Genomic DNA, 104,996 nt, shown 5'->3' on the forward strand with positions numbered 1-104,996 from the left:
ACTGAATTAGGGATTAGTCATTCTCAAGTGAAATCCACGGGATATAGAGCCTGATCTCTAACGATGTTTACTTGGAAGTAAACTGCAAGCACTCTTTTTTACTTAAGGTGTTTTTTTTGCAATTATGCTAATTGTGTAAACACAGTCACACAGGAGGGCTCACAAAGCAGGGAGTTAAAATGGTGCTAAGAAGCACCCACTTCAAAATGTAAGGAAAAGGAGACGTGTGACAGCCAAACGACAGGTGAAGAAACAGAAGGATATAACCTTTTCCATACAGTTATGTCCATAGCTGCCAAGTTATCCCTTTTTTAAAGGGATTTTCCCTTATGCTGAATAGGCTTCCTCGCGAGAAAAGGGAAAACTTGGCAGCTATGGTTATGTCATGGCCACCATGTGGACAAAATATAATGACACTGCATCAAAGCACCAGAGACAGGTGGATAATCAGTTGCACTTCTGCTTATACTGTAATGGGAGAGTCATGATTGATAGCAGTAGACCCTCATCTGGACACACTCATTGAAACTCCAACCCTTTAAGAAGATGGATTTGCTAAGGCCGCAGACACCTTCAGAATTGTGCTGTTTTTCTTTTCTTAAACACATACAAATACCTGACAAGAGTCACAAGAAAACACAGGAGGGACAATACATGGATGTCAGTACTGTATGGATGCCCCATTCAGAAGTGAATGCCTGAAGCATGACAATTCCACACTAAACACCTAGTGTGGAAGCACCTGTAAATCCAACAGTAAAACAATTAGAAGGAATCCTTTATTTCATCTGATAATTTAGGTTTCTAATAAGTCCATGAATTACAAAAATCTGGGAACTTGTCATAATGGCACAATAGTAACTAAGAAATGAATTGTTGAGAGATACCTGGATTTCCAGCAGCTCAGCAACTCAACAAGAGCAAGCCGGGGGTGGGGTGGGGGGAATTAATCAAGTACCCAGAAGACCAGACAATTCAATGCCACAATTAAAGTTTCAACTCTTGCACTGAAAACAGAAGCAAGAACGGCTGAAGATCTCAGTGGAGAACAGGCCACCACACAGGTCTGGATCACAATCCTTCCTGTTTGCTGTTTCATTTATCTTCCTGTAGCAAGGGCTGTAGAAAAAGAACACCAGAAGTAAATAATAAAGCTTTATTCCAAAAGCTTTCTATCTTATTATTGATTGATTGATTGATTGATTGATTGATTGTACCCCGCCCGTCTGGCTGGGTTTCCCCAGCCACTCTGGGCAGCTTCCAACAGAAAATTAAAATACATTAAAATGTTACACATTAAAAACTTCCCAGAAAATTTCTTTGACATCTGATGGGAGGGCATTCCACAGGGTGGGCGCCACTACCGAAAAGGCCCTCTGCCTGGTTCCCTGTAGCTTTGCTTCTCGCAGTGAGGGAACCGCCAGAAGGCCCTTGGCGCTGGACCTCAGTGTCCGGGCAAAACGATGGGGATGGAGACGCTCCTTCAGGTATACTGGACCGAGGCCGTTTAGGGCTTTAAAGGTCAGGCTTCCGGGTTCAGCGCCAGCGTCGATCGGCGGGGTTTCGTCTCGTCTCCGAGACGGCCCGTCTCTGCTAGGAGTGGGGAGGGCAGCGAGAGCAACGCTGCGCCCCTTAGAACCTCGGGAAGGGCGTCCCGAGGGCAATTTGCTCGGCACAGACCCAATCCGGACTCCCCAACTCTTCGGTTAGCTCTAATAAGAGCTCCGGAGCGAGGAGGGTAGAAGTCGCGGGGGCCATTTTGAGCGGCAACGTTATTCTAGCAGGGAGAAGCTTCAAGCCGAAGGCGGAGAGCGCTGGATTCTTCCGAAAATAAAACGATTGGAAAAGACTGTAAGTAACCTCACGATTTGGATTATAAAACAATTTGGTCTGGGAGAGAGGGGAGAAAAGAGGAAGCCACCCCCCCCCCACGGCAACAAAGAGACAGTAAATAGAAACCCGAAGCCATAAACAGAAGATTTGTAATTCAAAAGGATCCCTCAAAGGCATCAAAGAGAATATCCCCTTTGATGCAGGGTGAAAAGGGGAGAGAGACTGTGGTTTATGACTGCCCTGCAGCAATGAGGTAAAGCCTAAGAAAAACCTTTCTTTCCCTCGGGAGCCGGCAGCCTAGGCAATTCAGTGAGTTGATCAGGATTTATAAGTCAAATTTTACTTCACTTTGTGTTTCTGGACTTTGTGGAATTTCTTTTTTGGCTTAAGTGCTTGTGAAATGTGAGTTCGAACTTTATTGTTAACAAGACTTGAAGAATGCAGCCAGCTTGTTAAAATGGAGTCGAGAAAATAAACTGTGATCATATTCCACCCCACGTGATAAGTTTTGACCTTGGCAGGACTGAAATATGTCAACAAAAAAGTGTTCCCCTGAGTTCCAGCGGTCTGTTTTGACCTTAATGTGGGAAACAAGAATAGAGTTATGTCAAGAGGAGACACGACGACAGGAGTTACAGCAGAAATTTCAGGAGGTGATGGCGGAATATGATTTTCTAGGAGATGAAGCTTTTGACACTGAAAAAGAGCAATGTGAGAATGACAATGATGGGGAAGGAAAAGATGAAGATGAGGACTGTGATGATTCAACACAAAATGAAACACACCATGAAAAAAATGATGACTCTACTCTACAAAAAGTTGGATGGAGTGCCGTGCCTTTGAGGGGGGCACGATTGGTATTATTGGAACTCCAGAACGCCCACAGGGAAGAAGGAAAAAATATGCAGAGAAGAGAAGAAATTCAGGGGTCCTGTATGGTGACCTGGATGGCAAGAGACTGTAAACAGGGGGTGGGGTGAAGGGAAAGTGATGTTGTGATTATAAGGATGGATTAACAGGTTTATAACTGGTCTGCTGATTTTGGAATTTGCTGGATTGGGGGGGGTGGAGCCGGTAATCGGGGATGTAAGGTTAAATTGAGAATAGTTATAGTTTTAAAAGTGAATGGATTTTGGAAAATGTGAAAATATGGAGGCTTATAGAGGGAGAAAAAAAAATTAGGCACGGGAAGAGAAAATGGGAGTTTGAATTTTCAGTGATTTGAATATTAGATGAAAATGTTAACAATTGATTTATAAGTTGTATAAGATACAAAGGTGTATTTTTATAAAGTAAGAAACTGTTGCAGATGATAAAAAAGGGATGAAAACCGGGGAAGGGGGGGAGGGGAAGCCCATAAAATATGGTTTTTCAACTATGAATGCAAGAAAAATTTTTCTGTTTTGTATTGTTTTTTTCTTTTTCTTTTTTTTCTTCGCCCTTTCTTTTTCCCCTTTTTTTCCTATATCTATTTTTCTCTTTTTTTGGTATAACAATAGATGGTTGGATGGATGTCCTCCTGCGTACTGCCCTGGTTTGCTGGAGCTCCCTGGTGGCAGGGGGGAGCTTTGGGGTCAGGGGAGGGGGAGGAGGACAGAAATCCAAGCATAAAATGGACCATTTCTGACTGTTCACAAACATGGGATACTTCTGTGGCAGGGGAGGACCCATGTGGGTGGGTAGGAAGGAGGTGGAAAAGGGGTTTAAGTATGTACCGTTTTTTTGTTTTTTTGTATTTTGTAAAATTAATAAAAAGTATGTTAAAAAAAAAAAAAAAAAAAAAGGTCAACACCAACACTTTGAATTGTGTTTGGAAACGTACTGGGAGCCAATGTAGGTCTTTGTTAATATGTTAATTTTTCCTTGGATATTGAACTCTCTCAGAACATATTGTCTATTGCTTATGATGTTCAGTCTAGCCCTCTTGCGGAGAAAATTCAGACCAGATTTCTAGGATTTAGCTCCCATACTGTGGCTCCTTTTGCCAGGGATAAGTTCCACTACTATACACACGTCTCATTCTATGTCTGTGTTGTCAAAACAAATGTTCTGTAATATAAACCCACGGAGGCTATGGGGGAAGAGGACAGAGAATGGATGAAAGCCAGTCAGACTAATAATTAATCCACAAGGAACATGTCTTATCATTAACCGATAATGACATCTCATAAACACGCCCCACTGTTCAGTTCTTTCTATATATATATAATAAAACCAAAAACCCCACAAACCATAATCTAATGAAGTTTAATGTCTCCTGTCCATACTATCGGTCAGTTCTTGATGGGCTATACTCATTAGGGTGATGACCTTTTCTCTTTTTTTCCCAAAAATTATTTCCTGTAGCACAAATGGATGAACTTTTGCCTATTAATGACTAAAATTAGGTATATTCCATTGAAATATTTAAAAAGGTCACGCACAAACCATTTTTATTTTTTTTGTATGCCGTTTTACTACCATTTCATAAAACTGGATTAACAATTCAATATATATTTTGTATCAAATTTGGACACAACACCACATTCCACAATGGGGAGTGTTCTTAGCAACATAGGATATACAAAAGTCACACCTGCGCAAGGTAAAAGCCCCTTTTTGGGACCTCAAAACTCAGCCAGCAGACCCCGCCGGGCATGCTGGGAAAATAACCTACAGGAGAGGTAGCAAAACATCGTCCTCTAGCGACGTCTATACTGTTACTGCAGCTAAAAAAAGCTTCCTTGTGTGTTTGATGACCCTAAATAATGTTGTATATATGTGACTCTAAAGCTTGGGTTCAATTTTATAACTGCTTACAATGACTTCAAAAATTGGTCAAAAAACTGATAAATAAAATTTTTTAAATCATTTTCTGCGTGAGGTTTTTTTAAAATCAAATCTCTTTGAAAGTAAGATTTTATCTAATCTTTAATGAAAGCTCATCAAATTATGATACAGGGAAATGAGGTTGTAAAAAAGTCATCACCCTAATACTCATACTATGTGTTATAGTTCCCCCTCTCCTCAATTAGTACTTCCCCATTAGTACTTATAGAACCCCTCTCTGACTTAAGGACACCTGTGGTCCATTATGAGCATTTCCACAGGTATTTGCTTACTTGTGTGCACTGCCATTAAAAGAAATATAGATACAAGTTTTCTGATATACTAGATTTGCGGAAAACAGCAGATTTTTTTTTAAAAAAGGAAAAGGAAAAAAGCATATATGATGTCATACTCAGCCCCACCAGAAGCCCATTGAGAACTGCCTTGTCATCAGAAGTAGAGTTGATGATGAAAACATGACACCCAGAAAAGCATCATCACACACGTACATATATGGGTGTCACCATATATGCTTTACAGTAGTATATTCATATTTGTGTAGCATGTGGTTTTATGTTGGATTTCCCCCCCTTACTGCATTATCTGTGTATCAGGTAAATCTGAATTATTGGGAGGTGGTGCAAGTTTCTACTTGAAGGAGGATAAAATCATGCGGATGACAGAAAAAAACATGTAAACTTGGGATGCACCAAATCTACTTGAAACTTGTGTGTACACAGTGAAAATACATTGCTCTCATCCTAACAACAGTTGAACAAGAGTTTCATTTTTTTTAAAAAAAGTATTCCCCCATCCCTCTGCTACTTTGTCCAAGCTAGTACACACTACCATTCAAACTCAACAGACATGAATTACAATCCACAATACATCTTGGGTGGGTTTGAGCCAATATAGTGTAGTGATAAAATTCCACCTAAACATTAGGAAGAACTTCCTGACAGTAAGAGCTGTTCGGCAGTGGAATTTGCTACCAAGGAGTGTGGTGGAGTCTCCTTCTTTGGAGGTCTTTAAGCAGAGGCTTGACAGGCATATGTCAAGAATGCTTTGATGGTGTTTCCTGCTCGGCAGGGGGTTGGACTGGATGGCCCTCGTGGTCTCTTCCAACTCTACGATTCTATGATTCTATGACTAGAGTGCTAGACTAAACCAAGAAGATCCAGGTTCAGATTCCCTCTCAACCATGTAGCTCAGTGGGTGACTCTGGCCAGTCGCTCTTAGCCTAACCTGCCTCACAGGGCTTTTGTTAGGATAAATTGTAGTGGGGGAGACAGAAAACCTTGTGTGCTGCCTTGAAGGATAGGCAGGAAATAGTTGTAGTAAAATAAATAAATTTTAAAGGCTAATAATAATAATAATACCACCTCTTGGGTATCTTGGAAATTCACATCTGGACGCTTCCATGCTGGCATGGCAAGGGCAAACAACACCAGTAGTCCAAAGACCAGGATCAGCATCCCCAATATGTTGGCAAACCATGCCTCTGCAGGAAGCTGAGAGTAGGGTGTGGTTGTGTTTGTTCTAAAAGTACAGACAGAAAGCAAAAATGCTTGATGAAAAGCCAATAGCACCACAAACACCTTCCCAGAGACCCATGAAGAAGGAAATATCTGGAGAGTGCCAACAATCCATATTAAGCCACGTAATCTCTTTCACTATATGTAGCTTTGCTCCAACAGCCATTCTGCTGTCCCAGACACCCAAGCAATGCATTTGGGCTTGAGGCTGGAGCACAGCTTATAGTCAATGAAACGGGTAGAATGACCTATTGAGCAGAACATTATCTTCACATTACAAGCCTCCAGACACTAGCTCCTCATTCCTGTCTGCTGCTGCTACTACATGCGGCTTAACTGCCTTTTTAGGTTCCCCATTGCCTCATGGACACATTTCCCTTCTGTACCTCTAAAACAGGGATGGGGAACCAGCGGCCTTCCAAATATTGCTGAACTATATGTTCCTCATTCCTGGTCTACAAGCTGTCATTGCTTTCAAATTTTATAATGACTGCTATCGATCTGGACCAGACTGAGCAGCTTCCTCTTCACCCCTCATTATTTGTACCCCAGAAGACTACCAACTCTCTCCAGTATAAATAACCAGCAACATATTATCCATTGTCTTTTTAGCGCGGACTGTTTCCTCCTCCCAGTATCAAGCCCTCTCTGTTCTGCTACTCACAGTTTGAAGAAAAGCTTCTCATTGATGCCCGAGATGCAGGCGGCCACAACTAAAGGGAGGATGGCAGAGCCAAAGAAGACATGGATGGGCTTGTACAAGGCTCGGAACCAGGTGGGAGCCCAAGGCAGCAAGAAGGACGCAAAGCCCATGGCCCACTGGATGGAAGAGATAAGAAATTGGGATCTTTTCAGAAACAAATATTGGAGGAGGGGCCCAGCATGGTATCTGCACAGGGACTGAGCACAAGTAATGTGGCAACCAGATTTGCAGAAGTATTTGTTTAATTATATTCATGATCTAAAATCTAGCTAGGCGAGCTTGGGGGGGGAGAGAGATAGACAGCCACCAGAGAACAATTTAGGTTAATTTTTTTTTCAAATATCTACTGCGCTTTTACAGATAACTTTTTAAATAAAATAAATAAAATGTTTGAAACAAACTTTTAATACCACATGTGCACATGGTGAAGGGATTAAGTGGGGGAGGGGGAGGGGATTACCCAAGAGGGGGGAAACCTAATATTTATGAAAAGGGTGGCTACAACAAATTATTCACTCTCACAAAATACAGGAAGTGTCAGGCAGCAGGTTTAAGACAAAAGTATATCTTCTATGCAATGTGGGTGACAACCAGTGCTTTTTTCTTTTAAAAAAAGTTTAAGGTTACTCTCATTTATACACACACACACACACACACACACACACACACACATTTTCCAAACTCCACATAACATCTTATCTTATACAACATTTTTTTGGACTTCCATCAACTACGTCTAGTGATTTTCAATCTTCTCACTTAGTCCTGCATTTCATTTTTCACTATTACTTTAACTTCCATAACTACTAGTACTTTTCATGAGTTTTATCTGAAATATTTCATATAGTCCTCCTTACAACTTATTGCAGTCCCACTAGCATATTCAATTGTTTACAATTGATTTTCCAAATAGTTCATATATTTACTCCAATCTTCTAGGAACTTCTGATCCCGCCGGATTCAAATTCTTCCTGTCATTTTGTCTAATTCTGCATAGTCCTAGGCGTACTCTCATTTTCCTACTCATACTGAAATACTGCCCCTCAATGAGGCCAAACTTAAATTCACAAAATGTTTAGGGGTATGCGTATCCCTGCGTCCCCCCAGAAAAAAAGCACAGGTGACAACACACCAAAATACTTTGCTTTTAGAAGTATGACGATGAATTCAAGGAGGTTAGATCTACAAATGGCAACTTTCCCAGTACTGGGATTCATGGGCTGAGATTGTGCTAGGAAGCAACCACCTTATTTAATTCCAAATATGTCTTTTGCACCTAACTCTGGTTGGTAGCTCTTGGGATTCTTGTAAAAAAAAACCAACAAACAAAAAACAAAGTAGATCCAACAAACCTGAAGTTTTTTGTATCCCTCCCAAACACTAAAAGCGGCGGTTTCAGACAGGTTTTCCCCTGCTCCAGCCCTACATAAAAGTGACTGGGACTGAATCAAGTACCCTCTGCATGTAAAACAGGGGTGGGGGGATATTTGGCCCTCAGATGTTGCAGCGCAGCAACTCCCATTTGCCCTAGCAAGGATGGCCAATACTCAGGGATGATGAGAAATGTCGTCCAGCAACATCTGGAGGTGTGAATGTCCGCCACACCCAATGCAAAGTATGTGCTCTGCCACCAAGCTACAGCTTCTTAGGTTCTTACCCACCTGACAGGAGAAGAGCAGCACAGCGCCAAGCCCTAGCCAGCTGTGTAGGGAGTACATGTTGGCAATGCCCTGTTTGTTGTGATATTCAAAGACGGCCACCAGTCCCAGGACAATTAGGATGAATGCTGCCAAGGTCAATCCTGCATGCAACAGCTTCCATGGCAGCTTGGGCCCCGACCAAGAGAGGGGCACGCGATACACTAGCACTGCTGGAAGAGAGAAAGGGGGAGAAGTCACTAGAGCCAGGGTGGCTCAGGTACCCTCCCCACATCCCCCCAAAATAGCCAAGTCACTGATTAGCCCAGGTTTGCTTGTTTCGTATACTGCCCTTCATCCGATGATGGTGGTTCACATAAGATAAAAACACAAAATACATAATAAAACAACCCCCCCCCTTCCCACAAACACACTTAAAAGGATATAGGATGTTAATATCGGCTCTGATACTGGGGCAGGAGGAGGGGAAATCAGAAAAGGATTGGATCCTCTTTTCACTTACCTGCACCAGTCAAGACCAACATGCCTGTTACCATGAAAACTGGATGCCAGTTAAACATCTTAGAAGAACCATCCCAGGCAAAGCCACCAAGCCAGTGTTGGGTCCAGTAGACTGTGAACACCACACACAAGATCCCCAGAATTCCCAGTAGGGTTGTGAGCAGCAAGAATGAGACTCTGGGCATCATTCTGTTCACAGGGAGCACACCTGAGAAGGCAAGACACCAGCTAGCTGTAAAAGCTCTCCAACCATCTGCTGGTTCCGGCACCAGCAATGTTTTTGCCTCCTCCCTTTCCTTACTACCTAGTTCTGCTTTCCTCCCTTCAGCAGAGAACTGCTTTTCTGTCACATAGTTTTGTAACCCAAAATAGGGTGGAGTCCCAGACGCTGGGTCAGAGGAACTGATTTCAATAGTATGACCACCACAGACCATGAAACATCAAAACTTCCAGCAAGAACTTTAATTGCTAAATTATGGAGAAGCCAGGAAGTCCCAACTATAAGAGAGTGGCAGGAGAAAATAATCAGCTACATCAATTTGGCCAAATTGACAAACTTGATAAGGGGTGGTTCGAACAAAAAATTTAAAGAAAATTGGGAAAAATTTGGAATAAAGGAACTTGGGTTTAAGACAAATATCTTGTAAAGTTCCCAAGAGGAAGATAAGCAAAAGCAGCAAAAACGATTATAAATTTGAAGCCAGGAAGGAAGAGAAGGGGAAGTCGAAATGTATAAGAAGATAAGAATATAGGTGATTATGAAAAGGTATAAGTTAAGAATATTGTAGAAGATAGGTTAAACTATATTTGGATTTATATGATGGATTATTTGTGTATTTGCTTTGTTTTATCAGAGTTGGATGTATTGTTTTATTTTTATTTTTAATCAATAAAGATTATTTTAAAATAAAAAAAGAAAGAAACATCAAAACTTCACAGCTAAGTGGAAGGTAGATCTGGAATTTCCCCAGGCTGGTGCAGGCAATTCACATTCTAACCACTATTCTCTCAAAAGTCAAGGTCAGCAGTTACCAGCAGCTTGTCCAATGGGATAACACACCTCAAAGACTATATCCAACTGTGTCAGCAGGCAGGGGCTTCTACTGTCTGCAGCCCCTGTCCACTAAAAGAAGGAGGCTCAACGACTTCCTTTGGAAAGTAAATGGTACTGATGATTCCATAATTCCCAAAGCCAAGTCGCACAGAAACACCACACGAGTACACATGTTACTGAAGAGAAAGTTTCCAGGGAAACAAAACAGCCCCACAGTTGTTGATCAGGAACCAGAACCTACAACGAATTAATCATATGATCTGGCAGGATGCAACTCAAATTTAGTTAAATCTAGTTAGGCAGCAGATACCATGTGTTATGTCCAACTCTGATATCCAAGGCTCTTCTGTGGACCAAGGCAAACTTGTGTAAGCAACACTGGCACTCATAAAGTGAAGTTAGATGGGCTACTACTGGATCCAACTTGATCTAAGAGCCATAGCTGAGTTTCAGACAAAAATAAAGGTCACTGCAGCCAATTGCATATGAAAACAAATAGCCCCACATTAGTTTTCAGTTTTATTTATGAACTTTCCCCACACTGAAAGGTGCAAACCACAGACTTTTTATACCAACCCAGCAGCCCTGCACAGATGCTGCACCTGCAACCACTGGGTTCTGGAGGGAGACAACGGTCACAAGATCACCCCAACTTCTGCTTTCAAGACAGAAGTGAGAAGCTTGCAGAGTGTGCGCATTAAAAGACCGTGGCAATGACTGAAACATCGCTCTTCACAGTGCAAAGGTGGGCTGGAAGTTAAGTGAATGACAATCTAGGGTCTTTTTTTTTTTTATTTACAAGTCTCTTGTCTAACTGCAGCCAGACTCTCAGTTTGGATGGCTGACAACTTCTACTAGCACCTTCTCATGAACTGGAGAGCTCTACTGAAACATTTGCGCCATTAACTCACCATGTACACCAAGAGGAAAATGTGCTGATGCAAAAGTGAAAGCTGCTAAGCAGCTGTGTCCTGTGTGATTTCTGTGGGGGCACAGCCCACAAAAAATTGTTTAAAGTTGCCAGTTCAGTTTGGGGTCACGCCCATACCATACATTCAAAGCTCATGGCTTCCTCAAAATAAGCTTGGGAATTGTAGCTTGCCTCTCACTGGGCTACAATTCACAGCACCCTTAACAAACTACAGTTCCCACAATTATATGGAGGAGTTTTACAGTTCAGGAGGGCTGTTTCTACCATTGCTGCCACGTTGGATTCAAACTGTCAGCCCACATTGTGCTGTGACCTCCTTTTCTCCATAGACTCTGCTTCCCACCCAAAACTATTTTCCCTCTTGCTTACATCAGTCCACTGCGACTGAAAAATGGCCTTTTGTCTTACTACCTACCTCTCTAGAAGGAGGAGGGGCTCACATCCCTCTGCTGTCCAGCACAGAGTAACTACTGTGTTTTTGTTTGTTACTATGGCATGCATTTTGGTGCCTTTATATTTTAAACTGCCCTGTGATCCTTGGATGAAGGACAGTATAGAATTGTTGTTGTTGTTGTTGTTGTTGTTGTTGTTGTTGTTGTTGTTGTTGTTGTTGTTAATATTCCAGTGGTTCAGTGCTCGACAGTTTTAGCTCCCCAATCCTTGATTAATTCTAACTTTTATTGGACCCAAGAACTTACGAATTTCTCTCACCCCACAAATTAATTAACAACGTACACACACACACACACACACAAACCCATCAATAGATTTAGAACAGGCACCCCCAAACTGCGGCCCTCCAGATGTTTTGGCCTACAATTCCCATGATCCCTAGCTAACAGGACCAGTGGTAGGGGAAGATGGGAATTGTAGTCCAAAACATCTGGAGGGCCGAAGTTTGGGGATGCCTGATTTAGAACAAAGTATTAAAACTCCCTTAGGAAAGGAAGTGTAAACATCAAGGGTTAGTAGTTGTAAGATAAGAAATACATAGAAACTACAGCCAACTTTGGAAATGTTTCACTCAAAATATGGCTTTGCTAACATGTTTTGACCAGCTACCTGACTAGAATCGTTTATTTTTATGATCAACCTTTTTACTTACAGTCTCATAGCTTTACTGCTACCGTAAGTATCAGCAGGGTCAAACGGAAGAGCAGAAAATGGCCACTGCAACAAGAACTAATAAACACTGATGCACTACCAGGCAAAATAGCTCCTTTTGAAAATCGCACCAGGTGCTTGCTGCTTTTGCTTTCCTTTGCTTCCAAAGAGACGGAGGACTTTAAGCACTTGTGGGTCGATATTTAAGTTAGAATCATTTCTGGCATCGACTGGTGAACAGATTTAACTTGTGACAAACTACCCCGTCTTTTAGCTTTGAATTTCACCGTCGCTCGGTTTAATGAACATAACGGCAGCCAATGGAAGAAAAAAAAACCTTGGATGGGAGAGAATGCTAAGCTGGCACTACTTATAGCTGGCAGTCTCTCGGGGTGGCGCGGCGCTGGCGGTGAAACGCGGCTGCCGACAGCTTACCGCGAGGCGCAGAAGTGTGCAAACGTCAGTTCCACATTCAGGCTGCTCCCTCATGCGTGCTGAACAAGGAACCAACTCCAGCCTCATAAAGTTAACAATAAAGCACAAAGTCCCATGACGTCCAGTGCTCTGCCGCAAGAAAGCTGCTGGCATTTAAGCGATAAATTGGTTTGCTGCGGCAACAGCCTTCGTAAGCAACTTACAGTACAGTTACCTTGCACAACTGGGGCACCTGCTGCTCTCCAGATACTACAACTTCCATCACCCAGGCCACCTCCCCCTTGTGGATGAGGCTGATGGGAGCTGGAGTCCAGAAGCACCTGCAGGGCTGCAGGATCCCCGATCGAATCTCTGTTCAACTAGCACACGAAACATCTATTGGATCCAGGCTGTCGAGCGAAGCTGAACCCACAGCAGTTCCAGAGAGCAACTTGCAAGGAGTTTCAAGCACTGCAGGTTCTGCTGCCCAATGCACACCCCCGACCGCGCCATTAAAGCAACTATGAGGAGCAATAAGGAAGTTACACTTGCTAGATGGCATAACGTATAAATGGGTAGCGTGATCGCCCCTTGCAGGGAAGCGCCTGGGAACAACCGCAAGAGGGATTGCGCGTACACAAGGATCAAGGTTTGCTTTCGCGACCCAGCTGCGGCCACGCACCCGAAGAACCGAGAAATACAAGCAAGAGCTCACACCTCGCTTCCGCCTGAGTCGCGGGGAGCGCCGGGAAAAGTAGTTCCAAAGCTCCTGGTCCCCTTCAGCTCCATCGTCTCTGCTCATGACAGGAGGCACGCAAGACCCACCGAGTCTAGGCGCAGTTTATGGCGCTGCCCAGCTATCGCCCCAGCCACGACAGGTTTCTGGGAAATGTAGTTTTCTTGGCAAGATCTGTACAGTACTGTACAGTATATTGCTCGGCATGAACACAGCGGGGAATCGAGCCGGGAAAGTTCTAATTCAAGGATGCTTTACAAGCCTCTTCGTTTGCTTCTGCCTTTGCAATGTACCTAGGTGCACCCGTCATTACTGTTTTCCCTTGCGTCAAAGAGATGAAGGACTTCCTGGGTGCCTAAGTGCCCGGCAAATTAGAATCATAGAGTTGGAAGAGACCACAAGGGCCATCCAGTCCAACCCCCTGCCAAGCAGGAAACACCATCAAAGCATTCTTGACATATGCCTGTCAAGCCTCTGCTTAAAGACCTCCAAAGAAGGAGACTCCACCACACTCCTTGGTAGCAAATTCCACTGAGCTGGTATAGGTATATTGCAGGTATGTATACAGGTGTATTAATAGGAAACGCGTCACGTGACGAAGTTTTGACTGTCACACAGCAAGAGCTGAAGGCAAAGGAGGAGCTTTGTCAGGTTGGCAACCTTTTCTATAACTCCCTGTTCCACGCCAGTAAGTTATTATTGTAGACTGGCAGCGGCGTTAGGTGCTCCTTAATCTGCTGAAATCGCCCTGCAGGATTTCGCTCTGTAGCTGTGATATCAAAACAAAAATAGATTTCCGGTGGTCTGATTCCACTGGAACGACTGCCTGCATTTTTAAAATTGAGGCAGTAAACACGGATTGATTTCATCAAATGGTGGAATGCCGCTCCAGCTGCTGGAAGTTCCAGTTTAATGCGCTGAAGGAGACCGAAGGGAAGGAAGAAAGGAAGGGGAGAATTATTTCTTTCGCACCGAAGTGGTAATAATCCACCAGAAAAGCTCAAAAGCCAAATTAGCGGCAAAGGGTAAATAAAGGGGGAGGGGACCACGCCCTCCGCGCCAGGTATCATACAGATAGAGAAATAGAGCGCCAGCGGTGGTCGTCTGCACGCAGAATTTCAGCTGCTCATAGAAATCAAAGGAGAAATTGAAGATTTTACTTTAGATATAGTTGGGAAGCAGGTGCCCGTGCCCACATAACGAGCAAAAAGTAGCAGCCAAGAGAGGAGTCTATAATCTTTCTAACTCGGGTCTTGTATCAGGTGAAAGAGGCGCGCGCACACCCTTGTAAACATTTGCGAGTGTAGCGTGGAGTCTACGGAGTTTAGTGGATGAGGTTGGATGAAGAGGCAAATGAACTAGACTACTGTAACCTTGTAACCTGCAAATGCAAACGTTCGTGCTACTTCTGAGCTGCACCATTAATAGTGTCCTTGTAGGGCTGTTATATGCAGCTCTCCAAGCCACAAACCCCGACACACACAATTTAGAGATGATGAAATGTGATCCGAGTGTGCTGGTCCATGTTTTAATTTAAAAACAACAACATCAAAGCATCAAAAAAAGTAGTCCCCTCTAAGCCGCTGTAGAATCACGGGTTTCTTCCAGATGCATTCACTTCCGCCCCGTGGAATACTTTATAAATGGCTTCCAGAGGCAGGGCGGAAGTTTCCTATCCGGGCACGAGATTCTCCGTCCGCTCTGTCATTTACAGCTCTGTGACCGCGATCTCAAGCGCGGCAGCTTCCGGGTCAGTCTGCCTCCTACGCTCTACTGAGCGGCTGCGTCGTCTCTATGGGGACGGGCAACGGCGGCGCCAGGTGAGGGCCGGGAGCAAAGAGCGCGAGCAGGAGCGGCGACCTGGCCTTTCTCTCGGCGACCTGCCCTGCCCTGTTGCTTAACACGGGAAGCGTGAGGTCAAGGGCACTTGGGAGCCCACGGAACGAGATCGCGTGTACCTGGATCGAAACCTTGATCACCAACGAGATGAGGTCCGTGGCGCTTGATCCGCGTTGCCCTGGAAGAAAAAGCGCCTTTTCCAGCTCCGTGGCGATGGCTGTGACCAGTCAGCCCTCGCCACCCACCCTCGTGCTTTGCTTTCCCCTGTGTAGAAATAGGAGAAAAGCCACGGAGGGGCAGCAAGAGTAAAGTTCTTAGATCACCAAAAGGTGTTAAGAACAGTGTTAGGCAAGAGCAGTTAATGGGGCATCCAGTCTTACTTCGACAAAGGGATTCTTATTCATTGTTTGTATTTCTGACTGGTTTATCTTTGCTCTCTAGTACTAGACTGTGTGTGGTGTGCTCCAGATTTGTGATGCCCCCCGCCCCGCCCGCCCCGTGAGACTTGCCTCTTTTTCACTATTATTGCAAGTGTTGCTCACCTTATTCTCCCTCTTTTCCCCCACCTGGTGTTTCTGCAGGTTTGAGGTCTCTGCCCAAAGGGAGCTATGAGTGATTACGCTGGAGGAAAACGTTTGTATCCCTCTGTGGTGTGAGCATGAGGTGTCCCTCTCATCTGGGATGCAGGCACTGAGGTCCCACGGCTCGAGGCAAGGAAGATGCTCCAAACCAGCAACTATAGCCTGGTGCTTTCCTTGCAGTTCCTACTGCTGTTCTATGACCTCTTTGTCAACTCTTTCTCGGAGTTGCTGCGCATGGCGCCCGTCATCCAGCTTGTGCTTTTCATGTGAGTATGGCACAACAGTGGGTGCTTGTCACTGGTTTTTTTTAAAGGACTTGTATACATTTGTTTCTGAAAAGATGCTCAACAGTGCTATGAGATCTTAAATAAGCTGTAGGGATCAAAAACATGGTTATTCTTCATGTCCTTGGATAGAACTGTAGACTAGTGCTGGAATAAGTGATTTGGAATGGAGAAGAGATGGTTAGTATGTCTACTCAGGAGCAACAGTGCAATCTTTTATATTTCGTGGACTCCAAAGGAAGTCCCATTGTTTTCAGTCATGCTTACTGTTGTGTAAGTGTGCATAGAATTGCAGCTTAAACCTTTATGTATACAATGGGACTTGATCCGTAGTAAATGTGTTTAGGATTGCACAGAATCTGCCACATTGAACACAGTGGAACTTTTTTGAGTAAACATGCACAGAAATGCACTTTCTGTTTGTTTCTACTCTTCTTGGGACACTCTCATTCAGGAAAACAGGAAGAAGACAGTGCCAGAGAAGAGATGAATGGAGCAATGAAGTAGAATAAAAGATACTAAGAAAATTATTATACTTCCCCTACTCCTGAAACATCAGCAGTTAATAGGCTGTATTGTGTTGAATGATATTTTTAAAAGGGTGGTGCTATTATAATCCATTCATTCTATCTTTTCTCTGTGGGTATTAGCAGCTGTTAGCTCAATTACCATTACATAAAGTTCTTCTACACCAATGAGTGATGAGCAGGGGGGAAATAGAGGTAGCTGCAGCAGGTATTATTTCCATTGTAATCTTCTAGCAAGGGTTTTGGGGTTCCCTTTCCTCTGCAATTGGTGCACTAACGTCTCAGTTGGCAGCATGGACAGTGAAAATTCTGCAGCTATGTTAATGTGCTTTTTGTTCTCCAAGTACTAGGCTTTAGCCACAATTGTCGGGAGCCTGTGGACCTCCAAAAGTTGATGGACCACAACTCCCATTATCTCTGACCATGGGTGGTGGTGGGGAGCTGGTGTCCAGTAGCACTTGGAGAGCCACAAGCAGGGGTGTATCTAGGAGTTGGTTAGGTGGGCCCCTGCCAAGGGTGCAGGCCTGGGGTCTGTGGACAAAAATTGTGCCTCTCCACTCTGGCTTGGAGTGGCTAGGAACCTGCTCTCCTGTTCGTGTGCTCCCTGGGCCGCTCTTCCAATACTATGGGTGGCTGGGCAAAGCATGCAGGCTCCTGTGGGTGCTTCGGTGGAGAAATGCAATCATGAAAGGGACCAGGGTGTGTGTATGATGCAAAGGAGCCTAGGTACATCTCTGTGTATAAGGTATCCATCAATCTCTTTCTCATTAAAATGTCTGTCTGTCTTACAGCATTCAGGATATTGCCATCCTCTTCAATGTCATCATCATCTTCCTCATGTTCTTCAATACCTTCGTCTTCCAGGCTGGCCTGGTTAATCTTCTGTTCCAGAAATTTAAAGGGACCATTGTCCTGTCAGCAGCATACCTTGCTTTGAGCATATCCTTCCACATCTGGGTCATGGTAAGGCAGGAGAGGATTGTTATCAAGGAAGCCAAAATTCTGAATATAGGAGTTATTGTGCAAGCAAAGAAAACACATTGAAACAAACTTTATTTTATGCTCCCCCCAGGTTTAGCACTGTAGTTTTTTTAATATGGAGGTCTGGATGTAACACAAAAGCGGTATGGTAAATGGAAGAAATTTGTGCAAGAGCAGGGATGAATAGAAGAAACTAAGAGGTTAGGTTAGGACAGGTAGCTGTGGAAGAGATAGAACCCTAGGAATCCCTTGCAAACACCACCTGTGGATTTCTAAAGTTCAACACCCGTTATATTTTTAAAAGGAGCTCAGGTTTTTGTACCAACTTCTGTGTGATAAATAATGTGTGCAGAATTTGTAGAACAGTAGCTGTCTCATTGAGTTGGCTGAGGAGTTCCCAGGAATAAAGACCTGGGAAGGAGGTTGATTAGATAAACCAAATAGTATTTAAGACATTTAAAAGCTTGTCTGATGAAACAGGATAAAGTGGAAGGGGTCCTAGCTGTTGCAACTGTTATAACGCAATATATACTTGTGGCTTGGCATGTTAATTCACCTTCCAACCTTTCAGAATCTTGTCAGTATAAAGCTAGAATTTCCTATTGATATGGTTAGCTGGATACAGGAGGCCTTATAGTATTCTTTGACCAGTGTTTGTTTCCCCCTTCGGGCAGTTCTGTTTTTCTCAGCTGTCCTTCATTCTTCACCATCACACCCTGGACTTCCTGCATACATACCAATCACTTCTTTTTCTAATATCTTTTTGAACAAGCATACTTTTGTTCTTGATGAGCATAATTTACAGTGTGCTGCATTATTCTTGTTTTCATCGGACATCTTGTTACACTGACTTCTGCTCACATTAATTTATTTTTAGATATCTGTGTCTGAGATCCATGAAAAATGATTGGCCTTGCAATAATTGCCTAAGTTGTCATTTAAGTGGTCTATTGTACATTTTGTTAATATGTACTGTATTCATATGATAGCAAATCACACAAAGCACCCTAAGTTAATGATTGCATCCTCCATCACAGTTGCCCTCTTATGGTCTTTACTGAGGGCAAGCTTGTTGTGTACATGTGATTATGTGTAAGCTGAGTGGTTATTAACTGTTGTTTGACTTGGTTTACTGGCACTTTTATGATTTGGAAGCTGTGTAGGCAACAGGTCCTCCTTCAGATTCCCACCACCACCCAATTTCCTGGTTTCTCGTTGCTTCATGCACCAACACATTTCACCTTCATGCTGTCTTCACATCTTTTCAATGTAATGTATAGACTTTGTATCCCTTTACACTGCTCAATATGCTTACAGCATAATCTCTTCTTAATCTTTTGACTCTTTCTTATTTAAGAAGCAAAAACAAATAAACAATCCCAACAATAAGGAAGGCTGGTGTCTTTTTCAAAAGAGCCAACAAGAAAATTTATATTTTGATTCTTATAACAGACTTCCAAACTTTATCTGCAGTTTTGTCAAAGGTGGCCATACATGACTACCCATGCTGATTTGCAGCTGCAGCTATGGACACAAATGGAGTATTGGAATGTGTCTCACTAATTTGTTCAGTACTGGCGTTAGTATAGTCCTAGTGAAGTCTGGTTGAAATGTTATATGCTTGCTACTAATCTTGCTATGCTATTAGTTGATTGGGGTGAGCCTATTGGATCATTGAAATCTCATAGAATGAGCAATATATTCTTTGTTCTGGCTCTATTTGCTCGGATCTGTAGTTATCTCCTAGGTTTGTATTGTCCTTCTAGGCACTGTGCCTGGGCATTTGTCCTATATCACATATCTTGAGCTTTAATGACTGTTATTTCATTCACCTTTTTTCCTAGACAGATTTGTGAAGTTTAACAGAGGTCACTGTAATTTGGGTAATTAAAGGGAAGGAGGACAGAAGCATTTGGGACAAAAGATTTGTAGGTTTCCAGGGTATTTGGAAGCGTCAGGAAGCTGTGCAGAAGTTGTCTTGGAACAGTGGCCAGGAAGTATATTTGGTCTATGAGCTTTTAGTTGATCAAACTTTATTTTCTGTTTGACACTCAGCTTTTTTGCTGTTGTCACAATAATCTGTAATGTGTGTGATTTACTTTTCAAATATCAACAAATGTTGTGATTTAAAAACTAGGTCCTTATTCCTGGTTCTTTGTGTCTTGCTATCCAGTTGCCTAACTGAAAGATACATATTTCAATTCAGTCCAAGTTTAGTTCAGTGGAGCAAACAACTACAATGAACAGGTGTCATTGACATGCAATGACTTACCATTGATGATGGGCTATACAGTGGTACCTCAACTTTACGAAGACGATCTGTTCCGTGGCCGTTTTCGAAAGTCGAAGTCTTCGGTTGTTGAAGCGGTGCTTCTGCGCATGCGCCGACTGCGCACAGGGTGAAAAGACTTCTGGGGTTGTTGACTTCGGAAGTCGAAACCTTCAGAAGTCGAATCGTTCGGTTGTCGAGGTACCACTGTATTGCCAAAGAGTCATAAAAGTTCGTGGTACAGCACCCTTGGATTCTTGGAATAGAATGTTTAGATCCCAAAGCAGTGCTTGCATTGATATGAATTCGCTGCATTGAAGGCAAAAACCTTCTCATTTCTACAGCCTCAATAATCTAGTACCTCACTATGGAATTTTGTGGCTCTCTTTAGATGAGTGAGTGCTTTACGGAGTCTAACAAAAGATTTATTTCCATTTTGAATAACTCAATGTGCCTATTTTCCTTTTCATTCCCTATTCCTTTTTTTACTCTTTCTTATAAGATTGCACACCATTATTTGTAAATGGTAAACCTACCTAGAATACACTGGACAAAATGGTATATACTGTAGTTAAGTCCCAGTATCTTGTCATCTGTTATTTAGGGAATTAATATCTCATCTTTGAAGTTAGATGAACCAATCTAGCTTGAAAGTTGGGTACTACTGCTTTCCTAAACCTTGCTTGGTGAGGCAGGAGGATTTAAGAGGATTTTCTGTGATCAGTTGTTGAGAGCTAGAATAGGTCTGGTTGTTCTGTATAAATCTGCTGATCCGATTAACCTTTCTTTGCTCCCTGAGCTGCTCCTAGTGCTGGCATCCATCCCATGTGTGGTCTGGTTGCTTAACTGTTAAGAAAGACTGGGAGTAGCCTATTATGACTGGTAACATGAGTTTTGGAAACTCTCTAGTGGAACTAACATCATTACTCTGTTTCCCCAACAAGCTCAACAAATATTGTGTCTAATTTTAATGTGGATCAACTTTTGGTTTTTATTTTATCTGTGAAAATATTTTTATAGATACAATTGCGTAAGTCCTGGTTTACCATACTTGGGAAAAATGTGGAATCTTTCTTGAGTGGGATGTAGGAAGGGGGCACACCAATCAATGGGATACCACAGGCCTTCTTTATTGTCCTGGATTGTTGCATGGTTTCTAGAATGTTTATTTGAGATTGTAGTAATCTCTGAACTTTCAAGAGGAGGTGTTAGGAATGTTGCTGCTTCCCAAATATATAAAAAATTATTGGGAGTAGGAAAATTGGAGCCATGTTTCTGAAGAAATTTGGTAGAAAGATGGGGCACTGAAGAAATTCTGAAAGGATGGTTGGTATTGTTTTGTGTTGTTCTGGGAAGAACAGTCTATTTTCTGCCTTTAATGTTTCATACATTTCTTTCCCACAGAACCTCCGCTGGAAAAATTCCAACTATTTTGTGTGGACAGATGGGCTGCAGACTCTTTTTGTTTTCCAGAGAATGGGTATGAGGCTGTTTCATTTCTCCCGTGTGTCATGACGGCTGAGCAAAGCTTAAAAATGTATCAATGAGGCTGGTTCCATCTGTGCTTCCCCACAGAAAGTAGATGGGACAGGGAGCAGGGGGAGTGTAGCTAGGGCGATAATGGTGAAGCTGAATGTAAGAAAACCAGTAAAGTTGATACAGATGTTGACCTTGCTGGCTTGTGACTTATTTCTGATTGGTTGCAGTGGCTGTGCTGTACTACTACTTCTATAAGAGGACGGCTGTGCAGTTGGGAGATCCCCGTTTCTACCAGGACTCTCTTTGGCTACGGAAAGAGTTTGCACAAGCGCACAGTTGACACCTGCTTCTGAATCATTTGGAGCAGAGGCCAGCTTGCTAGAATGTCCACAGAGATTTTACCAATATCTTGCAGCAAGTTCCCCTCCTCCCACTACAATTGTCTCCTACAGTCAAGTTCTAAATCTCATGTGATCAAATGACTTCATCCCTTTCCTACATTCGTGCACATTAGGCTCCCATAAATGAAACTGCTCTTTTGTGGATACCCTGCTTGCTACTATATGCTTCTCAGTCTCCAAGCACTCCACAATCCTCCTTTCAGTTCAGCAAACTGCACTCTGGATTTGGCTGCAGCCTTACTGAGGAACGATTTGAAGTGCCAAACAGATTTGGCTGAGAACTCCCACTGAGTAGCAATGCTGCATTTTCCTCCTTGAGAATATTTCCATGCCCTAAGCTCCCCGTGACAGAAAAGGATTCCTGCCTTCACTAGTACCTCTGACAGTGTGACAAGGCATAAAGACTATGGTTTGGCTTTGCAGTATTCAGCCTGAGCAAATGTACTCTCATTGACTTGTTAGATTCCCCTTTTGTACTTTCATTTTTATACTGTAAATGGTGAGAAAATAAATTGGCTCTTTTTCAGAAACCATAGAGTGGTGATCTTGCTTTATTGTTTTTCCTCTGGTGTGTGGTAATAAAAGGGTGTTCTTTCCATTCCAAGGCTTGATTATTACCACCAGTTCTCTGGGTTGTGCTGTTGAGGTATTAAAAATAAACCATATAATTTAGTAACATGCCAATAGGAAAGAAATGGATGTTTTCGTTAGGCTGGGCATGCGTGTGGTTTAGAGTAAGGTAATGAAATTCACAGAAAAAATAAACACTGAGGGGGAACAGCTTGTTCCTAAAGCGCAATACCCAGGAAATCTTGTACTGTACCTGTACTCTAAAATGTGGGGCAAGACTCCTAACAGTAGAATTAATTGTGGAAAGCTGTGGGCCTTTGATAGAATAATAAAAATGCTTTCGAGGGCAGGATGTGATGCTGGGTAACTTGTTAAGTGGTAGATTTGCGAGTGGATTTTCGGAGCTATACGAGCTAGGTGCCATTTGGGCCATGTGAACTGAGCAATCCGAGGTGCTTTGTATGATGTGCGTGTGTGTATGTTGTCTCCACTTCCTGATAAAAAAGCACTTGTGAAATCTAAAATAAAAATGTGCGTGTAAGGAAAGAGCGGAAGAAAAACTGGGGCCGTTATACAACAAGCAAAGAAATAGGTGTCGCTCCTTGTCAGTAGGCGAGAGAACGAGAGAATTCATGGGTTACCATGGAGACGAGGTGACGCTGTCTCCGCTCGGAATCTGGCCCTCCGCCCCAAAGAGACGCGGTTCGATATTCGGTATCGAATGGAGCTTTTTGCCTTTCTAACGGGTCTTCCGGCACAAAGAGGCTCCGCTCTGTGTCCATTCGGTCTAACGTGCTGGTTGCGAGCGAGCGAGGGAGCGCTTAGCCGACCACCCAGACCTTTCTGCCTCCGCGAACGCTGCGCGACACTCCGCCCTCCACTCCGCCCTCTCCCGCTTCCGTGCCGTGAGCTTCGCCGGAAGTGGGTTTCCTGCGTAGCGGTTTCCATGGCGATGGAAGATGGCGCCTCGGAGTAAGTCGGGGTCCCGGGTCCCGGCAGCGTTCTAGGGCCCTGGGGGATGCGAGGTCACGTGGCCGCGACTGATCTCCGTGGAAGGCTCGGCTCTTCTTCGTTACCACCCCGCTCGCCGGCCTCCCAGGACACCCCGAACCCTGGAGCAGAGACGGGAGCCGGGCTCCGGCTGCAGCCCGGCAGCGACGGCGGGGATCCGACGGCAACCCGCCAAGCGCTCCCCAGGCGGGAGGAATAGCCAGAGCGAAGGGGAGGGAGGCAGAGTGGCCCCCGGGTCCTCAGAGCCTGATGCGAGGCCTCTTGGCTCAACTTAGCGCTGAGCTCCCCCAGAAAAACCATCCTGCCAGAGGAGAGTGGCAGACTCGGGGCCACGTCCTGCGGGAGGCTGCCCCTTCGCAACCCTCTCCTAGCGCAAAGCTGCCCAAATACGGGGTTTTGAACCCTTCCAAGGGGTTCAGATCGGTGGGCTGGGGTTTTTATTCTCTGCTGCTGGTTGGTTTCCCTTTGCCTGAGGTATGCAGTTAGACCATGTGCTGAGGTTCCACGCAAAGCTGGTGAGGCCGCAGCATCCCAGTTTTGAGCTCACAACATCCAGTGCACCCCCAAATGCAAGAAAGGCGAGATGGAGAGTGGCTGCACCCAAGGCTTGTGTTCTGTGCCCCTGTCCAGCCTTGTATAAATATTAGTGTCCCCTAATGGCTGTTGTCATCTCAGGGCTTCTATTTTGACAGTCTTCACCTCACACTGGTCTCTGTTGACTGAGTTTAGAACAGAACTGAGACTTGTCTCATTGCTTCTTGGCTTCTTAGCAGCAGTTTCTGCTTGACTCACATCCCTTGCTCCGCTGCCTTTCTGAGGGAAAACCCACCTTGGGATAGATTGGAACAAATGGCAGTCCTGGGAAAACCAGAATTGCCATTGGCTCTGATTCAGCTCTAAAGCAAGGGGAAGGCAGTGGGACAATAGGAAGTGTACATAAACTCTCAAGAAAGTTTGAGAGGTGAGAGTGGAACACAAAATGTGCACCCCATAGATAATTATGTTCTGGTTTCACCTCCTAGATCGCCAACTCTCCTCCACCCCTCTGGAGATTCTCCTGTTCCTGAATGGCTGGTATTACGCAACATATTTTCTGCTGGAGATTTTCATATTTGTCTATAAAGGTGAGTCTTTGAAGGGATGATGTGTTTGGGTTGCCTGCAGAAGGATTTTTTTTCACATTTACCTTGTAGCACTCACCTGAAGAAAGTGAAAGAACACAGTGGATAGGGTAATTATTTATTCCTCACCTAGCTGCTTGAGAGTTCACAGCCTTTTTCAGAACCATCCATGTCCCAGTGTTTGTTGTCATTCTAGCTGCTACATTATATGTTAACCAACATCAGACACTCATCTTTTATTAAGGAATTCATTAAATGGAAAGAAGCATCTGCCTTTGCTGTTCTCTTAATGCATATGTCCATTTGTGTACCTGCTTAGGACTCCTGTTGCCCTACCCCTCTGCCAATTTGGCTTTGGACCTGATAATGCTTTTTCTCTATCTTGGGATTGAAGTAACCCGGATATTTTTTGGTAAGTATTCAATAAAAATGTTCCCACGAATAGTGCACTAACCTGCCATTTTGTGAGCATCTTTGATAGCACTTGACCTGAAAAGATGATTCCTGGGGAAACCCAGCCAGATGGGCAGGATATGAATAATAATAATAATAATTATTATTATTATTATTAATGTGGTTCATCAATAAATTCTGCTTCTCCAACAACAAAGGTATTTGAGAGTAGAGTAGTTGAGCAGAGTGTAAATTGCTGACAGTGCCTTCACTCCGCCATTCCAAGCCTTCCTAATTATTCTGCTGAACTGGAATAGGTGCCTCCATTGAAATGATGCCCAAAGGCTGAAAAAGGGGCTATGTGTTACATTTCGTAATTCGGGAGTAGGTAGGAGGCAAGACAAGATTATGTGGGTGGAAATATGAGATCCCATTCATCCAGTCTTGCTGTCCTTCCTGACCTGAGCCTAGCTTAGGAACTACAGTACAAATGTTAAATGCAAAATCTCATTCCTTATTCTCAGTTAAATGATTCTAGATTCAGGTAGGTAGCCGTGTTGGTCTGACGCAGTAGAAATAAAAAAAAATGTTTTTATTTTAAATATATACCGGTAATTGTTCACAGTCAACAGTTCTACCATACCCATTGCGTCAATCACCCATCTCCTACTGCCCTTCCGAGAAATACCCTACCCCACCCTCCCACTATATGTAAGGGTCTGGTGACTTCTGTTTCAGTGTATCTGAAGAAGTGTGCATGCACATTCGTTGGTCTCTAAGGTGCTACTGGACAATTTTTTTATTTTTTTGTTTAGTTAAGTGAGTTAAATGAGAACTGATCTCTGAAAAGTAGAACTATTCATTTCGTGCCCTCAGATTCCAAATATTGTGGCTTTTATGCTGAACAGGTCTATGCATTTTCTTTCTCATATTGTCTGTGTATGGCAGGCTCAAAAGGGAACCTCTGTCAACGGAAAGTGCCACTTGCTATCAGTTTGGCTTTAACCTTCCCAGCAGCGGTGATGGCAGCCTACTATCTGCTGCTGCAGACTTATGCTCTGCGGCTGGAGGCCATCCTTAATGCTATCCTCCTCCTCTTCTATGCTGTGGAGCTGTTACTGGGTGTTCTCACTCTGGCTGCCTTCTCCAGGTACTTTACTTGCTTACCATTATGGCATTTTAGGGAAATATTTTTTTATGTGCATTGATTAGATTTTATTTTTTAGGACACTGTATATACATGTAATGTTGGATTTAGTAAATGAAGTTTCAGGCTCGTGTGCGAGTCCCCATACCCTCTTCCTTTATAGCTGGGAGGACTTGGGAGGATTTACTTTCACTTTTAAACAACCCCCATTTAGCATCATGTTGGAACCAAGGATCCTGGTTTAAAACAACAAAAGTCCTGTGGCACATTAAAAAGTAACAAATTAGTTATGGCATACATTTTTCATGGACTAGCTTAAGCTGTAATAAATGTGTTCGTTTAGCCTTTAATGTCCCCCAAAGACTGGACAATATTCAACCAAATATCCACACTAGTGCAAGGACTAGTATTAGTACACTGGGACTTCTGTGCCCCATGCCATTCCCAGAGCAGATTTAAGGGGCATGCGGTGGGGGAAATGTTCAATTGCACAAGTAGAAATCTTTCTTCTTAGCACTGTGTTGAATGCAAACCTTTCTGTTATACTCTCTGGAAATTGGTATACTGTTGGTTATGAAGCCAACTTCATAACCCATTGTTTGAAGTTGATTTATTATGGTACTTACAAGAGTTTTAAACTAGGATTCCTGGTTCAGACATAATGCTAAGCTAGGATTCTTTAAAAGTAGAATTAAATAGAAAACATAAAATCCTGCTGAAGTCCCCCTTGGCTGTTGTGGGAGAGCATACAAGTTTGACATTCTTTTTCTAATTGAGTCAGGCTCAACGATGTAATGCTAAATTGCACAGGTGACATATATTTATGTCGGTTGGCTTGTTTCTTCAAACAGGGGAATCAATGGAATAGAACAGGGATAAAGTACCCATGGGCTCCCCAGATGTTGCTAGACAACAACTTCCATCATCACTATTGGCCATGGTGGGAGTTGGATTCCAACATCTGGAGGGCTGCAGGTTCCCCATCCTTGGAATAGGTGTTCAGTTTGTTCCACTGTAAGTAGGCAGAGGTATTCGCTGTCGCTGTTGCCAAGATCCTCACTTTTCGCTCTCTATTTTCTGCAGTTTGGACTCTTACTGAGAACCTTTGTGGGCTGCAATGTATGGAACCATGTGCTCTTCAGATTGGAGAGAGGCTGCATGAACCCTCCATTTCTGTGGCCGGGACAGGATGAGGTGTGGGTCCAATTCCCCCAATAAGCTGAAAGAAGGCGTCTCAGCTTCTCATTTCAAGCTCCTGCAGGTAGAGCACCATTAGCAGGGTCTACAGTGTCTGGAAAGCCCGCACCCTAACAAAGCTTGCAGTCCTCCTGGAGGGCGCCAATTGATCCATTCCAACTTTGTACCTTGGGTAATTGACTCTCACAAGTCAAAAGACTATGGGCCCGTGAATGCCACCTAATAATCAGACTTTGCCTGCAGCTGGTGTGTCCTTTGAATTCCCCAGCGTGGTACATTCTAACAACTCAAGACTCTAGCATGTGTGCAGTGACTCAGGATGGCAGTCTTGCTCATCCTGCCTAACTGTTGTGTTACCTCCTGTGCCCTCTTCCTGAATGGGGGTAGGGATAAAGGCAGCAGGCCTTGTGCCCCTTCCCCCCAAATCAGTGTTGTTATTGGTGTGTATTGAGTTTGTGATACTTGGTTTTCTACTGCATCCTTGGAATAAATATTTATTTTTAAACTACTGCAGCTATGTGGAGCTTCAGACAAACATTGGTACACTGGGAGAACAGCAGTGCTCCTAGAAGCATGGGGGGACCCCTCTTGGACTGAAGAGAGGTATACATCTTTAAGATAACTGAGGCTTTGCAAATCATCCTAACTGCATGAAGGCGGTTCAGAAGGGAGCTCATGGGCACAGAAAGTTTTTGCATAAGGACATTCACATGAAAGGGTCCTGGCTTGGGTCTGCTGTAGGAAGCAGAGCTTTCATTTAGAGTTCAAGTATGCCCTGTGTGAGGGAGGATTTACGGAGGAAGGGTCATTTCCAAGAGGGGCCAATTGGGCATCAGTTGAGATAAGCATAAAGTAAGCCCAGACAGAAAAAGTTTATTGGTGGGAAGAGCAGGGTCAGATGCTCTCAGAAATGGAACAGTGTTGCTCCAGATGCTTCTGAAGCCCCTGCCCACAGTCGGCCTCCTTGCTCAGCCATAAGAAACTTGTTGTTGGGTGCTTTGATGATCAGGCAGCTGGAGGATGCAAACTGGATGGTGAAATTGCTGGGACGGTCACTGCTTGCCAAGATTTGTCCATCTTTATCCAGAGCCCAGTACTTGCTGCCTGCAGGTCAAGTGGCAGAATTAGTGGAAGGAAGGTAAAAGAATCACAGGTAATTAGGATGTGCTCGTCATGGCAATACCACTAGGTATGGTTTAGAAAGAAACCATGTATAAAGGGAAAACATGACCGACACTTAGAATCATAGAGTTGGAAGGGACCCAAGGGTCATCTAGTCCAGCCCCCTGCAATACAGGAATCACAGCTAAATCAACCATGACAGATGGCCATCCCACCTGAACAGTGGTTTATCCTTAATTGGGCCTAGAAAACTATTGTCCAGGGGTCATGGAGCAAAACAAATGGCAAAGGGGGGTGGGATTAACTGGGAAATAGTGATGATGCACTCTTGCATTGTTTTGGTTTGGGAAAGCAAGTTTTGGCTCCCTCTTATGGCTATTGTATAAACTAAGCTTGTTTTTTATAAAAATCCTTTGATGGCAGCTCCCATTTGTGAGTAGGTCATGTTTCTCTCACAACAGATACTAGGAAACCCCAACCCCTTGGAATATAATTCTTCCCACCTGGAAACATACTAACCAACTTGGAAGTTGTAGTAGCCTTCCTCGGTGAGTGACAGGCTGCTGGCAACATAGCTGACACAGTTCCCTTCCAACTTCGTGTCAGAACTCAGACCCACGTAGCCAGCATCACTGTGCAGGACGAGCAGTGGCCGGTTCACCAGCACCAGCAGAAAATCTTCACACTTCCCTGAAGTTACAAGGGAAACCTTTAGCATTGGCCACACCTGGCTTTCCAGGACAACTATTTTGCCACCCTTCCTTTTGCTCTCAAGAGGCAAACATTTCCCATGGGAAAGTCAACTTCAGTGCTAAAGATCAGGAGAAATCACCCCACACTGAGAAGCCAGGCTGAGTGTTGTAACAGGGGCCCAGAATTCACAATGTCTCCCTCTAGTCTTTCGTACTTGATTCAAGGTGCTGCTTATGGCACAGAAAGCCTTTAATGGCTTGGACTTCAGATACTGTGAAACTGTTTCTTGCCTTGGGTTTTATCCTGATTTCTACTGTCAGGGGCATTTGCTCCAAAGTTCATCCAAGTAACCACTAGGGACAACTGCATAGCTGTTTCTGGTGGTGGCTCCCCCCCAAACTGGAACTCGTTCTCTGACTGCTTCCCAGATCATATTACAGAAGCAATGTCAACCTACTTGGTATGCAGTTCTGGGGGCCAGGATTATATGCACAGAGGGGCAGTGTTTTAGTGAGCCTTAGCGTGTTTTTTTCTCTTTCATCTAGGCTGTATTTGTAGTGATTTCTTACTACTCCAAAGCGTAAGAAAAGGAGTGTAAATAGCACTCATTCCATCCTGCAAGAGCAAGATTATGCAAGTTTTGGTTGCTGCTTTCCAACAAGAAGCCCTTGAGGTGTCTAAAAAGCCATTTCACAGGATGGACTTAAGGTTGGCTCCCCATGTTCCAATTTTATATCCAGGGACAGCTTGGTTTCTGTGCATACACTTTCCCCACATTATTCCTAGAGGGCTATCTAGGGACTTAAGTGGAAGGCTGTCGCTTCCATTCCTTTTCCCTAGAACTACCTATAGCTAATTTGTAGCTGGCAGTGTGCAGTCTCTCTTCCCACCCTAGCTGTGTTCACCTGTCCACACTGATGCCCTGGTGCTTGTAAGAGAAGCTCTCTACCGACTTGTACCTGCAGCTTTGGGAATTGCCAGGAGCTGTCCATTGGGCCGCATGGACACGTGCTTGTCTGCTATGCGGAGACACACCTTTTGGTCTTGGTACTGGATGTCGAACCAGACATTCCTGTCCTGTTTGGTGTTGCTGTTAATACAGTCATTAGGACCCTGCAAAAGACAGGATGCATTAGTTGGAAAGTGCTTTTTGTGCTTTTGGCTTACTTTGTCTGATAGAAACCTCCTGCTGCAGTCCCTTTATCAGCTACGTTCTGAGATCCATGTTGATATATTTTCAGTGGAAGGTATTTGGTGCTGCATAAAGACTGAGAATCCCTTTGTGGTGGGTGATGCAAGAGTACAGCAATGCATGAGCATCTCAATACCAGGGAGGTTAGTCCAGCAGTAGTTACCTCCAAAAGGGGAGGGTTTCTAGCATCAGCAAGATAGGGATGGCAGGAGCCATCTTTCAAAGCCACTTTCTTGTTGACTTCACACTTCAAGTTGCACTATGTGAACCATAGCCCAGACTGAAGCCAAACTATAAGATTTCTAGATGGATGTTAGATGTAGACAATGTAGGTTTTGAAGCACAACAAAAATCTGCAAAATTTCTGACCAGGGTCCATAGCAGATAGTGTATGTGCACACCATGAACAACAATGCAGCCAGAAGACCACCTTCAACTCTACTTATAAGTTTTATTTAGTTCAACAAGTTTTTACTCCCAGGTAAGTGAATAGCAGACCTGAAAAAGATGTCTCCAGCCCTCCAGGCTTAAGCAGTTAGCTTTTTCTGAAGAGGTTGTTCAGGAAGTTGTGCATTCCTACTGCACTCTTACATATTTCATCTGTGGCAGGGAATAAAAACGTGAAGCCCTCAGGATGTTGGAGTAATAACTGCCAGCCAATTATCAAGGACAATAGGAATTTGAGTACAACAACTCGAGAGCCTCGGGTTCTCCATCCTCAGTGTACAAAAAAACATTTTTTCCACAAGGAGGATTGTGTATAATGCCATGCTTTGCTTGGTAGAATAGAGTAACTCGCCCACACTAAAGTTGACAAAAATGTTTTGGAAAAGTATTGAGACAGCCCTTACAAACAAGTTATTAACAAACAAGTCCAGGACCAAGAGCTATCTACTGCTGTTTAACAAGCCTCCTTTTGTCAGTTCCCTGCTTTTTATATTATGATCCTCTGGATTTGCAGCCTGCCTTTCTGTATTAATACACACACAGTGCAGATATATCTTCTTCATCTGGGGAGAGTTAGGTGAATACTAGAGGTGGCAAAGCCTCTACTACATCAAGTTTCAAGCTTAAGTCATTTTGTTTTTTGAACCAGGCCATAATTTTTGTACATGCTCACAGCCAAGTGTCGAGGATGCAGCTCACCTACCTTCTTGCTCACATTTAAAAGAACTCCAGATTAAGTTGGTGCACCACAATCTGGGCACAGATGTATCCAGTGGAGGCTGATCCACTTGGGCAAAAGGGGCCCTGCCCCACCATCCTCACTCTGCCCTTGATCAGTCCCCACATTCTCACTTGCAACCAGTCGTGGGGTGGGGCTGCCTGTCAGCTTCCTTCCTTCTTAGTCTCAGTGTTGCCCATTGTAGAATATAGTCGGAAGGAGGTTGGGGACAAGACTAAAATGAGTGGCTGTGGCTGAAAAAAGCTTGGGGCTTTCTGCATGCAAAGCAGGTGCTTTACCACCTATGAGCTACAGTCCTTCTCCATGGTTAGGAAACAAATTGAAATAGCTGGTCCTGCCTGATCACTGCTGTTCCTCATAAATGGCAGGCACACTCACCAAGGACATATATGCGCCGCTGTGGCTACGGAAGCAGACCTTCTTTGTGGTGTCATCAAACAGCACCTGGAAGATCTCTGTGTTGCCAACAGCCACAGCATTGGCATAGAGATCGGCACCTGCAGGGAGCAGGGAAGAAACACCCTAGGTTAGCATTATGCCACTCTGCATTCCTTGCAGGCTGAAATCAGTGCTTCATGGATTGAAAGAGGGAAACGCCTGTGTAACTGACCTAGGATCATTTGGACCTTCCTATCTTTATCTTTGGAGGCAGGCTGGTTTAAGAGCACAAAACGTCACATGCAAGCCTAAATTCAAATCCTCTTTCAGATCTGGATTAATTGTGCACAAGTTAAATGTGCCATAAGTTGCTGGCTTGCTGTACTTCATTTCTTCCAAGGAGTGCAGAGTGTAGATTCAAATAACCTGTCTCACCAGTGGAGCCCTATGGAAGATCTCTGGCTACATGGCTTCTCCCATGGTCCCCCAAATCTGCTCTGCAGGTTCAAGACAACCCCCAAACAGTGCGGGAAAGGTGAAATCAGTTCATCTGGGAAGCAGAACAATCGCCTTAAAGTGACATTGAATTCCATCCTGGGTTTCTCTAGTCAAAGCACTTTGTGTGGTTTTCTTCCAGTCTTCTTGCCTCAGTTCTATAGCTACACCATTCATTTCCTCAGGTTTTTGCTTTTTCAGCTCACAGCCTACTTAACCCCATTTCGATTGGCCATCTTGTATTCTGGTTAGCCTCCCTATCACTTTTGTCACACCACTTTTAATAAGAAATGCTGTGGGGTTTTTTCAGGGACCGTAATCTTACTGGATCCTTGCTACTTCAATTGTATGTGCCCTTTTCCTGCTTCTTACTTCTGCACCCTCTCTTCAGCCATCTTGCCTCTGAGGTCCCTGCATCTAAGCTTACCTACCTTCTAAGAACTCCTCCCAGCCTTCACCCTGCCTCCCAAGTCAGTCTTATCTCAGTTTTATCCAGCCAAACTGGCAATTGTCCCATTGCTCGCAGAATGTGGACCAGCACTGTGCCTCATTTTCTGAGCAGGTGGAATGGTCAAAAACATTCCACCTCATCAGACCAGAACAGCCAGTCAGCTGCAGAGGCTTCACAAAGTGCAATGCAATATAGATAGTGCTGTTTTCTCCTGACTTACCTGGCCTGCAGCAAATGAACTTGTTAGTAGAAGTAGAGCGCATTGAGACCTGGGCAGGGCTGGATTCCATGCTGAAGAGTTCCTCCCGTCCAGGTTTGTCCATCTTTACAGTTCTCATGCTACCCTCTCGTCCAGTCAAGTACTTTCCCTCCTCATCCCGCAGAGCGACCAAGCCGCCATGCACCTCCAGGGAGTACAAAGTTTGTGGGGTGACATCTGGCACCAGTGAGCCATTGGAAGCCAACAGTTTGCCAGCCCCATTCCTCAATCCATACTTCTTTGCTGGAGACAAAGGCGAGAGAGATGATAGGTTGACAGCAGCTTAATGTTCAGACCCGGAAAACAATCTCCAAATCAACTGTCTTACAAAGTAGCATCAGGGCTGATGCTTGTTTCACTGCAGAATTGCCACACAGACCCACCCTGCCTGCAGTTCTAAACACCAACCCTTTAAAGCACTCTAGTCCTGTTCGCCCTTAACATTTCCCATTGTATTACCCTTGCCTAGAATCTCATATATCATTTGTACATTTGTGTAAACAGCCCCCCTGTGCTTTGTTCTGATAGGCAAGTTGAGGTTCATTGGGTCTCAGCTTTGTAAAGCATTGGTGGTGCTGACACTGCATTTGTTTCCTTGTAGATTACATCCTATTTTTCTTGCATAGTTACTTCGGGGGTTTACGTGTGTGCTTGATAAAGCTAGAGGCCATGGCCCCAACCCAGGTATAGTGAGATGTGCCATGGGCACATGCAAGCTGAGATTGGGATTGAAGTCATGTTCCCATCTGCACCTTTATCCACACTACATGCGTGTTTTAAAAACTGGTTGTATTAGATTCTTTAGCCTAGTGTGCAATTTCACTTTAAAGTTTGTGTGGGAGAGTGGGGAACCTCAAACATCAATACGGTCAGGAAAGAGGAAAACTTGGAAACTTCTCTGCACAGACAATTCCCTTTCTTGCTTTATTTGGAAAGTGTGCAGTGGGGTCTAACTTACCAGAAAGTCTTACATATGGCAATTAGTAGTTCTAAGAATTACCCAAGCTAATTAATGATGTTAAGGAAATCAAAATTCCTGCCAGCAACAGTGACTTCTTGGGTAAACAGAATTTGAATTCACCTGGTATGTATGGGGAAAATTGCCTTCTCTCACCATTGGACTCCAGACCTATTGGAGGAGATGCAAATGACTCAAACTGAACTTTTTCCACACATCAACAACAGAGGACTATCTTAGAAGGTGCTTGGGTGGTTTTTGGATAGAGATGTGTAAATAAGGCAGTGTCACTCAAACTTTTTGAATTAAGACCTCCCACTTAGAAACACTTTTACCTTCCCAGGCCACCCCACCCACCTGTTCTATCTGTAGCACTTAGAAATCCTCATGTACAGGTAAAAATCACAAGCAAATATCTGTAGAATAAAGCAGCAACTTTCTCACTGTGGGAGAAAGCCTGTGACAGGTACAGACTTTCTCCATCTCTCAAATTTCTCAAGCCTTTCCAGGTGTTCAGACTTACCCCAGGTATCTGCTCCATAGTTGGAGAGGATAACAGAAAACTTTAAACAATCCTTAGTTTAGAGGAAGCAACTTTCTTGTTAGTATGGTAGCTATAAGTCCTCATCTGCAATAGGAATTACTGTGTGTGTGTGTAACCCTACAGCAGAATGAAAGCTTGTTTTGCTTCTTTAACACGCCCCCCCAACAAAGGGGGGGGGAAGATGTTACAGTATTAGAGAGAAAAATTCACATATCAATTGAAAACAAAATAGGAAAATGCCACCACCCACCTCTGAAATCATAGTAGATAGTGATGACTGATTCAGCCCCCCAGGGCATTTCACGGTCACAGCGCAGCACCCCAGTTTTATCATCACACCGCACATAACGCTTCCTGTTGGGGCTGTACATGGCAACATTGGGGTGCACAGCCAGGTGGAGGGTCCACTTTTCGGTTTCGCTGGCAGCTTGGGCAAAGCAAGTGACATTCTCCTCTGCTCCACCCAGGTAGCGCTTGGACTGTTCATTTTGCAAGGACACCTGCAGGGAGGGAAGGATGTCTGGTCAGCTACATTGCCCAAGACCAGAAAAGCAGGAACACTCTCAGTGAGAGCAAAGAACATGGCAGAAAAAACTCAGGTATCATTACACCAATTATGTTACACCTTTGGGCTTATGGAGTTGCCATGATCACCTAAGTTCCATTGTGCTACAGTTGTTTCCAGTTGTGGGTGGGAAGTGGCTAGGGCACCTTGAAGGATACACCAGGCAACTCTTAGCACAGGGACTCAAATAAGCTATTCAGACACATTTTCTCCCCTTCAGCCCATAGTGGCTGACTATCATACTGTTTGGCCAACAGGGGCAAAGAGCTTTGGCTCATGTGACTGGCTTCCCAAGGAGACCATGGGGGGGGGGTGTCCAGGGACATTTTGCACTCTTCCTGATGTACTTTACAGCACTGGAGTGCAGGAATTTGCTGCCTGGACTTACCCGCAAGAATCTAAAAACTTGCACACTAAGAAAAGACACTGCTTCTCACCACAGCAAACTAGTCTGCAAGTTGAGCTCAAACCTGCCCTCATTTCTGCCTAGCCCTCTTTGTCCAGAATTCCAGCCCAATAATATCGGACATAAAGCTACACTTGAGAGATAGGATGCTTGTGCCTGGGTGAGAGAGAGCACCTTGCCATCTGGATACTGATGCAAGAGAAAGAAGGTCTGAGGCCCTGGTTTGTCCTGGTCACAGGTGACTTTTCCATTTGCGTCAGCCGCCAAGTAGCGTTTCAGTGCACTGATCAGGTGAAGCTTTTGGCCAGCTCCTTCTCCTGGGCCAGCTGCCCCAGCTCCCTGTGGGCTCACAAACTGCAGTATCCACAACTGGCGAGGCTTCAGTTGCTTGCCTGTGGCTGCCACCTGGAAACGGAAAGGTTCAGCAGTCAGGTACCGGTTGGCCGCATTAACAAGGCCAAATTCTAATGAGTATGTCATGGTGAGAATAACAAGAGACTTGAATGGTACCCATTCATCAGATCACTTATCTGGACTCATTTGAGATTAATCCTGGTCCCTTAGATCACAATCATCACCTAGCAACCAGGTAAACCCACCCACTCAGCATTAAGCCCCTCCCACAGACTGTTCACCACTCAAGCTGCATTCTGAAAGTACTACCACCTCATCCGCCAGTCACAGGCAAATGCCCTTTTATGACAAACCTTCAGGAAGGTGAAACACACACCATCTGTGCAAGCAGATGATTCCTAGAAGCATTTCACTGAATACCACTAGCAATCAGGACAATATTCTTGTAACTGAACCTTTTCCTGCCATAGACAGAAATCCCTTATATACTATTATATTTCCCTGCATCCTTGCCTGTAATATTCAATTTCACGTGAAAGGCACAATCCCCTTTCAAAGTGTTTGAGTTTCATCTGTTTCCATCATGGCTTCATTTCCCTATCTCTGCTCAGCATAACGCTTATCCCTTTTTATGAAACCTGTGATTTTTGTTCATGTTTTCCAGAGCAAATATTTTTTAAAGGAGCTACTTAAAATGATGCTGAGCATCGAATCTTCATTCAGTGTACTGATTACACACTGGCAGACATTCTCAAGGGTCTCAAATCTTTCCTTGGTTTGCTACCAGACACTCCCCTTTAAATGGAGATGACTGAGAGATAGCTTTTTAAAAATCATTTTAATATGTGTACATAAAGTGGTTTTGGAACTAATTTAGTAATACATAAAGCTATGGTTGTAAAAGGGCTACTACCCAGCCAAAATATGGCACCTGTCTTGTCTATCCATCTTCTTTTCCATATCAGGGTCTCCCCGCACACCGCCCCCCCCCCCGCTCATATTTAGTGGAGATTCTAGAAAACAGCTCACCCAGCATTCAAAATCGTTACAAAATGAAAAGAAGCCATACAATGCAGTATAAAAGATTGACAATATCATCAAGTTTATTACACAATTTCCAACCTATCAGAAAAAGACAAACAAATCAAATCACGAAGAACAGGGATGGGTGAGTTGAGAGGAACCAAGGCTATGTTTTCTGTTGTTTCATTTCTTTCTTTTCTTACTTCCATTATTTCAAAACAAACTAAAAATGTCCATTATGTAAAAAGCAACTTTTCCAATCATCAATTTTTATATATTTTACAGTTTAAGTTGTCACTCCATTGCTTATACAACTTTCCCGTTTTATTTTTTAAAAAACACATTTAGAGTTGAGCACCTCTGTGATCAACAGTACAAAAGGAGGTGCCACATCACACAAGAACATCCTTTGCCAGACACCACCCCCTCCTCCTTAGGCCACAACATTGTTCTGTGAGACAAAACAGGGTCCTTCTACAAGGGAGGCTTCACCATGCAGCTGACCAATCACATTAAGTGTTCATGAACACAACAGATACTTGGCCTCACTACCGAGATCCAGTTGCTGGAGACTACATATTCCAGGGTGTAACGTGTTACCATGATTTAAAGTAACTGGGTGCTCAGGCTAGGATGGAGCAATGAAAGCTGAAAATGAACACCCAAAGGGTTACAACTCAAAGATGAGAGTTTAATCAAGAACTCTGCAGGTGCTTTTGTCCCATGTTCCGAACACACAGGTTTTGCTGCAACTGGTCTCAAAGGGCTGCCTGGTGACTAGAGTGGCTCCAGAAACCCTACTTACGATTACATAACACAGCTAAATATGGTGGTGTGAAGAGACGCCTCCCACTGTCTCTAATCGTCTCCCTAGACTGGCATGCCAGAGATCAGTGAGGTATGGTGCTATCTGAAGCAAACTCATGAGTGAACCACTCCAAAAAGAAACTCCTTTTAAAAGGAGGCTGGGGCCAAGGAAAGCTCTGGACCTTAAATCAACACGTTCAACAGGTACATCACATAGAATTTTAAAAATGCTCAGGGTGTGCTGCATTCGGTAACTTCCAGGTAGCCCTAGGTTGACTTTGCCCCTTTCCATTCTATGGTCTCCATTTACAACACTTCCTCTACAACAAGGAAGGCGGCAATCTGGGAGGGGCTGGCCCCAGAAACAAAGGTTTACATCAGAAGTTACAACTGGAGCAGCTATTGCATGAAACAAAGCGAGGAAAATAGTTAGCAAATCAGTGGAAAGCGGACCTGCAGTAGCCAGATCTATTTTTTAAGGGAGACTCAACGTTGTGAGCCGGTTGACCAACGCAGGCCCCTCTAGAAGAAGCCAGGTAGAAAGGAGGTGACATTTTCCCGCAACTGAAGGAGGAAAGGAGAAGAGGGGTGACCCAAAGAAGCAGCCAGCCTGCCTTCCATCGTAGCAGGGAAATACTGTTTTCTAAGCTGTGTACAACGGTGCTGGAGGGCGAGACTGAACCTGCTTTGGAAAAAGGATCAGATTTAAGGAGGAATGGATGCTTCGATGCCTAAGAAAACAATGCAGTGTGGACCGTGGACACGAGTTCCGGGGAGAATAGGGTCAGACATCTCATTCTGTGCTGAAGCACCAGTTTTTCTCGCAGGAGATGAGCTGGATGGACTCCTTCCCCAGTGCTCCTAAAAAAGCCACAGAAAGGAAAGAGGCGAGAAACCTCTGTGGAAAGCACCATTCTCTTTGGGTCCAAGAATCCATGGATTGAAGTGGCCCCCTGGTCACGGTGGCTCAGACAACCAACCCCTCCCACCCTCCAAGTCATTCAGTGCTTCTCCATCAAGCAGCAGTGACAGCACACAGGCAGAGCTCAGGTCCCAATACCATGGTGTGCCAGATGGAGTTCTGCAGGCAAAGTCCCTTCCAAGGGGTCTGGAAAGAGCAGAGGGCAGTGGGAAGGAGGGGGTGGAGAAGCCTCCATATTTTAGTCTTGATTAAGGAGAGGAGATAAGAGTCCATAAAAACACTGAATGCTTCCAATGCGCCTAGAAAGAGACAAAACAAAATTGTAAGCACTTGTAAATTCCATAGCACTTTCAAAGAGGTTTGTTGAGAATTTTGCCCATTAACCCTGGACTGTTAACTCCATGGGGAAATCACAGTTATTTCCACATGCAATAGGGAACCAAGGCTACAGGCTTGTCTAGCTCATGGCTGAACTGGACTAGACTCAGCACTTTACCCACTGAATCAAACTTACTCTCAAGTCAGACTCTCATCACCACCTTAGGTGCTAGTTGCATTCATGAAGTAAAGAGGGTGGTGAGATAGCAAGGCGGCTATGTTTTACTTATTTTTGCAGTTTCTACTCCACTTTTTATTCCAGGGCACCCAAGGCAGATTGCCACTGAAAAAAATTGACTAATCTTCAAGTTAGAGAAATTATTCTACCAATACTAGTCTGTGATGCCCCTCTTGAAATAAAAGATGTGATATTTATTTATTTACAATTTCTCTCCATTATGCCTCTCCCTTACAAGGTAGGTCTAAGAATTCAAAGGAACATGAGTCAGTTGGATTTCTTGCTGGGTTTATTGGTTTGCTTTACAAAGAGGCAAACAAGACCCGCAAACATGAACACAGAGCCGGTAAAAACTCTTCAAAGAGATAGTTACGTCTGTGAGTCACAGCTGGGCTCAGCAGGGATTCCATAAATTAAACACACTAATGATGTCTGAATCTGAATTTAATGTTTGCAGAGGTACAGCCTCAGACACAATCAATACAGTCGGGAAGGGCAAAAGTAGCTTTCTGCACAAACTTAAAAATAAAACTGCCCAAGCACTCCCACTTTGCTTCTCCTCCCATTGCATGGATGGGAGCAATAAACCATGGAGATTGGCTTGTCATTAACATGCACATTGGAATCAAAGCTTATTTCCCTTAAACAATGGTCAGTAAATCAAGAACAAACTTTGACTTGTGGATTGTGTCTTGTTCAGATTTTTGCTGTCCTTCGTGGTAGGGCAGCAGCAAACTGGCAGCTACTGAGCAGTTTGCATTAGCATGCTACTAGTTCACAGTTGTTGTTGTTGTTTAGTCGTGTCCGACTCTTCGTGACCCCATGGACCAGAGCACGCCAGGCACTCCTGTCTTCCACTGCCTCCCGCAGTTTGGCCAGACTCATGTTCGTAGCTTCGAGAACACTGTCCAACCATCTCATCCTCTGTCGTCCCCTTCTCCTTGTGCCCTCAATCTTTCCCAACACCAGGGTCTTTTCCAGGGAGTCTTCTCTTCTCATGAGGTGGCAAAAGTTCATAGTAACCATGACTTATTTCGATATATGGACTGGGCCCTTGACACATTTAACAGGGCATCTGGTTCTAACCTACAGAAATAATCCACTGGTCACAGTACTGTAGAAGGAATAAGGAAAAGTACCCTGACAAAGTTGCATAGTTGGCCTGAGACACATAGTTATTCAGAGCCAAGCTGAATATACTATAAATCTACTAAGTTAGAAAATAAACAGCTCAAGCATGTACTCAAAGTGCAAGTCAATCAGGGAGCAGACTATTCCTTTATTTTTGAAAAATCTCATCTAGCAAAACATACTGCATGGAGAACACAATACAATATGTATTTGCCCTGGTAGCTTAAGATATATGCATGACCATTCCACTCACTGAAGTGTGAGATTATGCCATGGAAAGTCTTCCAGAGCATAAGGGAAATCAACCTTACCTAACCCGCATCTACAAGAGGGATGATACTCAACTTGAAGAGAAGGGCGCTCTTTTCGGAAAGGAAAATACACTGGGTGGGGGTGGAGAGGATGGGAAAGGTAAAGCACTCTGGAAATATCTCTCACTTCTCTCAATGATGTCGGTCTCTTTCTCTGTCCCTGTCTCTATGTCGCTCATGCTCCCGGCTTCTTTCCTGGAAATAGTCCTCATGCCGATCTTCATTATGGACCACATCTCGGTGCCTCCTGCTGCTCTCACGAGATCGACTGGGTGATCTATCCCGAGACCGGTGTCGTTTTCTGGAAAACAATGAGGTATCTGGTTACTGGCAAGCTGTAAAAAGGAGACCCTTTCCCCTACAAGAAGCACTTATTCCTACCTGGCTGTACAAAGCCCAGGAAGGGGACCAGAGCACAACTGAGACTCGCTCATCAGCAACATGAGTGACAGTAGCTGGATTACTCGGCAATAACTGTGCCTGAAGCTCACCTGGAGGAGCTGCTGCTGCTGCCCATGCTGTAAGACTTGGCTTCAATGCCATGAAGACAATCCTTGAGTGAAGAGATAAGGACTCTACACCGCTCATCATTTGCGACACGTGACTGTTTAATCACAGCGATGGCTGTGAGCAGGGTCTCAATGGCATCGCTGTAGTCCCCTGCAATATAACAGAGCAAAGGCAGCATGGTAAGAATGAGGCCAGGAGCGAGAAATGGAAAGAGGTAGCAAAAGCCAGCTCTGGTTACCTGCACTGGCACCAGACACAGCTTTGGAAATGGCACTGCTGGAAATTGCTCGATTCCTGTTCATGATATCTTCAAATTCAGCATCACTGACAGGAGGTGGCAATGGGACCAGTTCCCGGCTGTAGTACACAAACACACACCCATCACACACAGAGGATAAACAGCTTCAAGCAGAACTATGACACAGTTCTTTATTCATAGACATGGCAATTCAAGGCCTTCCGAAAGAGCAATGTGTGGCTGACCAGGTACTGCCCCACTCCCCAAAATGGGCATTAAGTAGCATCCTTTAAGAACCAAGTCGTCAGCTGCCGTGCCCTAGTGCTATGCGAGACATTTTCTACCACCAAGGAGTAGGTGTTGCTTTCATGTCTAGTCAAACCATTTGCATAAAAAACAAAATAACCAAGCCCTTGGAGAATTAGGGCTGCAGCCTTGCTAAACAAAAGGCTTAGCTACTGTTCTTTGTACTGCTTAGTTTTGATTCCCCCCCCCCCCACCGGCAGATTCCCGGGAATGGGCTTGCTCTCACCTGCTGTGGTTGTATGCTGCAGAGGTCTTGTTATAGGTGTCTGGTGGGGGGCCCATTGCTGCATTGGGTGGGGGAAAGAAGGCTGGGTTGAGGTGCAGCGCAGGTGGCACGGCCCCAGGAGGTGGCACAGTGAGGTGTGGAGGAAGTCGAGGGGGAGGGGGCATTAGGTGTTGGTAGTGGATTCCTGGAGGGGGAGGGGGAACCCCAAAGCTTGAGGAGAGAGGAGGGGGTGGTATGGGTGGAGGTGGCATCCCCATGAGAGGAAGCGCAGAAGGAGGGCGGTTGAAGAAAGGCAACACAGGAGGCTTCTCAATGCGTGGCGGCGGCACAGCATTCTCTGTCGGAGTGGCTCGGCCATCTACCGAGTCGGAGGAATCCCTTGAGTGAGCCCTCGGAGGCACCCCTGTCAGACATCACAGAAGAGGAAAAGTGCTCAACACTGTAGCAGTTGGGTAGGTCAGTTTTCTGACAAAATAACCCTCTCCCCGCTCTCCAGTAAGTACACCCATGTCAACAATCATGCCTCTGAATTGCAATAACACCTTGCCCAAATAACAGAACTCTTATCTCATACATGAGAGAAAAGGTGGGTTTTACTGGTATGTGCACACAGATTTTTGGGCCGATTTGGACAAATGTTGAGGTATCTAGAGCAGGCACCCCCAAATTCGGCCCTCCAGATGTTTGGGGACAACAATTCCCATCATCCCTGCTCACTGGTCCTGTTAGCTAGGGATAATGGGAGTTGTAGTCCTAAAACATCTGGAGGGCCGAGTTTGGGGATGCCTGATCTAGAGAGATACCTTCCTGCACTGGAACTGGGCATTCCCAATCTTGGCCAAGAGACCTGTAAGAGCTTTCTTAAGTGTTGTGTGCAGAGTTGACAGGGACAGTTGTATCATGAATTGATTATGAGTCAGATGGACAGGCAGCATAACATGCCAAATAAATGCTTAATTTTAATTACAATTTACAGTAGAAGTGTGTCCAAACTGAACTGAGAACATTTTACTTATGTCTTGAGTGTATTTTACATTGTTCACTTTCAGTGAAATCAATTTTGCCTGAGCATTAAGTAATACTTATGATTCATGTAGCGCTTATAGTGTGTTCAAAATGCTTTATGTATTAGCACAGTCAACTTGCTAATAATCCTACTTGACAGGTCTTTATTGCAAAAATTGTAGATAGGTGTTTAGGCTGAGAAAGTGTGGCTTACCTAAGTGATTGAGCTTATAGCCAAGGTGAAATCTGAACTGGTGACTTTGTTGTTTACATCACAGTTATAGTCAGTATGCTATATTATGTATAAAGATATATTAACATACTCATTTTTAATGTAACTGATGATTAGAAAATCACATACTATCAGAGACAAATGTATTGAACTTTCTCATTTAAGAAAAAGCAAAATCAGGAAGCTTCAGGAGAAAAGAATGAAAATGTGACAGACAGCATAAAAAATAATCAAACCATGCTGAATATAAGGGGAATATTTGACTAACCCACTCTTCGGTACAGTGACAACTAAAATAGACGGTGTTGTATCCAATGCTGCATGAGTAGAGTTCCCTGTGTTAATGGAAGTCCACTGTGCAAATGTAACACTTCAAATGGGTTATCATTTGATGACTAGGAACTTGGAAGTTGACTTACACCAAGTCAGAATATTTACAATTCTGATTCTGTGATTGACACATCTAGTTCAGTATGGACTACACTGACTGGCAGTAGCTCTCTGGGACTGCAGAGAAGACGCCAATCCTACCTGGCAATGCCAGGGATTAATTATGGAACCTTCTGCAGACAAAGCAATTGTTCTACACTCTGAAAACTACAGGCAGCAGTCACAAAACTGTACATGAATTGCCTTCTCACTGATCTAATTCTCTTAACTAATTATGTAAAATGTGTCTGAAATTCTAGCTAACACTATACAAGCACTAGATTATGCAAGAACGGCCTTCTTCAGTAAAATCACTAATTGGCTATACAGTCATACCTCGGGTTAAGTACGCTTCAGGTTGAGTATTTTCAATTTAAGTACTCTGCGGACCCGTCTGGAACGGATTAATCCACTTTCCATTATTTTCAAAGGGAAAGTTAGCTTCAGGTTAAGTACACTTCAGGTTAAGTACAGACTTCCAGAACCAATTACAGTCATACTTCGGGTTAAGTACACTTCAGGTTGAGTACGGACTTCCAGAACCAATTAAGCACTTAACCTGAGGTACCACTGTAGTGTTGTCCCTACTCCTTTCCTATTATAAGTATTCTAATGAGTGGAAACCTGAACATTCTAACACTACAAAATTACATTAGAATCCTCAAGACCCATAATTTTGGGAGAGATGCTTAACTCCCACTCCTTCCCCTGTCCCCTGAAATAATGACCTCAGGAACCTACTGCTTAGTGAATGCACTCAGCAGAACATTTGGTTCTTTTAGTAGAATTCTTCAATAAAGTGAAATATTAAAACCTAATATGCCAATATCAACTACCTTGCAATATATGCGGATACAGTGTTTTATATAAAGGCAAATATCAACAGGCTTATATATATACACGGTAGTTGCTTTTTAAGTCAATGAACTACTTCCTGAACACCTATTGCAAACTAAGTGTTTTCCACTACATCCAGAAAATAATCAACATTTCCATTCTCATAGAAGTAATACAAAATGCAGAGGCAGAGAAGTCTTTGAACCTTAGTTTGTAACACAAACTGCACCTGCTTCTACATAAAATAAGCAACTGAAATAAGCAACTATCTGTGGAATGGAAGAAAACTATGGTCCTTCTGAGAGCAATACAGTTTTAGATACATCAGCAGATCCTGACTAATGAATTAAACTAGATTCAGTTGCCATGAATACTTCTGGCAACAATTAAGAAACCAACACTCTTAATAAACGCAACATTAAAAAAAACAAGGGGGCAATAAAGTACTGGAAGGCAATTAATACTATCTACCATTGCTCCACCAGGCCAGTTGCTTGGCCTCAAAGTCAGAAAGCATCCTAAATCTGGAAACATGACACCTTTATTCTTCCCAATGAAGAGTTATTGACCCCAGAGAAATAATCAAGCCATGCTGACCAAAGTACTGTACTTAGAGTCAACTTTATTTGACACAAACCAAGATGGCAATAATATGGAAGGGCATTACAGGAAGTATTTACAAAGATTTACAATGTCTGCGTAAAGCAAAAATATATTATTTCAATAACTCCAGGTTAAAAAAAGCTGTGTCATCTTAATTTGGAATTTTAATGTACAATAAGCTCAACTATAGTATGTAATGAGATTTGATACATTTTTTTAAAAAAATAATACCTTTATTCAATATAGAGAATCTAAAACATAATTGAAAGAAATCAATAATCAAAAGAACTAAGGGAAAAAATCATGGAGAGAATGTTGAGAAGATGGATTTTGAAACATATTGCAATCTTGTCTCAATGTGGCAAAATTAATTAATTGCAAATATAGCTGAGAAACATTTCAAAAGAAAAAAACCATGATCATACAATTGCAATGACACACAATAATTAGGGACACAGAAATCTGTTATACCATCACCACATGAGACTTGGTGACAGCAAGTCTGGGATAATCTAATAACATTCATATTTCAAACTCAGCACGTGTCTGAATTACATTAAAAATTCACTTCATGTTCACCGAACGGAAGCCACTTTTAGCTTTCCTTTGTAATAAATAGGAGAGTACAATAAAGAGAACGTCAAACGTTTAACTTGTGCATGTGTTTTTCTTTATCGTACTGGCTTGTCTGCATTACAGTTCGCCACTTTGGGGGCTAGAGAGAGGCAGAGTGTAAATAAAATTACTAAAAACAGCAAATTTGTATTTCTCAGGCCCTTTGGGCGAGGAATCACAAAGTGGTGGAAGTCATTTACGAAGGCCTTGTCAAAAATGGTGACGTGCCATGGTTACTGTCAGGCGTTGCCATTCACCAGCGCGACCTCCTAGTGAAGATAAGATAAGCCCCTTTAAGCAGTTTTTCACAGGGAAAAGCTTGATGAGGGCTAAAAGCAGCTCCGCTTCATCTTATGATTCAGCAACACTGACTGACCTTCCTACCACAGAGAAATGGACCACAGCACCATGACACCCCATGGAGATAAGGGACACAGAACATGGAGGCCATTAAAATGCAGCTGTGCTAAAGTTGACAACGCTGCAACTTTATAGTCAGTTAAGACTATGACAGGATCATACAAAACGGTCCTCCTTTGCCACCCTGGGCTCCTTTGGGAGAAAGGGGATATCTGTTTTATAAATAATAATAAATGAATTATATGACCAAGAGGTAAGGCCCCAGCTGGAGCATTGCATCCAATACAGGTAGGGTTGCCAGACTCAATAGTGGACAGGACTTCTGTGCCTTTAATTGCCCTGCTCTCTTTTGAGTCTGGAAACCTTAAAGAGAAACCAGCAGAACCTTTGTTTAATTTCCAAGCAAAGGGTCTGCTGGTTTCCCTTTAAGGTTTCCAGACTCAAAAGAGAGCAGGGCAATTAAAGGCACAGAGGTCCTGTCCTCTATTGAGTCTGGCAACCCTAAATACAGGGCACCTTACCTCTTCAGGGCTGCACAAATTCTGGAGAAGGTTCAGAGAGGAACTGGGGGTGGTCCTACCTATAACAGCTTCAAGAGCTTAAGCCCATTCAGTTTGAAGGGTGCCTCAAATCATGCAACATAGAAGGGGATAATAAAATCTACTTAGGCGTCACTCAGCAGCAGCAGAAAAAGAAAATATACATGGATACTCCCTGGATATTCACACACATCCAACTGTAACTTAAATTGTTGCTGGCTTAAAGCTCTGCTCAAGTTTCTCTAAGACCTAACCAATGCCCTTTATTTCTGCCTTGTTCCCTACTTAGCAAACACAACCCCCATCTAAACTTACTTTTTCGAGCCTGAGCCTCAAACTGTGCAAGGTTCTGCCGGGTAGCCAACTTCACTTCCACTTTATCTCCATTGAGAAACTTCCCTGGTAGCAGCTCCAGAAGTTTGTGGACAGAGTTTTCAGAGGCAACCACCACTTCTGCATACCTGGTCACAGAGGAAAAACAACTGAAGACTGTCAGGAACTTCTAGTAAGGAAAACCATCTAATCCATGGCAAGAAATCTTCCCCCACCCAGGGTCTACAAAATGTCCCTGCTATATAGCATTGGTGGGTGGGACGGGAGGAAAAATTAGACAGGGCCACACCACTCCCTCTCTCACCCCACCCTCCACATCCTCATCTGCTCACACATATGAGCTCACACACCATTCATTCCATTTATCTTTCTCGCATACACACAGATGCATTGAGGGAAAACCTCACATTTGTTCCTATGTGAGTGCCCCCCCTCCTGGCAAATTGCAGGTGTGGGGGCCCAATCCATGTCAGGAATAAGAGGTAAGGGGTTACATCCCTTTATCTCCCACTGCAGTACTTATCCAAGATGAAGTTCCTGCACATCCAATCTGCTGCACTTCCATGATAGCTTGGGAGATAAAGAGCTCGCTCCATCAGGGTTTGAAATTAGCGGGTGACAGTGACATTTTGAAATTGGCTTTTTGCAACTTGATGGAGATGTCCAGGTGCCACTTTTGGTGCCACACTACACTGCAGACTCCCTGATTCACCCGGCAGCAATTTTAATTTTTATTTACTGTGCGGCTGCCTGGTCTGGTGGGGGGGGGGCAATAAAAATGGCCCCCTACACATTTGTTTTGACACCCACATCACTCCTAGTATTCCTATCCCAGTTTCTAACACTGCCCTCCACAGCCAGCCCAGGAGCCAAGGACAAGAGGCTGTGGAGGCTGGATGGGAATCCTCTGAGGGGCAGATGTAGCCCACAGGCTCAAGGTTCTCCCATTCCTGATTTGAATGATTTCTCAGGCCAACCCCGCTGTCCACAAGCACAGTGTCATTAACAGTGCAGAATTTTCAGCTCCATGCCCTCCAAAGGTAAAGCCATTATTAAGAGCAGCAGCAAATAGCACATTGTCCAGGGATTGCTCTGCAGAATGGGACAGAGCCTCCCACCTTCCTGAATCACATATAACAAGCAGCCATTTACTTTGAAGGCAGTGGCATCCAAACTGGACAGTTACAGAGACTTCTAAGGCAACCTTAAAAAATTGCAAGAAAACCAGACTTATGTGCACACCATTATCAACCACACTGGTCCCTAGATCATTCCTCCCACAACAACAGCCCCTCATGATGGGTCCTTTTATGAAGCAGTCTTGGAGTGCTCACCCTTTGGACTGGCCATTGGCTCTGTTCTCAGCAAACTTGAGTTCCACCACATCATAAACACCCACAGAACGGATTATTCGGGTCAGCTGCTGGTCAGTTGTCCACTATATATGAAGAGGCAGAAAATTATATTATAACCTGAAACCTTTTAGAGAACACACATCATATTAGTAATAGAACTCGTCCTTCTCAAGCTCTTATACTGTTCCTGCTAGTCTAATGAAGGAATATTTGATTCAACCCCTCCCACTACAGTCACTTTTAGAGCTGTGGATGTGTGTGTGCATACATGTGTCAACATGTATCTTCCTAGAAGTTCTAGACAGACCCAAGAAAGTGAAGGAGCAACAGCAGCAGCAATCCCTTTCCCAACACCTACCACAGGCAGATTAACTCAGGTATTCAAGAGAACTACATGCACTTAGGGCAGTGATCAGTCTATACAATGACACAGCAGGCCCAACATGACTTACTCAGGTCCTAAGAGATTCATTCATAGGAGAAAACTCTCATACCTGTATGCCAGCTACAGACAATTGTGTGAAAATGTCTGTATCATGGCGTTTTAAGGGCCTCAATTCTACTATTATCATATTTTCTGAAGTATCTTAAATGTGTTAGATTTGTTGTGTCCAATCCTCTTCTCTTAAAAGTTACCCTGCTAATGCAAGAGCATCATATTCTCCAACTCGGAGATGTGCTGCTTTTTAGCATAGTACGAAATACTTGCTGGAGAAAATTCATCCACAGTTGCTGCAACTTATTTATCTGAAGCCACTGTTGAGTCTTTATGAGAAAAGCAGGATAAAAATGCCCTAAAAAGAGCAATGTGTCATAATGAACAATAATGCTAGTTATTTATCCAATGTGTTGTGAGGACTGAGGTTGGCAAGCAGCAGAAATCCCACCCACCCACATGGGGCACTGTACTCTATTAAAGAACAGTGCATCTGTAGTAAGATTAAAGTGCAGATGCAGCCTTTCCACACAAATGTTTTGTTTTTGTTAGGCCCTTTACTTTCTGCTCCGATTATGGAACACACTCACCCAAGAGAAGCTGCCTACATAAACAGCAGCCCTCTTATTACGCAGCCCACTGTAGGTATACAGGATAGCAGGTGATTTGCTGTTTGGCTTAGGAGACTGCTCTTGCCGGTTTTCGGGCGGTGGCTCGGAACTGCTAGTGCAACTTTCAGAAGGTTGTGAGCTGGCAGCTAGCACGTCGTCATATAGATCCATCTGGTCAGCATTACTAAATTCAGAGTCCTAGAAGACACAAGATACCACTGAGCACACGCAGAGGTAAATCAGGGCCAATTCTCCACATTAGTTCTTTTCATAACAGAACAGTAGCACACCTATATCAAATAATACATTCTAGAATTTAAGTAATAATGTAAAACCTGCTTCTCAAAAAACATGCTCTTTTTGCTAGTTGCAAGGAAGAGCAAAGAGTATAGTAGGACTAGCTATTTCATGTAGCCCCAAGCATCCCATCATTTTTCCTGAGATGAGGAAAATGCATGTTTCACTGCCATCTATTACTGTACAAGACGTTTTGCTTCTCCATTCTTTGTGGAGGACTGGGCAATCAAACCATATTTTTACATCCCCCCTCCCCCAATCTACCCTGTGTGCAGACCCACCTCATTTTCCTCACTGCTCCAATGAGGGGTATTTCCTTGTTGCATATATGCAGTGAAGGAGACTATCACATATAGCATAACCACCAACCTATATAAGAGGCCACTCAACTTGGCAGAAAGGCCTCTTGGTTTCTTTCCCTAGTTTGGATTATTTGAGCAGTATCATGTTGTAGGCTGTTCCATGAAAGGTAATCAGATTGTGTCAAGATTTATACTGAACTCCACTAGAAATCAGCCTCTACATTTTTCTTCAGAGGAGTTAGGTATCATGCAGTATTATTTCATCCTCACAACACTTAAAGAGTCACTATCAGAAGCAAACAATTATATTGGAACTCTAACAATATTTCACTGGTCTTCTGAAAATGTACTGGTAGTTATACTGTAGTCTTCTGTGATTAACACTGCAATCTTTTACTAGCTTAAAAAAATGCACCGTGAAAGGATTCTAATACATGAATATGCACATTATGCGCACACATGTATAATTCCTGTCAGCCTAACGTTATCTAGAAGCTGGAATGAAGTAACAATGGGACATAACTGTAGATATATATAGTGTGTGTGTGTGTGTGTGTGAGAGAGAGAGAGAGAGAGAGAGAGATCCAGGACAGTGGTGCCTCACAAGACGAATTTAATTCGTTCCGCAAGTCAATTCGTTTTGCAAAAAATTCGTCTTGCGAATTGCCGTTTCCCATAGGAATGCATTGAAATTTCTTTTTTTGCCCATAGGAACACATTAATTAAATTTCAATGCATTCCTATGGGAAACCGCGATTCGCAAGACGAATTTTTCGCAAAACAAATTCGTCTTGCGAGTCACCATCAGATTGCAAGACGCATTCGTCTTGTGAAAAATTCGTCTTGCAGGGCATTCGTCTTGCGAGGTACCACTGTATTATGTAGAGTGGTATATAAAATTTTTATCTTCCCACGCAACATAATCTGGCTCAATTTGTATACACAGCAGCAGCTAGAACATAAAGCCTGTACTGCCTTTTAAAAACACGGTTATTTTTCAGATTTTTTTCTCTTTATGCCAGTTTTAATATGTGTGTCTGTTTATATACTCAAAGTCGCTTTGTGTCCCTCTGGTAAAAAAGCAACTAATAGATTGAATAAATAAAACAAATACACATTACTTTTATTGAAATTCGCAGATTATTGTAAGGTATGGCTTCCCATCTGAAGGATTCTTCAATGTTTTAAACTAGCAAGACTGCAAATACTCATGTAGGATATAAACAATCAAATTCTAGCATTTGTTATGGGTTTGAATTCAACTATTTATCCTACCGTATGTTATCAAGATCAGAATTCTGGCATGTATTGGATCATGGTCACTGTCTAATTTCAGATGGATGTGCTTAACTCCACTGAAATCAGTCAAACCTTTAATCATAATTAGCCTGTTACGTAGTTTTCAATGAGCTTTAGCCTGAGTATGCTATATTGGATTAAAGTATATATATTCGGGTGCAGGTCACAACCATTTGTTGGTTTCATAGAACTAGTTATATACTTGTTACATCCCAATTATTTAGAATAAAAGAAACATGGCTGTTTCAGACCATTTTAAACATAACAGCAGCTCCTACTTCAAGCAATCTTTATAAAGTCAAATACTGGGAAATCTTCAAGTAGAAAGCGGTACATACTACAAAAAAATTACTAGCAGTAGAAATAGTTTTACATATTTACGAGACAAATCTGCAATAATGAATGGATATTACTAATAAGAAAAAGAAAATATACTACTAACAAAATGTTATCAATTAAGAACAGCAGTGATATTAAAGGGTGATAGGAAAATCAAGTCACTTCAACATTTTCAAGCTATCAGCACTTAATTCTATTTTTAGAACACCTCTTAAATCTGCAAAGCAGAAGATTGGAAACTTACTTATTGTTAGCTTCCTGACACAAAGAAAAATATATTTATATTTCCTCAGTAAAGGCCACAGTACAGTTTGTGTTACTCACTTTCAACTAAACTAAGACAGTAAGGGCACAAGACCACTCTAGCCTTTTAGCAAATACTGACTGCCACTGCAAGGCAATGAAAAGCCCACACCATCAGAAGAATGTCCCCAATAGCCTCCAGCAACCCAAGACAGAATCACATAAGCTACAAGGGAAGAGAAAACAGTGCATATCCAGCAACACCACCCACACATATACTACAAAGTAGTTTCCTGATGACTTTTCATCAGGAACAAGGGTAGTTAGTGGCTGTTGATAATGCTATTGAAACCTTCCAAAGATCCTGTTAAATGTGTTTGCAAGCATTCATGTGAGCAAGACCTGCACATTCTTGGTTATCTGGTCATGTTGCACACAGGTAACACCTTTTATTTTATTTGCTGTATTTCTGGGCAGTTTTTGAACCATGCAATAGGCCTGACACAAGAGTTCTTCCCTACAAACAGTATAGTCTCAATAAATAATACAGACCTATTTATTCTCAGCAACTTCCTTGCAACACCTAGAGATTCTCTTTCCACTGGCCACGGTTCCCAAGAAGACAGTGCTACATGTTGTGTCTCTTCAGACTCAAACTGCATTCTTTTGATACTACAATGCTGATATCCCCTTTTTCAAGGCAAGAGGGAATTCCAGAGTTTATTCATTTCTAATTCCAGCTTCTCCCTACATCCTAGATGGCTCTCAATTTTTTCCTTTTTTGCCAAACAATATTTATTGGAACTTGAAAAAGTGAATAAAGACCATTAGATGCAATTGGTAAACCAAAGACACAACAGCATAAAATTTCTTTTTAAGCTGTATACCGTAGGAAGAGATTTGGGGTTAATTTTTGTTTTACCCCTAGTACTTCCAAGTGAATCAGGAACTGTTAAGACAGTTTTCAGAGTGAGTTTTAAAACCTTTGGAGTAAGAAAAGGCTCCGTACTAGGAAATATCCAGCTGGAATTTCACTGGCTTCATACTTTGCTTTTCATTACTTTGGACCCTTTCCAATTTTGAAATATCTTATTTCTTTTTACAATCAGAGTAAAGCTCAATTCCATGGAAAGCCTAACCCTTTTCTTCAAAATTTAAATGCACGAGGCTTCATCAAGAGTTTCCCTTCATTTGTGGAAGGGATGGCTCCTGCTGGAGGGCGGCCGTGATGGCCATTTTTGAAGATTTCCTCCTGCTGCCACCTCCCATGCTGTTCCAAAGGGTCTTCCTCAACACCCTCCCCTCAGAGCAGTTTTTCAGGGGGCAGGAAGGATCAGTGGAGATTGCTTTTCCTTTCCTCCAATGGGAGCACAGATTGAGCGAAGTTCTGCCTGCAGCAACTCTGGACCCAAGCCATAGTATGTGCTTCTTTACTTTTGCATGGCACAGAGGCTTTGAATTCTCAACAATGTGTATTTTTCTTGAAGCTGCATTTGCAACACATTCTTGTTTGCACTCTGAATCTGCAGAGGAAACAAACAGCTTGCTGAAACTTTGATCAAATCTTCAGCCTACTTCCAAACATTGTGATTTCTATTTCCAAAACTTGATCCTAGAACACAGTTCTATATTCTTGGCTCAACTATTAATTTACTGTATTGTAAAAACCTATATCCTGCCTTTAAGGAAAAAAATGGAATCAGGGTTTCCAAAACCAAGTTTCATACAATATCTAAAAACATGAAAGAGCAGCAATTCTAAAAAATAGTGGTAATGAGCAAATGTTAACATGCCAGGTCGAAGAATATAAATAATTCCTGAAAATGACATAAATGTACAACATTAAACAAATTAAACTGAGAGTGGGGAGAAGGCAGTCAGAAGTCTTCTAAAACAGTCATGTTTCTGCCTGCTACTTAAAAACAGTGTGAAGGCCTGACTGATCTCATTGGGTAAGGTATTTAATAAAGTGCATGCCACTACTGAAAAGGCTCTACTGTAATCTTAGTGGCTACCAGTTGACAAAGGCCTCCATTGATGAATCCCTACATACAGTAAGCTCACAGTCTGTTGGTCCAATTGTTCTTCTTATTTAGCCATGTCTTCTCTAGTTCTTCAGTGGATTCTCTTAGGGACAAGAAAGCTTACAAGCAACTTTTGCATCTCTGGGTCCAAAGGTGTATTCCCACATCCATGCAATACCACTGCACTAGTGCGGTTGTGGTGTGCAAATCCTAATGCTGCTAAGATGGAAGAAAATGAAACTAATGAAATTTTTTTTGTTGCTCATTAGCATTCTATCCAAGGGCCATGAGTGTACATTGATAACCATCATACTACCTCATAGGAAACAGCCCACACCCTCCACCGCTAGACAAGCGTGACTAACCCTCCTGCCAAAACACACAGGGACAGAACTCTGAAATGAAAGGGTTAGCTTTAGCATATAAAGACAACCCATTTAAAAGCTATGGGAACCAAGTTACTCTTAAATGAGGGGAAATAAACATGGGCAGCAGCATCCATTACATCAGAACCCACTCCAGAGAAGATCTGGGACAGGGACAGAGAGCATCAGCACTGCGTGCAGAATATCAAAAGGTCAATCCCTGGCATACCAGATAGGGCTGGGAGATACCCTGGTCTGACAATTCAGACAGCCATTGCTAGTCACTGTAGACAATACTGAGCTACAGAGACAAATGGTCTGATTTAGTATAAGGCAGCTTTTAATGTTTGATGGATTTCTGTATTATAATGTTTTGTTGGAGGCCGCCCAGAATGGCTGGGGGAACCCGGCCAGATGGACGGGGTATAAATAATAAATAATAATAATAATTATTATTATCATCATCATCATCATACTCTTGAACAAGCACATGAAATGAAAAGGTGCCACACACCAAGCATGTGACAAGACTCAGTACATAAACTATCCTGGAATATATGTATTAAAAAATATGAGCTCTATGCACACCACCCGATCAGACTGGTAAGGCAAATTATTCATGAACTGGGAACTCAGCATCTAATGTGAATACAGTTCCCTGCTATCCATAGTGGAAAAAACTTTATAACCCACGTTTTGCACCATGGAAAGGAGCCCTACTCCTACACAAATGGAACATTTACACCTGCACATTGATCTCATCTGTCAAAACCATTATGGTGGTGCAACTCTGCACTTGTGTAGCAGCCAGTGATGCCACAACTATAGCTATGGGTGAAATTCAAGAAAAAGAAAGGGCAGGTGCCCAATGTTTACTGTTTTCAGGCTCTCCAGAAGCAGTCTGTCTCATTGCTCAGTACACAAACAGCTAAGAAGCTCAACAACTGTACAGTACTTACAAAAGGAGATGCATACTAGTAAGCAGGTCCCCATGAAAGGTACGGTAAGCAGTGTGGGGAATAAGCCATACATAGTAGCAAATAACCCGCCACAAAACACCACTATCCAAGTTGAAGATGCTATCCACAGTAAGAGTACGCCTCTCCCCCAAGGGAAGCTCCAACCATGAACATTGTGAAGAAATGGGGAGTACATTTTTACTATTCCTATCCTGCAACAGATCAAGTGTGGCTAACGACATCATTGCCAATAGATGATGAAGAAGCAACTATAGGCCTACAAATACTGTTCTTATACACCAATAAGGTCACAATAAGTTGTTAGGAGACTCCTATTCCCCTTTCATAACTTCAATTCCTAGAGTTCGCTACGGAATGAAGAGGGGCTGATTGTTAAACCACTGTAGCTCTGTGAGGGGAATAGTTCCTAACAACTCTCAGCATTTTTAATAAACGACAGCTCCCAGAATTCTTTGGGAAAAGCCATGACAGTTTAAAGTGGTATCATAGTACTTTAAAAGTATGGTGTGAATGTGGCCTAAATCTATCCACTGGGGAACAAGCCAATATGGGTGAAGACTGGGTAAGCACACATTAAAGAGAAGAGTGGCTGAAGGTATACAGAATGAAGTGTATGGTAGGCAGAAATACTACAGGAAACAGACATAGCACACATGATGACTGTGCACAAAAGTCATATAAAGTTTTTGAATTATGTCACAAATACCTAAACAAGAGGATTTGGTCCTCAATATATTTTTTGTTTCTCTTCTTGCCACAACTAGGAATTTCAAATAAATATATAAAACATATTCGTCTGAAAGCTGTAATGGTGTCATCTACACCAGTGATTTGTTGTAATTAAAACTTTTTCAGGATGGAACACCTTCACCAGAACAGATTATCAAGTTTACAAGAACAAACCTTTACTCCAGAAAACTATTGTAGAAATATGAAAACCTCTTATAGATAAAATTAATTCATTACATACTTGTGTTATACTTCTTTTACTCTTGATAGGGAACAGAATATTTAAAAAATGGGGTACTATAGGCAGAATACAATAATTTTTGCCTGATCAAGTGTTTGAACTGCAAACAGGAACATTTAACATACACCCCATGCCTTCCAGAGACAAGCATTCATCCATCAGATGCTCCCAGAGATGAAATGTCATTACCTAGAGCCATGCAGTCAGAAAAAACAACAATTAGGGCAGCAGCAGAAACGCTGTGTGATGTTGCAACTTCACCAGCATTCATATATTCCAAAGTACTGAAAACAGCTAAGTGCCTTTGCACTAGTTGTGAATGCAAGATGGCATGTACATGGAGTAAGGACTATGAGTATTGCACATGTAAGGAAGCCTGTGACCCCCCCCCCAAGATGTGCTTAACTACAATGTCCATCATCCCTGAGCACTAACCATGCTGCCTAGGACAGAAGGTAGTTGGGGGGAGGGGCTAAAGCATATGGAGCTATACATTCCTCAATCCAGGTTTGTAGGAATATTGGGTGTTGGTTTAAGGCAAGTCAGACCACTGTCCATATAGCTTAGTATTTGGTAAAGATTCTCTGGGGCTTCAGAGAGCAGTCGGTCACTATCTGGAGACGGCAGGGACTGCTGTTGGGACCTCCTGCATGGTTTGTTGTGCTCTGCCACTGAACAATGCCACTAAAGGACTTATTGTGAACAAACTGGCTCCTGGTTGCCATGTTTCTGTGGTTACAGTACAATTCTGTTCAGTGAAAGTTTGGTTCCAGCCCTACTGCTTATGGAATTGCATGGCCTTCTTACTGTTCTATTTAAAGTAATACATAAACACACACTTGAAACACATGTGGGTGTTTATTTGTATTTATTTATTTATGTATTTATAATCCACACTTCCATCAAATTATACCAAGGTGGTTAACAGCATATAAAAATAAAAGCAGCAAAAAGCATCAATAAAACATCATTAAAAACTGAGGGACTAAAGAGAAAAATTGTATTGCAAACGCCCGTACTGTTTAGGGTTTTGTGAATTAATTTAAGTACTGTACCTTGAACCTAGGCAGGTAACAAACAGGCAACCACAACAGCTCCCTCAGCAGTAGAGTAGTATGTTGCTCCTTTGAGCAGTCTGGCTACTGCATTCTGCACAAATTGAAGCTTCCGGACTAAAGGGTAGCCCCACATAAAGTGTGCTACAGTAATCAAGCCTTGAGGTTTGAAATCAATAGGGAACAATATACACCACAAACCAGATTTGACTTCTAGTGCAATGCACTCCCACACAAAGTTAATACATCAGACAGAAAAAGTTATCCTGTCTTCCCACTTCTTTCCCCCATTAAACAGAGTCATTTCAAAAACCAAGATGACCCAATTTATAATTGTAACAAAAAAGATTAGGTATAAGCAGGCATGAAAAGTGAGAAGTAGAACTGTAAGGTGGACTAAAGTTGCTGTTACCTACCCCTAACATCACTTAACTGTTCTCTTCTTAGGCTAGAAAGAACATGTACTGCAGCAATGTGTGCGCAAAACTGAAGGATCTTTTCCTTTGAAGGTGCTAGAATTGCCTGTGATTAACTGTGTAATTGCCTCAGTTTCCATGTGTATTTTTTTGTGTCAATGTATGTTAATGGGACAGAACACTATGTACCATAACAGGAAATCACATATGCAGGAGCTACTGGTCTGCTCACTGACTCAAGCTACATATTTGTAAAAGATTCATCATCCTCAACTGTTATGTTAACTTGATTCCGGAAAGGTACCTCTCTCACTTGAGAGAGATTATGGAGACTAACTTGCTATTACTTTCTATTTCTATCATGCTGTAACTTCCTATTTCTTTTTAAAAAAAGGAAAACTTCAAACATTCCAAAACACACAAGGACAAATAGTGATTCAACATTTCTTCCAACATGCATTCATTGGGTTTATGATGTTTTCTTTCCTGTAGAGTAAAACAATTCACACCAATTGGCAAAAGTGAGGAGTTTATTAGAAAATCTCCAGTTATAACGCTGATTTAACACTATTCACTTCTCACTCAACGAACTTTTCACACAATGGAATTTGCTTCTACAGAGATTTTCATATTTCTACCGTGCAAGGAAAGGATGCTCCAGCAGCCTAACAACGCACCTGAGGACAAACCTCTTTTGAGACCTCAGCACGGGCCGAAGTTTCGGGGCTCGTGGAGAGTTCGCCTCTTCTTCTAGCGCTCACCTGCCGCCCTTCCACATCCCGCCGAGACGGTGGCGCAGCCCTCACGCCCACCCAGCGGGGTCCGCAGCCGCGCTCACCTGGTTAAACTCTTCGTCAGCGTAGATGTCGATGAGGTCCACTCCTTCCGACATATTTCTCCAGGGGAGCCGCCGAGAGAACCGGGGGTAGGGGGAGAAGAAAGAGCCGCACTGCGGGGGTCACAGAGCAAAGAGAAGGGGGAAGAAGGCGCAGGTTAGTGAGATCGCCGCCTCACGCGGCCGCCGCCGGGAGAGCCCAGGCCCGTTCCCGCGCAGCTCCGCTCCGCCAAGGATCCCGCTGAGGCGGCCCCGCCCCCCTCGCCGCCTCAGGGCGACTCAGACGACGAGACCTTCCACCGGCACCGGAGAACCCGAGAGCCGGGCCGCCGCCGCCGCCTCCCTCCCCGCTTCCCCTCCTCCGCGGGCCGCCATAGCTGCGCGCGCCTGGACGCTCGCGCCCGCCATCGCCTCCTTTTTCCCGCGCTGCGACGGAGACACGCCACCGCTACCCACTTCCCCCGCGCTCACCCCGGCCACGAAGCTCCGCCGCCTCCCCGGCGCCGCTCGGGGCCCGTTATACTGCTCAAGGCCTAGCAATCCCAGGCAGGCCCAAAACGCGCGCGCGAACACCCATCCCCCCTCGTCCTCGGCCGCCGCCTCCTCCTCCTCTCACCGCTACAGCCAGCGCCTCCTCCCGGCGCCCCGCCCCTTCCTCCCCGCCGAGCCCCCGCCCCTTCCGCAAGGCCCGCCTCTTCCGGCCTGCCGCTCTGCCGCCTCGCACAGGAGAAAACAAAAACTGAAAAGTCCCCTCTCCGTAGGCGGCTCTTCCGAAACGGGCGCTGGAGGCAGGGAGGTGGCTTTAGGGCGCATGCGTTGTGGAGAAGCTGAGAGGCTTCCGTAGAGGCCTCTGTGTCTATGGTGGGCCTCAAAGGGTAGAGCGGCTGCGGAAGAAACCAGGATGGCGGCGCTGAGCGTTCGCGTGAGTAAAGGGAGATGCGTGTTACGTATCTAGGCATTTGTTGAATTCGTGTCCACCGCTTCTTCTCCAAGGAGCTCAGGGTGGAGCACATAGTCCTGCTGGTTTAATCCCCACAACACCAACCCTGCGAGGTTGGCTAGGCTGAGATTGAGAGGCAGCGGTTGGCCCCCAAGGTCACCCCTTGAGCGTCATGGCCTCCTCGAGTCCTAGTCCGACTCCCTAACCGTCGCACCAGCAGCGGCTCCGGAGCGTTCACGTCGTAACGGAGTGGCAGGTCGGACGCTGCTGTTGCTGCTGCCCTTGGTTGCCTTACTCCGCTTCCCTGCCTGTTTGTCTCGCAGCGGCTCTTTCTCCTCCCCGCCTGCGTCCTCCGTTCGTCGAAGTGCTGCTACCGCGGGGACTCTCCCTCCGACTCCGGGCGGGATCTGCTGGAGATCCCTCTGCCGCCTTGGCAGGCCCGGCCCCACGAAGCCCCGGAGAGGAAGCGCGCGAGGCTGCTGTACGAGAGCCGCAAGAGGGGTATGCTGGAGAACTGCCTCCTGCTCAGGTGAGCCGTAGCCTTCTGTTCTGCCTTTCCTAAACCACCTCGTTGCTTTCAACTTGGACTTGTTTCCTGGTAACCATATTAAGAATCGAAACTTTAAAACTCCCACACTCCAGTATCTCCTCCCCCCTTTAGTATAGCTTTTCTATGATTATTTCACTTTATAAAGTATATAAAACAGAGATAAGAATTATGAAACTATGTTCTCTGGGCAGTTGACAAATTTAAACTGATAAAATGCAACTGGAAATTTAGCTGAAAACAGTAAGTACGAAATCATTGTTGTCTACTTTCTCCATATTGTGCATCATTTCATAAACCTACATTTTAAAAAAAGAAATGTTGCTCTCTCCTTGCACTTGGAAATACTATTACCCAAGGACAGCACTAGGAAGCACTGTTATGAAATATTGAAAATCAGCTTTAGTCGTTTAGTTGTGTCCGACTCTTCGTGACCCCATGGACCATAGCACGCCAGGCACTCCTGTCTTGCACTGCCTCCTGCAGTTTGGTCAAACTCATGTTTGTAGCTTCGAGAACACTGTCCAACCATCTCATCCAATGTTGTCCCCTTCTCCTAGTGCCCTCAATCTTTCCCAGCATCAAGGTCTTTTCCAGGGAGTCTTCTCTTCTCATGAGGTGGCCAAAGTATTGGAGCCTCAGCTTCACGATCTGTCCTTCCAGTGAGCACTCAGGGCTGATTTCCTTCAGAATGGATAGGTTTGATCAGTCCATGGGACTCTCAAGAGTCTCCTCCAGCACCATAATTCAAAAGCATCAATTCTTCGGCAATCAGCCTTCTTTATGGTCCAGCTCTCACTTCCATACCTTCCATACCTTAAACCATGGCTTTAACTATACGGACTTTTGTCGGCAAGGTGATGTCTCTGCTTTTTAAGATGCTGTCTAGGTTTGTCATTGCTTTTCTCCCAAGAAGCAGGCGTCTTTTAATTTCGTGACTGCAGTCACCATCTGTCACCTGGAGAAGGAACTGTCAAGCCACTCCAGTATCCCTGCCAAGAAAACTCCATGGACAAAGACGAAAATCGGCTTATGGAGGAAAAAGGAGAAACAGGTTATCAAGGGTATAGTCAGATATTGGTTTATCTTGAACTGGTAGAGGGGAACCTGGGGCTGAATGTTCCCTCTGGGCCCCTCTATCCAGTTCCTGCGACTCTTCTCCAAAGGCCACACCCCTCAGTGGCCCTGCTCCTCATTGCTTTTGCCTGGAGGGAATTGGACATTGAACTGTAATAATGCCTTTTGTTTGTATGGATGGGTGTGCAGAAATTTCTGGCACTTGCATAGCTGGAATGTAGTATCTTTATTACATTGTGGTATCTGTATCTTTTTTCCTACCTAGTCTGGTTATCCCAGTATGTTGTTTTATTGTTTCCCATAGTTTCTTTGCCAAAGAGAATCTGAATCGAATGAATGAGCAACAGCTGGATCTTTATGATCGCCTGATTAATGAGCCCAGCAATGATTGGGATATCTACTACTGGGCAACAGGTAAAGCAAAACACTGTATTTTGGGGTCACTTGTAATTGTATTGGCTCTTATGTGATTTGGGGGGGGGTGTCTTATGAAGGGCATTTCACAATATAAAAACATAAAAATATACAACATAGTAACAAACGAGAACAATAACCCCCGCCGGTGCACACAGTTAAAAAGGCCAAAGGCCTGGGAGAAGGGGGAATTTGGCCTGATGCCTAAAGATATGTAAATGAAGATCTCAGGCAAGCCTCTTTGGGGAGAACATTCCACAAGTGGGGAGCCGTCACAGAAAAGGCCTGTTCTCATGTTGCTGCCCTCTGGACCACATGCAGCAGGACAGTACATGTAATATTTTGACCTCTGTCCTGAAAAGGTGTGTGATTGTCCTAGAAGGTTGTCACTGACAATCTGAAATACAGTTTTAGCTATGAGCAGGGTCTAAAAATTGTCATGTTCACCATATAAACATTCCAACTCTAACAGTCAGGCTGATCAAGAGTATAACTAATGTATACTCTCTGCCTTTAAAACATATGTGTTTTTATTTGCAGTAAGCCCTTTTTGAATTTAGTAGAACTTAACATCCTCCTTAACAAGTATAGTTTTGGGTTGCAGAACTGCTGTATAGTTAATGATAATAGCTTACTATATATTTTATGGCAGGGGTGGGGAACTGGATTTGGCCAGTAGGCCAATACTCTACTTCCCCCTGCTTCCCACGGCCCAGCTTTGACAGATGCATGGGACCACCCAACTGTCAGTTACCTGATGGCATAAAACATCAAATGACACCTATCAACATTCAAATGGGTTACTGTACAACAATCTTTGAAGATGCACTTTCTGCACCAATCGGCTGATGAGCATTACAGGGAACCCTTGAAGTCCATTTGGAGGTAGCAGTTAGGATTCAAAGTGGTTGCTCCAAACAGCTAGTTGTTTTTTCTCCCTGTCTGCATTAATCAGCTGATTGGTGCTGACAGAGAGCCTTTCAAAGAAATACTTGAGAACTCACTTTAAACTCCTGATTGTTCTTTCCTTGTCCATACCTGCCCCATTTCACTTATGACATCTTGTGGGTTGTGGGCAACAGCCTCATGGGACCTGCACCAGCCTAATTAGGGCCACAGGCCAAGATTTCCCATTGCCATTTTACAAGAAGCTCCAAAAACATTCTTGCTCCCTGACATATAAAAATGCCTTTCATTAGTTTGCAAAGCAGGCATTCCATTTTGTTTCCTTTTCTGTACTTAACACACTAACTGGGATGTCTTTGAAATGGGGCTTGACAAATAATGTTAAGTCCAGTGACAAAACGATATTGGAAAACCTACTAGATCTGTAGACTCTGTAGTTCTGAGCAGGGGTAGCAAATGTGATTTCATGCAGATTTTGCTGGACTACAACTCTTATCTTTGTTGGCTGGCACTGATGAGTTGGAATCCAACATCTGGTGGGCACCTCAGTGTACAGAATCTTCAGACATTGGTAGCTTATACTGTTGTTTCACTTCTTCCTTTTTTCTCCCCAAAGAAGCAAAGCCTGCTCCAGAAATCTTTGAAAATGAAGTCATGGAGATGCTTAGAGAGTTTACCAAAAACAAGAACAGAGAAAAGAGACTGCAACAACCAGATCTTGAATATCCTTTTTGAAGCTTCACACTGATCTTGTGGTTTCTAGAGAAGGCCATACATTCTGGACATCATTTGAAACCTGTGGTATTCAGGCCTCTTGAGTCCCACTCTTGTGAAAAATTTCCTGAATGGTCAGTTATCCATGCTTTGCTTCTCTGTAATAAAGCTACAGTGCTTTTTTTTCTTGAAGACTATTCCCCCCCACCCCCCAAAAAAGGATGCGGTCCTTTAGATACTTAGTTATAGCTCCCATTAAATTCAATGAAAGTTACATCTGAGAAGACAGGTATAGAAGTGTTGACAGGGTACCTTTTCTGACTCAGAATGCACTTCAGCAATCCCACTGGTATAGGACTCCAAGGTGATTGATAAAAACAAAAGGCATGGTTGTGTGTGCTGGTTCATTGAGAAGTACACATGGTTGTTATACATAACAAATTACAGTTGTATCTCAGCTCCTGAACGCCTTGAGAGTCTAAAGTTTCAGCTCCCAAATGATCAAAAACAAAGTGAATGTTCTGGTTTTCGAATGTTCTTTTGGAAGCCGAACGTCTAACAGGGCTTCCGCGGCTTCCGATTGGCTGCAGGAGGTTCCTGAAGCCAATCAGAAGCCGTGCTTTGGAAGTCGAATGTTTCAGAAGTTGAACAGACTTCCGGAATTGATTCTGTTCGGCTTCCAAGATACGACTGTAGTATTATTTTATATTCTGCTCAGTTCCAGGATTCATGGGCAGATTTCTGTATCGTACGAGTCTGCCCAAAAGGTGAACAAATTACTGAGAATCATAGATTTCTCGAAGTCTATAGCACTCTTTTTGCTATAAGTATATTTTCAATAATGAGTGGATAGCAACCCCTGTGGGTTAAACCACAGAGCCTAGGGCTTGCCGATCAGAAGGTCGGCGGTTCAAATCCCCCTGATGGGGTGAGCTAGCAGTTCGAAAGCACATCAAAGTGCAAGTAGATAAATAGGTACCGCTACAGCAGGAAGGTAAACGGCATTTCCGTGTGCTGCTCTGGTTCGCCAGAAACAGCTTTGTCATGCTGGCTACATGACCTGGAAGCTGTACGCCGTCTCCCTTGGCCAATAACGCGAGATAAGCGCCGCAACCCCAGAGTCAGTCACGACTGGACCTAATGGTCAGGGGTCCCTTTACCTTTACCTAGCAACCCCATATAAGTAATTCATTACAGTACTGGACATCTTAGATGCTGAGGGTACATTCCTAAAGCCAATTGCTGGAGTTGGTGCAGTGATCTGACTCCATGCAGTCACATGACAGCAGTGGAGTTGCCTCAGGCCTCCCCACAAGTGCAGCCTTGTCCTGGATATACTTGCCAGTCTTCAGCTATGTCAGCCTATGCACTGTTGGATGTGCCCATCACTTTCCTTCCATTCTCCTTGATAGGTTGCATTTGCTACTGCCTTTCTCCAATTGCTACAACTCGTGTCCCTAGCCTAGGAGACTTTCTTTTTATTCTTAGCCACAAATATTTTTGCAGGAATTTTGAGACATCGGTTGGAGGCTCCACCAGAACCTGTACATATTGGTGCTGTTAGTACATCTTCAGTAGATCAATGAGGCCAACATCAACAAGCTGCATATGGAAGATTTGGTCCTTGCATATCGCCCTTGTGTATGTCCTTGGCAGTGTGTGTGTGTGTTGTTTATTTATTTAAAGATTTTTTTAATCTCACCCTTCAGCCAAAAAATATATATGCTCTCAGCCTTACAATCTAAAAATACATGACACAAAAGGAAATGGAGGGAGCTAGGAGGAAATAAGCAAACTGGTTCAAATCCAAGTTTTCAAGCTGCTTTAAAGACCAGCTGGGATGGGAAAATGCAAGGAGGGGAGGCACCAAAAGTTACTGATCTCTCAGCTGTCCCAGTGGAGTGGCCCTACATTCCTTCTCTTCCATCACTGGCAACAGGCAGATGTAATTACTGCTACTCGGTGACAGTGAATGCATGGAGGGGCCTAATTTGTTCACACTGTGGATGGCAGCCCCCATTCTGTGGTACCTTCATGTGATTTTTGCAGGGGAAAGAGAGTCATCTGTTGGGAATTGCACCAGTGTCCCCAGTGACCTTAATCCAACTTTGGACTCAAGGTTTTAGCTGTGCTTTGTCAGTGAAAACCAGTGGCACATGGTTATTCCCTCCCCGCTGACCCTATCCTTTATAGTCTGTGACTCCTGGGTACTCAGCCATTCTTGTCAGTCTATTCATTTCACTCCTCTTTCCTCATTTGCTACCGTCTGATACAATGGCAGCTGCCGCGTTAAATGGTTACTGTCTGTCCTTTGTAGTTGTTGTACTGTAATTTGATGAGTATGGCAGTTAGTGAATACTCACTCTGTCTCCCTCCACCCCCAGATGTAGAATAATTCTCACCCATTTGCTGTACCAAGCAAAGTTTAATATAGGAAGTACATAATATACTGTAAAACATTATCTCCCACTAAACATTCGAAAAAACTTTCTGGCAATAAGAGCTGTTCGGCAGTGAAACAGCGTCCCGTGAGAGGTGGTGGACTCTCCTTCCTTGGAGGTTTTTAAACAGAGATTGGATTACCATCTGTCATGGATACTTTAGCTGAGATTTATGCATTGCAGGGGGTTGTACTAGATGACCCTTGGGTCCCTTCCAACTCTGATTCTATTATTTATTACATGTTTATACTGCCTTTCATTCAGAGATCACAGGGCAGTTCTCAACTTAGAAAGACACAATGAGAACAAAAAAAGAACATAAAAATTAGAAGCCAAAAGTAGAATTTAACTTAAAAGGACATCTTTTCCCAGGACACAAAAATGTGTGCCATTTGCTGACAAAGCAAGGTTCTTCACTACAAATTACGTATTCTAAAGGGGACCACCCTTTTGAAAATTTTATGTGAAATAAAAAAGCAAATAGATCAGCCTATGTCTCTGTTCATAATTTTTCATAAATATACACTCTTTATTCAGTGGGTGGCTGCTGTTTGTATTTCCTTTTTTCGCCCAATTGCCAGCATTCCTAGTTGAATGAACTTTGACTATTCTATTTTTAGAAGTTGATTGTGCAAAAAGAAGAAAACATTATTGTGTGACTTGTGACCAACCCTCTTAGGCTCTTTTCCACTTTTCAGTCATTTACTGGGAGTCGGGTATTTTCAAAACAGGTGTTTTAAATTGGTCTAAGATGCATACTTTTTTCTTCTCGCCAGCAGTGACTTCTTCAATAATCATATAAACAGTTTCAGACACCCAGGGGTTTCTACAGAACATGGTTTATGTCATGTACTTTTTTATTTAAAAAATCTTATTAAAACACTAGCTGTGTGACAATTTGAAATACAGCTTGGCCCTCCTAGAGTTGGTTTCCCCCCACCCCCTTATCACACAGAACTTTAAAAGTCATGCTTAAGGTTACATGTTTCTTTGCAGCCACCTAGTCTATGGCATTACCTTTAAACTACCACATGGTGTCATTATAAGCATGTTGATATTTGCTCAGTACTGAATATTCACATGCAGGCTTGATCAAAAGTGATGTGTAACTTACATATCTTTAATTTTGTATGCTCAGAGATTTCTATTCTGTGTCAAAGTTCAGATTACAGAGATTCAGTGTCAAGCAATGCCACATTAAATGACATGAGTAAAATATAACACAAATACACTTATTTTAGTCCTAGGTAGGCAACAGAATCACACAGCATCAAAACTGAGCTGTCTGAAACCCACAACTCATACTGCTGAGACTTTACAGTAACATTTCAAAATTATTTCACAGATACAAATGCAGAACATTTGGAGGTTGAATAATGGTGGGGAAGATTTAAATTCTCAAGAGTTGTGTGCCAGACATCTAAAGTTACACTTGAATTACACTGCAGAGCTGTGGCTGCAGACATTTAGTAGGCACATAGCCTTACAAATGTTCCTTTCTGCCCACTTGGTACTGTTCTATGTTTTACGGACATGGGAGCAGTGGCAGAACTGATTTGGTGAGACTTAATCTTCAACTGCTGCATACCTCCCCAGCTCCTGTCCAGTAGCTCGACTTGACTGCAATGGGATAATGGCCCAGGAAACACACAGATCTCAACCCCTTGAGGGTTATATTTAGGAATCCAAATAATCGGAACCATTTCATGTATTTGGCATGTGTGCCCAGGGCCCCTGCAGTCGCTCCCAATACCCTTTGAACTATAAGGCCATTGGAAGGAGAGCAATGTTGTCGAGCTAGTTGCTAGGCGCTGGTTGCTAGGTTACATGCTGCTAGACTTCAGCTTTCTGCATTCGACCGTCAAGTTCCCAACTTCAGTTCCTTAAATAAATGAATGGTTCGTTCCTTTTGGACGTCACCAAGTTCTGCTCGCTCTGTTGGGACAGGTAAGGACAATGCCATCCTCAGGAGCCAAAATGGGGTTGGTGGCCGCAGGCTGCTGTCCATGGTGGATTTAGCTTTGCATGAGGAAGAAGCATGTTACCTCACAAACTTCTCCGCAGTGTCTCCCTTGCACTGCACTGGTCCAGTACTTTCTGACTGGAAGTGGCTAGCCAAGGATTTCCCCAACTCTGCAATCTTAAGACCTTTTTGGTTAGAACTACCAGAGACTGAACTTTAGACCTTTTGGACACAAAACATGGTCTGATCCTGATCTATGCTGCTGCTGCTTCTGTTGTTGTTTAGTCGTTTAGTTGTGTCTAACTCTTTGTGACCCCATGGACCAGAGCACACCAGGCACTCCTGTCTTCCACTGCCTCCCGCAGTTTGGTCAGACTCCTGTTGGTACCTAAGTTAAATAGTCCCCCCCCCATTTTTTTCTGTGCTCAGAAGTTGGGAACCATTTCTGTGCTCAGAAGATTGGAAATAATAATAATAATAATAATAATAATAATAATAATAATAATAATAATAATAATAATTTATTTATACCCCACCCATCTGGCTGGGTTTCCCCAGCCACTCTGGGCGGCTTCCTGCCGAATATTAAAACAGTACAGCATTAAACATTAAAAACTTCCCTAAACAGGGTGTCTTCAGGTGTCTTCTAAAAGTAAAATAGTTACTTATTGCCTTGACATCTGCTGGGAGGGCGTTCCACAGGACGTGTGCCACTACCGAGAAGGCCCTCTGTCTGGTTCCCTGTAACCTCACTTCTTGCAATGAGGGAACCGCCAGAAGGCCCTTGGTGCTGGATCTCAGTGTCCGGGCTGAATGGTGGGGGTGGAGACGCTCCTTCAGGTATACAGGACCGAGGCCATTTAGGGCTTTAAAGGTCAGTACCAACACTTTGAATTGTGCCCGGAAACGTACTGGGAGCCAGTGTAGATCTCTCAGGACCGGTGTTATGTGGTCCTGCCGGCCACTCCCAGTCACTAGTCTAGCTGCCGCATTCTGGATTAATTGCAGTTTCCGGGTCACCTTCAAAGGTAGCCCCACGTAGAGTGCATTGCAGTACAAGCGGGAGATAACCAGAGCATGCACCACTCTGGTGAGACAGTCCGCAGGCTGGTAGGGTCTCAGCCTGCATACCAGATGGAGCTGGTAGACAGCCGCCCTGGACACAGAATTAACCTGTGCCTCCATGGACAGCTGCGAGTCCAAAATGACTCCTAGGCTGCGCACCTGGTCCTTCAGGGGCACAGTTACCCCATTCAAGACCAGGGAGTCCTCCATACCTGCCTGCCTCCTGTCCCCCCAAAATAGTACTTTTGTCTTGCCAGGATTCAACTTCAATCCGTTAGCCGCCATCCATCCTCCAACCGCCTCCAGGCACTCACACAGGACCTTCACCGCCTTCACTGGTTCTGATTTAAAAGAGAGGTAGAGCTCGGTGTCATCTGCATACTGATGAACACCCAGGCCAAACCCCCTGATGATCTCTCCCAGCGGCTTCATATAGATATTAAAAAGCATGGGGGAGAGAACGGAACCCTGAGGCACCCCACAAGTGAGTTGCCCAGGGGTCTGAACACTCATCCCCCACCACCACTTTCTGAACACGGCCCAGGAGGAAGGAGAGGACAGTGCCCCCAGCTCCCAGCCCCTCTAGACGGTCCAGAAGGATGTTATGGTCAATGGTGTCAAAGGCCGCTGAGAGATCCAGCAGAACTAGGAAACAGCTCTCACCTTTGTCCCTAGCTCGCCGGAGATCATCGACCAGCACGACCAAGGCAGTTTCAGTCCCATGGTGAGGCCTGAATCCCGATTGGAAGGGATCCAAATGGTCCGCTTCTTCCAGGCATGCTTGGAGTTGTTCAGCAACCACCCGCTCAAATCACCTTGCCCAAGAATGAAAGATTTGAGACTGGGCGGTAGTTGGCCATATTGGCCGGGTCTAAAGATGTTTTTTTAAAGAAGCGGTTTAATGACCGCCTCTTTCAGTGGGTCTGGGAAGGCTCCCTCGTAGAGGGAAGCATTCACCACCCTGTGGAGCCTATCGCCCAGCCCTTTCCGGCTCACTTTTATTAGCCAGGATGGGCAAGGATCAAGGAGGCAGGTGGTTGGTTTCACTTGTCCAAGCAGCCTGTCCACATCCTCGGAGGTAACAGATTGGAATTGATCCCATACAACATGACTAGACAGGGCTCTAGCACTCTCCCGCTTAGAGAAACGACAAGGGGCAATGGCTAATTGCTGTTTTTGGAGAATGTTTAGATGTTGTGGTTTAATACCTGATTTAGGTCTTTCCCCTACACTCTGCACAACCCTATGAAAGGACATATGTACGCATTTCATTTCTCTTGCTGGGTTCCCAGATATGGGTATGCATGTGTCTGGTGTGTACAGCAATGTTTCCTACAATGATGGATATTTTCTGAGATCATCAAATTATTCAGGTCAATAGAAACAAAATGGGATTTCAAGTGGAACTGGCTGAATAGGCATTAAATGGCAAATGCAGTTCATTTATTTATCCCATTTATATCCCATACTTCTACTTAAGGAGCTCAGGATAGTGTACATGGATCAATTCCTCCCCATTTTATCCCTGGCAACCCTGTGTGGTAGGTTAGACTCTGAGGCTGTGGTTCCCAGTCAGCTTAATGGCTGAGCAGGGTTTTCAAGCCTGGTCTCCGAGGTCCTAGTCCAGGCATCCCCAAACTGCGGCCCTCCAGATGTTTTGGCCTACAACTCCCATGATCCCTAGCTAACAGGACCAGTGGTCAGGGTTGATGGGAATTGTAGTCCAAAACATCTGGAGGGCCGAAGTTTGGAGATGCCTGTCCTAGTCTAACATTCCAAGCACAACAATGACCACCTATGTCAGTGTTTCTCAACCTTGGGTCCCCAGCTGTTGTTGGACCTACAACTCCCATCACCCTTGACTAATGGTCTTGCTAGCTAGGGATGATGGGAATTGTAGTCCAGCAACAGCTGGGGATCCAAGATTGAGAAACACTTACCTATGTGTAAAGTGATGCACATTGGGACAAAAAGATCCTATATGCTGATGGAGTATGAGCTGATGGCGACCAACCAGGAAATGCTCAGTGCAAATGTTGACCCAATACGAGACAGCTGTGTGAAAATATTAATTCCGTGTTTGCATTGTTATGAAAGGAAACGTCTTCATATAAATTTGTGGTGTGTCCACACTTTAAAATACAGTGTGCAGTTTTGGTTGCCTTGCCCTAAAAAGGATACAGAAGAGCGGGAAAAGGCTCAGGAAAAGGGCAGCCAATATAAGCTTTACAAGGAATGGTCCTAGCATTTGGGGACTCTGAAAGTGGAGTATTTTTCATACTGTGTATGGTTAAACTATGGGATTCACTACCAAAAGACAAAGTGATAGCTGCTCAATTTAATGTTTTTTTTTAAAAGGGAATTAAATAAATTCATGGACGATAAGGTTGTCATTGGCATCTAGTCATGACCGCTATATCCTGTCTTCAGGATCAGAGGTAGGATGGTTCTGAATACGAGTGGCTGGGGAATGATGGCAGGAGGGGCCTATTGCACACCTGTCCTGTTTCCTCGCTTCCCATGTCCAGGAGGCCAGCAGACTAGACAGATGGGCAGAATACTCTGTAACCACCATTAATACTTTTGCAGTTCTTATGGTAAAAAGGCATGTGTCCTAGACACATAACTTATTAAAAAGGTAAAAATCTTAGCGTCAGTGTCCCTGACAAAAGGGGCAGTGAATGGCAATAAGTAATTTTTTATCCCATTCCCCCCTCCCCATCAATCAAGACCATACACAAAACCTAATACAACCCATGCAAAAGCACAATAAAACTGTATGCTATACCTCAAAGCAGGAGGCGTCATCTGCAACATTTTGTTGTTGTTGTTGTCTCCACCTTCTCCCTGCCTTGCTCCAAGGAGGAGAGCCTCACCGCGTGGGCGAGATGCTGCAGGACTGGCCAATTAGTGGAGCTGCTGTCATGGCTGCCAGATGCAGAAGATGGTTGGAGCCTCCCTCCCCCACCCAAGTGGCAGCCATGCTTTGCCACATGCCGGGAGGTTACTTACTTACTTACTTACTTACTTACTTACTTACTTACTTACTTACTTACTTACTTACTTACAAATCACCTACATGTGTGTGTGTGTCAAAATGGTTTAGGGTAGATGCACACCATGTCTTTAAAGCACATGCCACGCACATGGCTTCCCTTAAAGAATCCTGGGAACTGTAGTTTCCACTTCACGGAGCTGCAATTCACCCATAAAGAACTACAGTTCCCAGGATTCCTTGGGGGAAATAATAATAATAATAATAATAATAATAATAATAATATTTATTTATACTCCGCCCTCCCCAGTGAGAGCCGGGCTCAGGGCGGCTGACATCAATAAAATTACAATAAAACATAAAAGAAAGAAAAACAATTGATTAAAATGCAGATTAAAAAACAATTTAGATTTTAAAATTGTTTTAAAATGCAGCCTCATTTTAAAATGGCCCAAATCAAAATGCAAAGGCCAGGCGGAACAGCTCTGTCTTGCAGGCCCTGCAGAAAGATGTCAAATCCCGCAGGGCCCTGGTCTCCTGTGAGAGAGCGTTCCACCAAGTCGGGGGCAATACTGAAAAGGCCCTGGCCCTAGTTGAGGCCAATCCAGCCACCTTATGGCTCGGGATCTCCAAAATATTGTCATTTGTGGACCTTAAGGTCCTCCGCGGGGCATACCAGGAGAGGCGGTCCCGTAGGTACGAGGGTCCCAAGCCGCATAGTGCTGTAAATGTGTGTTGGATTTTCATAAAGTTGGAAGGAACCCCGAGGGTCTTCGAGTCCAACCTCTTGCAATGCAGGATATAATAAAAACAGCTAAAAATTGCTTTTAAAACTAACAATGCAAAAAAAAAAAAACTAGAGACAGGTATTCATTCATATTGCTTTTAAATCTAAGGCAGAGAGGCCTCTTCAGCCAGCTGGGAAAGCTTGGTTAAATTGTCTATGAGAAATTTCACCAACAAAACAAACATATTTTCAATTGTTTATGGAAAGTGCAAAAAGTGGCCTCTGCCATATCTTGACAGAAATGCTGTTCTACAGAACAGGGGCAGCAACACTGAAAGCCTTCCTCTGAGCTACTGTTGACTGGGATTCTAAGATCTTTGGAACTTGAGGGAGACTCCTGCAGAACACAATAATCTGCTGGGTATATAAGGCAGCCCTCCAGCTGTTTTGGGACTTCAATTCCCATCGTCCCTGACCACTGGTCCTGTTAGCTAGGCATACCTGCCAAGTTACTGTCGGAGAAATAAGGACCGGGCCGGAAGTAGCAGACTGGAAGTAGTGCTGCCGCCATTTTGGAACTGGGCGGAGCATGCTCAGAAGTGACTTTTTATGCTGCTTTGCCCAGTTCCAAAATGGCCACCGTGCCAGAAATCGCACTGCAGCCATTTTGGAACTGGGCAGAGCAGCATCAAAAGTCACTTCTGAGCATGCTCCGCCCAGTTCCAAAATGGCAACCACGCCAGAATAAACCGGGGAAAAAACAAAAAAATCCGTCTTTTCAGCTAGGAACAGCTGGAAAAACGGGGATTTCCCGGGGAATACGGGAGACTTGGCAGCTATATAGCTAGGGATGATGGGAGTTGTAGTCCTAAAACATTTGGAGGGCCGAGTTTGGGGATGCCTGATATAAGGAGTAAGGTGGTCTCTCAACTGACCTATTAACAGGTGCCATTTATTTTGTCAATACATGTATAGCACTTCAGGTGTGTTGGGAGGGTGGAGAAAATTAAAATGGAAAGTTCTCTGTGGTACTTCACAACAAAGCAGTTGAAATTATGAAGGAAAAATAAGAAAAAGCGGTTCCTCACAGCTGCTCACCAATGGACACAAAATGGAGGTTTGGAAACAAATATGGAGCATAACAATTTCCCACTCAGAGGTTATTGTAAACTTGAGGTGGATAGATTGAAAACATGTTAATAGTGCAGTGCTACAATGCACCACAAGCACTCATATATTGACAGCAGAGGAACAAGAAAGATGCAATAGAAGAGTTCTAGAAAAAGCACAGGCAGAATTGTGGGAGGGGTACAGATTAGCTAGTGCTTTGTGTGGAATGTGCAGAATCCATGTGCTACAGCATGGGGTGGGGACTATCATACGAATTGGCTCCTGATTCATAGAAGGAAGGACACCCACATCCACACACCCAGTACTGGGAGATCCCTGAACATTTAACCCGATCTTCAGTGTTTCAAATCCTTCTGGAAGCTTTTCTCTTAGAAGCCTCTATAAAAAGGAAAAGTGCCACCCCACTCTTGTGTGGTTCCCCTCCATTTCAATAGGGATTTCTCTGAGTGTGTCTAACTTGCCAATTGGAACAGAATAGCAAGGTTGAATATTTTTACAATATTCAGGTAAAATGGTATATTCTGGTATCTCCATTTTTGTGGAAGGAGTTGGTTCTATTGCTTCGCTTGAGCCACAGTGCACCTGCAACCAATAAGGAGTATTTAAGACCTGATCCTGATGTATTAAGACCATGAATGGCCTGGTTTGTATCATTAGCCCCCTATAAAAATCCTGAGTCTGTGACATCACAATGCTGTGTGTGTGACCTCACTGTTTCTAAGGAGACATGCACACAATGCAGATAAACAATTGCTTCAAGTCAGACTGATTTCTTTGTCCAGAGCCTGAGCAGCATTCCTGCTATCCAGAATGATTAGTGGTCAATCATCTTCCATTTCTATTCCTCCAGGGAAACCTTTCATCAGTAAATCCACCTCTGTATCTTCAGAGAAGATGGGTCGTCTCCCCCTGGGGGTTGTTTCTCCCTATGTAAAAACTAGCTCTGGTGGGTGTATGGACCCCATGAAATTCTACTGTACCAGCTATGGCACAGCTTATGGTAAGGACGTCTTCGATAAGGGAAGGGATTTATCTTATGTGTGGCTAGTTTGGTTGTATCAAACAAAGGAAAGTGTTAACCACACAAACGGATGGTAGGCTCTTCAGGCATAATCCCAATCCCAGGCTTCCTGTTGCAAGAATGAGATTCAAGATCCCATCATGTGCCACATTTAGTAACTTTTGATCCTTGATTGTTGGGAACCCATGCAAAATAAATTGAAAACTTTTGTTAAAAAACCAGAAGCCTTTTTATTAGGAATTATAGGTACCGACATTCCAAAGGAACAGAAAAGATTTTTCATGTATGCGGCAACAGTAGCACGGATGCTACTAGCCCAGAGATGGAAAGAAGGAAGAGTCCCTACCAGAGAAGAATGGCAAACCAAGCTTTGAGATTCTGCTGAAATGGCAAAACTGGGAAACTCAGAGACCAAGAAGACAAGAAAGAATGGGAAAAGTTTATAATTTATTTAGAGATCCCTGTAAACAGATGAAAACATTAGCAGGATTTTAATCCCACTTGTAATGTTACAAAAATTATGGACAATATGGATAGATATAAAACATAAGACTATGAAATAATATGTAGTTGGGATTTTTGACATTAGGACCCATGGGGGGGGGGAGTCGCGAGATTCAGAGAAATATCTTTTTATGGATATGTATTTGGCCTTGTAATTAATTTGCATTCGTGAAATCAAATAAAAATGATTTTTAAGAAGAGAAATTAAGTAGAAAACTACAATGTGCACTGAACTGAAACCCAAGGCTTGTCCGATCCTGGTTTTCAAGCAAGCACAAACCATAGGTTGTCTGTTTGGGTGAAAAGTTTGCTGCAAGCATTGGAAGGTACTAACTGTGGTTGTGTGCAAGCAAGAAGCCCTTTAGAGTGTTGCATCTGAATCTATCCAGGACAAACAGCTCGGTTCTAAACATGTTTGCTCGGGGAGCCACTGAGCTCAATGGGGTTTTCTAGGAAGTTTGCTTATGCTGCTGCCTCCCATGTATCTCAATAATTGTTTGGAGTGCAATTCACCTGAGATAAAACTTTTCTCCCAGGCATAGCTATGCAGAGGTTGTGTTCTTTATCTCAAAGTGCTTCGTCCCTGCCTGGTTGCGAAGCTGCTTACCTTCTGTTATAGGCAGCATCTGCAGTGCTGTAATCTCCTACTTTAACTCAGTTGGAAAAAGTAAAACATGCCCCTGTTGAAACAACAAGCATCAATTGAGTCAGGCCCATCCATGTTCCACTATTGCTGCTGCTTCCTACTACATCAGCATCGTGCGCCAAATTGACAACACTGTAGATATGCATTTGCTGGGTACACATGTAAGAGGGATGCCTCGAGTTAGACACATATCATGTAAGAACCCCTTACCACGGCCAGCGCTGAGTTACCTGTGCCATCCTGATGTTGTTGGGCTCCTATCAGCTCCAGTTTGCATGGCCAATATTCAGGGATCATGAACATCCAACAATGTCTGAAGAGTCACCAGTTTGAAGCTTAGATATTATCATAGGCCAAAGCACCAAAGATTACAAGAATGTTCTTGGAGAAGCCCCACCCCTTCCCACCTTCTAACCAGCATGAAGCTTCCATCACCCAGAATTGATTCTTGCAGTGGCTTTTGCAGAGAGAGAAATGGCAGTGAGGCCCCCTCCATCAGCATGGCTGGCACCAATTTCCATTTGCCTTTTCCCCTACCAGAGTAGCCTCCATCTGGAGCCATCATACCTGGTGCATTAGGGGGAAAGGTGAGGACCCCTTTATCAGCTTAGCGGAGAAAAACTACCATTTGGCTCCTGTCCTCCTGGAAAAGCCACTATTTGCAGCTGCTCCAAAGGGAGGCCCCATGGCATCTCTCTCGATTCGGTTGGGGTCAACTGCCATGTAGCTCCTCCACTCCTCTGCTGTAGTGATCATCCCACCTGAACATTATGTAACACCTCACTCCAATCACGCAATAGTTAGTATACTCAAATTTGCTTGGTTTTCCTTTTTCTTCCCCATCTCTCTTTCCTTCTGTGTCAAGATAATTAGATAAAATAAAAAAATAAAAAATTGTCCAGTAGCACCTTATAGACCAACTAAGTTTGTTCTGGTGCATGCACACAAAAACTTATACCAGAACAAACTTAGTTGGTCTATAAGGTGCTACTGGACAATTTTATTTTTTAAAATTTTTATTTCAACTGTGTCAGACCAACACGGCTACCTACCTGAATCGACAATTAGATAGTTATTATTTTATATTGTAAACTGTATTGAGTGTGCAGTGGGAAAACAGTGCTTTATAAACGCAGTAAGTGAATATATAAATAGGCAATACAAATCTGCCATTGCCTCCCTTTCCTTTGCCAGGTCAAGCAGGGTTTCGTCCTCGGACTGGCATCCACTCTGGAGCAGGATATAAAACCAATTACCGTCCCGTTGTTCACTACAAGCCAAGCCTAGACAAAATAGATAATCCAACTGTGGGGTAGGTATTGGTCGTAAACAGTCCTTTGTGGAAATTAACTGGGATGGTTCAGAACAGGGAAACTGTCTTGTGGTTTGCATACCACCCAACCCGCTGCCCTCCAGACGTTTGGGGCTCCAGCTCTTACCACCCTTGATGATTGGCTGTGCTGGCTCTGGCAGGTGAGAGCTGCAGCCCAAAGCATTTTGGGGGTACCAGATTGGGGAAAGCTGTGAAACATAATCACATCCTCATAATGCTCATGCCACCTCTGAGTCAGTGACATTCTTGCATTTGCTTTACTTGTACTCCCTCAAAGCACAATAACAAAGTCCATGGCAAGGCAATTGCATTTGGCACTTCACCGTGGTACCCATAATGAATGCAGTGTAGATGACTGGAAGGGCCAAAGACAGTGATCTTTTGGGTTGCCTGGACTAACGCCTTACTTTAGGAGATAGAAAGCATGGCTGTCTTTAGAGCACAATTCTAACATGCCTAAACATCAGGCATAGGCAACCTTGGCTTTCCAGATGTTTTGGAACTACAACTCCCATGATCCCTGACCACTGGCCCTGTTAGCTAGGGATCATGGGAGTTGTAGTTCCAAAACATCTGGAGAGCCAAGGTTGCCTATGGCTGCTAAACATAACCTGGTTAAAATCCACTGTCTCAAGTTCAGATGCTGTGTATGTCTCTCATGCTTATTCTTTTCTCCAAAACCAGGAAGCTCCTTCAGGACAACTATGAGTCGACAACAACCAAGCACTTCCAGCCTCTTGAGCTCCCAGATGGGAAATATCCTCTTCCCTGGAGTGTGTACCAGCCAGGGAGTGGGTATGTCCGAGAAAAACCCCTTTCTTTCCCCACCACTAAAGAGGTAAGTATCCCAAACCTAGGATTTGCCTCTGTGCTGTGGATTGTTGTGCTATTGAACATGATTGTAATGTGCCAAAACCATCACCCAGTGCCATTAATAATGGCTTGGGCTATTTCTTCAGTTCAGGAAGGCTGCAGCTTGGAGCTTCAGCAATGAGGCAGCTCAAAGTCCGACATCCACCTAGCAAGTGGCAAGGCCTTGATCCAAGCAGCTTCTCCATCCTTCTGAGTCAGCTCTCCAAGAACCTGCATCCTGGGTCATTGCTTTTTCTCTTAAAGGGGCCATGTGCCTGATAGTTACCATAACATGAATCACCTGTGTTGTAAATTTCAATCCGATGTATCTAGCACAAAACTGTGGCAGTGCATGTGTAGAGGGAGGATGTTTTGCAAGACTAAATTCTGAGCATTTAGGAGTCATCCCATTCCTAGGCTTCTCTATATATATCCTTGAGATCTAATAGAATCTACTGTGATGCAGGGCAAAACACAAAAGCCAGGATGCGTAAACTGATGTGATCTGGCAAGTGTATATGAGGATTAAAAATGAAGAGAGCTTCAGAAATACAAGATGTGAAGAGGAGTCACATTTTGATGGTACAAGGAGCCAGAAAGAAGTTAGTAGCTGCAGTGCAATCCCATAAATGCTGGTGTTCAGAATTAAGTCACACTCTGTTCCGTTTTAATATGCTTACTAGCCCCATTCAACACAGTAGAACTTGCTTCTGAGTAAATGCCCATAAAGTTGTGCTGTAATGTGATACATTTATAGATAAAAGCACCACGTAAGTAAGTTAAGGTTTGGAATATGGATGTTTATGGGGCAGGAGTGCATAATGTACATTAGCATTAGTGATCCATTCATAGCCTTTGAGAGTCAGGGTGGACATTCCTGAGTCACATATGAGGCTTGCTACATAGACTAGTAATCATGGGTGAAGCTCGATAGCCTGGGGTTTTGTTGAGACAGATTAGTGGGGTTTTCAGGTTTACCTACCAGAATATGCTTTTACTAGACATATCAGTAAAATAATGTCCAGTTGGCAGTTCTGCACCTAAAGGACTGGGACTCATTAATGAATTGTTTTGATTAACAGCAGGATGGAGCTAAGGAGAGCTGCTGCTGATATACGGTATGTGTGTGTGTGTGCATGCCAATATGATTGTGACCTGGATTATATACCAAGTGGAACATGTTGCGGTAGAAAAGAGGCATTTGAACAAGAATTGCTTCCTTTTAAACCCAGACACTGTGTTGAGAAGAGTTTAGCTATATGAGGGATTGAGAATTGGGAAGTGCGCAGTAGGACTGAGCCCTAGTATTTGCCAAACCCGGTTCTGCTACAATTTCAGAATTGCTTTACAGTTGTGTGAATACTAAAAGCAAAGTGTCTCTCTTTTGATTTGCCTTCTATATTGTGGGCTTTCAGGGGGGGAAACACTGTAATGTTTTTCAAAGCATTCACTGCCACAGGAAAGATTAAAACCTTTATTCTGTTGGAAACACATAAGCTGAAATTCTCATTATTTTGTTTGGAGTGTATAGGAAAAAGAAGAAATGAATGAGATATGGGAGCATGAAGCCTTGTGGCTTCACTGATTGACCTCACTGGCTTCCTAATGTTTTAATTAGAGCTGTGATCAAGGGCTCAGCCATGAAGAAAATGACTCCCTACTACTTCTGAGAAGGGGACAGATACAAGATGTTATATATGCATTTTCCTGCTCTCTTTTGACTGTTCTTTCCCCTCCCTTCTCAACAATAGCCCTGAACAGCATCACTTCAGTTCTGGTATTTGTGGTATTCCTTAACTTTCCAAGTTGCAAGCTGGGCTTCATTTTGCAGGTCAAGAAAGTCCATTTTGACACAGCAGACCAGGGAGCCCAAACTATAACAGGGTTGGAGCCTAAACATACCCCTGACCTGCACAAGTTGTATGGAAGAGGTTCTGTCGATGTGGAACATGCCAGACATGTGAGTCAGCTGCTAGTTCAATGGACCCTTCCTCATTTGACTGTAGCTTAGGCAGTACCTGATCACAGAAGAAGTATAAAGGGGAGTTTTCATTAGAACTCGGGGCCAGCTAATGAAGCAGAAGGTCTGGCTTCTTCACACAGTGCGTAAGCTATTGAACTTGCTCCTGCTGTATAAGATAGACGTAGTGACAACTGCCAAATTGGACAGCCTCAAAAGGAGATTAGAAAAAAACCATGGAGAATAAGGCTGTCAATGGCTGCTACCAGTCCTGATGGCTATGTACTATCTCTGTTATCAGAGGTATCTCAATACCAGTTGCTGGGAATCACAAATAGAGAGAGTGCTGTTGCACTGAGGTCCTGGTGTTGGGCTTCTCATAGGCATCTGATTGGCCAGTGTGGAAACCAGGGTTCTGGGTTTGGCTCTTATATCCACCACCAGATGCAGTAAAATAAAAATGGGAGTTTCCATTTTATGCATGACTTTCCCTGCTCATGCCCTCATAATCCGCAATGGGGGAAAATATTTTTAAAATTGTGGTTGCACTGCTGCTCACAGCAAACCTGTTGAAAACCAGTATTTTAGCATACAGTGAAAGTATTGGCAGGAAAAGCTTGAATTTCCTGGGTTACTGCAAAACCCCATAGTCCCCATTTTCACTCCTGATCTAAAGCTTGACTCACATATGCCTGTCTCCTTGCTTGATGACTTGCACCAGAAGGTGTGAATTGCCTCCATAGAAAAGTATTGTCTGTGGTGATGTGAGCTAATAGGAAAGCGCCAGTCTGCAGTCTTTGATCTGAGAAGGTTGTTTCACACCTACAAGTCATCACTCAACATTTCAATCATTGAGCTATGAACAAGTGTGGTGTCATCCTAAGGTGATATGTATAGGAGCGGGGGGGGGGGGGGGAGTGTGACAGAATAAAATGCAGTCCTAGAATAGTAAATTGACAAGGGATGGTATAGCACACCTGGTGGGTCGGGACCCATTCATGGGTCATGGCCTGATCAGAAGTGGGTCATAACAGGAGCACTACTACCATGCAAACATATGTTAGAGATTTAAGAAATGGGTCCCCAAATCCAAGTTTGGATTATAAGTGGGTCCTGGGTACTGAAAAGGTTGAAGATACCTGGCATATTCGTTAACATGTTAGAATTTGGCTGGTGAAACCTGGGTTCACATCCCTGACCAGCCATATAGCATGACTTCAATCCGACACACAGTTACCTGGAGTAAGCTCCATTGAACTCAGTAATTTTTATGCTGGATGCATAGGTTGAATTTAGGGGTCTTTTGCTACCCAAAGGGAAACAGGAAGGTGCCACCCTGTCACTGAAACCTCCCCTCTCAAAGCCTTCCTTCCTAGGTTGTGCAGTGGTGCCCACAAAGCACCAGAGATGGTGGTGGATTCCGATGAGATTTTGTGGTGCTCTTGCGAGATATTGCAGACTGCATGAAATTGATTTTTGTGAGATTGCACAAGATCTTGTCGCTGCTGCTGTTGCTGCCATCACCGCTACACTAGTGGCAGTGGCAGGATGGGTGGGGCACTAGCCCCGTTCAACTTGTAAATGCAACCTTTAGCTTTTAATTAGAAATGCAAAACAAAAACAAAAAGCCCCACCCCCATCCCACAAAAACCACACTTGCTATTCAAACTGCTAGGGCAGTATAGGAACCGCACCAAAGAAAAGTCTCTCCTTGATTATTTTACTTATCCTCCGACTTCTCCAATGCTAATCTGTCACAAATGGTAGTAAAGCTTGAAAGCCTTGTTATCACCTTGTTTACTTGTCAGAGCAAGTAATTGTCAATTACCCTGGTACTTCATTGGCTGAAAGAGGCTGTGAAGTTTTGTACCCCCAGTTTTCCTACATCACTGCTTAAAATGTAGAAATTGACACATGGGGGCAGAATAGACCACGTGGAGGGAAATGGCGCTACAGGAAAACATGGGAAGAATATGAGATTATTCCAATTGTGCCTGCTTAGTTTTAGTTACAGTAGTGTATGGGGAGCAGGGGGTTGTGCCAAATGCTTCGCAGAAAACATGGGCTTTGAGGAAGGGTTTGCAGGAAATGAGAGAGGTGGGAGTTCCAGGCATAAGGATCAGTAAAGGATAAATTATAAAGTCACGGGAGAGAGCAAGATAACTTCGGAAAGCTGAGAACTATAACCCCAGGAATAATTGGTCTGCCCTTAAACAGAGAAGTAGGATGGATGTGGAACAGTGCATTGGAAACAGTGCATAGGTAGGGCAAGTAGGAGACTCCATCTGGAGCATTTGGTCTTACTCTCCACTGCTGTTTGTGTATTTGCAGGGACCTCACTACATGTCCACAGAGTACAACTCAAAGTACCGCTACAACATTCCAGGACAACCAGGTAATTGTTCTTCATAGCTGACTGAGCTCCATCCTCGTGCACAATATTGATACTCCACTCATAAGAAAGGGAGCTGTCTGCTTATTCATAACAATCAACCTGCCAATATCGTGGTCAGGGATTATGGGAGCTGTCATTTGGAGGGCCAAAGGTTCCCCATCATTGGTTTAGAAAGGGGTATTTAGGCAGCTAGACATCACTTTTCAAAGTAATAAATGCTTCTTGTGTTTCTTAGGAGACATTTTTCAGGGATGTAATGACTGGTAAGTTATGCCCATGGCTAAGCACACATTTATCATCTAAGTAAACGATACACTTACCTGGGGCCCTCCAGATGCCATCAGACTACAATTCACATCAGTCTGACTTTTGGCTATGCTGTCTGGGACTGATGGGAGTTGGAGTCTAACAACTGGAGGGCCACAGGTTCTCCATCCTTGCTCTAAGGATACTTGAAGTCCATGGTTCTGTTAAGAAGCCACTTGTGTTTGTTCAGTCTAGATGTTTCATTTTATATCCAGGCACAGTATGGTTTTCAGGAGATAGGCAGTCTTTAAACAAAAAGGGAACACGAGAAACAGATTCAGTTTGATTCAAAGAAGCTGGTCACCATCTACTAGAAAATTAAGTGTTCATTAAATGGTTACTTTACTATTAAAAATAGACCATATATAATATAGTATCACTTTCACAAAGGTAGCATCCTGAGATATATTCTTGTCTGGTTTTCTTATTATTTATGTAATGCTGCAATATGTCATTCTCACCTCCGTGTTCATTGAATTTAAAATTCTCTTAAATCCATATTTAGGAAGTTAAAGCAGTAGTCTGGACTAGATCCAAATCACAAATAACTCCCAGCTGAATTCTTTTTTTTTTTAAAGGCTGCACATATCAATATTGCCACCCACAGTATTTAGAAATTTTTAGATTAAAATGTAAATTGGGATTTTTGTTTTTTGCCTTTCCCCCCTAAAAATGTTCCTGTGGGGACGTTGACATTTAAGTCATCTTCTGCAACTTGGGGGGTGGAGGTTAGAGATTTTATAATGGAAGTGTAACTTGGAGTTCTTGGGACAGCTTGTCACATTTCATGTGCAAGATATAAATGCACAAATCACTCTCATGTCTGAAAATAAATTCACATTGAAGGTGGCAGTGAAAAATCGATGCAGCTCTCTGAAAGAATGTTTCTGTGCACTTCAGATTTTTGCTTTGGAATTTTGCAGTTCAGAGGCCTTCTTTCTAGTCTGTTGCAGATTTTCATTTTTGTAACAGCTGTGCTGAATCTGACCAAAGCCCTTTCCATTCCACCACAGCCTACTAGATGCCAATGGGAAGCTCACAGCCAGAACATAGAATCATAGAACTGCAGAGTTGGAAGAGATCCTGAGGATCATGTAGTCCAACACCTGCAATGCAGGAATCTTTTGCCCAACATGGGGCTCGAACCCACAAACCTGCCCAATTGCCTGAACTAACATGAGTAGCACTCTCCCATTTGTGATCCCCAGTAACTGGTATTCAGCACCATACTGCCTCTGTTATTGGGTGAAATATAGGCATCACCATATTTTCTATAGTGGTCATCATCACTTGCTACATTAGATTACTTCATAATATAGGTATGTGCATTTTAGAGAAAAGAGTAAGGCTGAAATTGTAACCCCACTAACCCGGGAGTAAGCCCCACTGAATTCAAAAGGACTTTCTTCTGAGTATTGTGAGATTAGAATCATAGAATCATAGAGTTGGAAGAGACCACAAGGGCCATCCAGTCCAACCCCCTGCCAAGCAGGAAACACCATCAAAGCATTCTTGACATATGCCTGTCAAGCCTCTGCTTAAAGACCTCCAAAGAAGGAGACTCCACCACACTCCTTGGTAGCAAATTCCACTGCCGAACAGCTCTTACTGTCAGGAAGTTCTTCCTAATGTTTAGGTGGAATCTTCTTTCTTGAAGTTTGAATCCATTGCTCCGTGTCCGCTTCTCTGGAGCAGCAGAAAACAATCTTTCTCCCTCCTCCATATGACATCCTTTCATATATTTGAACATGGCTATCATATCACCCCTTAACCTTCTCTTCTCCAGGCTAAACATACCCAGCTCCCTAAGCCGTTCCTCATAAGGCATCGTATCCAGGCCTTTGACCATTTTGGTTGCCCTCTTCTGGACACGTTCCAGCTTGTCAGTATCCTTCTTGAACTGTGGTGCCCAGAACTGGACACAGTACTCCAGGTGAGGTCTGACCAGAGCAGAATACAGTGGTACTATTACTTCCCTTGATCTAGATGCTATACTCCTATTGATGCAGCCCAGAATTGCATTGGCTTTTTTAGCTGCTGCATCACACTGCTGACTCATGTTAAGTTTGTGGTCTACCAAGACTCCTAGATCCTTTTCACATGTACTGCTCTCAAGCCAGGTGTCACCCATCCTGTATTTGTGCCTTTCATTTTTATATATTGAGATTATATATTGAGTCATTATAAACTGCGGAGGATAAGACTCTCAATAGATGATAAGGCTCTCAGTGGTTGCTATATTCATGAAGGCTATTACCTCCAGGAGCAAAGGAAGTGTGTCTCTGAATACCAGCCACTAGGGAACAGCAGGAGGAAGCTATTTCGTTCGTGTTCTGTTTGTGAACTTTCCAGAGATATCAGGTTGGCTGCTGTGAGAAACAGATGCTGGACTAGATGGGCCTTCAGGTGATTCAGCAGGGCTGCCACTCCCACAGCAACGCTGCAACTACCCACCAATCACTGAAATTCGCCACTGATGCCCCCACGGTACCCATGCATGAAAGGCATCAGTCTACATGCAGCTTGCCTTTCATGCATGGGTAGTGTGGGCATGTCATTGGCAAATGTTGTAGTGATTGGTAGGTAATAATCAGTGCTATTTTTCTAGAAAGAGGTGCTGGAACTCACCATGAGAACCTCCCTTGTTCTCTTAGAATGACAACAGTGTCCAACTGAGAGGTGCTGGAACTCAGTTCCTGTGAGTTCCAGCTGAAAAAAGCCCTGGTAATGATAATGATAATAATTGATCCTACCCTTCCCATCCCACAGTGTGCCCATCACTACTTTTAAACAATATTCTTATACATTCACTTCATTTTCAACTTCTATGCTTCTGGGATTACTTAGATCCCTCGGACTCCCCTCCCCTTTCCGATTCCCCTCTTTTTTTGCATCTAATTACATTTTTCTAATCCATTTTATCTCCTTTTTTTTACCTTAAATCATATTACATTTGTAAGTGTTATAACAATCCTGCTAACTTTTAAAAGTATCTACAGTTGTCTTTAAGATATTATATAACCACCCCCCCTTTTTTATCATCTTGGTGTCTGATCATCCCAATCATCTTAGCCATTTCGGTGTAGTCCATCAACAGTGTTGCTGGGGGGAGTGGCTGCCAAAATTGCTACATTAGCATTTCTTTCTAATGCTTGGACCTTAGAAAACTGCAGTCAACATACAGTGACAGCAGGAACATTATTGAACCCAGTCCACCCACTTTGCCACACAATGTACAAGGGCTTTCTGAGTAGTGGGCTGGAAGTAATTCACAGCCACATCTGCAGCCACATTCTGTAGGGCTCCCTCAGATAGGATCAGATCTTCTAGCACAGCCAGCACCAGCGCACAGCCCTTTTGACATGGGTAACACACAAGATTACACATAGGGAAATTGCCCCTTCAGTCACAAACAACACTTAACTCACCTCCATTAGCCCAGTGATTACAGTATTGGCATGTAGAACCTGTGAATGACCAATACCCACCCTCCACTTGCTTCCAGTATCAGGGATTCCACTCAGTTTTTAGGCAACAAGTTTTATTGCATGGATGTGATGCATAAGCTTTATGCATGGAAAAGGAATAGTTGTGGCCACATGGGCAAGGAAAAAGAGATGCTACAATAACAGGAGCGGGAATGTTTGTGGTGCAGTGGTCTGGCTGGTAGCACAGTCGGAAAGTGCAATATAATGCAGGGAAAGGAGATGTGAGTTCTCCTCTGGAGAGATGGAATTGCTAAATATGTTTCTGCAGGTCAGAGTATGGAATTATTATGGTAGTTTGGCACACCTTTTTATGCTTGGAGCTAAATAGCAGGGGTAAAATATGGCTCTCACTTTTTCACCACTTATCTTACCCATGCCCTCTGCCTTCCTCAGCCAACAGTTTGCTGTCTAATTTTTGTACTGTTATGTCGCCACTGCTATTTACAGAAGTCTTCTGCCTTCTTTTTTCAGTGTGCTCCTTTTCCTCATGTTATCACTTCACCTCTCTCCCCACCCCCCATACAGATTTCCTGCAGAAGAAAACAATTGGAGCCAAAGAAGAGACTGGTTTTACTGAAGGCTGCCTGGCTAACCCCATTATGGACAAACCTCAGGTTTCTCCAGTAAACTCTGTATATGCTGCTGTCCTCGCCGAGGGTCACATTAAGCATGAACCTGCAGAGCCCAGTGGAATATAGTGCTCCTGCTTTAGTCAAATTGCTTGTTAGTTTGAACAGTGGATCAATCTCTCCTGACCCTTGTGCTCCTCACTTACGAAGGAATTTGCCCCCACGAGAAGTAGTGATGGGCACAATCGTGGATGGCTTTAAAAGGCTAGGCAAATTCACAGAGGATGGGGCTATAAGTGGCTACTAACCACAATGGCTTTGTTCTACCTTCACTGTTGGGGGCAGTTTGCCTCTGAATGGCTGTTGATGGAAATCACTGGTGGGAAGAGTGCTGTTGCACTCATGTCCTTCTTGTGAGCTCCCCACAGTCACCTGGTTGGCCACTGTGAGAACAGGATGTCCTCCTAGATGGGCTGTTGACCTGATCCAGCAGGGCTCTTCATATATTCATATGATGTGATAGTGCCTATTCTTAGGTAGCCAAAAAGGCACCAAGCACATACCAAAAAGAGGTACTAGCAGGCTTGGAAGAACTTCCAGGTTTTCCAGAAACCTAAAAGCACTAAGAAGACTGAGCGTGCTCAGTGGGCATGGAATGTTGAGGGTGGGAGGAATGGATTGAAGTGTCCTGGAAAAGGGGATCACTGGCTAGTACAAACCCAGAACAAGAGCATTCTACCCTGCAATATTTTGCTACAGGTTCCACTTTTCCTGTACCTGAGTGTTGGTCTGTGGGTACTTTGCTTTTAAGTGAGGTCAAAGGCAAAAGCAAATCTAGTTTCTCTGTACATTTAGCCACGAATGTTCAAGTACAGCCCATAGGTCCTTGCAGTTTCACTATAGCAGGGATGATTCCATGCAATTAAGGACAAAATACCACTAGTTCAATCCTTCCCAACCTAGTGCCTTCCAGGTGCTTTGGATAAAAACTCCTACCAGCCCCAACCAGCACAGTATTTTGGAAGGCTGAACTACTGGTAGTTGCTCCTAAGATAGACTTGCCTGCTCCCAAGTAGAAGCTGTAATGGAACCGGTGCTTCCTCTTTACTACTTTCCTCTCTCTGAGTATCAGTACTTTTCTTCTGCTTTGCAGAGCAGCGCTCCAGGAGTCAGCATTACCAAGACAGATTATCTGCCATCTTGCCCTCCACATGTAAGGAGATCATTTGTAATAGAGTTGTTACTGGTGGGGACCTGTAAAAACAGTTGAAGGGATGTGCTTTGCCGGCAGGCAAAAGTGCCATTTCCCCCTTCCTGTATTTCCCTTTCTTGGCTATTTGCATGTGATGTACTCACCATTAATATGGTCCCCTCCCCCCGACAGGGTGATGAGTTCCTACCAGTCCTGGCAAAGGGTTCTGAGAGGGGATCTGGATTCAGTCGGCAGAATCTTGGCCGTACCCCAGTAAGTGACACTCCCTTATCACCAGAATACCTGTCCTGCTTCCTTTAGTACATTCCCTCTGCCAACTGCTTTCCCTACTTACACCATCTCCCTTCACTGCTCTCTCTAGAATTCTCTGCCACTCTTTCCCTGCCAGCACCTCTTATTTCCTTTTATCTACATTTTCATGTATCTTTGCCTGCCGTGACCTATTTTTCTACCTGCCTTTGTTCTTTAGGCTCTTGCTTTCTCTGGAATTTGTCTTCCACTGCCAGAGTCCGCAAACAGAAGCCTCCCCTGAGTCTCTGCTTGTTCCTCTTACTACCATCCTTGGGCTATCTTACTCACAGACAACCTTCCTCATTTCAATCACAGTCTTCCTTGTTGCCTCCCTTTCTTCAGTAACTCCTACAACCTGTGGTGGCTGGGGCCTGTTGGGATTGGTGGGGAGGAAGGCCAGGAGGCCAACAGTAGGAGGTAGTCAAGACCTAATGACAGGCAGGCTGAGACAAAGGAGGAAGAAGCTGACAGTCACTGCCACCCTATGGAGTGATTGTGAGGATCAGGGAAGGTTGGTGGGGCCCTAATGGACCAGCCTCCACTGCCCACAATGGCTCCTTCACTCATGACCTTCAATCTCCACAGACGGTTCCACCAGATGTAGAGGCACCGGGTCCCCTGAGCCACTCTCAGTTCCAAGGGCTTCAGCATCAACCTCAGACACAGAACAACCTTCTAGGTCGGGAACAAGTGGGTCACAAGGTATGCCTGAACGTCTCAAGGCCTTACGTCTTCATAATCTGTTGGGCACTTTGCTCTGCTCCTATGGTTCTAGACCAGGCATCCCCAAACTGCGGCCCTCCAGATGTTTTGGCCTACAACTCCCATGATCCCTAGCTAACAGGACCAGTGGTCGGGGAAGATGGGAATTGTAGTCCAAAACATCTGGAGGGCCGAAGTTTGGGGATGCCTGTTCTAGACCCTTACTCTTTTCATGGACCTCTCTATGCAGGAACCATCAGGATTCAGTCTCAATAACCTTAAATATGTGACACCTGCACATGATCCAGATCTGCCCAACAGATTCCTGACAAGCTATAACTCCAAGTAAGTGCCATACTGGTTGGCCACCTGTGTTGGGAGAAGTAACATTCCCAGGCTATGTCTTGTTGTTAAGGTACCATTCTCCTATCTGCATAAAAGCCTTGCAGGTCCTTAGAGAGTGCATTGTGGGAGTACTGGGACAGCAAAGGTTTGTGCAGCTGTTGGCTCTGCTGTTTGTGTGGATGGTGTGTACTGAAACAGGTATTTGTAGAAGTGCATTGTTTGCAGGATATACACACACACCTGATTTTGTTTGAAGGAGAACGGAGGCAACAGGTGAGTTCAACTACACGTGGAATAATTCATCCTTTCTCTCAATCAGGTTTTATGAAAACATTCCAAAGGGAGTGGATAGGGAAGGCTGGACACGAGGAGGGATCCAGCCACAGCAGCCTGGTGGTTTTGCTACTAATAACCATGCCACTGACTTAGGCACTGACCCCAATGCCACAGAGACCTTGAGGACTATCCATCCTCATGTTGGCAGGTAAGCTTGGATTTGTTGTAGCTGTTCTTCTCTGACCTTCCTTTACTGTATGATTCCTCTTTCAATCCACTATGTTTTCCCCAACTGACCTTTCTTTTGTAATTCTTTCCCCTCCTACATTTCAGGACAATTACAACAGTTGATCCATTCTATCGTGATTCTCCCCATGACCGCCGTTTTGCTGCTCTCCATCAGACGACTGTGCCCAACTAAGTAAGTGACATAACCCATTGCATCATTGGACAGTAGGCTGGCAGTATCAAGCATCTGGGAGGTACCTGCAGAGTCAAAAGGGCAATATTGTGTGTTATGCTTTGTTTTTAATTTGGCCATTGTTTGGAAATTGGAGTCTACTCTAGAGCTTCTCAGGTTTAATCAAACTAGACGGCCTTTTTATTGGGCACTCATTCTGATATGTTTGCAGGGAGATTAGTAAACATTAGCTATTTAATGAGCATTCATTCTGGTGTTCATGGAGAGGTTAGATGACATTGCATCCAAGCAACTGTTATCCCAGTTTCCAGAACATTTTCCATCATCACTTTTCTTACTGCAAAAATGTCTGATCTTTTGGGGAAGGAGGTTTCTTGTGCAAGACCTCCCAATCAACTATAAGCATGCAATCTGAATTTTCTGGTATATGATTGGATCCCACCTGAAAATAGTGACAGACTGGAAACACCTACGGTTTTACAGATGAATTCCAGGAATACACACAGACAACTCCAGTGCTTTTTTCTTCTCTGAAAAGTAATATTTCATACAACCAACTGCACTTTTCCCATATGCAGAAATGTCCTGGGAATTTGCCATGGGTTAATTTTGCTGGGGAAGACAAATGCAGACATTTTTCACTTCCATTCTCTCTGCCTTTCAACATTAACCTTCCTTCCTGTTAAGGCTATTTATTCAACATAATTCGTATACTGCTTGATTGTAACTAAAACCTCTATGCCGTTTACACACACTTACACACACACACGGTAGTCTTAACACAGTAGTGATTGATTTTAGTCTTTCTGCCTCTTTACAGCCTCTGTTCCAAACTGGACCTCACACCGATATCTTTGGGCCTCAGAACAATATCCCACATGCTAAGGAAGGAGCAAGAGTGATAGCACTGTCACATCATTCATATTTTACTGTTAAAGGTTGTATAGTTTTAAATAAATTCAAACAATATATTGCTGGTATATTTAATGGAACTGGAACAGCATCAAAATGGATATAGAAATACCCCTGGAAGCAGAGATGGATATGACTTTCATGAAGAGTCTGGTGAAGATTGAAGAAACAGAAGGGTTGGGGTGGAACCTCATGTAGTGAGGCCTCATGTACAGGTGCCAGATGTAAGGCAGGCCAAAACAGAAGGGTGCTCTGAACCAGGAACTACATTTATTCTTCAACTTCTCAACACTTGTCTTTCCTAGGATTAGTATATGGTATAAATATTCCACTAATACAATAGGTGGATGAATGTTGTGACCTTACACAATGTCTTGTGTTGCAAAAGCACAAACATCTCCTTCATATACATCCAGGACATCTTTCTGTTGCACTCTTCCAACAACCCTGCTATGTGTACACTGGATTTCTTCAGTTCCCAACAACTATAGTGTAATAAAGGTTGTGTGTCACTCTGCTGAGACTGCAAGCAGACTCATTTAATGCCATATCTGGTACAATGTCCCCATACCAGTACTGCTAGCATGTTGTTCACAGCATGCTGGTTAATATTTGCCTTGTGGCAGCAAAGATATTTTATCTTTCTGATTGTGGTATAGTTAGAAACACACACACACAGAACAGAGAAACAGTAGGATCTTTTGTCCCCTGCAGGGTGTGATATAACACCATATAGTAAGGGTTCCTGTATGTCCTTTTCCTGTGAAACACAAATTCACCCACCTACATAGCTAGTAGGATACAGCTTCTTTCATGCATTGTGCAATAAACATTCACACAGTTGGGGAGCATTGTATGGTGTGAAGTAGTGGGAGGTGCATGCAGAGCTGGAATTCCCTGTATCCTTTAATTGTATGACCCATATGAAAAGCACATTTCTCCTCTGGCCAGGAATAGTAAAGACCTCTCTCTCTCTCTCTCTCTCTCTCTCTCTCTCTCTCTCTCTCTCTCTCTCTCTCTCTCTCTCTCTCTCTCTCTCTCTCTCACACACACACACACACACTCTACCCTCCCCCCCCCGCCTGCTACATGAATGCAATCTCCCTTCCCCTTTTCAGCATGGAACTGACACCTTGATTTCTCTTTTCCTACAGGTGCAATGCACACCACTTCAGCTCTGGTTCTCAGTTTTCTGCCCAGTATTAATAGGAGTCACAGTGTACTGCTTTCCTTTTTCCATTTCTCACATTTCTCTCTGTGGATGAGTTTTCATTCCTAGTCAATGTTTCATGAGCTGATGGCACAGGCTGCTCCAACACTGAAAAGAAATACCGGTACTTCTCTCAAATGTACCACACACGTTGCAGCTTTATGCTCAGTGTAATGATATCTGGTGTCAGATCAGTTTCTCATTGTGCCTGGGATGTGACAAACATGTCTGATCTCTTCTTCAAACTAGGAGGAAACTGAGATGGTTCTGCCACATACACCAGTGTTTCTCAACCAGTGTGCCTCCAGATATTTTGGGACTACAACTCCCATCATCCCTAGCTAGCAAGACCAGTGGTCAGGAATGATGGGAGTTGTAGTCCCAAAACATCTGGAGGCACACTGGTTGAGAAACACTGACATACACACCTCAGCATGTTGTTGTCCTAGGATAGATAGAACTCCCCTTGAACATGGTTGGTGCATGGAATGCATTTGTTGCTTGATAATGAAAGAGTTTAATGTAAACCAAGATGATTAAAAAATGAGGCAAAAGCAATGGCTGGTTTTTGCATGTGTGTATATAGAGTTAAAGAGCTAGCGTGACTATAGCTTTTAGGACAGCTTTTGGGATGGGAAAAGAAAGCAGTAAAAAAGCAATTTAATTTAAATCCTTAGTTCATTAAGGGTACTATCGGGTTCTCTCTGTGGCCTCATGGTGTGATTGTAATATTGCAAGCAAAGGTTTTCATTAGCCTGATGCCTCTGAGTGCCAATAAAATGTTTCCTTACTTTAAGTTTTTGCTCCAAAACTTTCTCCCAGCCATCCAGTTTAACTTCTTTGAAATTTTTAGATTGTTATCTGATCCCACCTCTTTCCTTTCCTAGTGAAGCTATGCAGTGCTAACTCCATTAGAAGCTCACGTTTAAAAAGCATTTCCTTCTGCTATTTGATCATTTCTGGGCTTGGGTTTTGGTTTGCTTTCAACGTCATCCTCTCATTTGTCAGCCAGCACATGACTAGAAGAGTCCTGTAGGCGAGGATCATCTCCTCCCTCTTTCATAACCATGACATCTTCATCTTTGCGTACACCCTGCAGAACTGCACTCTCTTCTAGGCTGTTCTCTTACATATCTAATGTGCTACCTGAGCTTCTCTCTCTCTTCTCCCTCCCTCCCACTGAATACCTGTGTTCATATTTTCCCAGATGGATTAGTTGCATTTTCTGAAGATAGGCAGTCTATGCTGTTTCTTGTCTTCACCTTTGAGTAGGGGGTTCTTGTCCCAAATTGTGTTTTGTTCTACACACTTGTGGGTGGATGAAGAGGAGTGTCTTCCACATTTGTAGAAACCTATATAACATATAGTGCTTCTACAAATGTGCTCTGGTCCATGGGGTCACAAAGAGTCGGACACAGCTAAACGACTAAACAACAACAAATATAACATATGCTGCTGCTGCTGGTGTGTGTGTGTGTGTGTGTGTGTGTGTGTGTGTGTGTGTGTGTAAGGGGGAGGGACAAAGATACAGATCTGGACACATTGGGCCAAAAGGGTTTCCCATCCCACTGTATGTGGTGTACTAGATGACAATGGTGGCAATTTTCCTGAAAAATGGGCTACGGCTTCATGGTTACCTATACATAGGAAATATAGAAGCTGCCTTACACTTGGTCCATCTAGCTCAATAGTGTCTACAAGGACTGGTGGCAGCTCTCCATGGTTGCAGGTATCTCCCAGCCTCACCTGGAGGCTGGAAGATACCTACCTCTCCCAGCCTCACCTGCCAGTATCTCCCAGCCTCACCTGGAGATGCTGGCAATTTAACCTGGGATCCTTGCCATGCAAAGCAGATGCTCTACCACTTAGCCATGGACTCTACTATACTAAAGGGAAGTTTAAAATGGGTATGAATATATGGATCAGATCTGCAACATCAGCTGGTAACTATGTCTGCAGAAGGCAGAGAAGTCTACATATAGCTGTGGAAAAAGAATCCCCATCACCTTTATAACCATCTGGAGTGAGAATAATTCAAAGCGAGTGTCACTCATGACGATATATGACTGAGGGGGAGTTGGTACTGAAATAACAAGCCTACCAATGGCGATACATTAATATAGTTCATGGGGAATAAGGAAGTACTGATCTGACTGTGTGCTACCGGTAAGCAAACTCTGTGTATAGAACTCTGAGGTTCTGATGTGCCTGCAAATAAAGTTAATGGAAAAACAACTGCTCATTTTTATGGGAGCTAGACCAGGATCTGAAAGAGCCTTATTTTTCTCATCCTCTGCATGTGCACTTATCATAAATGTTAGCCTCTATTTTATGGATGGGATTTGTAATTTATGCATTTTAGGCAGGTGCAGGAATTTTTTTCTACACAATGTGGCTACGGCAACATATTTACCCCTGAAGAAGTGTGCATGCACACGAAAGCTCATACCAAAATAAAAACTTAGTTGGTCTTTAAGGTGCTACTGAAGGAATTTTTTTATATTTACCCCTATAACTCATGTTTAAACATCCTCTTTAATATGAGTGTTTCTGTATCTTAAAGTTTACTTCAAGGGCAGAAGGCTGATTTAGGGTGATTTGGGTGCTTTGCTAGTCTATGCACCAGATTAGAAACCAGTAGCATGTAAGGGAGCAAATCTATATTATTATTTAGAACAGTCTATGCATAGCGATTGTTTTCACACAATAATCAGTTCTATGTGGCAGCTTAGAAATTTGAAGTCACCATGATTCCTGAAGCAAGTTCCCCAACTTAAACAGCCAGTCTTTGGCTGCCTGAATGTAAATGTTTAGCTCTTGGTTCACACTTACTTCTGTGTGTTAACTGAATGAAATCTAGTGTTTTTTATACTAACACTGATTTTGTATAACCAGAGGCCAGAGTCTTCATACAACTGTTGTACCTTTTAATGGTTTGCCTCCTAATCTGATACTGTATTTGTTGCACTGACTTCCAGCAGCAGATGTGACGAACTGACGTAATACGACAATCAGTGCCAAATGCGCACAAGAAGTCTGTGTGGATCCGCTTTTTATAGATTATTGAAGTACTCAAAAAAGCTACTTTTGCCACCAGTGCCTTAAAAACCAGCTCATGCGGAGTTCTGCATCTACTCTCGTGGCTTTTGCACCACAACTTGGCACCATGGGTGCAAATCACTGCAGGCTGTGGATACCATCAAGCAAGCAGTTGTGACAATGGGCCCTCAGTTTCTCAGCTGTAAAATGTGGAGAGCAATCCTTCAGTTGTTACAAGGATCAAGCTCTTTAAAAAAGAATAAGCTACAATCTTCCAGCACTTTCCTCAGAAATATACAATCATGGCAATAGGCGTTTACTAATCTGCTAGCCAGTTTATGGGTACTTCAGGGCTCTTAAGTCTGATAAGTCTGCTTACTCAAAAGTAAGCCTCAGTGGACACAATGGGGCTTGCTCCCATGTGACTGGGTGCTGTTAGTTAACAGATGCTACCCTGCAGTAGCATCCCTCGTCTCCACTGTGGTTGTTGCTGCTGCAGCTGCTTCCCACTCCCGCCCTTTTGCAGCCCCTCGTCACATGGGCGTAGCCATGGGGGAGCAGCTGCCCCCCTCATCAAGAAAATAAAAATACCAATTGCATCGCAGATAACTCGGTTCCTACCACTAACATAAAACCTGCTCCTCCTAATAAATCCTGGCTACGCCCATGCCTCGTCCTCTCTCACCCGGGACTCTCCTTCTGGGCTTCTGTACCTTCCGGGCGCCACATGCAGAAATGGAACTCGGCCGGGCAAATCTTCTCCACGTCCCTGCATCTCCTAGTCGCGGGTAAGGGGTCGAAGCAACGACCAACCTGCACCTGTTGAATTGCCACCTGTTAGCGCAGCAGTTTAAAGGGGCGGGAGCCACGTGTGAGGCGGTGCTGCCCATGGCGGAGCCGAGTGGGGCTTGTAGGGCGTGGAGAAGGGTTAGCCGAAGGGGGCGTGTGGCCGGGACGAGGCTGCCGCTGCTGCGGGTGAGCGAGGGGCGGGGCCGGCCACCCCGGCAGCCGTTAAAGGAGCCCTTGCGCAAACGCCTCCCTCCTCCCCTTCGAGGACGGAGCCACGAGGGCCTGGCCACGAGGCGTGGCTTCTCGCGCGCGCCTCACGCCCCCCCCCTCCCCACAGCTCAGTTAGCCGGATTGGTTAAAAAAAACTCCTCCACTCTTCGCAGGCTGTGCGTTCTGTGTCGCGGGAAGGGGGGTGGCGGCGGCGGCGAACGAGAGCGTAGTCCCTCCCCGTCCGAGGCGTCGGGCTCTGCCATAGGCGGGCGATCCCGCGTGGGGGTTTCCATGGCGACGAGTCGCTAGGCGCCGGGCTCGTGTGTGTGGGAGCCGAGCTCAGACCTAGCAGGAAGCCCCGGAGCGAGAAGCCGGGAGGGCCGAGGTCAGTGCCTGTCTGGACGGACGCGCGACGGGGCCACGCGAGCGGGGTCCCTGCTGTGGGCTGGAGCGGCTGCTCGGTCCCGGTTGCCCTCCAGGAGGAAAAGGTGGGCTGCGAGAAGCAGGCTGCGAACAAGCAAGCAGCTCTGAAGCGGGAGTTTCGTCCGCCCCACGCGCCAAGAAGCGCCTCTCCCGCGCTCGAGGTCCCAGGAGCGCAGGGGGCCACCACCAAACTCCGGAGGAGGCCCGGCTCCTTGGGCAGGGAAGCTGTTCTGAGGGACAAGGAGCAGCAGGAGGTGGTGGCAGCATCAGTTCCAGCCCTGGCAGGGGGAACCATCATCCAGCGAGCCCTGGTCCTAACCCCCGCAGGCCAGCCTGGTGGTGGGCAGGGACCTTGGTGGTTGCCATGTCTCATTGGAGCCCACCGGGCAGAGGTGGTGGCCTTAGTCCTGCTGGCAGCAGCCTGCCTTGGCTATGAGGATGGGCAGTGGCGGGTCCTCGGGGAGGGAGGAGCGGCTGCCATCAGCTGCCGAAGAGCAGCTGAGTGGCGGGGATCAGATGCTGGAGCTCTCGGGGCGCCACTTCAAGAAACTGCCCTTGCCAGTCTGTGCCCTGGGCACCCTGCAGAAACTGTACATCAGTGGCACGGGGATAACGGAGCTGCCTGAGGAGATTGAAGGGCTGCAGGAGCTGCGCATCCTGGCCCTGGACTTCAACAAGCTGGAGGAAGTGCCCGAGGCCCTGTGCCGCCTGCCCAACCTGACCCGCCTCTATCTGGGCAGCAACCGCCTCTTTGGGCTTCCCGCAGAATTCTGCCAGCTCACCACACTTCGCTGCCTGTGGATCGAGAGCAACTACTTGTACCACTTCCCTCGGGTTTTGCTTCAGATGCCTTGGCTGCAGTCCCTGCAGATGGGAGACAATCGGCTCAAAACACTGCCCAGCGGCCTGCCACGCATGAGGGGACTTCGTGGGCTCTGGCTGTATGGGAACCGCTTTGAGGAGTTCCCCAAGCCTTTGCTCTGCATGACACAGCTTCACATCCTCGACCTTGACCGCAACAAGCTGACTGAATTCCCTGACCTGAGCCACCTGCGGAGGCTTCGGCTTTTCTCCTATGACCACAATCCAGTGGAAGCACCGCCCAACGTGGCTGACACAGTCCTGGTAGTGGGCGAAGGGGCTCAGGAGTTTCTGGAGGCTAGGGAGGAACGTCTCCAGGCCCTTCGGGAGCAGGAAGAAGAAGAAGAAGAGCAGGAGGAGAACGAGTCTGAAGTTCTGCAGGCCCAGATGAAAAATGACTCTTCCATGTTGGATGATGGAGAGGGAAGTTACTGTGCCCAGGAATGTTCTCCAGAGACGACATGAAAGGCTACAACAATTAACATGGCTGCTGCTGTAAAAATAAAAATCTGATGGATGTTGGTAGGCTTTTGGCTCTACTGCTTGACAGGGTATTAGGAGCTGGGCATGCACTAGGCTCAGGAGGAGCCACCATCTCTGAGGCAGGTTGACGGGACCTTGGCGATCCCTTGTAAAGAACACACGGCAGCAACTCATCAGAAGGCTTGCTGTCTTTTTTCTATGTGGAGCCATGGTTGACCCTAGTCCATATAGCTGTAATGCACTATGGGTAACTTGTAAGCACCCTACCGAGTCCTAGGACACAAGGGGTGGAAATAGGAGGTACTGTATAGGAAAAAGTATTCTCATGATGGATCATTTCCTTGCATCAAATCTTTGAAATGCTAGTCCTTTTGACCCTCACCCAAGACATGGGTAATGGTCACATCCTGGTGGAAAAGTACAACCTGCCTCTCTCTGGGCAGTAATCACCTCCTTGGGCTTCCTGCAAAATTCTGCCAGCCGAAGACTTGAAGTGACTTTCCTGTCCTGCTCTGAGAGTCTGCTGTATCTTTGGGCGATTCCTTTCTGGTTTTCTGATATGCTACAGTGAGTCTTGACAAGTCAGGATAAAGCCATCTTGTTCTCTCCCCCTTCCTACCTATTCTTACCCACCTTGAACTCTGAGCCCTGGAGGGCTACAGAGTTAAGTGTGTGAATGTAACATCTTTCATCCCAGGATTTTTTTATCCTACTACTGGAATTAGACTTGGAGAGAGAAACGTCCTTTGGACTGCTCCGTCCAGCTGTCAGGTTTGAGAAGAAGCTCATGCGAAAGCTTTGTTTGTGCAGAGAGCTCCCGGTCCAGGAAAGAGCTTTGCCTCCAGTCTTTGTATGGTGGGAAAGGAGCCTTGTGCCTTGCCCTGCTGCTTTTCCTGACTTTTTATTCCCTTAAAAGGGCACAGAAGCAAAACTGGTATGACCTGGGCCACCGCAGACTTCTTGTGGGTCTTGGGTGGATGGGTGGTAGCCACAGGACTTTCCCCCCAGCTCAGAAGGTGGCAGGTTCATTCTTGTGGGGGCTGTTGGGCTAGATTTGTATTAAATCTAAGCAATAAAGGCATGTCTAAGAAGGGAGTAAGAAAGGAGGAATGCGGGGAGGGGGGCACAAATTCTCAGGGAGGTTGCTCCAAAAGCAGGAGACCAAAGCTCTTGGGCGGCATCAGGGGCTATTTTTAAAGAGTATTGTAAACAGAATTATAACACCTAAGTGAAAGGAAGCAAGGTTCTCAGGCATTCATGTTGAGATATATATACTGTATGTATATAAACTTCTTTTTCCTCTGCCTGTTTCAGCACTCCACTCTTTTTTGCACTTCTTTCTGCCTCCCTGATATCTCTTTGCTTCTGACCCCCTCCCACTGTCCTCCTCCCCTCCATTGCTCTCCACTGTTTCTCCCCTTCCTCTCTCCTCCAGCACACACCTCTTCGTCAGCTGTGTTCAGTCCCTCTCTGGACCGATTCCACTATGTTCAGCCTCAATCTCGATATCTCTGTTGGCATGGCTATCCAAGCATTGCCAAAGTTAACATCTTTGTATTGGAATGAATTTCAAAAAAGCAATGGGTGTTTATGCTATGCTTCTAATTTTATTACAGTTTATTTCTCTTCCATTGGCTGACTGCCACAAAACATTGTGCTACTTATGCCATCTCTTTTCTTTCCCTATATACCGCCCCCACAGCCAGTTTTTAAGTTTCTGATGGAGTGGGGGAAGGATTCCTCTTCTGTGGAATGTTGTGCAAAGAGACTGAATGCAAAATATCAGTGTCACTTTGGGGTTGGTTTCAGAGAGGTGATTCATGCAAAATGTTTTCACACTCTTTATTAGTTCAGCCACATGGTCATCCTAACCCCCCACCTTTAAATAAGTCTATTACCCTAGATCTGTGGTTACACACCTGGGAATGTCATGTGCAGTTTCCACCTGACAGCTAATATGGTGTTGTTTACAATTGAACTCCACTGAACTACTGGCAATTATTGTCAGAATCCACTTCCATTTTTAGCATCGTACAGTTAACTGCAGCATGTTGATTGTGTGAATAGGCTTGTGCCTGAACTCTTGGTTTGCATATTGTCTTGACGAACTGCAGAGTTGGCAGGAACCAGTTTGAGCTTTATGCATTCTATTCCAATTAGGTCAGTGTTCCCTAAACTTTTTTGTTTCTCATTAAGAGTCTCAGCAGTTGTCTTGTTTTTATTGGGGTAACACCTTTGATTATTCTCACTGAGAAATAATTACTAACAAGCCTGCAGTGCTGAATTTCCCCCATCACAACATCTGATGGGAAGTGTTTGTATGGCACAGGTGACTTTTGAGAATGAAAGGCCCTGTTATTAGCTTGATTTTAATCTTATGTCATTTTAGCTAATATTTTTCCTTTCTAGGATGTTATACAGTATTCTAAAAGTCTTGAAACAAGCCCTTAATGGCATATGTCACATATCTCCTTTGGTATTAAGGACAGTCCACCTTTGAGAAAGTTATCCTTGGTAGCCAAGCCGTAAGGGCTATGGGAAGGTGCAATGGGAAAAGGTGCAACAGCTTTACTAATAATGTGGTGTGGCCCATATAGTGAAGAACGACGAGTATTTATAGTACAATGAAATGGCAAGAAAGGAATGATATTCTAATGACTAAATGTTACTGGGGTTTATTTGTATGCTTGGTTACATCCATACTAGTTTTATTTAAAGGTGCTGAAGTATTGCCTTTCTGAAATTAGCTGGAAACAGAATTAAAGTGGTAATTACACCTGGTACTAACTATAGCACTATATTGATTGCAATGCCCATCCCTATGGTGACGTCCCAAATATCTAAGATATTTACGCAAAGATCCCATGCGACTTTAATTAGAAGCTTCCACTTTATAGTTTAAATCTCCAGTTTCTTTCTGGGTTTTTTATGAGCCTTGGTTTTGCAGATGAATGACTCCTTAATCCAGGCACCCCCAAACTTCGGCCCTCCAGATGTTTTGGACTACAATTCCCATCATCCCTGACCACTGGTCCTCTTAGCTAGGGATTATGGGAGTTGTAGGCCAAAACATCTGGAGGGTCGCAGTTTGGGGGTGCCTGCATCAGTCAGTGCCTTTCCTCCAACAGGCTTGGGGACTTAATTTCTGTTTTCCTCTATTCTTTCTTTCTTTCTGAAATATAGCTGTTTTGCAATTAAAAAAGTAAAAGAAATATTAAGGGGAGGAAAACAGTATCTAAAATGCCCACTGGTGGAGAGCAGGAACTGATTTAATTAAAGGGCAAATGAATCAATAATGCCCAGACCATATTGAACAGTAAACAATTGGAGGCAAAAGCTGCAAGGAAGAAGTTTCTAATTAAAAGCACAATGGTGTGAGAAGTCTCAGTAGAGCTGTGCTTGCTGAAAGAGAAAGCTAGTGTTAAGTTCTTTTATTATCCTTTTCTAAATGAAGAGAATCACCACAAATCAGGTCTGGAGGAAACAGGCAACACAAGAGAAGTAGAATGCATCATCTGGATAATTGGTAAAAAGTGAATGAATGAATGAATGATGGCAGTTGCAGACTTAATGGCTAGTGTGCACTTGAGGCACTTAAAAATACGAAACCCTTTAACCCAAGTACAGTTTTTGAAACTATCGTTGCTCACTGTCCCAGGCCACTCAAAACCAAGTGAAATCAAAATGTTTTACACTGTTTTGAGAGGATGCATGCTCAGACTCCCTTAAGTCTTCAGGGGTGTTCCACAGACAAAGGGCAGCCACTAAGAACACCTCTCCGTGAGTGCTGTGAATGTTAAACTTGAGAGGATGCTTCCAAATATTATTGGAGCTTACAATGAAGCAGAGGGATGGAGGCCAGTTGGTCAGGTATGTTTGGCCCAGTTTGTTTAGGGCTTCATAAGTCCCAACACATTAACAGTGTGATCCTATACATGCCTACCTGGAAATAAACCCCACTTGAATTCAGTGGAACTTACTCCCTGGAAAGTATATAGGACTGCAGCCTATATTTAGCCTGTAAGGCAGTATAGAGCCAGTGCTGATGGTCTATCACGGGTGTCATATGCTTCTTGTGACTCATCCCCTTCAGAAAGTGAGAAGTGATGTTTTGTACCAGGTGACATTTCTGTACTACTTTTGAGGGGCTTACCCACAGAAAACACAACCACCTAACGTAGAAATTGTTAAGTATGAATTCTGAGCTGATCTTAAAAGAAAAGGCTGCAATAGAGCTTAAGGCAAGCATTCAGTGCTGCAACTTGAGTGTCTAAATTCGGATAAATAAATCCAGGAGCACCTGAAGACTATGAGCCTGATAGTATGGAGTGTGCTCAGAGTCCCAAATTCTTTCCAAGTCACATGATCTTCCAGTCTTTATTACTGTACGTTAATCATGCCTGCACATAATTACCATCATTTCACCTCTCATCCAGCTCCCTAAATTGAAGAAATTAAAAAGATAGCACTTGTATGCCATCTTTCCAAGAAATGCCCAGGTTGGTGAACTACACCCAACTTTGCTCATAAGGCAAAAACTGTTCAGCTCTTGCAGTAGGTATTCTTGGCAGGGTGAATGTCAGAGCTGGATTATTGAGAGAGCTGGATTGAGAGCTGGAGGGGACAAGGTAGCTGGAGAGCCTGAGCTAGGAATTGGGTGAAATCACTAGGTGGCCAGAGGCAGGCAAGCTACGTTCTCTCAGCTTAATAACAGGGGGGGAATAATAGCACTACCCCTATTTTTCAAGGCCATAATAAAAAGTACATGATGATGATAATAACAAATAATATATTTATATCCCCTTTATTGTTTATTTCCCCAATGCACAAAGTGCTTACAATAATCATAAAGAATAATAAAGCATATGTAAATAAAAATAATGCATGACAAGTGCTTTTAACATTTTGACAGTGCTATATCCATTTTAATTGATGCAGTTACTATTCCTTTAATGACCTTGAGAGCCTCTTCAGCCTTGCTGTGCAGCAGTAAGTAGAGGCTATTTCAAAGGCTCCACAGAAGTGCTCCAGCGCTGACTCGCAGTTCATGTAGAATAACATTTGTTTGGTTACAAACAAAGCTATTGTTTCATATTGTCTTGGGATCTGGAGTTCTTTGTTTGGGACGGAGGTACCACTGAGTCCTTGTGAGAAGCTGTGGCCAAACAATGTTGTGAGCGATTGGAGAAACGTTTTCATTTGTTTTCATTTTAAAGTAGTTGGTTTGGGCATTTTAGGGAAGATTTATTCATGAACACTTTTTCCAGGCTCATTCTTTCAGAGACACATTTTCTTTGTATCCAGAAATATTGATGCAGCTGCTAAAGATAACCCAATCCCTCCTGCTAACTGCAAATTACTGGTTCCCATTGCTTGATGCTTTGCAGGTACTGAAGTGCTTTTTATTCTGTGGGAATACTGGGAATTGCAGAATTCACAGGGCCTTGAACTCTCAAGTTCACGTTATCTGCACCTAGCATTGAAGAGTTATTATGCCAGAAATGGCCAAGCCCTCCCCCCCCAACCTCCGTTAGGAGTTTGTGTAAATGTTTTTTTTTTCTAAATCAGTGGGAGAATGCTAAAATAACACTTCCTGGCTTTTGCATCCCTAGGTTCACTTTATTTTTAGATCTCTCGCTCTCCCCCATCCTCTTCCTCTCCCCAGTATTTTTCATAGTTTTTGGGTGCTTTTTTCCCTCCACCCCCAAGCTTAAAGAACCTTTCAAAATCATGCACATTCCAGCTGGTGAGGCATTGGAATGAAAAGCACATATTGGGAAGCTTATTATAAAATCTGAAGTTGGCAGCACTTCTGCTTTGTTTATTCAGTAGAATTTGCATTTAGTTGTGGCTCTTTGAGAGTCCTGGGTTTTGATCTTCGTTGTCTTCATGGCAGTGTTTTGGCAGCACAGATCTTTTCCTCTAGCTTGTGTGAACCTTTGGAATGCACTGTACTGAATGTTGACGTGACTAAGTAGCTCATGTAAGAAGTCTGTAGGAATCCATGTTGGAGTCTCTGCATCTCATTCCTGGATGACTCACTTTTGCTGTCATCATGCCCACCTTCTTTTCTCTCTCTTTCTTTTTCAATCCCCTATCTTGTCCCTCCTTCTACTAAATTCCGTCAGGATGTACAAAGATTGTTACACCTTCATGATCATGCATGGCAAGGTGTTGTACTGCACAGAGTGGCCTCCTTAGTATATTCTTCGTCTCAGAGCTGGGCCATCCAGACACTGTTAAAAGATGCTGTTTTTACTCTGGCTTTTCCTTGTGCTCTTGTACCCCTGCTCTGTACTGTGTCTGGCTGAGCCATGTTCTCCCTGTCCCTACAGGGTGTACCCACGGCTTTTTTCCCCAGCCAGAACTCGCCAGAACTTAGTTCTGGCACCTCTCAGGTTGGGACCATTGCCATTCTAAGAGAACAAGGAAGGCATTCATGGTGAGTTCCAGCGCTTCTTTTTCTAGAAAAATAGCACTGGGTGTACCCCTCTTCCCATTCTGTTTTGTGTAGAAATACCTCAGGGGGAGCCATGAGGATTTGACACCCCAGCTATGCATGCTCACTAAAGGTCAGGCTTTATAATTACTTTTAAGGCCCTTACAGTGACAAGGTACTGTACGTCTGCTTAGGTATAGTTGAGAGTGTGCTGCATACAAAACCCAAAGAGACAGAGTGTGTTTTAAAGTGTGGGGCATAACTGTCTCTTGCAATTTTTGACAGCTACGGTATGCTGTTTTCTTTCTGAGTGAAACTGGGGGCCATTTCCCCCACTCCTTGTTCAAAGATGGATAGGGCTGCCACGGGTCCCATAGAATTGCTTTGGTGGCTAGATCTGGCCTCTCTTCTACCACGTGATCATCCTTTGTACTTATGATCACTAATTCTGAGATGAATGTAAAGAGTATGCATTTTACCTCATGAACTTGTTTTTTAAAAACACATGCAGCAGAAGACTGAAGTCTCTAGATAGACTTCTGCAGGCTTTGTTCCAGGATAACTGATCATGTACACACGCTCAAAAGGAACTCTGATTAGTTAGATCATACATAGCTTTGCTGCTGTCAAGTTGAGGGATTCAGATCTTACCAATCTTAAACTGGTTGTGTATCTGAACATCTTGAACCATCAGCGCTGCCTTTATTGTAAATGATAATAATAATGTTCTTTGATCACTGGCATGATATGCTTTGTATCTTGTTTTAGTATCAATGCATCTGTTTCCATCTGCGCTTTCTGACTGGGCTCCCAAGCCTACCAAGTAGAAAGGAAGTCTTTCTCTGAGAAAAAGCATGGTTTGGAAGGGCTCTGGGTAAACAAGACTACCAAGATGATGGAAAGAGAGGGAGGTATACTCCTCCTTTCAAGAAAACCCTTTTTTTGGGGAGCGGAAAGTTGGCAATGTAAAGAGAGTTGAGTATTTTAAGCTATGCTAAATGTAATATAATGATACAAAATGACCACGATGGCTCTTTGCAAGGAAGGAATATAAACAGGAACATCTTTCAGATGCCACAGCTCTGTTGAAGTCAGTGGACCATCTGTGCCCAGCTATCAGAGAAAGTCGCGTAAGCCTCTTGCAGTTCTGTTTCAAAGGCTCATCTAACTTGGAGGTTAAAAGTAGAGGCATCCTATC

At 44.0% G+C, this 104,996-nt stretch overlaps 8 protein-coding genes and 1 long non-coding RNA gene across 30 annotated transcripts; 5 read left to right on the top strand and 4 right to left on the bottom strand.

The window, feature by feature from the left end:
- Positions 1 to 765: 765 nt before the first annotated feature.
- CYB561A3 (cytochrome b561 family member A3) lies at positions 766 to 13,398 on the bottom strand. 7 transcript variants are annotated; one of them, XM_035123759.3, is made up of 6 exons: positions 13,259 to 13,394; positions 9,040 to 9,246; positions 8,541 to 8,749; positions 6,841 to 6,995; positions 6,024 to 6,180; positions 766 to 1,119 (listed from the first exon to the last, which is right to left on the bottom strand). In XM_035123759.3, the coding sequence occupies exons 1-6, from the start codon at positions 13,341 to 13,343 to the stop codon at positions 1,096 to 1,098; spliced, it is 837 nt and encodes a 278-aa protein (XP_034979650.1). In that variant the 5' UTR covers positions 13,344 to 13,394; the 3' UTR covers positions 766 to 1,095. The 7 variants fall into 7 exon arrangements, with proteins under 7 accessions (XP_034979650.1, XP_088521023.1, XP_034979658.1 ...); XM_088664897.1 differs by lacking the exon at positions 13,259 to 13,394 and adding an exon at positions 13,088 to 13,118; XM_035123767.3 differs by lacking the exon at positions 13,259 to 13,394 and adding an exon at positions 12,777 to 12,905.
- A 298-nt stretch (positions 13,399 to 13,696) lies between these two features.
- On the top strand, positions 13,697 to 22,171 carry TMEM138 (transmembrane protein 138). Of its 4 annotated transcripts, none has more exons than XM_088664948.1 (5): positions 13,697 to 13,833; positions 15,698 to 15,963; positions 17,300 to 17,471; positions 21,163 to 21,238; positions 21,465 to 22,171. In XM_088664948.1, the coding sequence occupies exons 2-5, from the start codon at positions 15,836 to 15,838 to the stop codon at positions 21,575 to 21,577; spliced, it is 489 nt and encodes a 162-aa protein (XP_088521074.1). In that variant the 5' UTR covers positions 13,697 to 13,833; positions 15,698 to 15,835; the 3' UTR covers positions 21,578 to 22,171. The 4 variants fall into 4 exon arrangements, with proteins under 4 accessions (XP_088521074.1, XP_060133037.1, XP_034979706.1 ...); XM_060277054.2 differs by having other exon boundaries at positions 13,796 to 13,928; XM_035123815.3 differs by lacking the exon at positions 13,697 to 13,833 and adding an exon at positions 14,912 to 15,268.
- Positions 22,172 to 23,021, bottom strand: LOC148687573 (uncharacterized). The gene is made up of 2 exons (XR_015948724.1): positions 22,850 to 23,021; positions 22,172 to 22,276 (listed from the first exon to the last, which is right to left on the bottom strand). It is a non-coding gene; the product is annotated as an uncharacterized LOC148687573 (long non-coding RNA).
- On the top strand, positions 22,983 to 40,761 carry TMEM216 (transmembrane protein 216). 6 transcript variants are annotated; one of them, XR_015948722.1, is made up of 7 exons: positions 23,050 to 23,180; positions 24,242 to 24,343; positions 24,660 to 24,752; positions 25,682 to 25,883; positions 26,964 to 27,141; positions 29,438 to 29,600; positions 34,823 to 34,954. XR_015948722.1 is itself a non-coding variant. In XM_060277067.2 (5 exons), exons 1-5 carry the CDS (start codon positions 23,168 to 23,170, stop codon positions 26,977 to 26,979), a joined length of 426 nt encoding a protein of 141 aa, XP_060133050.1. In that variant the 5' UTR covers positions 22,983 to 23,167; the 3' UTR covers positions 26,980 to 27,585. The 6 variants fall into 6 exon arrangements, 2 of the variants coding, with proteins under 2 accessions (XP_060133050.1, XP_034979743.1); XR_015948723.1 differs by lacking the exons at positions 29,438 to 29,600; positions 34,823 to 34,954 and adding an exon at positions 40,636 to 40,761; XR_015948719.1 differs by lacking the exons at positions 23,050 to 23,180; positions 34,823 to 34,954 and adding an exon at positions 27,592 to 27,680 and having other exon boundaries at positions 24,205 to 24,343; positions 29,438 to 29,560.
- LOC118089321 (fascin-like) lies at positions 27,556 to 36,773 on the bottom strand. Of its 3 annotated transcripts, none has more exons than XM_035123891.3 (8): positions 35,501 to 36,773; positions 34,606 to 34,855; positions 33,935 to 33,982; positions 32,815 to 33,096; positions 31,649 to 31,767; positions 29,852 to 30,005; positions 28,719 to 28,889; positions 27,556 to 28,181 (listed from the first exon to the last, which is right to left on the bottom strand). In XM_035123891.3, exons 1-8 carry the CDS (start codon positions 35,804 to 35,806, stop codon positions 27,982 to 27,984), a joined length of 1,530 nt encoding a protein of 509 aa, XP_034979782.1. In that variant the 5' UTR covers positions 35,807 to 36,773; the 3' UTR covers positions 27,556 to 27,981. The 3 variants fall into 3 exon arrangements, with proteins under 3 accessions (XP_034979782.1, XP_088520942.1, XP_088520949.1); XM_088664823.1 differs by having other exon boundaries at positions 28,045 to 28,181; positions 28,703 to 28,889; XM_088664816.1 differs by lacking the exon at positions 33,935 to 33,982.
- CPSF7 (cleavage and polyadenylation specific factor 7) lies at positions 36,761 to 58,970 on the bottom strand. 5 transcript variants are annotated; one of them, XM_035123729.3, is made up of 10 exons: positions 58,807 to 58,970; positions 58,194 to 58,304; positions 49,045 to 49,263; positions 47,998 to 48,101; positions 46,646 to 46,791; positions 41,711 to 42,113; positions 41,179 to 41,297; positions 40,922 to 41,090; positions 40,558 to 40,731; positions 36,761 to 38,731 (listed from the first exon to the last, which is right to left on the bottom strand). In XM_035123729.3, the coding sequence occupies exons 2-9, from the start codon at positions 58,245 to 58,247 to the stop codon at positions 40,563 to 40,565; spliced, it is 1,383 nt and encodes a 460-aa protein (XP_034979620.1). In that variant the 5' UTR covers positions 58,248 to 58,304; positions 58,807 to 58,970; the 3' UTR covers positions 36,761 to 38,731; positions 40,558 to 40,562. The 5 variants fall into 5 exon arrangements, with proteins under 5 accessions (XP_034979620.1, XP_088520970.1, XP_034979611.1 ...); XM_088664844.1 differs by having other exon boundaries at positions 58,033 to 58,304; positions 58,807 to 58,873; XM_035123720.3 differs by lacking the exon at positions 58,807 to 58,970 and adding an exon at positions 58,662 to 58,799.
- A 97-nt stretch (positions 58,971 to 59,067) lies between these two features.
- Positions 59,068 to 65,717, top strand: SDHAF2 (succinate dehydrogenase complex assembly factor 2). Its single transcript, XM_035123696.3, has 4 exons — positions 59,068 to 59,112; positions 59,454 to 59,659; positions 61,059 to 61,168; positions 62,691 to 65,717. The coding sequence occupies exons 1-4, from the start codon at positions 59,092 to 59,094 to the stop codon at positions 62,807 to 62,809; spliced, it is 456 nt and encodes a 151-aa protein (XP_034979587.2). The 5' UTR covers positions 59,068 to 59,091; the 3' UTR covers positions 62,810 to 65,717.
- Positions 65,718 to 67,033: 1,316 nt separating this feature from the next.
- On the top strand, positions 67,034 to 90,860 carry SAXO4 (stabilizer of axonemal microtubules 4). Of its 2 annotated transcripts, XM_035123687.3 has the most exons (14): positions 67,034 to 67,176; positions 73,961 to 74,110; positions 76,476 to 76,593; positions 77,299 to 77,452; positions 79,298 to 79,426; positions 81,758 to 81,821; positions 86,141 to 86,229; positions 87,338 to 87,397; positions 87,569 to 87,649; positions 88,274 to 88,390; positions 88,641 to 88,735; positions 89,055 to 89,219; positions 89,345 to 89,432; positions 90,253 to 90,860. In XM_035123687.3, the coding sequence occupies exons 1-13, from the start codon at positions 67,125 to 67,127 to the stop codon at positions 89,430 to 89,432; spliced, it is 1,362 nt and encodes a 453-aa protein (XP_034979578.3). In that variant the 5' UTR covers positions 67,034 to 67,124; the 3' UTR covers positions 90,253 to 90,860. The 2 variants fall into 2 exon arrangements, with proteins under 2 accessions (XP_034979578.3, XP_060132996.2); XM_060277013.2 differs by lacking the exon at positions 73,961 to 74,110.
- Positions 90,861 to 95,597: 4,737 nt separating this feature from the next.
- LRRC10B (leucine rich repeat containing 10B) lies at positions 95,598 to 98,990 on the top strand. The gene has a single exon (XM_088664936.1). It carries the CDS (start codon positions 96,448 to 96,450, stop codon positions 97,339 to 97,341), a length of 894 nt encoding a protein of 297 aa, XP_088521062.1. The 5' UTR covers positions 95,598 to 96,447; the 3' UTR covers positions 97,342 to 98,990.
- Positions 98,991 to 104,996: the final 6,006 nt, after the last annotated feature.

Source organism: Zootoca vivipara, chromosome 1 (genome assembly GCF_965207765.1).
Source record: "Zootoca vivipara chromosome 1, rZooViv2.hap1.1, whole genome shotgun sequence".
Lineage (NCBI taxonomy): Eukaryota > Metazoa > Chordata > Lepidosauria > Squamata > Lacertidae > Zootoca > Zootoca vivipara.

Bases quoted from the DNA above. Each gene is read 5' to 3' on its own strand.
- SDHAF2 (XM_035123696.3), top strand. From the start codon at position 59,092: ATGGCGGCGCTGAGCGTTCGC. The intron at 59,113-59,453 runs GTGAGTAAAGGG...TTTGTCTCGCAG, and splicing joins TGGCGGCGCTGAGCGTTCGC to CGGCTCTTTCTCCTCCCCGC. The intron at 61,169-62,690 runs GTAAAGCAAAAC...TTCTCCCCAAAG, and splicing joins TATCTACTACTGGGCAACAG to AAGCAAAGCCTGCTCCAGAA.
- SAXO4 (XM_035123687.3), top strand. From the start codon at position 67,125: ATGGTTCGTTCCTTTTGGACGTCACCAAGTTCTGCTCGCTCTGTTGGG. The intron at 77,453-79,297 runs GTAAGTATCCCA...TTCATTTTGCAG, and splicing joins CTTTCCCCACCACTAAAGAG to GTCAAGAAAGTCCATTTTGA. The intron at 86,230-87,337 runs GTTTCTCCAGTA...TCTGCTTTGCAG, and splicing joins CCATTATGGACAAACCTCAG to AGCAGCGCTCCAGGAGTCAG.
- LOC118089321 (XM_035123891.3), bottom strand. From the start codon at position 35,806: ATGACATACTCATTAGAATTTGGCCTTGTTAATGCGGCCAACCGGTAC. The intron at 33,097-33,934 runs GTGAATTCAAAT...CTTTGTCTCCAG, and splicing joins ATTTTCCCCATACATACCAG to CAAAGAAGTATGGATTGAGG. The intron at 31,768-32,814 runs GTAAGTCAGGAG...TGCTCCCTGCAG, and splicing joins GTTCATTTGCTGCAGGCCAG to GTGCCGATCTCTATGCCAAT.
- TMEM216 (XM_035123852.3), top strand. From the start codon at position 24,220: ATGTTCTGGTTTCACCTCCTAGATCGCCAACTCTCCTCCACCCCTCTG. The intron at 24,344-24,659 runs GTGAGTCTTTGA...GTACCTGCTTAG, and splicing joins TTTCATATTTGTCTATAAAG to GACTCCTGTTGCCCTACCCC. The intron at 24,753-25,681 runs GTAAGTATTCAA...TGTGTATGGCAG, and splicing joins AGTAACCCGGATATTTTTTG to GCTCAAAAGGGAACCTCTGT.
- TMEM138 (XM_088664948.1), top strand. From the start codon at position 15,836: ATGCTCCAAACCAGCAACTATAGCCTGGTGCTTTCCTTGCAGTTCCTA. The intron at 17,472-21,162 runs GTAAGGCAGGAG...TCTTTCCCACAG, and splicing joins CCTTCCACATCTGGGTCATG to AACCTCCGCTGGAAAAATTC. The intron at 21,239-21,464 runs GTATGAGGCTGT...GATTGGTTGCAG, and splicing joins TTTTGTTTTCCAGAGAATGG to TGGCTGTGCTGTACTACTAC.
- LRRC10B (XM_088664936.1), top strand. From the start codon at position 96,448: ATGAGGATGGGCAGTGGCGGGTCCTCGGGGAGGGAGGAGCGGCTGCCA.
- CPSF7 (XM_035123729.3), bottom strand. From the start codon at position 58,247: ATGTCGGAAGGAGTGGACCTCATCGACATCTACGCTGACGAAGAGTTT. The intron at 48,102-49,044 runs GTGAGTGTGTTC...CTTCATATATAG, and splicing joins ATGTAGGCAGCTTCTCTTGG to TGGACAACTGACCAGCAGCT. The intron at 40,732-40,921 runs GTGAGCTTCAGG...ATTGTTTTCCAG, and splicing joins AGCAGCAGCAGCTCCTCCAG to AAAACGACACCGGTCTCGGG.
- CYB561A3 (XM_088664878.1), bottom strand. From the start codon at position 9,472: ATGGTCTGTGGTGGTCATACTATTGAAATCAGTTCCTCTGACCCAGCG. The intron at 8,750-9,039 runs GTAAGTGAAAAG...TCTCTCTTCCAG, and splicing joins GTTGGTCTTGACTGGTGCAG to CAGTGCTAGTGTATCGCGTG. The intron at 6,996-8,540 runs GTGGGTAAGAAC...TCTTCCATCCAG, and splicing joins TGCTGCTCTTCTCCTGTCAG to TGGGCCATGGGCTTTGCGTC.